Source organism: Erythrolamprus reginae, chromosome Z (assembly GCF_031021105.1).
Source record: "Erythrolamprus reginae isolate rEryReg1 chromosome Z, rEryReg1.hap1, whole genome shotgun sequence".
NCBI classification, from domain to species: domain Eukaryota; kingdom Metazoa; phylum Chordata; class Lepidosauria; order Squamata; family Dipsadidae; genus Erythrolamprus; species Erythrolamprus reginae.
In genome coordinates this window covers 135666104-135810282 of record NC_091963.1, presented here as the reverse complement: position 1 = coordinate 135810282, position 144179 = coordinate 135666104, and the positions used below count along the sequence as shown (strand labels likewise).

The 144179-nt window shown below is 41.4% G+C and overlaps 3 protein-coding genes across 5 annotated transcripts in view; 1 reads left to right on the top strand and 2 right to left on the bottom strand.

The window, feature by feature from the left end:
* Positions 1-2916, bottom strand: part of LOC139153303 (leukosialin-like) — a 19229-nt gene extending 16313 nt beyond the window's left edge. The window contains exons 1-2 of one of the 2 annotated variants that reach the window (XM_070727048.1): positions 2839-2916; positions 1863-2021 (exon numbers count right to left, since the gene is read on the bottom strand). The gene's annotated coding sequence lies outside the window, so the exon portion shown is untranslated. The remainder of the gene's footprint in view (positions 1-1862; positions 2022-2838) is intronic. The other variant, XM_070727049.1, reaches the window with a different exon arrangement.
* A 32925-nt stretch (positions 2917-35841) lies between these two features.
* LOC139175676 (serine/threonine-protein kinase NLK2-like) lies at positions 35842-63181 on the bottom strand. Of its 2 annotated transcripts, none has more exons than XM_070766873.1 (11): positions 61332-63181; positions 56814-56943; positions 53031-53086; positions 49160-49266; positions 47587-47672; positions 44227-44289; positions 43418-43519; positions 43246-43332; positions 42476-42674; positions 39853-39946; positions 35842-38128 (listed from the first exon to the last, which is right to left on the bottom strand). In XM_070766873.1, exons 1-11 carry the CDS (start codon positions 61571-61573, stop codon positions 38080-38082), a joined length of 1215 nt encoding a protein of 404 aa, XP_070622974.1. In that variant the 5' UTR covers positions 61574-63181; the 3' UTR covers positions 35842-38079. The 2 variants fall into 2 exon arrangements, with proteins under 2 accessions (XP_070622974.1, XP_070622973.1); XM_070766872.1 differs by having other exon boundaries at positions 44080-44289; positions 61332-63178.
* On the top strand, positions 62736-87318 carry LOC139154136 (zymogen granule membrane protein 16-like). Its single transcript, XM_070728567.1, has 5 exons — positions 62736-62776; positions 62895-63011; positions 81798-81880; positions 81944-82076; positions 86961-87318. The coding sequence occupies exons 1-5, from the start codon at positions 62736-62738 to the stop codon at positions 87316-87318; spliced, it is 732 nt and encodes a 243-aa protein (XP_070584668.1).
* Positions 87319-144179: the final 56861 nt, after the last annotated feature.

Below are 144179 nucleotides of genomic sequence, written 5' to 3'. Positions count from 1 at the left end.
CATTGTAAGATAAAATACAGGAAATAATATAAGGGCAGACTACATGGACCATGAGGTCTTTTTCTGCCGTCAGTCTTCTATGTTTCTATGTTTTAAATGTCAGGCTTGATAATTAGCCTGACTTGCAAAGCAGAAAGCACAAAGAAGCATTGTCATTCCTGCAACTTGGATTTGGTGACAGGGTGGCAGGCTAGGCCATCCCATCATGGCAGGGTTCTTGAGTGACAAGGAAGATTTTTGATGGCCCAACTGGAGGAATTCCATCAATAAAAGCTGGGATCCAAAGTCACCCAGATTTGAAGGTTGCAAAGTAAGAGGCTTGTAAGGAAACACAGGCAATTAGGATAATGTTCCTCAAACTCAGTAACTTAAAGATCTATGAACTTTAAGTCCAAGAATCCCCCAGCCAGGATACTGGGAGTTGAAGTCCACATATCTTAAACTAGTGGAGAAACATTGCATTAGGAAATTGGGGGGGGGGGGGGGGAATCAGAGAAGCAAGATAATCAGTCTTACTAAAGTAACTGAGCTCAGCTGTCAGAGTTTTTAACAAAAGCCGTTGAGAATTTCTATTTCAGTCTTTACTGTTCAATTTTTTTTCGCATTCAACAGACAAAGTTGTGTCTTTAGTTCTACTGTGGTAGGGCTGGCCGGAAATGATTCAAGTAAAAATCTAGTGTTGCTGTAAGAGTTGATGTTAGGAAATCGGTAGAAACACTAACGCCTTCCTTGTGGCAGCTCTGTTCTTCGCTGCATGGAAACCCAAACCCCATCTACTAAACAAATAATTCCCTCAACACTGTCAGACTTTCTACTAAATCTGCACTTCTATTCTACTAGTTTTTCTCATCATTCCTTTCATCCATTTCCTCCCATGTTGACTGTATGACTGTAACTTGTTGCTTATATCCTAAGATTTTTATTAATACTGCTTCTTCATTGCTTATTTGACCCCTATGACAATCATTAAGTGTCGTACCACATGATTCTTGACAAATGTATATTTTATTTTATGTACGCTGAGAGCATATGCACCAAGACAAATTCCTTGTGTGTCCAATCACACTTGGCCAATAAAATTCTATTCTATTCTATTCTATCAGATGCAGCATCTTATTCACTGCACAACCATTAGTGAATTTTAGTGCTGGGATTTGGGCACGGGATATATCTGCTAAAGGCTCAAGATTTCTACCAGGGGAAGAATAGTGAGATATCTGCATGACAATGCTTATCAGTCCGGAATATTCACGAAGTCCAATCTCATCTCCATTTCCACCTCCCTATCATACACTACCTGTTCTGGCCATCACATTCCCATCTGCCTTGATTCAATTTCCCTTCTAATGAATCTGGCTTCTGGAAGACTGAGAGAAGATCAGAAGAGTGACTTCTGATCTGCATACTGGCTTCCTTTTAGATTTTTTTTCAGCCCGCTAACATCTCCTCTTTTCGATATGATGTAGGGAAACTTTATCTCCAAACCAAAGTTCTCCATACTGTGCCAGCCTAGTCTAGATGATGAGACTCGAAGCCCAGTTAATTGGAGAAGGCCTTGATTAGAGAGGACCTCTCTTGATTGATTCTTACATTCCACATCATTCACTCTGCTAGATCAGAACCTTCATCCGCCTTGCAGGGTTGTTACAAATCCCAAAATCAAGGCACTACATTTGGCAACCAAGCATTTGATTGAAGTACAACAATCAAAACCTACCTACCTCTTTCTGCTCTAATATGCTCGCCTCCTTTATCTTGACTCCCTGAAACAATTCCCTACTGATATTTCCCACCCACCCACATCATTTTGTAGGGACTAAATAAGTAAGATGCATCCCACCCCCAACTGCCAGCTCACAAACCTGCTGTGCCTTCTTCTAGGTTTCTTCCGACAAGGCCAGGAGGAGTCCTGGGATTTTCAAGGAACGGTTCTTGCCTGCTAACCATCAACTGCCTCCGTTTCCCCCAGTTCTCACTTGATTGGGCAGGAAGGAGTAAATGAAGCCGAGCAGGTGGCGCTTCTGGAAAATGTAAAAAAAAGAAGAAGCAACTGCTATATTCATAGAGGAAGTGGCTTTGAATGCTGGCAATCATGTTCATCCACCCATTTCTATAGCATCAGATCGGTTGGACCAATCTGACGACTTGGATAACGTATTCTGGGTTTGAAAAAATAGATTCTGTCTTTTTCTTTTTTCTTATATTGCCCTCTCTTGATTTCTCTCCAGGACAGACAGATAGTCAGAACAGTTAATCAGTGGAACAGCTTGCCTCCAGAAGTTGTGAATGCCCCAACACTGGAAGTTTTTAAGCAGATGTTGGATAACCATCTGTCTGAAATAGAGTAGGGTTTCCTGCCTAAGCAGAGGGTTGGACTAGAAGATCTTGAAGACCCCTTCCAACTCTGTTGTTGTTGTTGTTGTTATTATTATTAGACAAAGGATGAAAGAATACTTCTAAACAGATACAAAGCACATAGATAGAAGCCCCAGAAGCACCTGTGCCTTTTGCCACCTTTTCTGACTAAAGCCAAAAAGTTAGGCAACTGCATAAAAGCGACACGTAACCCAGAGTTATTTGTACATTTCGGCCAACTTCCTGTGTTTTTCAGTCGTAAATTCAGAAGGTGAGTCATTCGCAAGTAGGCAGAAATACACAAGCTCCTATAAATAAATAAAAGCAGAGGGACCCGAAATGGACAAATGAAATTGCATTTTGCAGGTGAAGCTGAATATTTGAACAACAGCGGCACCCAGGCAGCCAATCCCAAGTTTCCAGGTGTGGGTCCCAAACTGGCAGGGGCAAAGAGTTAGCAGAGGGAAGATATTTCCGTCTTACCACGCAGCAGTCTTGATTGCTCACCAAACAGCAGCTCTGTGTCTGTACATCTGAAGCGTGTCGAAGAAAAATAAGTAGTACGTCCCAAAAGCTGTTATCATCTCTTGCATGTCTTCTCTTATCGTGGCTCAAGGGCGGGCCCTTCTCCTCCTGAGTTCCTGGGAACAAGGTTAGCTAAGAGACTCTCCCCAATGTCCTGGTGAGTGCAAGAGAGAGAACATTTTAGGCCTCCCAAGTTTCAACCCTCCATGCCTGCTGAGGCTGGCCAAAAAGGGGGAACCCCAGCAAGTTTCAAAATGATTAATCGTTGTTCCGCAGAGGCGATCAGAGATCTTTTCCAATTTTTTAAAAAAGCCTATAATCCTTGCAGCTAGAAGTCTGTAGATATTCTCAGTCATCCAAGTTATGGTTGTCCCAAAGATGCTTTTTTCAGGAGGCAACTGGACTTTCTTGCATTTTTTTCTTTTGAAGACGTTTTGCTTTTCATCCAAGAAGCTTCTTCAGCTTTGACAGGATAGCGAGGAATAGAAGTATTTATATTCCTTGCAGACAGCTGGTTATTTGCATCCTTTTAGAGGGTCCTTGAAACACTTAGAGGTTTATATGTGCCCTCTGGGTCACATGAATGAATGAATGGACGCTTTATTGTCATTGCATGTATATTTATTTATTTATTTATTTATTTATTTATTTATTTGTTTGTTTGTTTGTTTGTTTTTTTGCTTGCTTGCTTGCTTGCTTGCTTGCTTGCTTGCTTGCTTGCTTGCTTGCTTGCTTGCTTGCTTGCTTGCTTGCTTGCTTGCTTGCTGCCTGACCGACCGACCGACTGACTGACTTACTTACTTACTTACTTACTTACTTACTTATTTACTTACTTACTTACTTACTTACTTACTTACTTACTTACTTACTTACTTACTTACTTATTTATTTATTTATTAGATTTGTATGCCGCCCCTCTCCGAAGACTCGGATAACTTTGGATCACCCAACCATGGTGTTTAAAAAGACAATGTAAACAAATCTAATATTAAAAATAATCTAAAAAACCCCAATTTAAACCTAGGAGGAAGGGAAATTCCCCCATTCCTGACGACAGAGGTGGGTTTTAAGGAGCTTGCGAAAGGCAAGGAGGGTGGGGGCAACTCTGATATCTGGGGGGAGCTGGTTCCAGAGGGCCGCGGACGCCACAGAGAAGGCTCTTCTCCTGGGTCCCGCCAGGTATGCCCATATTTCACCATCACTCCGCAGTCTGCATTGGCTGCCGATCAGTTTCCGGTCACAATTCAAAGTGTTGGTTATGACCTTTAAAGCCCTTCATGGCATCGGACCAGAATATCTCCGAGACCGCCTCCTGCCGCACGAATCCCAGCGACCGATTAGGTCCCACAGAGTGGGCCTCCTCCGGGTCCCGTCAACTAAACAATGTCGGTTGGCAGGCCCCAGGGGAAGAGCCTTCTCTGGGGCGGCACCGACTCTCTGGAACCAACTCCCCCCGGAGATCAGAACTGCCCCTACTCTTCCTGCCTTCCGTAAACTTCTCAAAACCCACCTTTGCCGTCAGGCATGGGGAAACTAAACATCTCCCCCTGGGCCCGCTGAATTTATACATGGTATGCTTGTGTGTGTGTATGTTAGTATAGGGTTTTTTAAAAAAACTTTTAATATTTTAATTAATTGGATTATGTATTGGATTGTTTTTTCACTTGTTGTGAGCCGCCCCGAGTCTTCGGAGAGGGGCGGCATACAAATCCAAATAATAAATAAATAGATAGATAGATAGATAGATAGATAGATAGATAGATAGATAGATAGATAGATAGATAGATAGATAGACAGACAAACAAACAAACAAACAAACAAATAAATAAATAAATAAATAAATAAACGACATTGCTTAATCGACGGGACCCGGAGAAGGCCAATTCATATATACACAGTCTACTCATACAACAAAATTCATATGATGCCAAAAAACGAAGCTTCTACAGCTCAATTATCAGCTGCCTGCAAGGAATATAAATCTTTCCATTCCCCACTATCCAATCAGAGCTGAAGAAGCTTCTTGGAGGAGAAGCAAAATGTCTTCAAAAAGAAAAAACAAAGAAGTCCAGTTGCCCTTTGAAAACGCACTTTTAGGACAACCAAGATCTGGATGACTGAGAATCTCAACAGACTTTTAGCTATACAATTTTGGGACGAACATCTTTTGAATGGTGTGGGAGTAGGAATGGATTTCCAGAGGAAAAAACACCCATAGGCAGTGAAGGGCTACCAAAATTTTTACTACCGCACTGTGGGTGTGGCTTATGCAGGACGCCCTGCATTTTCTTTCAACATCTTTCAGTGCAAATTTTTCCAATAAAAAGCATATAATACTGCCACTTTTATCATATGTAATGTCCATTCAGTATTTTTTTAAAAGGTGATTTAACAAAGTTTAATACAAATAAGTCTAGTTGAAATATAATTATGGTTTTGTCCCATGCTATGATGAATTCATTTCCAATATTGTTCAGTTTTACAACATTGCCACCACAAGAAAAGAAGAAAGGAAGTTTATAAATGTTTTCAATCTTGACTGGAATATTATACCAGCAATATAAAATATTTTATACTACTTCTCTTTAATAACCATTGATCTGAAGTAGTGTAAGGTCTCCTGCCAAGCAGGGGGTTGGACTAGATGACCTCCAAGGTCCCTTCCAACTCTGTTGTTATTATATTATTATTAAGTATAATATTTATTTATTTATTTACATACATATTTACATATTTATTTATATGTCGCTCATTCAAAAATGGACTCAGAGCGGTTATAATTTTATAGTAAATTTAATATGCTTTTTCCATTGAAACTCTCCTAAGTCCATTTAACAAGGATAGGACATTGGAGGTCTTCTAGTCCAATCACTGCTTGGGGAGAAAACCCTGTACCATTTCAGACAAATGGTTGTCTAATCTCTTCTTACAAAACTTCCAATGTGGAGCGTTCACAACTTCTAGAGGCAAGTTGTTCCACTGGTTAGTTGTTCTCACGATCAGATTCCTTGTTAGTTTTAAGTTACATTTGTTTGTTTTAGAACAGCTATATTGCTGCTTACTCGAACATGGCAACTCAAAGTGGCATACATAGATATAAAAACACCATATAAAAGAAATAGAAATAATAAAAAGAAAAATAATAAAAGTCATAATAATGACTAAAAGTCAATGCGTGGTACTTACTATCATATGTGGTGGATATGTCCAGAAACAAAAAAAAATTCTGGATCATGATTTAAAATTTGTTAAAGGAGATATTATATGAACTAGAATTAAAACCCGAGACTTATTTATTAGGAATAATCAGAGGACAACATGAAAAGGCTAATTATTATGTAATAATACATACATTAACTGCGGCTCGACTGGTTTTCGCTCAGAATTGGAAAAAAGAATATACCATCTGAGGATCTGGTAATTAGGAAAATACTAGAACGCGCAAAATGGAGTAAACTTACATTAGAGTTGCAGAATAAACAAGAAAAAGAATACTATACCATGCGAAGTAAATTTTATAATTGGATTGCTGGAAAAAAAAGGAATAGGATAATTGCAATTTTTTTAAATAATGGAGAAGCCGAAGAAACAGAAATGTAACTGTAAATATGTCTTTAATTTTGATGTCTATGTTGCATATTGCTTTTTTTGTTACTTTGCTTTTTTTGTTTTTTTTTAAAACAAAGATATATGTGTGTGTGTGTGTGTGTACACACTGCTCAAAAAAATAAAGGGAACACTCAAATAACACATCCTAGATCTGAATGAATGAAATATTCTCATTGAATACTTTTTTCTGCACAAAGTTGAATGCACTGACAACATGAGAAATTGATAGTCAATCAGTGTTGCTTCCTAAGTGGACAGTTTGATTTCATGGAAGTTTGATTTACTTGGAGTTATATGGTGTTGTTTAAAGCAGTGTTTTTCAACCAGTGTGCCATGAGAAATGGTCAGGTGTGCCGTGGGGAAATTAAACATGGGTACCCAAATTACAGCCCACATGCCAGATATAGCCCGCGGAGGCCATTTATCTGCCCCGTTGCCAGCTGCCTCCATCCGAACATAAACATTCCCCTCACAATCCCAGCGATCAGCGACAGGAAGAGTGGAGGCACAGGGAATGCTCACTGACCAATCACCTTCTAGGATTCATCCCGACCACTAGCAATGAACCAATAGCAGGCCGCCTCTCATGCACACCCCGCTCAGGCTGCCGCGCACTTGTCGTTGTGTGGCCATAACATATAGGCCATAAATATATTATTAACTATATGTATAATGTGTACTGTGTTAGAGTGTCATTTTGTGTCATTTTCGTTGGTGGTGTGCCCCAGGATTTTGTAAATGTAAAAAATGTGCCACGGTTCAAAAAAGGTTGAAAATCACTGGTTTAAAGCCATTTAATGGGCTCCATCCCATTCTGGGTTCTCTCCTTGATTAGTTTCCATCCATTGTTCTTGTACTGCCCTCAAGTATTTCGTAGAATAGGTTGACCCCCCTCTTCTTTGTGGCAATGCCTGAGATGTTGTGATCATAAGTTGAGGAATGGATACAATGCATTGCCTGTTGAAAATAGTTTACTTCTATGAATATTCATTTAAAATTTATTTAAGTAGCCCCTGGAAAGCTTCTGCCACTTCTACTGAGGTGATAGAACAATAAGCAAATATGATCCATTCTGGAATTTAGAATGGACAACTGGCATGAAAGTAGAATTTGAAGTTTGGGGGGCACCTCCATCTTTTGAATTTTGCAAGTTTTTGAATGTAAGTAATCCTTGGCCTTTTGTTAGCTCGTATGTAATTCTTTCTTTCTCTGTGCCAGTTATTTAATACTTTATTGTCAACAGAAGTGGGAATACAGTGGTACCTCATCTTACGAACGCCTCTCCTAACGAACTTTTCAAGATACGAACCTGGTGTTTAAGATTTTTTTGCATCTTCTTCCGAACTATTTTCACCTTACGAACCCAAGCAGCTGCTGCTGGGATGAAGGGGTTTCTTTTTTTCCCCTTTTTTGAAGAAAGAAAGGGGCGGGGCAGCTTGGAGGAGTAAAGATTTTGCATGCTTGCAAAGGCACTGAAACGGTGTCTTTTTAAGAAAGAAAAGGGAGGGGCAGCTTGGAGGAGTAAAGATTTTGCATGCTTGCAAAGGCACTGAAACGGTCTTTTTAAGAAAGAAAAGGGAGGGGCAGCTTGGAGGAGTAAAGATTTTGCATGCTTGCAAAGGCACTGAAACGGTCTTTTTAAGAAAGAAAAGGGAGGGGCAGCTTGGAGGAGTAAAGATTTTGCATGCTTGCAAAGGCACTGAAACGGTGTCTTTTGAAAAAAGAAAAGGGAGGGGCGCCCCCCTTGCCTTTCTTCCTTCCCACTCACCCTTTAGCCTAGCCTTGCTTCTTCCACCCGCCCCCTGTTCGCCTCCCTTCTAAAGTTTGGGATTTTCCTGAAGGATTTGCACGCATTATTTGCTTTTACATTGATTCCTATGGGAAACATTGTTTCATCTTACGAACTTTTCACCTTACGAACCTCCTCCTGGAACCAATTAAGTTCGTATGATGAGGTACCACTGTATTTGGATTTTTATGGATCTTCCTTCCCATTTTCTTCCCACTTATTACTGCATTAGATTTTTATCTTACCTTGTTTCGGTCAATGGAGAGAGCTTTCTTGAAACCAGAAGCAATCAAACCCATTTTTTCAACACGTAATTGCAATCTGGGTCAACTCTATAGGGCAATCATGTCAACCAATTTCTGCAGGCATAAGGCAGTAGCCTTAAAATGGATTGGGAGGTGAGGAATTAAGTTTGGAGCTTGATGTAAGATTTATTGAGTATTGATCCCAGACGGGAGATGTTAGATAAGTGCACAAGCATTCTCAGAATTTGTGAGGCTTCTCCAGAGAGCTAGGCTTTGGTATAATGTGTCTGAACTAGGATAATTCAAACCTGGTCATGTGTGCCTTGAGTGAAAACTTTGGTTGATTTGTTCAGTGATCTGTTTGTTTTCAGTCCAAGAGTCTTCTCCAACTTTGGACTAAAGTGTCAGAGTTCTTTCTATTGCAGGGGTCCCCAAACTTTTTACACAGGGGGCCAGTTCACTGTCCCTCAGACTATTGGAGGGCCAGACTATAAAAAAACCTATGAACGAATAAATCCCTATGTACACTGCACATACCTTGTTTTAAAGGAAAAAACAAAATGAGGGAGAAGGTCTGAAATTCATATGTTTATGTTTTGTTTTTAATTTTCTTTTGTTGACATCTGATTGGCTATACAATCTTATGAAAAACATATAAAGAAAGAAGGAAGCACTTTGGCATAATGGTTAATAAGTTAGAAATATAATTGGTGTTGCACTTTTTGAAGGAACATTAAGGAGGAACTTTAATTAAAAGAAAATGAATGTAACTGGATGACAAAATTAGAAAAAAAAACTTTTGCAACTTTTTTGATTATTGATATTAGTTACTAACAAAATACTGCATTTTATTCATGGAAAATTAGATGGTACACTGTGTTGTTTGAATGTATGTTGAGAGAAAAATTTAAAAAAATTACCCCCCCCAAAAAACAGTCCTTCCTTCCTCTGTCCCTCCATTCATTTCATTCTTCCTTCCTTCCCTTCTTCCTTGTTCCCTCTATTTCCCCTTCCTTCCTTCCCTCTCTTTCCCTTTTCTTTCTGTCTTTCTCTCTCTCTTTTCCCTGTGCTCTTGTTACTCACCGGCGGGCCGGATAAATGGCCTCAGTGGGCCGCATGTGGCCCGCGGGCCGTAGTTTGGGGACCGCTGTTCTATTGTATCCTGCTGATCAATTTTCACTTTCATAGAATATCGCAAGGAAAGCTACGATCTGCATGATTCTGTTTTAGATATAAACTCATTATACAGTGTGTCTCAACCTTGGCGACTTGAAGTTATGTGGAGTTCAGGTCATGAAACAAGCATGGCTGGTTGGGAATTCTGGGAATTGAAGTCCATACATCTTCAAGTTGCCAAGGTTGAGAAATATTGCATTAGAATGTATTTTCTAAGGTCTTTAATCCAATTCTTCCAAGTACTAGTCTGGTATATTTCTTGGCTACTGGTTCCTTTTATTATTGATAAATAATCCTAAAAGGCAGTGACTTTACATTCCTTCGGTATCTTTACTATTTGTTCTAAGACAGGTTGTTATAACTGTTGTTACTGGTTTGGTCTTCTTTATATTTAGTCCCATTTTTTCCCCCTGTGTTTTCTGACTTTCCTTACAAAATTTTGCTAATTATTTGCATGTTTAATTATCCAAACACTATTGTCAGCATAACTAGGACTATTAATGCTTCTTTCTCCAGTTTTAAAATCATGCTCATCTAAACAAGTGTTTCTCAGCCTTAGACATTTTAAGATGTGTGGATTTCAACTCCCAGAATACAATAGTTATGCTAGCATATGAAATTAAGGATATTGTACAATAGTTTGCACATTTGTTGTTTGCTTGTTTTTAAATGGTAGGAAGCTTGACTCTTCTGCTCCTTTGCATATTTCAGTAGTCACTGCATCAATTTTGTAGCCTTCTGACATAGTAGTGACCAGAATGCTTCATATTCTAATATTAGTGGTTCTTGTAAATAAAGGTAGCCCTCAACTTACAACTATTATGTTAATGAAGATTCTCAATCATAAAGATAGAGCTGTATGGAAGTTGTGTCATAGCAACTACACCTCTTTTCTTCTTATTCCACTCTATAAAGTCTTAGTAAGTCCACACCGAGAATACAAGGCATAAAAATCAAATAAATAAATAAATGAATGAATGAATGAATGAATGAATAAATAAATACTGCATCTAATTTTGATCACTACACTATAAAAATGTTGAGACTCTAGAAAGAGTGTAGAGAAGAGCAACCAAGATGATTAGGGGACTGGAGACTAAAGAATTATTTATTGATTTATTGATACATACATACATACATACATACATACATACATACATATATATATATATATATATATGTATGTAGATTGTTCTGAGTTCGGGTTTTGCCCTGTGTAATGTTTTGCATGTCTATGCGACGTTTCGGTGAAATCACATTCACCATCTTCAGGCTGGAGTTCCAATCTTTGTGTTGTTGTAAACGTCAGTTGCTAATATTCCATTTACAACAACACAAAGATTGGAACTCCAGCCTGAAGATGGTGAATGTGATTTCACCGAAACGTCGCATAGACATGCAAAACATTACACAGGGCAAAACCCGAACTCAGAACAATCTACATACATATACCCGTGAAAATTTACGAAAACAAATATATATATATATATATATATATATATATATATATATATATATATATATATATATATATATATATATTTGTTTGTTTGTTCAAATGATTATAGGGTGGTAATATGTATAAATAAAATATTAGAAAAGTAATGATAAAAAGTAATAAAAGACAATAGAACAGTAGGATAGGGATGGCAGGCACAATGGCGCGCTTAAGCATGCCCCTTATGAAGAACAATTACATGAACTAGGCCTGGCTAGTCTGGTGAAGAGAAGGACCAGAGGAGACATGATAGCAGTGTTCCAATATTTGAGGGACTGCCACAAAGAGGAGGATGTCAGGCTATTCCCCAAAGCACCTGAAGGCCAGACAAGGAATAATGGATAGAAACTGATCAACGAAAGATTCAAATTGGAAATATGAAACAGTTTGCCTTTTCAGTACTGAAGTGAAGTGAAGTAACTTTTGTTTATTTGTTTATTGTTAGAGTTGAAAGGGACCATGAAGGCCATCAAGTTCAACCCCCTGCCCATGCAGGAACCCTATAGCACACCAGTCAAGTGGCAGTTCAATCTTCTCTTAAAAATGTCCAGAGTGTTGGAGTTCACAACTTCCGCTGGCAGGTTGTTCCATTGGTTGATCGCTCTAACCATCAGGAAGTTCCTCCTTATCTCCATGTTGAATCTCTCCTTGGTCAGCTTCCAGCCGTTGTTCCTTGTCCGGCCCTCTGGTGCCCTGGAGAATAAAGTGATCCCCTCCTCTCTGTGACATCCCCTCGTATACTTATAGACTGCTATCATGTCCGCTCTGGCCCTCCTTTTCTCTAGGCTATCCATGCCCAGTTCCCTCAGTCTCTCTTTGTAAGTCTTGGTTTCCAGTCCCTTAATCATCTTGGTTGCTCTTTTTTGCACCTTCTCCAGAGTTTCAATGTCTCTTTTGAAGTGTGGTGACCAGAACTGAATACAGTACTCCAGGTGTGGTCGGACCAGGGTGTAGTAGAGTGGTATTAAGACTTCCCTGGTCTTGGAGTGTATTCCCCTGTTGATGCAGCTTAGGATTGTGTTGGCTTTTTTAGCTGCTGCTGCACATTGTTGGCTCATGTTTAGTTGATTATCCACCAAGACTCCGAGGTCTCTTTCGCAGTTGCTACTGCTAAGAGGGGTTTCTCCCAGGTTGTATGTGTGTCCACGGTTTATTGGGGGGGTGGGGTAAGAAGAGAAATACCTTTCAGGAAAAACAAAGAAGATCCATTTGTTTCTTGAAAAAGCACCTTTGGGATACTTGGGTAATGTTTCAAACCAAAAAGAAGAGAAGGCCAGTTGCCACGACTCCTTATAAAAGTGGTCAATGCCTGGAATTCATTACCAGACTCTGTTGTTTCTTACCCCAATCCCAAAATCTTCAACCTTACATTATCTACAATAGACTTCTCTCCTTTTCTAAGAGGTCTGTAAGGGGCGTGCATAAGTGCACCTTCGTGCCTACCGTTCCTGTCCTAATGTCTTTTTAATCTTTTCTATCTCTACTTTATACTTATTTTATGTAAAACATACTATAATACAATATTATATTTGAATGACAAAATAAATAAATAAAATAAATAAAAGTAACAAAAGCCTGCTTTTAGAAGCCTTCCTCCACCCTCCCAGTCTGCCTATTTTGGACCCAGGACCTTCTGCAAAGTTATATTGGTGCCCTTCCTAACCATGGATTTGTTGGACCTAAATATGCTCCCCAACCACTATTGAGAATTTGTCGCCATTTTGTCAGGCATGAAGAAAACAAGTTTGGAGAAGAGCTTCGATTTGTCACACATTTGGGCGCCCCAAGTTGAAAACCACAAAGAAAAAGGAAAGAAGCAAAGAAACGAAACCAGTGAAGGAATTTGTAAAAAAAAAAAAAAAACCAGAAGAAAGGAAACAATCTGGGAAGGCTTTATAAGAGTCCTTTTGTAACGGCTGCTGGAAGATAATCAACAGTAGAGGAGAAAATAAGATCAGGACTCAGAAACGAAACTGCAAAGGTTGTGTGAGTTAATCTTCTTTTTCCTTCTGGGATCTTAGTGCCCAGGCTACATAACTATATTTTAGTCGAGATAGGAAGAAACAGCTGGGATAATAAGTTAATCTAAAGGCCTGCTACCGCACGAATCCCAGCGACTGATAAGGTCCCACAGAGTTGGCCTTCTCCGGGTCCTGTCGACCAAACAATGTCATTTGGCGGGCCCCAAGGGAAGAGCCTTCTCTGTGGTGGCCCTGGCCCTCTGGAACCAACTCCCCCTGGAGATTAGAACTGCCCCCACCCTCCCTGTCTTTCATAAACTACTCAAGACTCATTTACACCACTAGGCATGGGGGAGTTGAGATAGCTCTTCCCCCTAGGCCGTTACAGGTTATGCATGGTATGTTTGTGTGTATGTGTATGTTTGGTTTTATAATAGGGGTTTTTAGTTGTTTTTTATTATTGGATTGTACGTGTTGTGTTTATTATTGTTGTTAGCCGCTGCGGAGACGGGCGGCATACAAATCCAATAAATTATTATTGTTGTTGTTGTTGTTGCATGCTGTAGCCTGAGTTGGTATTTTTTGTTTTATCTTATCCACAGGAGATTCTTGCAACAATTCACACACGCATTATGAGGGGCTTCTGTCTGGAGAAGTGGAGGAATCTTTCTATCTGTATTTTCATATAAAGGATAAATTTATCATTTTATCCATTGGTGACAGTTAATGAGTCCTGGGCCAGGTCCATAGTTCCCTCTAAGCTGAGCAGTGAGCAATCGCTCACTTAAAAATCATCAATAACTCAGAGTTTTCCAAACCTGCCCAGAAGCCGAGAGGGAAAGAGTGAGAGGGAAGGAGAGAGAGAGAGAGAGGAAGAGAGAGAAACAGATAGAAAAAAGAGAGGAAGGAAAAGAGAAAGAAAAAGAATGGGAGTAAGGAAGAGAGAAAGAAAATCAAAATCTATTTTGAAACTAGCTCAACTATTTAAGTGGCATTTTGATATTGATAGAGTTGCCCTATTATGAGCTCACTGTTATAGACACACAGTACAGTATTTTATTTTGAAATTCTCTGAGGCAAAACAGGGTGGGTTTTTTTATTTGTTTGTTTGTTTGTTTATTTATTTAATATTTCTGAAGAGTCCAGATACAGGAGGCTAACAAGACGGTTCCTTTATTCAGCTCTTTAAGACAAGTGACATTCAGCTGGAACGCGTCTGACTTTAACAGAGAACAAGCGCTCCTTTTATACTTTTGCGGCTCCCGCCAAAAGAGAACTGTCAGCGTCTGAGCCAATCAGGCGCGACTTCTATTTTTACACAGCTTGCATAGAGACAGCATTTTTTTACATAGGAGCAACTATTTACATAGGACTCAACAATTTCTGTGCGGGCCAGTCCCGAAGGGACCGCCGCTCAGACACTATACTTTTCTGCCCCCCCCCAAAAAAAAATTAGAGGGAACACTGGCCAGGTCTGTACTGTACGATCACAGAACATCTCCATTTTGGCTCCAAGTGCAATTCAAGGTGCACTTGTCACTTTTACAACCTACAGTTCCTGGATACTCCTCTCCTTGGTTAGTGTCCATCCATTGTTTCTGGTCTTGCTTTCTGATGCTTTGGAAAATAAGTTGACCCCTTTGAAGAGTTGAAGAGGGTTCAAAGATAGACAAAGACCCTGAAGGAGTGAATGAATCGATCTTTATTTTCCAGCCAGCTCTCTTATAATCAATGTTATCTCTACGCTACTTCAGCTATGTACACGAGCAGTTTTACATGATGTGGTAACTTGTATACAATGAACTCTATATCATTGATAACACTGTAGGTGCAAGGACAGAACTTTAGGGAATCTTGGCAGCAGGCAAAAATGTGTTTTGATGGTACTAGCTGGCACCTCCCTCCTGGAACATCTTGCCCCAAGCTCCAACTTTCCAGGTTACCCAGAAACTCCATGATTGCAAGGCCTGAGCAAAAAAAAACGCATGTTAACTTATGCTAATAGCTGATGTGAACTGAGCATCCATATGTGACTTTGTGTCCTATCTGGGCTTGCCCAACCATATGACCTTTGACCTACACAAGGCATACTACACCCCCTCTTTGTGGCAGCACCTCAAATACTGGCATACAGTATTTGTATTTGTATTTGTATTTATTGGATTTGTATGCCACTCCTCTCCGCAGACTCGGGGCGGCTAACAACAGTAATAAAATAGTATATTACAATAATCCAATACTAAAAACAGTTAAAAACCCATTATATAAAAACCAATCATACATACAGACATACCATGCATAAAATTTTAAAGGCCTAGGGGGAAGTGCATCTCAGTTCCCCCATGCCTGGCGGCAGAGGTGGGTTTTAAGCAGCTTACAAAAGGCAAGGAGGGTGGGGGCAATTCTAATCTCTGGGGGGAGTTGGTTCCAGAGGGCTGGGGCCGCCACAGAGAAGGCTCTTCCCATGGGTCCCGCCAAGCGACATTGTTTGGTTGACAGGACCCAGAGAAGACCCACTCTGTGGGACCTAACTGGTCGCTGGGATTCGTGCAGCAGAAGGCGGTCCCTGAGGTAATCTGGTTGGGTGCCATGAAGGGCTTTATAGGTCATAACCAACACTTTGAATTGTGACCGGAAATTGATCGGCAACCAATGCAGACTGCGGAGTGTTGGTGTAACATGGGCATACCTGGGGAAGCCCATGATTGCTCTCGCAGCTGCATTCTGCATGGTCTGAAGTTTCCGAACATTTTTCAAAGGTAGCCCCATGTAGAGAGCGTTACAGTAGTCGAGCCTCGAGGTGATGAGGGCATGAGTGACTGTGAGCAGTGACCCCCGGTCCAAATAGGGTCGCAACTGGTGCACCAGGCGAACCAGGGTGAATGCCCCGCTCGCCACAGCTGAAAGATGGTTCTCTAATGTGAGCTGTGGATCGAGGAGGACGCCCAAGTTGCGGACCCCCTCTAAGAGGGTCAATGATTCTCCCCCTAGGGTAATGGATGGACAGATGGAATTGTCCTTGGGAGGCAAGACCCACAGCCACTCCGTCTTGTCTGGGTTGAGTTTGAGTTTGTTGACACCCATCCAGGCCCCAACAGCCTCCAGGCACTGGCACATCACTTCCACTGCTTCGTTGACTGGATATTGTATCATGTCATCCCTAGGTCTTCTTTTCTCTAAGCTGGCCACCGTTCTTCATATGTTTAAGTCTCTAGGTAAAAGCCTAATAGCTCCTGTGCACTTTTTTCAAAGTCTCAACATCTTTTTTTGTAATGAAGTGATCAAAGGGGGATGCAGTGTTCCAGGCATGGCCTTACTAAGGTTTTATGAAACAGTGCTAATACTTCACATGATTTTGATTCTGTGCCTCTGTTTATACAAGGATTGTATTAGCTTTTTTGGCTGCTGACACACACAACTGGATCATATTTGAGTGATTGTCCGCTAGCATAATTTTAACTGTAAAGTAACTATAGCCTCAGGAGCTAATTCCTGGTCTTCAAGATCCATGAGTTCAATTCCCCATAGAAGTTTGAACCCGATTGACTAACATCTGTACCTGATAAATCCCACACTGTATAAGCTGAAACCTGTCATAAAACTACCACATAGGATGTAAAAATAGGGGATATGATGGGTGGATAAAAGAAGAAAACCTTTTACTTGTAGACGTGACAACTGTAATATCTGCATTTCTTCACTTTTTCTGGAGAGATGAACTATATATATCATTCAGATAATTTCCCAAGTTCCACAACAGTAATGGAGCCATTGTTAACTCATGAACATCACAAGTGAAGGCACTCACATAACTGGACCTAACTTTGATATTTTTTGTAGAGGACATTAAGTGAATGCCAGGCCGTTAAATGAACATTGTGGTTATTAAATGGAGCACTCACAACCTCTGCAGGCAAGCTGTTCCACTGGTTGATCGCTGTCACCATCAGAAAGTTCCTCCTTATTTCCAGGTTGAATCTCTCCTTGGTCAGCTTCCATCCACTGTTCCTTGTCTGGCCCTCTAGTGCTTTGGAAAAAAGCCTGACCTCCTCCTCTCTGTGGCAGCCCCTCAGGTATTGGAAGACTGTTATCCTGTTTCCCCTGGTCCTTCTCTTTGCTAGACTATCCATGGCCAGTTCTTGCAACCTCTCTTTGTATGTTTTAGTTACAAGTCCCCTTATTATCCTGGTTGCTATCTTCTGCACTTTCTCTAGATCAGTATTCCCCAAAGTGTGATACAGGTACCTCCAGGGGTGCAGGAAGAGTTTGGTGGGGGGTACGTATTCAGAAAAAGTTCTCAAATACATCTTGCCTTTCCCAACTTCATATTTATGTGAAGTTGCTTTTTCAGCATCTGTGGACATTAAGTCGAAAAAAAGGAACAGACTATTGGACGTGGAACTGCATCTCAGATTAAAATTAACAACCAAATTATGATGACCTGTCATCACAGCACAAACAATTTCATCCTTCTCATTGATCCAAATAAATGTTATTTATAATATAACTTTTATTTATATTTCATTATGAATAATTTTATTTTTTGTTTATTATTATTTTGTCTATGTACCAAAAAAAGAAATATATTTTGATTGTTATTAAAATACATCCATTTTTTTGACTGGGGGTACTAAGTGTTATGAAAATTATAGAAGGGGTACACATATGTCAAAAGTTTTGGAAACGCTGCTATAGCGTTTCAATGTCTTTTTTGTAGTGTGGTGACCAAAACTGAATGCAGGACTCTGGGTGTGGTCTAACTAAGGCTTTATAGAGTGGTATTAGTACCTCCTTAGGCCTAAATTGTATCCCTCTGTTAATGCAACTTGGATAGTGTTGTGGTTAGCTCTGGCCCAGCTCCTGCCCCAAGGAATGTGCAGGTGGATGTGGGGGAAACATCCACATGCCGCAGGCCTGTTTTGCTCACGATGGAATCTGCCGACGAAGCCTCCTCTGACCAAGGAAGCATGAGTGACAGGGAAGAGGGGAGTTTGGCAGACAGCCCAGGAGGAGATCAATCATCTGTATCACCCTTGGATTCTGAACAAGAATTAATGACACATCCATGCATGCATAGAGTGATGCATGGGAGACAACAACTGAAGGATTATTACAAGAGAAAATGAGGCCACCTGTGGTTGGGTGCAGCTCCAGTAATTAGGGCTGCTGCTATAAATAGCAGCGTGTGGGTTTGGCCATTGTGGAAGAGTATCTGATCACAGTTCTTCAGAAATCGTGTGTTGCTGTTTTATGGACTTTGTTTGTTGATTTTTCACGCCTTTGAAACCAAAGCAGAGCAACATGTCTTGTATTGCTGTTGCTGTGAGCCGCCCCGAGTCTGCGGAGAGGGGCGGCATACAAATCTGATTAAACTTAAACTTAAACTTAAACATGTGTGTGTGTTTCACTTCGTTGGAAGAAGGGGTGTGAAGTTTCTTCACAGCTGCTGGCTAGGTAAATTGTACAGACTACCCGGTTGTTTTGGGATGAGTGCTCTTTGCAATAAAAAAAGAGTGCTTAGTTTATTTTGAATTTTGTGATAAAGAACATTGTTTTGAATTTTCAAACGTGTGTGTGTCTGAAATTTGTACCCTTGAATTTTCGAGAGGCTCCTACCAGAGAGCCCGGCAGAACAGGATAGTATTGGACTTTCTTGAAGATATTTCACTTCTCATCCAGTAACTTTCTTCATTACTCAAATGAAGTGAATTGAAGTAGCTTTTTGGGTGAGAAGCGAAACATCTTCAAGGGAAAACAAAGAACGTCCAGTTGCTTCTTTAAAAAGCACCTTTGGGATATTTGGATAAGCAGCTAAATGTTTCAAACCAAAATTAAATGAAGCTGAGTTGCCACAACTTCTTATAAAAGTAACAAAGCCTGATTTTAGAAGCCATCCTCCCAGTCTGCCTATCTTGAAACTGGACCCAGGACCTTCTGCAAGTCCTGTTGGTGTCCTTCCTAACCATGGCCCCGGCCCAACCACTATTGAGAATTTGTCGCCATTTTGTCAGGCATGAAGCACACAGGCTTGGAGAAGAGCTTCAATTTGTCACACATTTAGGCGCCGCAGGTTGAAAACCACAAAGAAAAAGGAAAGATGCAAAGAAACGAAACCAGTGAAGGAATTTGTAAAAAAAAAAACCAAGAAACACAGGAAAGGAAACAATCTGGGAGGGCTTTATAACAGCTCTTGTGTAACGGCTGCTGGAAGATACTCAACAGTAGAGGAGAAACTAAGATCAGGACTCAGAAACGAAACTGCAAAGGTTGTGTGAGTTAATCTTCTTTTTCCTTCTGGGATCTTAGCGCCCAGGCTAGATAACTATATTTTAGTCGAGATAGGAAAAAGCAGCTGGGATAATAAGTTGATCTATGTTGTAGCCTTTTTTGTTTTATCTTGTTCACAGGAGATTCTTGCAACAATTCACACACCCATTACGAGGGGCTTCTGTCTGGAGAAGTGAAGGAATCTTTATATCTGTATTTTCATATAAAAGATAAATTTGATCAATTGGTGACAGTCAATGAGTCCTAGGCCAGCCCTGAACTGTACAATCACAGAATATCTCCTCTTCATTCCTCAAAATAAGACCACTCCTGATAATAAGCCGAATTGGGCTTTTGAGTGCATGGGGATAAGGCCATGTGCTTATTTCAGGGTTCAAAGCAATATAAGACAGGGTCTTATTTTCTGCATAACACGATAGCTATAAAGGTGAGCAGATTGTCAAATGTTCTGGAACCAGGGTCTGGTCACTTATAGGTTATTAGGTGAGAACTATATGTACCTCATTTCTCCCCAAATAAGACCCAACCAGAAAATAAGTCATAGAAACATAGAAACATAGAAGTCTGACGGCAGAAAAAGACCTCCTGGTCCATCTAGTCTGCCCTTATACTATTTTCTGTATTTTATCTTAGGATGGATATATGGTTATCCCAGGCATGTTTAAATTCAGTTACTGTGGATTTATCTACCACGTCTTCTGGAAGTTTGTTCCAAGGATCTACTACTCTTTCAGTAAAATAATATTTTCTCATGTTGCTTTTGATCTTTCCCCCAACTAACTTCAGATTGTGTCCCCTTGTTCTTGTGTTCACTTTCCTATTAAAAACACTTCCCTCCTGGACCTTATTTAACACTTTAATATATTTAAATGTTTCGATCATGTCCCCCCTTTTCCTTCTGTCCTCCAGACTATACAGATTGAGTTCATTAAGTCTTTCCTGATACGTTTTATGCTTAAGACCTTCCACCATTTTTGTAGCCCGTCTTTGGACCCGTTCAATTTTGTCAATATCTTTTTGTAGGTGAGGTCTCCAGAACTGAACACAGTATTCCAAATGTGGTCTCACCAGCATTCTATATAGCAGGATCATAATATCCCTCTTCCTGCTTGTTATACCTCTAGCTATGCAGCCAAGCATCCTACTTGCTTTCCCTACCGCCTGACTGCACTGTTCACCCATTTTGAGACTGTCAGAAATCACTACCCCTAAATCCTTTTCTTCTGAAGTATTTGCTAACACAGAACTGCCAATACAATACTCAGATTGAGGATTCCTTTTCCCCAAGTGCATTATTTTACATTTGGAAACATTAAACTGCAGTTTCCATTGCTTTGACCATTTATCTAGTAAAGCTAAATCATTTACCATATTACAGACGCCTCCAGGAATATCAACCCTATTGCACACTTTAGAGTCATAGCATGACTTTTCAGGATGTTCATAATACAAGCTCTACCCCCCCCCCCCAAAAATAAGCCCTTGTTAAGACCATCAGTATTTTCCCCAAAATAAGACCTAACCAGAAAATAACCCCAAATGCGTCTTTTGTTTTTTTGTGTGTTTTTTTTAAATATAATTTTTATTGATTTTTATAGGTTTACAAAAAAACAAACATATAACAGTGCACAGTGCTTGTGCCCATCACCAAACAACACACACACCCCGTCACCCCCACCACCCCTACAGGAGGATTCAAAGAGATTTCACTTGTTTATCTATCTATTAATCCTTGGCTCTATCTTGAGCAAATTTTACTAAAAGAGTGATTGTAGTTTATTTTTCGTATTTACATCACAGATTTTACTTAACATATAATCTTTTACCTTGTTCCATCGCACCATCAGCTTCTCTAATTTATTCTCATCAAAATTATTTAATCTTATTTCCATAATTTCAAAATATATGTGATCCACCATATACCAATACCAATTTTGTACTGTCCATTTTGTAGAATCTTTCCATCCTAAAACTATCACCGCTTGAGCACTTTCCAATGCTGCAGTTTTAATTTCCTTAAATTCTCCTAGTTCCCTATATTTAATTAAAATTGCTGTTTCTTTTATAATAATCCAATTAATGTTTAACATTTTATTAATTTCATTCTGGACTACCTTCCAGAATTTCTGTATTTCTGCACACTCCCAGATCATATGCATAAATATTTCTTTTTTCTGACACCCATGCCAACATTTGCTCTTCTCTTTCCCCTGGAAGTGTGCAATTTGTACAGGTGTATAATACCACTTATGTAAGATTTTTCTTCTCATCTCTTTAACTCTCGTATTTTTAATCTTATATATATTTTCTATTATTTCTTTCATTTCTCTTTCATCTATTTGTAAATCATCCTGCCAACATCTTGTTAAACTTTTAGCTACTTCTTCTTCCCTTTGCAATAACATCCTATATATTTTGCTGGCTTGTGCTTTACTTTCATTTATCTTTTCATTTATTATTTTTTCTAAACTATTTTCTTCTCGTAAGAAGATTTCTTTATTCTCACTTTTATTTAAATATGTACATATTGCATTGATCTGCAACCAATTCTGTTTACCGATCCACCATTCCAATCTGGTTCTACTAACTCTTCCATCTTTCTCATATAATTGTTCAATTCTCGTCACCCCTTTACTATTTAGTATTTTAATAATTCTACTTAGATTAGCATCGTCCCCTATATTTAATCCATATAACGTTGATAACTTGGATACTTTTATTCCGCTTGTCCTCTGCCATTTAAGCCATGTTTCTAAACATGCTTTAAAAGGATCACTTAAGGTACCGATTTCAATTCTACTCCAATTTTTAAATAATAGTTCTTTGTTATTTATGTTATTAATTTCTTTTTCTAATTCTACCCATTTCTTTTCCCCCCATAACTGTAGCTCGATTAACCTTTCCATTTGAAATGCATTTCTATATAGTACTAAGCATGGGCTGCCCCACCCTCCCTCTTTCTCTTGTGCAACCTGCCAATGCTTCCTTATTCTGGGTTTTTTGTCTCCTTCAATCCAAAAATTTAGTCTACTATCCCATTCTCTTAATTTTGCCTCAGGAAAACTACCCAGTAGAACCTGAAACAAATACATCATCTTTGGTATTATCATCATCTTAAGGGCCCTAATCTTAGCCATTCTTCCTAATTTTTTGCCCTTCCAATTTTTAATCTGCTTCTGTATTTTTTTCCATATTAAGTTATAATTGGCCGTTGTTATTTTTATTGGATTTTTAAATAACCAAATTCCCAAATATTTCATTTTTTTACAACCTAATTTCAATCCTGAAATTTTTTGGATCTCAATTTGCTCTTTAGGGCCAGTATTTAAACATATTATCTCTGATTTTTCTATATTAACCTTAAGACCAGATTGATCTTTAAATTCCTGAAGTAGTATCATTATTCTTTTCATCATTTCAATTGGGGTTTCAGACATCACTATAGCATCATCTGCAAATAAGTTTAATTTCAATTCAAGTTCCCCTATTTGGTAGCCTCTCCATTCCTTATCATTTCTAATTTTGTTTGCTAATGTCTCAATTGCTAATGCAAATAGCATTGGGGATAGTGGGCAACCCTGTTTAGTTCCATTCTGAATTTTAACCATTTCTGTTCTATTGCCATTTACTCTAATTTGAGCCACGTTATCCTTATATATTGTTTCTATAACTTTACAGAATTTGTTTCCCATATTTAAGTCTTTACATAATTGAAATAGGTAATCATGGTTAACTTTGTCAAAAGCCTTATAAACATCTAATTTTAAAATGCTTAATTTTCTTTTGGTACTGGTAGCATGGTGTAAGACATTGATCACGTTTCTTATTGGTTCATAAATTTTCCTTCCTTTCACAAATCCGTATTGATCTTCTCCAATTATTTTTGGTAATATATTCTCCACCCTATTTGCCAATATTTTCATAAATATCTTGTAGTCCTGATTTAGCAGGCTAATGGGGCGATAGGAAGTAGGATCCATTAAATCACGATCTGGTTTTGGGACCGTTATAATTTCTGACATTTTCCATGTCTGTGGAGTTTCAAAAGTCTCCATTACATTATTAAACAATTTCACCATATATGGTAATAATTCATTCATATACACTTTGTAGTATTCAGCAGTAAAACCATCTGGACCTGGGGCTTTAGCAAGTTTCAATCCCTTAATAACTCTAGATATCTCCTCACTTGTAATTTTTGCATTTAACATTTGGCTATCCTCTTCCTTTAATTCTTTTTTAATCTCTGAGGTTTGTGAAACAACATGCTCTTTTTTATATAATTCCCCATAGAAATCTCTCATTATTTTTTCCATTTCTACATTACTACGTTTTATTACACCATCCTTATCTTTTAAAGCAGGAATATAAGATTTCTCTTTTCTTTTTTTCAAATAATGTACCATTTGCTTCACTGATTTATTATTCCAACTTCTAATTCTATGTTTCATAATCATCTTCATTTTATTCCAACTTTCCTCATCTGCGTCTTTTGGAGCAAAAATTAATATAAGACGTGGTCTTATTTTCTGGAAAACATAGCATATTTATTATTTATTTATTTATTATTTAAATTTATAGGCCGCCCTTCTCCTAATGGACTCAGGGCGGCGTATAGTATATGTTTGATTTTACATATGGAGGTTGGGTATGTACCATAGATTGCTCAGAGTTAACAGTGATTGGGGCATTTAAGCCTATTCAACAAATAGCCAAACATCTACAGGCTAATTTAATCAATAAAGAGCAATCATGGCAGAAACAAAATTCTTGCCATGTTAAATGTAGCTACAATGATATAAAGAGTCCTTAACTTATGACAATTGAGCACAAAATTTCTGTTGTTAAGTGAGATATTTGTTAAGTGGGTTTTATTTATTTGTTTGTTTGTTTGTTTGTTTACTTACTTACTTACTTACTTATCATTCATTCGATTTTCATGCCGCCCTTCTCCTTCCTTAGACTCAGGGTGGCTTGCAACATGTTAGCAATAGCACTTTTTAACAGAGCCAGCATATTGCCCCCACAATCTGGGTCCTCATTTTACCCACTTTGGTAGGATGGAAGGCTGAGTCAACCTTGAGCCGGTGATGAGATTTGAACCGCTGACCTACACATCTACAGTTAGCTATAGAGGTAGGCGGCGAGTAGAATGTAACAGGTTAGTTAAAAGAGGGGAGGAGTAAGCAGCGCATGCTTGGAGGGGGCGGTGCCGCAAAGCCAGCATAATGTCCCCATAATTCGGGTCCTCATTTTACCCACCTAGGAAGGATGGAAAGCTGAGTCAACCTTGATCCAGTGATAGATTTGAACCGCTAACCTGCAGATCTAGCAGTCAGCTTTGGTGGTCTGCAGTACTGCACTCTACCCATTGCACCACCTCGGCTCGTTTTACCCTATTCTGTGACTTTTCTTACCACTAATTTATTAATTAGTAACCCAGTTGTTGCCCCATTGACTTTGCTTGTCAGAAGATTGTAAAAGGGGATCATATGACCATGGGGCACAGCCATAAACCAAATGCCGACCCATGGACTGTTGTAATTTTGAATGGTCACCTAGGTGAACTGTTGTTGAGGATTACCTCTACAACTTCCTTGATAGTTTGGATTATGGGGAGGTCTACATCTGGAATCTCTGGCGTGCCACACAATTGCCAGTGTTATCAATTGAATTCGTAGTGTTCTTCTGCATTTGGGCAGCTATTTTGGCCACAGTAGACGTAATTTAGTTCATGCAGAAAAGCAAGGAGTGTGATGGAAAAAAAGGTTTTTAATGGTTACTGACTCAGATCTCCAGGTTGGTTTCACATTTCCGATTGATCTCAAGATAGTGCCGGCCTCAGATACAACTCTCCAGAGTTACTCATGACTCAAAACCACAAAAGAACCCAAGCAATGTTTTGGGGAGGTAGTTTATCAATGTCTTCATTACAGGCAACTGTTTTTATTCTTTACTGTTACTGCAAAGTAATTCAGAGCAAATAAACACACTAACATTATTCTAACAGTAAAACACAAATCCATAAAAATAAACATGATAAAAGCCTTGGCAGTGCAACAATTGGAACGATGCCTTCTGTCATCCTTCAAAGGACATCTGAGGGATATTACCATCCCAACCTTCCTTAAACATAGGTCCTTTCTTGTGTGATGGAGGGCCAATCATACAAATCAGCCACGGGGGCCAAAAACAGAGAGTTAGAGAAATCAAGACTACACATTAGTTTTCCTTCAGACGCTGCCAACTGTTTTGGGTGAAAAGTTTTTGCACATAACTTGTGTGATGCATTGGCTCATATTTTACGGTTGTCTTTTTAAAATCGTGTTTGCCTTTTCAGGTAGATATTTCTGTAACATTCATGCTTTTAAGAATTGCACTTCACTCTTTTGAACTATAAAGGCTAAAGGATTAGAAATTTGGAACATAGTTCTGGTGACTTACTCCAGAAATGTAAAATTATTTAAATTAATGTTCATACTCTCCGTCCTTTAGGAAGTTCTAAAATATTACTATTCCATCTTAGACCAGGAAAATGTAAGTGTTTTCTCCCCATATTTTTCCGTCCTTAAGGAAGTTCTAAAATATTACTATTCCATCTTAGACCAGGAAAATGTAAGTGTTTTATCCCATCAATTTTTTTTTAAAATTTCACACAAATATTTTGTAGACAGTGCATTGACTAGGTCAATCAATTTTTAAACAACTCTAGCAATAATAATACAAATCAGTATGTGTATTCCTAATCTCCCAACTTTAATAATGCTATTCTCTTTTCATAATCCTTTATCTTTTTCCCATTAATTCATTTAAACATAAATAACATTTATTTGTGGCATGTATTTGTTATCTCCTATTTAATACTATTATTTAATATTTTAATAATTACGGTACTCATTATTCCACCATAACTTCGATATTCCAAATGTAGGATAACTAATAAAGCCAAATATTATCAATATTTAATCAATCCTGAGAATGTATCTCAAGATACCTACAATTTCAATTAAATTTAAATTCACAATATACTTTAATACATGGCAAATGTCGATAATACAATAAAGTTTCTAATCCTAAATTTTTACCTACTAGTCTTAACTTATTATCTATATCTGTCTGTCTGTCTGTGTACATATATATACATAAACACACACACACATTATTTTCTCTGTTAGTATTTTCCTATTTTAATAATATAATATATTTTCTCATTATTGTTTAACTTTTCTAAAATCCCATGATTTAATGACTTTTTAGTCAGCCCTCTCTCTCTCTCTCTTTCTTGGAAACTTACAGCTTTTTTTGATATTTTTGTGCCTGTTGAACATTTCTTTCTGGTATTATTTGAACACCCATCAACAAGACTTCCTTTTTAAAAAAGGAATATTTCCTTTTTTTCTTTAAATTTTTCTTTTTTGGAAAAAAATTCTCTTTTCTCTCTACTCTATAATAAACTTTTGAGGAGTTATCTGATTGATTTCTACCAGGGGCGAAATTCAGCAGGTTCTGACAGGTTCTGGAGAGTAGAAATTTTGAGTAGTTTGAGAACCGTCAAATACCACCTCTGCCTGGCCCAGAGTGGGATGGGAATGGGGATTTTGTAGTATCCTTCCCCTGCCACGCCCACCAAGCCATGCCCACAGAACCGGCAAGGAAAAATTTTGAATTTCACTCGATTCCTACACACTAATCCTTTCTCTTCTTTATTTTTACCGTCTTGCATCTCGTTTTGAGTTTCTTCTAATTTCTCATCTATTTCTTGAATATCAAATACCTCTTTTTTTCCCTTACTTGTTGAGTGTCTCCTACATTCATTTCTGTGTCTTTATTGTTCTTTAGAGATTCACACACAATTGTTAACATCAAAAATATATCTTCATGTATCATCACCTGTAAATCCATTTTATAACAACCAATAAAAATGTATTTATTTATTATTTGGACTTCTTCGTAGACTCAGGACGGCTTACAACACCAAATACAAATTACAGCATGTGGGAAATCCAACAATTAAGATCTATAAAACTAATCATTAAGCCTAAAATCTATAATAAATATTAAACTAGTCCTAAAAACCCCAATGATAATCATTTAACTGCATTCATCCATACTTCAGTCGTATTATTGGCCAGAGAAAGATGTCAGTACTCAATGGTCCCAAGCCTGCTGGCAAAGATAAGTTTTTAAAACCTTCCAAAAGGCCAGAAGGGTGGGGCAGTGCAAATCTCTGGGTGGAAAATTACTCAGTATATTTCTCTAATGTCTCAATATTTTAAAACTCCTTTTATACTTTTTAAAATTCTTTAGTACAACCTTACAGTTTTCCAATTATTTATCTTCTCAATTATACAAATGTTAAAGTCTTATTTAATTTTCCTCCCCCCTCCTTTCTTCTATCATCTTTCTTCTTTTGACTCATATTCTGTTGAATGACATTAAGAATCGCCCCTTAATTTCCAGTTGTTTTTTTTTCCTCCATGTGTAAAGTCATTCCTATTTTAGGCTTAGGAGTTATCTTAACATTCTTGTATTTACATCAGTCGTTAGAGTTAAAGTTGGTAATTATCTCACCCAGTTTCAAAGTTCTGTCCATAAACCGCTCCAGCACAAATCTTGTGGTCCTGGTTGTCCCAGCTTTGTGACTGCCAAAAATGGTCGTCGGCCCTGCTATAGTTCAGAAGAGTTTGCTTCAATTTAATTGAATTGAGGAAATTGCAAATTCCTCGTGGTCAGCAAAGCTTTCTTCACCACTCCTACAAGGGGGTTATGACCTGATAGGGCAGTGATGGCTAATCTTTTTGTCACTGCATGCCAAAAGCATGCACATGCACCCATAATGCAATGTGCAAAGGACTCCCCACATTCGCCCTGCCCTCCCCACGCATGCGCAGCAGAGACCCCAAAAACGCCAGTTTGAGGCATATGCACAGCGGAGCTGAACTGGGGTAACGGCTTGTGTGCCTGCAGAGAGGGCTCTGCAGGTCACCTGTGGCACAGGTGCCATAGGTTCGCCATCATGGACGTAGGGTCTCCCAGCAGTAGTTACCGGCCGGATTTCTCAGGGCTCAGCAGAGCCTGCTATTTCCAGCCGTTCTCGCCATGAAGTCAACCGGAAGTCTGGAAAATATAAGGTCTTAATTAGGCATCTCAAAAACCCTGGAGTTGGACCTGAACAATTGCTATGGAGAACAATCCGTAACCATGGCACTACAGGAGAAAATGAAAACCGCATGGTCATCACCAGCCTTAAGCTGAACAGCACAACCCCCCCTCCACACACACACACCAAAAGTACCCATCCCTTCCTTTTATGCCAGCAAACAACAATAATATACCGGGTTTTTCGGAATTTAAGATGCACTCCTTTCCGACTAAAAGTGGGTTAAAATTTCAGTGTGTCTTATAGACTGAATACAGGCCTGTTTTAGGGCTCCCCAGCACTCTGCATTGCTACCCACATCCCGTTTTCACAAAAAAATGGGTCCATTTCCCAAGCCCTCCGCGACTCATGTTTTCGCCCTCCCTGGCTCCCAGGAGCATGCTGCAGTGCTCTGCACATTCAGTTTTGACCAAAATCAGGCCTGGTTTTGGGTTCCTGAGTCCTTTGTTTTTCATGTTTTTGCACTCCCTGGCCCCCAGAAGCACTCTGCAGTGCTCCACATGTCCCATTTTTGACAAAAATGGCTGTGTTTCTGCCAAAAATGGGCCTATATTTGGGCTCCCAAGCCCTCCACGAGTCATTTTTGCTCTCCCTGGCCCCCAGAAGTACTCTGCATTGCTCTGTACATTCCATTTTTTCTAAAAATGGGCCCGTGTTTGGGCTCCCAAGCCCTCTGCACATCCCATTTTCACCCTCCATGGTCCATTTTTGGCAAAAATGGGATGTGCAGAACACTGCAGAGAGCTTCTGGGGGTCAGAAATGGCAAAAAAAATGTGACCTCTTATAGTCTGAAAAATACAGTATGTATCTAATTTAGGGATCGAAGTGTGGAAAAAGTAAGGAAGAGAGATGAGCAGTACATAAAAGCTTAGAAAACATCCTTTAAAAAAAAAAATTACAACCACAACGGAGCCCAAAATTTATGTTGCTAAGTGAAAAATGTGTTAAATGAGTTTTTTCCCCATTTTACGACTTATATTTCCACAGGTGAATGACTGCAATGGTTAAGTTAGTGGAATTGTTGTTAAGTGAATCTCGCAGAAGGTCACAAAGATTATCATGTGACCCCGGGACACTTCAACCATTAAAAATATGAGTCAGTTGCCAAGCATCTGAATTTTGAACATGCAACCCCATGGCGATCCAGCAACGGACAGAAATATGAACAATGGTCAAAAGTCACTTTTCTCAGTGTCCTTCTAACTTTGAACAGTCACTAAATGAACTCTTGTAAGCAGAGGACTACCTGTTGTCCTTATGACTGTAATGGACTCTATTTTAGGGTAATCTTTTGTCGCAGTTGTAAAGCAAATGCAGAAGTGGGTAAGTGGCTGTTGTTTGCTATGCTTTTGGTTTTTAGCAAAAACATTGTAAAACGCCTTCATGTGGCCATGGGATGTTGCAAAAGAGCCATAAGGGTGGGCCAGTTGTTGAGCACTCAAAATATGGTGATGCATACCACGAAGGAGAGGGAGGAGGAAGCTGTCAAAATTGGAACCAAGTCAGAAGTAACTGTTGTGGCCTGCCGGCAGCCAGCATAACTGACAGCAGTGAGAGATTGCAGAGGAACATGGGCCAATCCTAGGAGCTAAGGAAAGTTCGGACAAGGGCTCTGTGTCGGAGGGAGAAAGGCAGCTAGACAGCAGCGAGGCAGAGGAACAACTGGAGCCTGTTCTCAGTTTGCGCATGCACAGAGACAAGAACTAAGAAAGCAGAATCGACTTGGGAGTAAAGCCACACCTTGGAGATGATGGAAAAGGAATCCTCAATCTGAGTATTGTATTGGCAGTTCTGTCTTAGCAAAAACTTCAGAAGAGAAGGATTTAGGGGTAGTGATTTCTGACAGTCTCAAAATGGGTGAGCAGTGCAGTCAGGCGGTAGGGAAAGCAACTAGGATGCTTGGCTGCATAGCTAGAGGTATAACAAGCAGGAAGAGGGAGATGGTGATCCCGCTATATAGAGCGCTGGTGAGACCACATTTGGAATACTGTGTTCAGTTCTGGAGACCTCACCTACAAAAAGATATTGACAAAATTGAACGGGTCCAAAGACGGGCTACAAAAATGGTGGAAAGTCTTTAAGCATAAAACGTATCAGGAAAGACTTAATGAACTCAATCTGTATAGTCTGGAGGACAGAAGGAAAAAGGGGGACATGATCAAAACATTTAAATATGTTAAAAGGGTTAAATAAAGTTCAGGAGGGAAGTGTTTTTAATAGGAAAGTGAACACAAGAACAAGGGGATACAATCTGAAGTTAGTTGGGGGAAAGATCAAAAGCAACGTGAGAAAATATTATTTTACTGAAAGAGTAGTAGATCCTTGGAACAAACTTCCAGCAGAGGTGGTTGGTAAATCCACAGTAACTGAATTTAAACATGCCTGGGATAAACATATATCCATCCTAACATAAAATACAGAAAATAGTATAAGGGCAGACTAGATGGATCATGAGGTCTTTTTCTGCCATCAGTTTTCTATGTTTCTATGATCGACCTCTGCCATGGGAAACAAAATAGGAGCGAACCAGACCTGGGCTTTTGCACAAAACAATAAGTTTGTTCAGTCATTTCAAGAGTTTTATTGGTGATTCTAAGTTTTGCCTTGTCCTGCGTTTGGAAGCTAGTTCTGTGGCAACATTCCATGTGAGACAAGGTTTGTGTTGATAAATATTCCTCTGAAAGACTGTTTGCCAAGCCTTGCAGACTATGAATGAAAGGAATTCAGAGTTGTATAAATAAAAGGGTGTTGCAGGGGCTAAGACACTGCTTCATACTTTCTAAGGAAACCTAGGACAGAACAGTACCTCCATGAAGGTCTATCATAACTTTGCATGGTCACTAAGTGACTCTTCATAAACCTATGTTTAATATATAAAGTTACAAGTAGTCCTTGACTTACAATTGTTTATTTAGTAACCCTTCGAAGTTACAACATCAGCGAAAAATCATGAATCATGGCTATTTTTCATTTTATTTATTCATTCATGTACAGTATTCATTCATTCATTCGCTCACACACTCATTCATTCATTCATTCATTCATTCATTCATTCGATTTTAATGCCGCCCTTCTCCTTAGACTCAGGGCGGCTTACAACATGTTAGCAATAGCACTTTTTTAACAGAGTTAGGCTATTGCCCCCACAATCCAGGTCCTCATTTTACCCACCTCGGAAGGATGGAAGGCTGAGTCAACCTTGAGCCGGTGATGAGATTTGAACCGCTGACCTTCAGATCTACAAGTCAGCTTCAGTGGCCTTCAGTACAGCACTCTACCTGCTGCGCCACCCCGGCTCATCATTATTTACAACTATTGTGATCACATGATGAAAATTCAGGTGCTTGGCAACTGTGTCCCAGTGTCGTGTGATCACTTTATGCATCCTTCTGATGAGCAAATTCCATGGGAAAGCCATTTATCAACCTTGTTTGTTACTAACTTGATAACTGAAGTGATTTAGTTAACAAGTTGCAAGAAAAGTTGTGAAATGGAGCAAAACACACTTAACTATCTTGGAAATTTTGGGGTCAACTGTGGTCATAAGTCGAGGATTATTGTATCAGTTATCCTTGTTGTTTCTCATTGTCTTTATGATTTAACATCTTTTTCCAAGGAACATACCTGTACTTCCAAAACTCGAGTTTTGGTTTCTATTCATTCAAGCCTTTTAAATACTTGCCCCAGTCACCAGGTTGACAGTGATCTAGAACCCAGGCGTCAAACTCGCTGCATCATGTTGCCATTACATGACAGAGCGTAATGTTTTTTGCCCTTCGCGGAGGTGGGGTGGGTGTGGCTTACACGCGATGCCTCCGGCCTGTGGGCCCACCAGTTTGACACCCCTGATCTAGAACTTTTTCAAGACCCTTTTTCCATTCTCCTCCCTTATTCCTAAATAGGGGAGCCTCCTGGAACAAGTTTGTTTTCTCATTCATACATATCAAAGCATTTTTGAATGTTTTGAAGTAGAAGATATTGTTGATCAGACATCAGGTAAGCTATTCTCAAATCCTTGAACCTTGGATTCGAGAAAGAGGAGAAGATTTTTGTCCTAGACGCCTTCAATTAAACTAAGTGTTGAGAACTATAAGTAACATGGCTATTCCTTCGAAAGAAATTATCTATGTCAGGCAGAGTGACATGTGGCTGGACCGACCAAGATGGCTCGCTGAAGTTCCAGAGAGGGCTAGTGCTGCTAAGACTGGGGCTTTCTCCCTGGAGGTCCTCAGCAGACCCGTAGTTCTCTGGTCCTGCAGGAGAAATATCCATAAACCAGTCATTCGAACGTTGAATCCAAAGTGGGACTGTAGCTGATGGCGTTGCGAGGACATCCGGTTGTCTATTATTGTAGGGGGGCTCAATCCACAGAGTCCCTCCTTGCCTCCACACAGTTGGCACAGCGCCTGTTTCTTGGGGCAGGGACCCCCGAAAAACCTGTTCGCAGAGGACGGCTGAGATCACGATGAACACAGCTGCGACAGTCGCCAGGCTTACCATGATCAGCAAGCAGTTGCTACAATCACTTAGTGGGGAGGCGGTGGAAGGAGGAGGCGGTATCTCAACGCTGGTTGGGAGACCCAACATGACCGTCAACAGACAAGAACCAAGCCAGGTCAAAACTGCTGCATCTGGAACCAATATTTATTTTTGTTAGGGGAAAAAAATTAAAAAATTGGATGGAGAAGAAAAATGGGAGGAGATGGGTCAGCGAACTGTATGTAAGAGTTAGCAATCTTTGTGACGCAACTGAAGGATGTGACTAGAGTTGTGCAAACTTAGCCTAACAACTCAACAACAGCTCATAACAAAACAGCCCACAAAAAAACCTCTTAAGTGAAATGACTTATACTAGTACTAACTGGCTGCTCTCCAGATCTATAGGGGGAAATCTCCAAATATTCAGCTGCTATAATTATCATCAGCTAGAAATATGTGAAATTTGCAGCCTAAAGATATTTGAAAGAGACAGGACTACGAGAGGCTAGAATACAACAAGAACTCTGCCTTGCAAATCCCAATTACTTTTTACAGTTCTTCTAAGCCCTGATCGTATCTTCACCCAGGACAGTCTGCCCCAGTTTGTACTATTTCAATGCTAGAGCCGTGTATTATTTTTGATGTATATACTAAATATAGCATGTCTGCAACTCTTTAAAGCAGCCATCTTTTTTCCTGGAATGTCACATCAGCTGCAGTGGGGACTTGTAAGATTCCAGGAAAAGACAAGGCTGCTTTAAAGAATTGCAGACAAGCACCATATTCACTCCTGCTAATGTTCTCCAAACTACTGTTTTAAAATCAATTCCAAGTTGCTGTATAGCTCCTACGCTACACTAGGAATACGTTGGTCAAAATATCTGAACAGCACAAGGTTGAAAAAGGTGGTATATCTTTTCCCATATTATTTTAGGTTCACACATGCTATGGTAGCATTATAAAACTGAAGAATGGTTAGGAAGGCCCATCTTCAAATATAGCCTCAGATAAAGTTGATTGTCCTTAATTTATCAAACAAGGACTAGATGACCTACAAAGTCCCCTCCAACTTAAGTAAGTAAGTAAGTAAGTAAGTAAGTAAGTAAGTAAGTAAGTAAGTAAGTAAGTAAGTAAGTAAGTAAGTAAGAAGTCTTTTGTAAATTGCTAAAGACCCACCTATATCGCCAGGCATGGGGGAATTGAGACATCTCCCCCAGGCTTATATAGTTTTATGTATGGTGTGCTTGTGTTGTATGGGTTGTTATTTTTTAATGATGGGGTTTTAGATGCTTTCTTTTAAATATTAGATTTGTTACATTATCACATTGTTATTATTATTGTTGTGAGCCGCCCCGAGTCTGCGGAGAGGGGCGGCATACAAATCTAATAAGTAAGTAAGTAAGTAAGTAAGTAAGTAAGTAAGTAAGTAAGTAAGTAAGTAAGTAAGTTAGTTAGTTAGTTAGTTAGTTAGTTAGTTAGTTAGTTAGTTAGTTAGTTAGTTAGTTAGTTAGTTAGTTAGTTAGTTAGTAAGGCTAAATGGAGAGTTTTTTGGAAGGTGGGATTAATCACTATAAGAATGCAAATCCAAAAGAGCAACATTAAGACAGGTTCTAAGATACCCCTCTTTTTTCTTATCTGTAAAGTTATGTTATTTTCCCTTCATATGATATCTGAGAAATCTGAAGCCATAATCCCAGCCTACCCATAGGATATTAGGGAAGAAATGTGGAGTTTGCTTTCAGCTCAGAGACATGGAAGAAAGGGCTACACTTTAGGGACTGGGAGGTGGGGTGGGCGAGAGGGAGGCAAAACGAGAAGTTGGAAGAAGGGGAGGTAAAAAAAAATTTCTAACCTCGGCTGTTGGGAACTGTGCTGGATTTCTCTGTCTTCTGTCTTCAATGTTCAAGCACATCAGCCTCCAAGGAGCGTCATACCCTTGACTTGCCTTTGACAACAGTGGAGAAAAGGATGTGGGATATAGGGTGATGCGTGTCACATCACTTCCTGGGCGCACCCATTCGGAGTTGTCAGCTGAGAACAAAGAACTTACTCCTATCAGACACAGAAACATAGAAGACTGACGGCAGAAAAAGACCTCATGGTCCATCTAGTCTGCCCTTATACTATTTCCTGTATTTTATCTTACAATGGATATATGTTTATCCCAGGCATGTTTAAATTCAGTTACTGTGGATTTACCAACCACGTCTGCTGGAAGTTTGTTCCAAGGATCTACTACTCTTTCAGTGAAATAATATTTTCTCACGTTGCTTTTGATCTTTCCCCCAACTAACTTCAGATTGTGTCCCCTTGTTCTTGTGTTCACTTTCCTATTAAAAACACTTCCCTCCTGGACCTTATTTAACCCTTTGACATATTTAAATGTTTCGATCATGTCCCCCCTTTTCCTTCTGTCCTCCAGACTATACAGATTGAGTTCATGAAGTCTTTCCTGATGCATTTTATGCTTAAGACCTTCCACCATTCTTGTAGCCCGTCTTTGGACCCGTTCAATTTTATCCATATCTTTTTGTAGGTGAGGTCTCCAGAACTGAACACAGTATTCCAAATGTGGTCTCACCAGCGCTCTATATAAGGGGATCACAGTCTCCCTCTTCCTGCTTGTTATACCTTATGTTTTAACTCATATGTTTTAACTCATATGACAGCTGGTCCATTGCTCAGCAGTGAAAACAACGGGCCCCATCCAAAGGGGGGGGGAATACTAGGAGACAAACCAAACGCACTACAGGAGAAAAATATACAGCATAAATTTAATTCAGCTACTATGGAGCACAATTAAATTAAGGAGGGGGATTATTACAGCCAAAGACAGTTCAAGTTTCCAGGTTATTGGTTCTATGTTATTGGTGTTTACCCCCGCCCTCATGCGTTTTGTTTTGTTTTTTTCCAGACACAAGGAAGAAATATACGCACACATTCAGGATTTAAACTAGTTATATAAACTGCTCTGATCATAAATTAATAACAGGTCATTGACAAAAAAAAAAAGAGATGAAACACCAGCCGAGTAAAGAAATCATCAACCACCAACGAAATAAAGACACAAAATTAATAACACGAGTGTCCCAAAAACATGCACACGTGAAACCCACTAGGAGAAAAGAGGTAGATTTTTGGAGGAGGGGGGTTGAAATTAATGGAGTAATACACTGAATCAAGGAAGGAAGTTGAGCTGGCTGCAGGCAGGAAAGGTGGAGGGGGCAGGGGGTGGGGGGAGAACTTAACAGGCATTCCACATCCAGCATCAAGGCCAAAACCTCAATTTTTTTTTCAGAAAAGACCACATATTTTTTTTAAAGGAAAGAAGCACTTTCTGAAAATACAGTAGAAATGCATCAGGGCCTCCAAGCGATTAGGACGTGTCCATGCTGGGAACAAGGGAAACCGGGAAAGCAGGAAGGCCAAATGTACACAGTGAAAAAGTATTTAGCATCTTATCCTAAAATAAGTTGGGGGGGGGGGTTTCCAGCTGTGTAAGACAGGTTTAAGGAAACCACATGGTTTCCCAAAAGAGACCAAAGGCAAGGACTCAAAATGCAATCCTTGATTCCAAGAAATATCTGAACCCTGTGGTAGACTTGGAACATTGAGCCTTATTTCTCCCACTTTTTCCGTTTGGGAAATCTTTTAAGGGGAAGGGGATTTGTGCAGTGGTGAAATCCAATTTCCCCCCCCCCACCGGTTCCTTGGACGTGGTGTGGCTTAATGGCCGTGGCAGGAGAAGGATACTGCAAAATCCCCACTCCATCCCACTCTGGGGCCAACCAGAGGTTGTATTCACCAGTTCTCCAAACTACTCAAATTTTCCCGGTTCTGCAGAATCTGTTAGAACCTACTGGATTTCACTCCCTGGATTTGTGGGAAAGCACATCTATCCTTAGTCAAAGGCAGTGTTTCTTAATCTTGTCCACTTTAAAATGTCTCAACTTCCAATTTAAAAAAAAAAAAGAAATCCGATAAAACACCAGAAAAAAGTACAATAATCAAAAAAAGTGCTGGACTGCGCAGAGATGGACAGGATGTCTAAAAAATTAGAGGGGAAAGAAGACTCAGATTATTATAAGATATGGGTAAATCTCTACGACTGGCTAGAGAAAAGAACAATGGTGAAATAAACAAATTATAAATTTTTAGATAATAGATTATAATACAAGCAAAGCAATACGTCAATAAAAGAATATTTAACGATGACGGAAAATTCTCTGACCGAACACTATAAAAAAGTGGGGAAACTCTTTTTCCCCAAATGTTGTATTTATATGTTCTGTTTTATTTACTGTTATGTTCTACTTATTGTTTTGTTTTTCTGTTTATTTGTTGTTTTATCGTTTATGTATAAAAAACTAATAAATAAAATAAAATGTCTCAACTTTAACTTCCAGGGATCCTTAGCTGCTGGGGAATTCTGGGAATTGAAATCCAGACATCTTAAAGTGGACAATACTTTAAAAAAAAACACTGGTCAGAGTTTTTATGTAGGGGGCAGTTTCTTTGAAATAGACACCCCTCATCTCAAGAACAAACTTCTCTTCATTCCAACCTGGCCATCCCTTTTCAGGGGAAGCCAGATAAAACCCCATATGTATAAGGAGGGGAAAATACTGGTGCAGAGTTAGGGGAAGAAAGGAAAGAATTCACAAAGGCAGTGCCTACAACCCAGGGTTTTCCAGTGCAGTACAGGAATGGAGGAAAGGAAAAGACATCCATCAGTGGAAAAATAAAATCCCTTTCCCAAATTGTCCACTTCCAAATGTCAGTAATATAATAACGACCTAGACATTTCTCTGCCCCTCTTTCCCAAATGCATCTGTCCATGAGTCAAAATATTCAAGAGTGCAGGATGAGGAGCAGTGCTTCAGTCTCCTTTTCATCTCTTGGATGCCAGCAGCAATGCCAACCCCTTATGTCTTCTGTCCCTCTTCTTCTGTCTTTCTTTTCTTTTTCCATCATGGCCATGCAAGGAGTAGCTTCATCTCTCTTCCTTTTTGGACACCTTGGAAGAATGCCATGCTGTAGAGCTGCCAGGTGGGAGAGGGGAAAAAAATATAAGACACGCAGTCCTCAATATACGGCTACAACTGATCCCCAAATTTCTGCTGTTAAGTGAGATATTTGTTAAGTGAGTTTTGTCCCATTTTACAACCTTTCTTGCTACCGTTGTTTAAGTGAATCATTGCAGTTAATAAGTCATTTCCCCATTTGTTAAAAAGTCGCAAAAGGCAATCACATGTCCGTGGGACTATGAGCCAGTTGCCAAACATCTGAATTTTGATCAAATGATCGTGGGAGGCTGCATAGGTCACAACTATGAAAATGCATCTGTCCTCATCACCTCGAGGTTCGACTACTGTAATGCTCTCTACATGGGGCTACCTTTGAAAAGTGTTCGGAAACTTCAGATCGTGCAGAACGCAGCTGCGAGAGCAGTCATGGGCTTACCTAGGTATGCCCATGTTTCACCATCACTCCGCAGTCTGCATTGGCTGCCGATCAGTTTCTGGTCACAATTCAAAGTGTTGGTTATGACCTTTAAAGCCCTTCATGGTATTGGACCAGAATATCTCCGAGACCGCCTCCTGCCGCACGAATCCCAGCAACCGATTAGGTCCCACAGAGTGGGCCTTCTCCGGGTCCCGTCAACTAAACAATGTCGGATGGCGGGCCCCAAGGGAAGAGCCTTCTCTGTGGCGGCACCGGCTCTCTGGAACCAACTCCCCCCGGAGATTAGAACTGCCCCTACTCTTCCTGCATTCAGTAAGCTCCTCAAAACCCACCTTTGCCGTCAGGCATGGGGGAATTGAATCATCTCCCCCTAGGCATGTTTAATTTATACATGGTATGCTTGTGTGTGTGTCTGTTAGTATATGGGTTTTTTTAAAGCTTTAATATTTTAACTGATTGGATTATTTATGATTTGTACTACTTGCTGTGAGCCGCCCCGAGTCTTCGGAGAGGGGCGGCATACAAATCCAAATAATAAATAAATAAATATGAAAAACGACCATAAGTCACATTTTTCAGTGATGTTTTAACTCTGAACGGTCACTAAAGAAACTGTTTAGTGTCTGTATCAACTTACTTACTTACTTACTTACTTACTTACTTACTTACTTACTTACTTACTTACTTATTTACTTACTTACTTACTTACTTAATGGATTTATATGCCTCCCCTCTCTGAGGACTCGGGATGGTTTACAGCATATAAAAAAAACAATAGGATACTGTAAGCTAAATCCAATTAATTAAAACTACATAAACTATCTAAAATCCCCGGGTATATTAAAAATCAATCATACCCATTCGAACAATAACCATACAATCATTCGTTGGCCAGGGGCTAAGATCTAATTGCCCCAAGCCTGGCGACATAAATGAGTCTTAAGACCCTTGCGGAAGGCAAGGAGGGTGGGGGCAATGACAATCTCTGGGGGGAGCTGATTCCAGAGGGCCAGGCCCCCCACAGAGAAGGTTCTTCCCCTAAGCCCTGCCAAGTGATATTGTCTAGACTCTAGTTGATGGGCCAACTCTGTCGGACCTAACCATCGCTGGGACTCATACAGTAGAAGGCGGCCCGATGCCATGTAGGGCTTTATAGGTCATTACCAACACTTTGAATTGTGTCTGGAAACCAATCGTCAACCAATACAGTCCGCGGAGTGTATTATCTGCTCTTTCTTGTTCTGTAAAGAGAAAATCACAAACTTTCTAGTTAGGGAAGCCACCAATTTTGGAGACTTACCGGATGAAAGTTTTAAAGGCAGCTGACTGGGGGTTGATACAGAGGGGGACCCGTTTCCCATGCTGCTGTTCCAAGATAAATCTGTGCACCAGTTCTGAAAAACAAAGAATTCACTTTTATTAGATTACTATTAGAACCATAGAAATTCCTCCAATTTTGGCGGCCCAAATCTGTAGCCCTGTATTTAATAATATACCATATTTTTTCGGAATATAAGATGCACCTTTTTACCACCAAAATGAGAGTGGGGGCTTCTTATACACAGAATGTAGCCCCTCCCAGCCACCCCCCCACTCTTTGACCTCTGCCTCCCAGCAATTAACCTCCTTGCAGAACAAAGAACAGATCCCGTTAAGCCAACAAATTGATTATCAGCTTCCCAACTCTCAGCTGATTTGAGACTCCAGCCATGCTGCAGAACTGAAAGTGAAACCAATGCTGCAAGGAGGCAAATTGCTGAGAGGCAGAATTTTATTTTATTTTGCTAATTAGACTGCTGAAACTGGATGCAAGGAGGCAAGCCAGTAACTATAAATGTCTGCAGAATGTTCAAATTATGAGACTTATTTTTAAAAACAATGCTGTATTATTGTTCTGGACAACTTAATGAAATGAAAAAGCTTTTTAAAAAAATAAATGCTTGATCTTAAGGGGCCCAGTGCTTTTGTATCTTTTTTTAAGTAGCAGAGAATAATGTCCTACTTCAGTATTAAAGTAAGGCAGCTGAGTTAAACCCTGACTTAGTCATGTTTGGAGTAGATCTATTTAAATAATTGGGAGCAGTTAGTGTGATTACGTTTAAGAAAACTTTCTGGCATTAATATATTGCCATAATGTACATTTCTCCAATTCTCTGCTATTTCTATGGGTCAGATACACATGCACAGAAATGCACAGCAAACAGTGTGTATCATCTGTGCTATTTGCTGCGAGGCAAATTGGTGGGAGGCAGAGGCAGAATCCGCCCCCCCCCCTTGTTTTCATTCCACAAAGCTAAAGTGCGTCTTATACTCCGGTATATCTTATACTCCAAAAAATACAGGTATGTCTCTCTTTTCTTCTCCTCTGTATTTCTATGTACAGTAATACCTCGTCTTACGAACTTAATTGGTTCCCCGAGGAGGTTCGTAAGGCGAAAGGTTTGTAAGACAAAACAATGTTTCCCATAGGAAACAACGTAAAATCAATTAATGCATGCAAGAAAAAAACAACGCAAAAATGGCGCTCCGCTGGGCGGCGGGGGGCGGCTGTCACCTTTTGAAACAGCCAGGGGGCTTCTCGGCATCCTCCCGAACCCGAACGCCAAACCCTAACTTTTGCCGAACTTCCGGGTTCAGCGTTTAGGAGGCCGCAAAGAAGCCCCGCTGCCCGGCTGTCAGCTTTGCAAAAGAGCCGCGGAGCTGTCGGCCAGTCGGGAAGCTCAAACGGAGGTGGGGAATCCCAATAGGGAATTCCATGGGCGGAGCTTTGACGTCACGGAGACGTCCGGCCGAAACGTGGAGTCCAGGAAGGACGTCTTCGTGACGCCAAAGCTCCACCCATGGAATTCCCTATTGGGATTCCCCATCTCCGTTTGAGCCTCCTGACCAGCCGACAGCTCCGCAGCTCTTTTGCAAAGCTGACAGCCGGGCTGTAAAATCTTCATAGCCTCTTTGGAGATCTCTTCCTCCTCCAAAATCAATAGATGCCATCAGTGCTACCTAGTTTGCAAAGGAGAATTGGAGGATTTAACAACCCAAATGGGATGTGCTTTTTAGGATGAAGTGGCACAAAACAATGGGTTAATCTTCTGACTTCTTCGGAATTATATAAGCTGAGGATGAAGAAGAACTGAGTCAATCCAAAACAAATCAGATCAAAGGTTTAGATCTCAGTCTGGTGGAATTCATAGAAGAATTATGTGTATTAATTGCCCTCATATAGGATGGTTAAGATATTTAGCTCTTAAATTAGCAACTGGGAATAGCAACTGGGGTGGCGCAGCAGGTAGAGTGCTGTACTGCAAGCCACTGAAGCTGACAGTAGATCTCTAGGTCAGCGGTTCAAATCTCACCAGCTCAAGGTTGACTCAGCCTTCCATCCTTCCAAGGTGGGTAAAATGAGGACCGGATTGTGGGGGCAATATGCTGGTTCTGTTAAAAAGGGCTATTGCTAACAGGTTGTAAGCCGCCCTGAGTCTAAGGAGAAGGGCGGCATAAAAATTGAATAACTAATTAACTAACTAACTAACTAACTAACTAACTAACTAACTAACTTACTAACTAACTAACTAACTAACTAACTAACTAACTAACTAACTAAATAAATAAATAAATAAATAAATAGCATACCATTTCAGAGTGCTTTACAGCCCATTCTAAGCATGTTGCCCCCAACAATATGCAGGTCCTTATTTTACCCACCTCGTCTGGCTGGCTAAGCCGGTCAGGATCGAACTGCTGATAGTTGGCAAAGTTAGCCTGCAATGTTGCATTCTAACCACTGCGCCACCACTATGTTAAGAAAGGAGCTTTCTGAAACCCCAGGATTTGGCAGGAGGTTTGGACTCAATCTTTTTTTAAAAAATTAAGTGGATTCCTATGCCGCCCCTCTCCGAAGACTTGGGGCGGCTTACAACAATTACCTTTGACCTGCCAGACAGAAGCGAGGTTCTTTTCATAAGAGCCGTCAAATTTGGGGTCGGCCCGGGGTTCAAAGTCACTGGTGTATATGCGGCCGGAAGAGACTGAAAAGCAGCAAGTGCACATACAGGTGTGGTATCTCAGTCGCCCCTCATCTAAGTACGGATGAGAAAGGGCATCCTTGGCAGAGATCCGCTTGGCCTGCGGAAGGAAGGACAGTAAGTATCATCCAAAAAGAACACTCTTGTATTCAGGTAGTCCTCGAGTTATGACTGTTATGGGAGCCTTCCAATTACAGTGGTAACTCTACTTATGAATTTCATTTGTTTCCTGACCAGGGTCTTAGGTAGGAAAGTTTGTAAGAAGAAGCAATTTTTCCCATAAGAATCAATGTAAAAGCAAATAATGCATGCGATTGGGGAAACCACAGGGAGGGCGGAGGCCCTGTATCCTCCCAAGAGATTCCTAGAGAGGCCCCACCCTGCCGTTTATGGCCCTGTTTCCTCCCAGGAGATTCCTAGAGAGGCCCCACCGAGGCTTCTCCTTGCCTTTTCCGGCACTGTTTCCTCCTATTATTATTATCCCAATATTATTATTACCCCTATTATTATTATTATTATTATTATTATTATTATTATTATTATTATTTATTATTATTATTAATTGGATTGTGTAGTATTCTATTGTTTTTATATGTTGAAAGCTGCCCCAAGTCCTTGGAGAGGGGCGGCATATAAGTCCAATCAATCAATCAATCAATCAATCAACTTACTGGATCAAAGACCAACATCCGGCAGAGCAAATGCACCGCTTCGTGGGTTGCTTCTCCGGATAGCATGTAAAGGACAGACAACGATGGCTAGGGGGAAAAAAAAGCAAAGTGATTAAGAGACTTCCTTCGGTCCCACAGCTCTTACCTTGCCAGCCCTGGTGGTGGTACTCACCAGCTTGTGACTGCCACGCAGGATGTGGGCCCGGGCCCCCTCGCAGGCCGACCGGAGGGCAGCCACGGGAGGAGTCCCCAGAAGATCCGTAATCAGGTCCAACTGCCCACCCATAGATCGAAGGAAGAAGAAACGTAAAAGGAAAAAAAGAAAGTTAGGTTGCCTCTTAACTTTAGGGGACTAGAGGCTAAAACATATGAAGAACGGTTGCAAGAAATAGGCAAAGATAGTTTAATTAAAAGGAGGCCTATGGGGTGACATGATAGCAGTGTTCCAATATGTCAGGGGTTGCCACAAAGAAGAGGGAGTCGAGCTATTCTCCAAAGCACCTGAAGGTAGAACAAGAAGCAATGGGTGGGAACTAAACAACGAGAGAAGGAACTTAGAACTAAGGAGAAATTTCCTGACAGTTAGAACGGTTAATCAGTGGAACAGCTTGCCTCCAGAAGTTGTGAATGCCCCAACACTGGAAGTTTTTAAGCAGGTATTGGATAACCATCTGCCTGTAGTGTTTCCTGCCTAAGCAGGGGGTTGGACTAGAAGACCTCCCAGGTCCCTTTCAACTCTGTTGTTGTTATTGTTCTTTGGTGTCCACTATTGGACATTTCATGCCTTCTGCAACCGCATTCTCACAAGTCTTTCTTTTAAGCCTGCTGAGATACCTGCTGAATTGGGCTCTGGGACTGAAAGAGGATGCGCCTGCCGAGGAGTTCGGCGAAAATGCAGCCCACAGACCAAATATCAATTGGACGTCCATAATGCCTGCTGCCCATCAAGATTTCGGGGGCCCGGTAATATTGAGTAACCACCTCTTGAGTCATGTGCTGGGACTCATCCGGCTCCTCTACCCGGGCCAAACCAAAATCGCAGATCTGAAGGAAAGATGAAAAGGTATGTGGTCAACCTGAGGAAGCTTCTAGAACAGTGTTTTTCAACCAGTGTGCCGCGAGATAAGGTCAGGTGTGCCGTGGGGAAATTAAACATGGGTCCTACCATTCCTGCCAGGATATCTCTTTTATGTTCATTGAAATAGGCCCAGATTTAATAATTGTGAATATTAATACATTTAGAAACTATATTATTAACTATATGTATAATATGTACTGTGTTAGAGTGTCATTTTGTGTCATTTCGGTTAGTGGTGTGCCCCAGGATTTTGTAAATGTAAAAAATGTGCCGCGGCTCAAAGAAGGTTGAAAATCACTGTACAGTGTTCCCTCGATTTTCGTAGGTTCAAACTTCGCAAAAAGTCTATACCACGGTTTTTCAAAAATATTAATTAAAAAATACTTCATGGTTTTTTTCCCTATACAGTGTTCCCTCGATTTTCGCGGGGGATGCGTTCCGAGACCACCCGCGAAAGTTGAATTTCCGCGAAGTAGAGATGCGGAAGTAAATACACTATTTTTGGCTATGAACAGTATCACAAGCCATCACTTAACACTTTCAACCCCTAAATTGCAATTTCTCATTCCCTTAGCAATCATTTAGATTATTACTCACCATTAAAGTTTATTAAAAAAAATATTTATTAAAGGTGGACGAAAGTTTGGTGATAATATATGACGTCATCGGGCAGGAAAAACTGTGGTATAGGGGGAAAAACCACAAAGTATTTTTTAATTAATATTTTTGTAAAACCGTGGTATAGACTTTTTGCGAAGTTCGAACCCGCGAAAATCGAGGGAACACTGTACCACGGTTTTTCCTGCCCGATCACGTCATATGTCATTGCCAAACTTTTGTTTGCCTTTAATAATTTTTTTTTTAATAAACTTTAATAAATAAACAGGATGAGTAATAATCTAAATGGTTACTAAGGGAATGGGAAATTGCAATTTAAGGGTTTAAAGTGCTAAGGGAAGGCTGGTGATACTGTTCATAGCCAAAAATAGTGTATTTACTTCCGCATCTCTACTTCGCAGAAATTCGACTTTCGCGGGCGGTCTCGGAACAAGGGAACACTGTACTAGAGAAATAAAACTTCCAGACCTAGCTTTCTCTACTCTCTGTTTCTCTTTCTGGGAGTCAATATTCTTTCAATGCCACTGAATGATATTAACTCAGGTGCAGTCTAAAATGGGAAGCCTCAGTGGCATAGTGGTTAGGGTGCAGCCCTGCAAGCTACTTCTGCTGATCACAGGTTGCCAGCAGTATGGCAGATCGAATCTCAGTAGGTTCAAGGTTGACTCAGCCTTCCAAGGTCGGTAAAATGAGGAGCCAGATTTTCTAACTCTCTGTAAACCGCTTAGAGAGGCCGGTAAAGTACTGTGAAGCAGTATATAATTCTAAATAGTGTAGTGCCGCACGAATTTATTTATTTATTTATTTATTTATTACTTAGATTTGTATGCCGCCCCTCTTCGAAGACTCGGGGCGACCAGTTAGGTACCACAGAGTTGGCCTTCTCCGGGTTCCGTCGACGAAACAATGTCATCTGGCGGGACCCAGGGGAAGAGCCTTCTCTGTGGCGGCCCCGACCCTCTGGAACCAGCTCCCCCCTGAGATTAGGATTGCCCCCACCCTCCTTGCCTTTCGTAAGCTCCTTAAGACCCACCTCTGTCATCAGGCATGGGGGAATTGAGACGTCTTCCCCAGGCCTATATAATTTATGTATGGTATGTTGTGTGTATGTTTTTTAAATTATGGGTTTTTAGCTCTTTGAAATATTAGATTTGTATTTTACATTGTTCTTTGTTATTGCTGTGAGCCGCCCCGGGTTTATGGAGAGGGGCGGCATACAAATTTAATAGATAGATAGATAGATAGATAGATAGATAGATAGATAGATAGATAGATAGATAGATAGATAGATAGATAGATTAGATAAGATAGATGATAGATAGATAGATAGATAGATAGATAGATAGATAGATAGATAGATAGATAGATAGATAGATAGATAGATAGATAGATAGATAGATAATTGTGGTGTACTGTAGTGTGTGGTTCTGGGAGGGGTGGTGGCTCTAGCTTGGTGTCCCTCAACCCTGACAACTTTTAAGATGTGTGGACTTCAACTCCCAGAATTATCTCGCCAGCAATAGGGAACCTCACGCCCTTGTAAGAAATGTGGAAGGGAGAGGCCTCTAGGGCCCAGGTAGTGGTGGGAGAAGTAGGCCCTGGCCTACCGGGACACCAAGGGGTGTGAAGCAGAAAATAGGGTGTCTCAGAAGATGAGGGAGACCTACAAGGCTGGGTTAGGTGGGCCTGGTCTCCACTAGGTTTCCCAAGGTGTCCCCAACCTGAGGTCCTGGTGACCCATTTAACGACTATATGAAGAACAGAGGTGGGATTGTTAAGCAAGATTACAAAGCTACCTCACTAACGTAACTGTCACAACTTAGGATCGCAATGGGCAGGCGATCTTAGGGCAAGGACTACATATACACAAATAGACTGCTCAAAAAAATAAGGGGAACACTCAAAGAACCCATCCTGGATCTGAATGAATGAAATATTCTCATTGAATACTTTGTTCTGTACAAAGTTGAATGTGCACAACGGCATGTGAAATTGATTTGTCAATCAGTGTACATGTTTTTGTATCTAAAATTCTAGCACACATCGCATTAAATTAAATAATAATAATACTAATACTAATACTAATTATTATTATTATTATTATTATTATTATTATTATTTATTTGTGTGCCACTCACAACAGCAATAAAACAATTCATGACAAATCGAATAATTTAAAAACATTTTTTAAAAAACCTGTTATTAAGCAGACATACACACAGACATATCATACATAAATTGTATAAGCCCGGGGGAGATACAACCCGTTTATTCCTTTCCTGCATGGTTAATAACTTTCTTCTTTTGTCACATCCAAAATAGCAATTTGGGGGCTGCTACTGTATCAGCCACAAGGCTACGAGACAGGGAATTATTGAAGATATGTGTTAAAATCTGTGGCCCAGTGGGCAGTGTCACCATTGATGGCTTTGAGCACAACACCCCACCTGGCATAGATTTGACACACCTATATAGGTATTTAAACACCAGACATCTCTATTCTGAGCATAGTGACTGGCGTGAGAGGGTGCGCGAGAAAACGTTTAATCTTTGGATGTCACAGCTAAAACTGCTGAGCGTCAGAGTCACCTTTCAAGAGGTGGCTATCTTGAAAGCTTCCTGGGTTGGCTTCAAGGATGAATTACCTTGAGGACACAGTTGCTATTGACCAGCAGATTCCCAGGCTTGATGTCCCGATGAAGGACACCAGCAGAGTGCAAATATTTTAGCCCTGTGAGGAGAGAGAGAAAAAACACGGTGGGTGTTCCCAAACTTAACGGAAGTCAATGGATGCAATAAAAATTAAAATGAAACCTTTCCTTCCATTATCAACCGGACTTTTCTTTGAAGATGTTTCGCTCCTCATCCAAGAAGCTTCTTCAGTTCTGAATGAAGGGTGAAGAACGGAAAGACGTGGATTGAAAGAACGGAAGCTTCTGGGATGAGAAGGGAAACATCTTCAAAGAAAAACAAAGGTAGACCAATAGCCTCTTGAAAAAGCACCTTTGGGACAACCATGACCTGGATGACTGAAAATCTCCATCGACATTTAGCTCTGATTGTCAACATAGTTTTCAACAATAAACATTTATATAAGTTCTATACTATTGCCAACGTGCTGAGCTCGGGGTCAAGCTTGACTCTAAATACATTTCATTTGATAACTAGCAAAATTTAAAAAAATACATTATCTCTTCTAAGAGATCAGCCTGCTAAATCATATGTATGTGTGGTGCTGAAACCCCCGAAAAGAAGCTTTTTGCTTCAGAGCTGTTGCTGCCAATTATGTAACAACGGTGAATTGAAAAGATCAAGATGTATTTTATGGAACTGCAGCTGTGCCGTAAATGTCAGAAAAGAAGGGAAAAGAGAAGGGAAACTATTAAAGTAAATGCAGTACCATAGGACACCGTTAAGAAGAACGGCAGCCTTAAAGGAAAGGGGCGAGAGAAAGGGGCTTAAGAAATTGGGTCAACATGAGAGAGGAGAAAATGTAAGAGGACATGTGTAAGTGATCCTTCAGGAGGCATAACAGAAATACAAATGTCTTTGGTCATCTCATCAAACCCCCATGGCTTTGCCTCCAATTCAAAGACATGTAGCGATCTCAACATTCCTCCAAGTATTTCACTTGGCCAACCACTCAACTGTCAAAAGTCTTAGACCAGGGGAAGGCAAAGTTGGCTCTTCTGTGACTTGTGGACTTCAACTCCCAGAATTCCTGTGCCAATCATGCTGGCTCAGGAATTCTGGGAGTTGAAGTCCACATGTCATAGAAGAGCCAACTTTGCCTACCCGTCTTAGACAGATAGCATGCTATCAATGAATTGGACCTCCTCCTTCTTCATGGGACTTGAAGCCCCTGAGATACAGCTTCCCCTTTGAGATGCTGCCCTTTACTCTCTCTAATTCTTCATAAGACTTACCTTCCATACATCTGATTATTCTCATCCTATTCCTAGTTTTAATTAAGTTCTGGCACCCACAACTTATGGAATCTTCTAACTTGGAATTGGTGATTCTACAATTACAGGCTGTGCATCAACCTGTCACCTCTGTATAGACATTATCCTACTTGTTCACATTCTTCTTCTCAATGATTACTAGCCCAGCCATGTTATATGGTTGCCAAGCCAGATACATTCATACCAAATCTAAATAAAGAACTTTGCCCAAATTGATAGTTCCTGATTTGTGGCATTTGCGTGTCAGACTTACCCCTGAGGATCTGATACAAAAAGACCTTGATATGATCGGAACTGAGCGGTTGTGGAGAAACTATGACTTTGTGAAGGTCACTTTGCATCAATTCAGTGATAACATAACTGATGGTCATTGTCAAGGAGGGTGATGGGGAAGGAAGTAGAGAATGGAAGACATCTAAATACCCAGCTCTTCCCATTGTAAGTAAAAATTACTTTTCCACCATTTTGTAAAACCAACAGATTTCAATAGAATTAGAAGGCACAAATATCAAAGGGCATGGACAGAGTAGGATAAAAAAAAAGAAAATTGAGAAATAAAAATACAGTGGTACCTCTACCTAAGAACGCCTCCACTTACGAACTTTTCTAGATAAGAATCGGGTGTTCTAGATTTGTTTGCCTCTTCTCAAGAACCATTTTCTACTTACAAACCCGAGTCTCCGAAAATGTAACCGGAAAAGGCAGGGAGAAGCCTCCATGGGGCCTCTCTAGGAATCTCCTGGGAGGAAACAGGGCTGGAAAAGGTGGGGAGAAGCCTCTGTGGGGCCTCTCTAGGAATCTCCTAGGAAGAAACAGGGCCTCCACCCTCCCTCTGGTTTCCCCAATCGCACACATTATTTGCTTTTACATTGATTCCTATGGGAAAAATTGCTTCTTCTTACAAACTTTTCTACTTAAGTGCCTGGTCACGGAACGAATTACTTTCGTAAGTAGAGGTACCATTGTATATAAATCAGCTATCCCTAACCTGTAACTCTGTACATGGACTGGGATTCCAACTAACATTTGGAGGACACAAAATTAAGAAAAAACTGGCAAAAATAAAAAAATAAAACTACAGAACATGAAATGCACTTCCAAAACAGAAAGTTGCAGTTAAGGTACCTGAGATAAGAAATGCATCTGAGAATGGACTAACCATAACTATTATTAAGTTAGATAGAGCCGGGGTGGCGCAGCAGGTAGAGTGCTGTACTCCAGGCCACTGAAGCTGACTATAGATCTGCAGGTCAGCAGTTCAAATCTCACCACTGGCTCAAGGTTGACTCAGCCTTCCATCCTTCTGAGGTGGGTAAAATGAGGACCCGGATTGTGGGGGCAATATGCTGGCTCTGTTAAAAAGTGCTATTGCTAACATGTTATAAGCCGCCTTGAGTCTAAGGAGAAGGGCGGCATAAAAATCGAATAAATAAAATAAAAATAAATTAAGAATTTTTAAAAATCAGTATGAAAACTCTTTATCTCAATTGCAAGGAAGATAAAAGAAGACGAAAGGGGAGATACAATAAACCTAAGAAATCTTTTCTAGTGTTAGACACCACTGTCCAATCTCCAGATGAGTTACTTCCTGCCCACAAATGCAGCTCAAATTTCATGAAATTTTGACAATCTCACCACATACTCTAATGGGGGATTGTGAAAAGATTAGTGTATTCTTAACAATTTTTTAAAAAAAACCCACCACCATATCTGAGGCAATGGTTTCTGTGAGCATTGATGCTCGTAAACTTCCCGGAATTGCTTGTTAATGAGATGGGCAGCCTATAAATTAAAACAAGTAAAATTTGATTGTTGACCTCTGAGGTTAAAAGATAGTGTCATAGCTTTTAGTAATTAATAGCAAAGGAGAGAGGAGGTAAAGTTGTAAAGGTTACTCGTAAGGTATGATAGGCCTATCTAGGTGCTGCAACATTTGACATACTGAATAAAGAGAAGAGACAAGAACAATTAGACCATTAGAAGAGAATATAAAAACAATATAAACATAGAGTTTTTGGTCTCTTTTCTCCTTTTTCTTAAAGTATGATAAAGTCAGAAGTGTTATTTTCTATATTTTATTTTTTGAATAAGTATTTGATATTTTATAGATAAAGAAATTTAATTAACATAAAGAATATAGAGTTAAATTTAACAAGAATGTAATGTGCACGTATGACATTTCTGTATCGATCTGACTATAGTTAGGGTTTTTTTCTGTATTAGTTAGACTTCTATGACAAGCGGAGCAATGGTAGCTCCTTAAATGTTTAATGTTGTTTGTTTTTGTCTGTCTTTTGAAAAACAATAAAAATATTTTTTTTTTAAAAGAAGAGAATATATGTAGATCACAATTGAATCATAACATCATTGATGCTCTCTGAGATTGAAAACAGAGCTTGAAGCTCTGAGCAAATAATTAAGCTCAAAAAATATCAAGGATTTAACGGTCAGACCATTCTTGACCATCCATTCTCATTACTCTTCATTAAATATAAAGCCACTGTCTCCAGCAAAGATTCTAGCAAAGAGTCTCCAGTATGGTGTCCAGACCACCAGAGACCTTGGTATCCACCAGGTTCCATGCCCACCTCATATTCTATTAGATTCACACTTACTGTCCAAAAAATTCAAACCGGGAGCTACCCTGCCAAAATAAAATATCCCTTGATAATAAGCCCAATCGGGCCTTTGAGTGCCAAATAAGGCCAAGCGCTTATTTCAGGGTTCGAAAAAATATGAGACAGAGTGTTATTTTCAAGGAAACACAGTTGCAGAACAATATTTGAACATAATTTCCAAGAAAGCCTCTGGGTCTCACCAGATTGCAAGAAACTCATAGTGCAGGAAGATATTAGACAATCTCATGCTTCATAGGAAGATTGTTTAGCTGCCCAGAAACCTTAAGAGGAACTTAGGCTGGTATAGAACTTCTTCAGAGTTTTGAAGGAATGATTGACAGCAGCTTACCTTTGGGTAAACGAAGGCCCTCTATGCCAGCTATTGAAAGATTTAAAATAGCAACTGTACCTATTTTTAAAAAGGACCACATTTGGAATACTGTGTTCAGTTCTGTAGACCTCACCTACAAAAAGATATTGACAAAATTGAACGGGTCCAAAGACGCACTACAAGAATGGTGGAAGGTCTTAAGCATAAAACTTATCAGGAGAGACTTAATGAACTCAATCTATATTGTCTGGGGGACAGAAGGGAAAGGGGGGACATGATCGAAACATTTAAATATGTTAAAGGGTTAAATAAGGTTTAGGAGGGAAGTGTTTTTAATAGGAAAGTGAACACAAGAACAAGGGGGCACAATCTGAGGTTAGTTGTGGAAAAGATCAGAAGCAACATGAGAAAATATTATTTGATTGAAAGAGTAGTAAATGCTTGAAACAAACTTCCAGCAGACGTGGTTGGTAAATCCACAGTAACTGAATTTAAACATGGCTGGGATAAACATATATTCATCCTAAGATAAAATACAAGAAATAGTATAAGGGCAGACTTGATGGACCATGAGGTTTTTTTCTGCCATCAATCTTCTATGTTTCTATGACTGTAGACCTCTGGATTAGAAGATTGAGCATTCAGATTCTCTAGCATTCTCAATCTCGTAGAGAATCTATCTGGAACAAACCTAGTGAACCATTCAATCATTTTCAGGTGAGTAACTTTTGCATACAAATTGGGGCAAGAAGGAGAGGATTTCACATGATCTTGGATCATTTGAAAATAGCTGACGGAGACTGAGAAACTTGACAAGAAATGGTGGAAAGCACAACCTCAAAGACCTACATTAAACAACTGCTTGAGGAAATAACAGAGGTGAGGGGATCCAAAACAGTACCGTGAATGAAGGAAATTTAAAAAGTCCCGAAGAGAAAAATCAAAGCAAACATAACATGAATATGTTACTCCTCCCCCCTCCACAAAAAAAATAAATAAACCAGACTTAAGAAAAGCAAGAACCATCAATAAATATTTCACTTCCTCTCCTTACATGTAAGATGTACTGGGGAGAAAGGCAACAAAAGATAAAAGATAGCACAAAATGGAGCATCAGAAGAGTAGGGAAAATAATAATAAGAAAATAACTTAGCTACAGGTGGCATGAAGGATACATTTCCTCAAAACAGTCAATCTGTGGAGGTTGGAGGATATCCAGTGCTGAGAGGACCTGAAGAGAAAAGGAAACCAAATTCTCAAAACGCAAAGTCACATCACTGAAAAAAATGACTTACGACCATCATTCATACTTACGACCTTTGTAACAGCACCGCGGTTATGAGATTTACATCCAGATAATAATAATAATAATAATAATAATAATAATAATAATAATAATAATAATAATAATGCTTAACAACTGACTCATATTTATGATGGTTGTTGCAGTGTCTCTGAATGATGGAATCACCTTTTGCAACCTTGTGACCAGCAAAGTCAACAGGGAAGCCAGATTAATTTAACCACCGTAGTACTAATTTAGCATCTGTATGATTTGCTTAACAAATGGGGCAAAGTCGTAAAATGGGGCAAAACTCACTTAACAGAAATGTAAGGGCTCAACTGTGGCTCTAAGTTGAGGACTAACTGTATGCCATCACAGACAAGGAACCAGTGATGGAAGCCAACAGCTATACTGTAATATGGTGTTTGGGCATGACAGACCTATGGAGCATAATGTACCAGTAGCCCCCTCCTACTAATAAAAATAGGACAACAGCGACTAATAATGTAGATCCTTGGAAACAGTATTGAAACTTAGCTGGTAGGAGCAGTCATGCTATCTAATAATAGAGTCAGCCCTGCCACCCATACCTGAAATGATCCTATCAATGCAAGGGATCCTTCATCAAACTTCCTTTTGTCCTACACACAGCAATAGCAATAGCATTTAGACTTATATACCGCTTCACAGTGCTTTTACAGTCCTCTATAAGTGGTTTATAGAATCAGCATATTTCCTCCAACAATCTGGATCCTCATTTTACCCACCTCGGAAGGGTGGAAGGCTAAGTCAATTTTAAGCCGGTGGTGAGACTTGAACTGCTGAACTACATCTAGCAGCTAGCCTGTAGTACTGCACTCTAACCACTGCGCCACCCTGACTCTTATCAGTTTGTGCCCATTTCTTCCAAATGTTCCTGAGGGGAAACTGCCCTTCACCAGTTTCTTCGCGCCAAATAGCAAGGCTGCCATTAGCTCCGGCCTACTCCATTCGGAGCTTGAGTTGCAAGGCCCTGCTTGCATCAAGAGGGCCATGACAGGCCATCTCTTTCTACTGCTGTTCTCACTGATTTTAATGATTTTCTTCTCGCCCTTCCTTCTGCATTCCTGTGCATTCTCCAATAAAGAAGCCTGCTGAAACATTCTGGAATCTTGAGATATGAGTTGAATCACGTGGTAGCACTGACATATTTTTTAAAAAATGTATCCATCCATCTGATCATTCCATCAGAGAACCCTATTCTGGATCCGGGTTATTACATATGGGATCAACTGCTTTCATTGTTGTCTCTCCACTATACAGTGAACCCTCGATCATCGCGAGGGTTCCGTTCCAGGACCCCAAGCGATGATCGATTTTTCGCGAAGTAGCGGTGCGGAAGTAAAAACACCATCTGCGCATGTGCAGATGGTGTTTTTACTTCCACCGCCGCAGCGCGTTGCTGGGGGAGCGCGCGCGCGTTGCTGGGGCCGCTCCCCAGCTGGGGAGCGGATCTGGGGTTTCCCCAAGCGCGCGCAGGCCGCTTCCCAGCTGGGGAGCGGATCTGGGGTTTCCCCAAGCGCGCGCGCGTTGCCGGCTCCGCTTCCCACCTGGGAAGCGAAGCTAGGCTGCCCCAAGCGCACGCGCGTTGCTGGGGCTGCTCCCCAGCTGGGGAGCGGATCTGGGGTTTCCCCAAGCGCGCGCGCGTTGCCGGCTCCGCTTCCCAGCTGGGAAGCGAAGCTAGGCTTCCCCAAGCGCGCGCGCGCGTTGCTGGGGCTGCTCCCCAGCTGGGGAGCGGATCTGGGGTTTCCCCAAGCGCGCGCGCGTTGCCGGCTCCGCTTCCCAGCTGGGAAGCGAAGCTAGGCTGCCCCAAGCTCGCGCGCGCCGCCCCGCCCACGCTGTTGCCGGCTCCGCTTCCCAGCTGGGAAGCAGAGCTAGGCTGCCCCAAGCTCGCGCGCGCCGCCCGCCCGCCCACGCTGTTGCCGGCTCCGCTTCCCAGCTGGGAAGTGGAGCTAGGCTGCCCCAAGCTCACGCTCCAGCCCACCGCCGCTGGGGTCTTACCGGGGCAAGAGGGGGAAGACCCAGGGAAGCCTCTGCCCGGCGGGGAAACTCCACCATCTACGCATGCGTGGAAGGGCACGCATGCGCAGATGGTGGAGTTTACTTCCGGGTTGAAAACTAGCGAAATAGCCCTTTCGCGATCCTTGAGGACGCGAAACTCGAGGGTTCACTGTAAACTGCCTGGAGTCACCATTTTATATTTACTTTAATCAAATGCTGAAACCAATAGATAATATTTGTAGCTCACCCTTGAACTGTGGAGTCCATGGTACTGGACTTGGTTGCTTTTTTGCAGATATTTCATTACCCACTACATAACATTATGTTATTAGATCATTCTGGTGAACGTTACCTACCATATTTTTCAGAGTATAAGACGCACCATTCCCTTTGCTGAAAGAGGGTGGAAATGTTGGTGCATCTTATACACCGAGTATGGCCATTTCTGCTGTCCCAAAGCTCTACACCAGCGTCTCATATTTGGAGAGAGAGTCTGGGAAGTCTGCAGGGAGCTCCTGGGTGCTGCAGGATGCCAAAAAACCTGACAAAAAATGTCAGGTTTTGCAAAAACGACAATTTTTGCCATCCCCTGGCCCACAGGAGCTCCCTGCAGGCTTCCAAGATTTTTTGCCTACTCTATTTTTGTGAAAAAAACGAGCAAAAAACAGCTCACTTTTTGCAAAAGCAGGGGTGCTTTTGCCTTCTAATTACCCCATCTAGAATGACTGGAGGAGGAATTCTGGGAGTTGAAGTCCACAAGTCTTAAAGCTGTCAAGTTTGAAGACCAATGAATTAAGAGTTGCAAAGGTATTCACACTTGGCAAGTTTAGGATTTGTGGACTTCAACTCCCATTCCTGAGCTAGCATGACTGGAGGAGGAATTCTGGGAGTTGAAGTCCACAAGTCTTAAAGCTGTCAAGTTTGAAGTTTGTAAAAAAATGTACCTGGTTGTAAAAAGTAAACATGTTTGTAAAAGGTATTCTGCTACACTGGTATTTTATTAAATAATATATTGCCTACACCATTTGGTTCAGAATACTTTTTTCCTTGTTTTCCTCCTCTACAATCCAAGTGCGTTTTATACTCCCAAAAATTTGGTAGCTGAGTAGTCATAGAATCAATATAAGGCTGGAAGGCCCTTGAGATCATTTAGTCCAGGGGTAGGCAAAGTTGGCTCTTCTATGACTTGTGGACTTCAACTCCCAGAATTCCTGAGCCAATCATGCTAGCTCAGGAATTCTGGGAGTTGAAGTCCACATGTCATAGAAGAGCCAACTTTGCCTACCCCTGATTTAGTCCAACCACCACCACTGCAGGAGACCTTGTATCATCTCAGAATGAAATGTCTGCAAAAAAAAATAGCCCAGCTCAGACAGCATGAAGGACCTTACAATTTTGAAACTGCCTTTTTTTCCTCGCAGAGGGACTCCGGGCAGTGTAAAAATTATTGGACTGTAAAAACAGTATATAAAAAGTTTAAATTTGAAAATAAGCAAGAACGACTGAAAAATCAATATATGGCTACACATTTGCACAATGCACATTTCTAAATGTGAGGAATCCAAAGGCTGGGTGCTATGGGGAGGATCACCTCTGGCCCCGAGGCAATTCTGCCACACTCTTCCACACTCACATTGTCATGCTTGAAGTAACAGAGCATCCTCAATTCTCTGAAGACCCGCTTGCAAGAGACCAAGTTCTGGAAAACATTAGGCATCTTTTTGAGTGCAACTCGCGACCCATCCCGAGGATCCGTCACAGACCTGCAAGAAGAAAAATGTCTATTTACAATTTAATTTTTGGTGATTAGAAAGGGTAGACTAGAGAAAGGAGATACTTACAATGTAATTTTAGAAACAGAAACAGGGCGAAAGATAAATACATTTTAAGATCTGCTCTTAAGAAGATTGGAAAACAATTTTTCCCTTTCCTTTTTTTCCCTATTTCCTTTCTTTTAAGGTGTACTGTTTTTCTCTATACAGTGTTCCCTCGATTTTCGCGGGTTCGAACTTCGCGAAAAGTATATACCACGGTTTTTCAAAAATATTAATTAAAAAATACTTCTCGGTTTTTTCCCCTATACCACGGTTTTTCCCGCCTGATGACGTCATATGTCATCGCCAAACTTCCATCCGCCTTTAATAAATATTTTCTAAATAAACTTTAATAAATAAACATGGTAATAATCTAAATGGTTGCTAAGGGAATGGGAAATTGTAATTTAGGGGTTTAAAGTGTTAAGGGAAGGCTTGTGATATTTTTCATAGCCAAAAATAGTGTACAGTGATCCCCCGGTTATTGCGTCCCCAACCATTGCGAACAGGGTAATTTGCGAATTTTGAACCCGGAAGTCAAAATACCATCTACGCATGCGTGCCCTTTTTTTCTATGGGCACGCATGCGTAGATGGCGCCGGGCAGATCAGCTGCTGGGCGGCTTCCCTGGGTCTTCCCCCTCTTGCTGGCGGGAGGGCGAAGCCCCCCCCCCCAGCACCCGCTCGCCCGCCCTTCGCCCTTCGCCCGGCCGGCTCCGATCGTTTTAAAGCAGGCGCGCGTTTTAAAGCAGGCGCGCCGTTCTCCGCTGACTTCTAAAGCGGGGAAGTTCGCTAGGAGTCAGCTGAGAAGAGCGCGCGTTTTAAAGCAGGCGCGCGTTTTAAAGCAGGCGCGCTGTTCTCCGCTGACTTCTAAAGCGGGGAAGTTCGCTAGGAGTCAGCTGAGAAGAGCGCGCGTTTTAAAGCAGGTGCACGTTTTAAAGCAGGCGCGCGTTTTAAAGCAGGCGCGCCGTTCCCCACTGACTTCTAAAGCGGGGAAGTTCGCTAGGAGTCAGGTGAGAACGGCGCGCGTTTTAAAGCAGGCGCGCGTTTTAAAGCAGGCGCGCTGTTCTCCGCTGACTTCTAAAGCGGGGAAGTTCGCTAGGAGTCAGGTGAGAACGGCGCGCGTTTTAAAGCAGGCGCGCGTTTTAAAGCAGGCGCGCTGTTCTCCGCTGACTTCTAAAGCGGGGAAGTTCGCTAGGAGTCAGGTGAGAACGGCGCGCGTTTTAAAGCAGGCGCGCGTTTTAAAGCAGGCGCGCTGTTCTCCGCTGACTTCTAAAGCGGGGAAGTTCGCTAGGAGTCAGCGGAGAACGGCGCGCCTGCTTTAAAACGATCGGAGCCGGCCGGCTCCGATCGTTTTAAAGCAGGCGCGCCGTTCTCCACTGACTCCTAGCGAACTTCCCCGCTTTAGAAGTCAGCGGAGAACAGCGCGCCTGCTTTAAAACGATCGGAGCTTTCCAATGAGTCCCGAAGACAAACGTCAAACTTCCGTGTTTGTCTTCGGGACTCATTGGAAAGCCGCGCCGGTGTTTTAAAACGTCGCCACCGACATGAGGGGCTTGCTAGCACCCCCCCAAACCCGGGTTGGGGGTTCGGGGGGTGCTAGCGAGCCCCCCATGTCGGCGGCGACGTTGTAAAACACCCGCGCCGCCCCCAATCTTTGGCTCCTCGCTAGCGCTGCGGAAGTTAAAAACACCATCTGCACATGCGCAGATGGTGTTTTTACTTCCGCAGCGCTACTTCGTGAAAACCCGCTCGTTGCGGGGGGTCCTGGAACGGAACCCTCGCAACAAGCGGGGGATCACTGTATTTACTTCCGCATCTCTACTTCGCGGAAATTCAACTTTCGTGGGCGGTCTCGGAACGCATCCCCCGCGAAAATTGAGGGAACACTGTACTTCCATTACAAGACCACACAGTATCAACAGTAGAGACCTTCAAGTTTCTAGGTATCTCAAGACTTAAAATACACACTTAACATCAAAAACTTCATCAAAAAAACACAACAAAGAATGTTCTTTCTGTGCCAACTCAGGAAGCTCAAATTGACCAAAGAGCTGTAGATTCAGTTCTACGGAGGAATCATTGAGTCTGTCATCTGCACCTCTATAACTGTCTGGTTTGGCTCTGCAACCAAGCAAGGCAGAAACAGATTTCAACTGATAATTAGAACTGCAGGAAAAAAAATGCTATCAACCTGCTTTCCACTGAGGACATGTGTACTGCATGAGTCAAAAAGAGGATTGTGAAAACATCTACAGACCCCTCGCATCCTGGACATAAATTGTTTCAATTCCTGCCCCTCAAAATGGCACTACAGGGCACTGCACATCAGAACAATTATATAGTTTATTTTTTCCTGAATGCCATCACCCTGCTAAACAACTAATTCCCACAACACTGTCGAACTATTTGCCAAGACTGTATGACTATTATTCTTCCCATCCTATTAGCTACCTCCTCCCAATTATGACTATAATCATGCTGCTTGTATCTTTGTGATATATATTGTTTTGTTTCCTAGTATGATCTGATTGCTTATTAGTAACCTATGACTAACACTGAATGTTGCATCTTACAATTCTTAATGTGTTTTTTTTCTTTTATGTAAACTGAGAGCATATGCACCAAAGACAAATTCCTTGTGCGTCCAATCACACTTGGACAATAAAGAATTCTATTCAATTCAATTCTGTTATGATTCGCAGGTAGCCCTTGATTTAGAACCATTTGTTTAGGGAACATTTGAAGTTTTAAGGTCACTGAAAAAAGTTACATATGACCAATCCTCATGCTTATAAGTGTTGTAGCATCCCCATAGTCATGTGATCAAACTTCAGGCACGTGGTAACCAGTGTGCATTTATAATGGATGCAGTTTCCCATGTGATCATCCCATGAAACTTTCCAGCTGACTTCTGATGATGATGATGATGATGATAATAATAATAATAATAATAATAATAATAATAATAATAATAATAATAATAATAATAATTTATTGGATTTGTATGCCGCCCCTCTCCGCAGGCTCGGGGCAGCTAACAACAATAATAAACACAACATGTACAATCTAATAATAAAAAACAACTAAAACCCCCTATTATAAAACCAAACATACACACAAACATACCATGCATGACTTGTAATGGCCTAGGGGGAAGAGCTATCTCAACTCCCCCATGCCTGGTGGTATAAATGAGTCTTGAGTAGTTTACGAAAGACAGGGAGGGTGGGGACAGTTCTAATCTCCGGGGGGAGTTGGTTCCAGAGGGCCGGGGCCGCCACAGAGAAGGCTCTTCCCCTGGGGCCCGCCAAACGACATTGTTTAGTCGATGGGACCCGGAGAAGGCCAACTCTGTGGGACCTTATCGGTCGCTGGGATTCGTGTGGTAGCAGGCGGTTCCGGGGGTAATCTGGTCCGATGCCATGTAGGGCTTTAAAGGTCATGACCGACACTTTGAATTGTGACCGGAAACTGATCGGCAGCCAATGCAAGCCACGGAGTGTTGAAGAAACGTGGGCGAATCTTGGAAGCCCCACGACGGCTCTCGCGGCTGCGTTCTGCACGATCTGAAGCAAAGTCAATGTGGGAAACCAAATTTACTTAATAACTGCAGTGATTTGCTTAACAACCAGAGCAAAAAAAGCTTGTGAAATCGGGTGTGACTCACTTATAAGTCACCTTGCTTAGCAATGGAAATCTTGGTCTAAGTTGGGATGGTAACTACCTGTGCTTCTAATCCTTTTTCTGCCTCTACCTTCATCTTTCTCCACCATCAGTCTGCATTGGTTGCCGATCAGTTTCCGGTCACAATTCAAAGTGTGGGTTATGACCTATAAAGCCCTTCATGGCACTGGACCAGATTATCTCAGGGACCGCCTTCTGCTGCACGAATCCCAGTGACCGGTTAGGTCCCACAGAGTGGGTCTTCTCCGGGTCCTGTCAACTAAACAATGCCGCTTGGCGAGACCCAGGGGAAGAGCCTTCTCTGTGGCGGCCCAGGCCCTCTGGAACCAACTCCCCCCAGAGATTAGAATTGCCCCCACCCTCCTTGCCTTTCGTAAGCTACTTAAAACCCACCTCTGCCGCCAGGCATGGGGGAATTGAGATGCTCTTTCCCCCTGGGCCTTTACAATTTCATGTATGGTATGTCTGTATGTATGTTTGGCTTTTTATATTAATGGGGGTTTTTTAAATCATTTTTAGTATTTATTGGATTATTATTGTACATTGTTTTATTACTGTTGTTAGCCGTCCCGAGTCTTCGGAGAGGGGTGGCATACAAATCCAATAAATAAATAAATAAATCATGCAGCAGTAAAATAACTCTGCACTCACCATACCACACCAAAAGCACCATAACCGATGGGCCGATCTGGTTCCGGGTCCACCATCATTGCATTGCCAAGTGTTGCCTGCTGTTGCTGGGGAGGAGCTATCTGTACTCCATTATTGCAATAATATTTCTGGCCCCCACCTAGTCCAGCAGTTAAAGGTGGCTGGATTAACCCCGTCAATGCCCCAAAAACATTGCTACAAAGCTGAGCTTGAAGTGGCTGGTTGGGGTCTTGGAAAGCCATTCAGACAAATGAGGACAGAGGTGCGTTAAGAGACAGTGGCTTTGGACAAGAAGACTGGAAGAAGAGCAAAACCAAGCACTGGAATTCAAATCAATTGTGGTTTGTAAGAAGGAGATTTGGGAACTATTCCGTGGAAAATCCCTGGTTTATTAGGGCAAATCTCACAAGCAAAATAAATAAACGCATGCAAAATTGTATCTTCCAGCAAAGCAGTGTTTTATATGAATACAGTAGGTTTTATTTTCCCTTAAGGTTTAAAAAAAAATCGAAAGAAAAGAGGTATCTTGGCTTATTTTAAATTTACAGTCAAGGGTAAATTATACAGTATTTTGGGATAGTTTGATATGTTTTTAGGGATTGTATACACCCTGGCTGAAAGTGAAAATCACTTCTCTAACCAAATCTCTGATGTGGGAGACATCAGGGAAGATTTCTAAGAAGGCTCAGACGCAAGGGAGGCACTAGAACAAGAGAAATGGAAGTAAGTTTGGGAAGAGCACTTCACAAATTGAAAAAAATGAGGTCTATTGCCTTTCTAGTGAGTTGTGAAAATGCTGGAGGGGAAGGGGCGCTCCCCACAAAATATTAGAAGGGTTTCTTTGACCCAAAAGGCCCAAAGTTGCAAAAAAAATATCCCCTTCCAACAGGATGGAAAACCTCAAATGAGGATGTGGTGTTAACTACACAAGAAGAGCTGCCATCTGAATCACACAACCTTAACTCATGGGTGTGCTTTGGGGAAACTTTCTCAACAGTCAAAAAAGTGGGGCGGGAGGGCAGCTACAGTAAAAAGAAATTTTTTAAAAAAAAGTGGGGCACAGAGAAAGCAGCTATCTTGGCAACCAGCCCTGTTTTAGGCTTCAGGAAGATATGATCAAATCTGGAGGTATGAAAGAACCCCTTTTACACCCCACAGCAAGATTTGGAAGGAGGATGCTGGGATTAAGTGTGGAGGTAAAGTTTAGGGGTTCGGGATCTGCAAGGTGTCCGGGAATAAAGAGGGTGCAAACGGAGGCCCAAAGGTGCTTTGAGAGGCAGATTTTGGGGTGTTCTCAACTTTTCTTCCCCAGGCAGGGGAAGAGATCCAATCCTCAAGCCCAAGAAGGGGTCCTAGCGGCGGGCCAGCCCCTCTCCGGCGGCGGGGGGGAAGGCGGGGGCGCCCATGGTGCGGAAGGGGGTCCTTCCCCCACCCGCCCCCCCCAGGTGGGCTTCGCAGCGTCTCAGCAATGCATGGGGGGGCGAGGGTGGGGGGCGCTGCGGTCGGAGACAAAAGGGGATCCCCGGGACGCAGACGCGCCAAGCACCCCCACTTCCCCGGCAGACGTGCAAACCCCAGCGAGCAGGAGCTGGAAGAGGAGCAACAGCAGCAGCAGCAGCAGCAGCAACGGCGGCGACAGTGGCGGCAGCAACAGCAGCAGCGGCGGCGGTGGAAAGCTGGGTGTCTGGCGGAGTCTTTTGTTAGAGGCACCGCGGGTCCATCTTTACGGGCTGGAGGAAGGAAGGAAGGCAGGAACCAGGCAGGAAGGAAAAGGCAAGCTGCGTGCGAGGCCCAGCGACGCCGGCGGACCCCATCTACTGGCCGCCGGGAGAGAGGCAGGCGGGCGGGCCGGCCGTGGGTCTGCGGGGGAGCGGGCGGGAGGGAGAGGAGCCCGGGGCGCCGAGGGGTTAAAACGGCTCCGGAAAGGAAAAGCTAAAAAAGCGGTGGTTTTTTTCCCCTCAAAAAACTCACGTGGCTGAACAATACGCGGCTCGAGAGCTGGGAAACGGTCTGAATTTGGAATTGAATAAAAATGGAGGGGAAAAATTCACGATTTCTAGATTTGGGGATGGAAGGAGAGGCTGGATTTTTTTGCAAGGTGTTTTGCTGATAATTGTTGAAAAGGGGGTCGGGAACACAGGACCTCCCCCTCCTCGTCCAATGAATAGTTCTTTAATAAAAGTTAGTCTTCCCTCCCTTACTTTCTGTTTTGCTTCCTTCATTTGCCCTTATTTTATTTTATTCTACATTTTATATGGAGTTTTGGGTGGGTGGAAGCTTGATAAAAATTCTGCCAAAACAAACAAACAAAAATAAATATTTTTTTAAAAAATAAAGTTTTTATTGTTTCTCCACCATAAAAACATACATACATAACAACACATATACTGTACCTTCAATGATTAACAATACATACTTAAAAGGTCTAGTAGTACAGTATATAAAAAATAATGAAAGATCCTAAGTCTCATTTCCAATCCAAAATTATTCAGTCTGTCTAACAAAAAAAGAAACAATATCTTATTTTATTTATTTTTTCCTATCGAATACTTTTTATTTAAATTCTTTAAAAACATAACAACCAAAAATAGATAAAGATACATTTACAGAATACAAGAAAAGAAAAAGAAACAAAAATGACACAAACAAGGAAGAAGGAAAAACAACAACACCATAACAAATAACAATCAAAGTACTGTATACTTTACATCATCATATGAGGAGGGAAAATGTAATTCCTTATATTGTTAAATATTTCATGTTCTGGTAAATACAACGGATATCCACTATTAATCATTTTGGTTATCCATATTCTATCAATAGTAATTTATTTCCTAGCCACCTTCTATGCACTCTTTATTGAGTATTTAATTTCCTAAATATCTTTATTTTCATATACCTATTACGCCCATATCATACCAAATTCGTTATACCAATAAAGAAAATATTTTAACTTAAAGAATAATAGACAAAATAAGTCTATCTGGCCTGACAAGCGAGGGAAGAGGGAGAAGGAAGGGAAGAAAAGTGAGGGCAGAGAGGTGTAATAAATTACCACCTCCCTTCCTCCGAGGAGTAAAATATTTTAGGAATTTTTTTTTTTAAAGGCAGCATATTATACAGAATACCCCTAGAGAAATCGAGAAACATGCTTTTAGGCAGGAAGCAGACTCACTCCTAGCCCCCACCTTTGTTAATAGCTTGGACCAGTCTATTCTACATAATGGGATTAAGACCTTCACCTTTAGAACAGAATAGGACAAGCGTTCTACCCATCTCAGCAATGGTACCTGGGAAGATTACATCAGCCAAGACTTGGATTCAGGAAAACCTATACAGATACCCCTGCGAGTCTGATAGCCAAGGGGTTACATTTCTCTACAGCAGTGGTTTTCAACCTGGGGGTCGGGACCCCTCTGGGGGTCGAATGACCATTTCACAGGGGTCGCCTAAGACCATGGGAAAAGACAAATTTTCCTTGGTGTTAGGTACTAAATCTTCTATTCTGGCTTCTTGGAACATATTTTTACAATCTGACCAATCAGACGTTTATAGTGGGGGTCCCCTCTTACCTTCCTGCCAATCAACTTAAAGCTCTGTTTGGAAAATTGGCGCTAGACTTATGGTTGGGGGTCACCACAACATGAAGAACAGTATTAAGAGGTTGCGGCATTAGAAAGGTTGAGAACCACTGCACAGGGACAGGAAATTCTTAAGGTGGGGCCCGACAGAGGGTATAAAACCCAGCACTCTCAGCATCACAGGCCCTTCTCTTCAGCAGCAGGCTACTTTTGTTTCCATACTGGTGTGCTGTGCACATATTGCAATGTTTTGCACGTCGCTATGTGCATGCGCAGAAGCAAAACACTGAAAATAGCACATGCACGAGCTTACTCTTGCACAATTTTGTTTCCACACATGCGCAGAAGCAAAAAAGCACTGAAAAAATAATTAAAAACAAAATGGCGTCAGTCACGGACTTGGAAAGACAGCACAAGAGCTGTTGTATGTAAATTGCGCAATCGGCAGGCTACTACCGGACTGCTGCACTGGGGCGCATTGAGTGGAACCCACCTCTGCTTCTTTCCCTCAACACCCTTGGGTCATGTGATCCCTCTAACCCTGGGACCTCAAACCAGGTTGATTCTGCTGTTCTCCATTAAACCATCATTCCAAGCAGTCCCATGCTTCCAGTGTCTTGGAACCGAGCCAGAAGGATATTCCTTACAACAGAAGAAAGGGAGAAATGTTTTTAAGCAGAGGAAAAAAAGAGCAGGGAATGTGTTTTTGTTTTATTATTTATATATTGTTTTTGGGGATCTTGCTTGGGGTGGCAGGCGGGGGAGAGAGATAGGTTAAAATCCACAAGTCTTAAAGGTTTGTGAAATCGATTTAATTTGTCTTTGGTTTTTGCTAATAATCCCAGCACAGAGCAAAGGAACAGAATAAGGTTTACTTATTTATTTATTTGATCAGATTTCTATGCTGCCCTTCTCCTGGGACTCAGGGCGGCTCACAACAAGGAATACAAGAATACATCAACAAAACATACAAGACAAATTCCTTGTGTGTCCAGTCACACTTGGCCAATAAAGAATTCTATCTATCTATCTATCTATCTATCTATCTATCTATCTATCTATCTATCTATCTCTATCAAGAAATCTAATATTTAAATATTTAAATGTACTAAAAATATCCCTTCTGGAAACATAAAAATCTAAGTTAATTCTATAAACGCCTGCACATTTAAGAAACAGACATCCGTATTCATACTAATTATTCTTCATTCATGAGCCAGGGATATTAAAAGTTCTTAGTGCCCCCAGGCCTGTCGACAGAGATGTGTTTTTAGAGCTTTGCGAAAGACTCGGAGGGTGGGGGCGGTGCGAATCTCCGGGGGAGTTGATTCCAGAGGGCTGGGGCCGCCACAGAGAAGGCTCTTCCCCTAGACCAGTGATGGCGAACCTTTCTTCCCTCGGGTGCTGAAAGAGCATGGGTGCACGCTATCACGCATGCCCGAGTGCCCACACACATAATTCAATGCCCCGGGAGGGCAAAAACAGCTTGCCTCATCACTTGGAGGCCCTCTGAAGGCTGGAATGGCCTCTTTCCCAACATCTGGTGGGTCCAGTAGGTTTGTGTTTCGCCCTCCCATGCTCCAAAGGCTTCCCTAGAACCAGAGGAGGGTAAAAATGCCCTTCCCCATCCCCCTGGAGGCTCTCTGGAAGTCAAAAACGCCCTCCCAGAGCCTCTGTGCGAGCTGAAATCAGCTGACCAGCACACATGCACGTTGGAGCTGAGCTAAGGCAACAAAATAGACTAACAATCCTGGGTCTAGAAAGCTTAGAACTACGGCGCCTAAAACACGATTTAAGTATTGCCCACAAGATCATATGCTGCAACATCCTACTGGTCAACGACTACTTCAGCTTCAACCGCAACAACACAAGAGCACGCAACAGATTCAAACTTAATATTAACCACTCCAAACTTGACTGTAAAAAATATGACTTTAACAATCGAGTTGTCGAAGCATGGAACTCATTACCGGACTTAATAGTGTCAACCCCTAACCCCCAACATTTCTCCCTTAGACTATCCACGATTGACTTCTCCAGGTTCCTAAGAGGTCATTAAGGGCATAGTTCTCTCTAAGCTGAGCAGTGAGCAATCGCTCACTTAAAAATCATCATCAAACCTGCCCAGAAGCCGAGAGGGAAAGAGTGAGAGGGAAGGAGAGAGAGAGGAAGAGAGGAAGCGAGAGAAACGGATAGAAAAAAGAGAGGAAGGAAAAGTGAAAGAAAAAAAATGGGAGTAAGGAAGAGAGAAAGAAAATCAAAATCTAGTTTGAAACTAGCTCAACTATTTAAGTGGCATTTTGATATTGATAGAGTTGCCCTATTATGAGCTCACTGTTATAGACACACAGTACAGTATTTTATTTTGAAATTCTCTGAGGCAAAACAGGGTGGGTTTTTTATTTGTTTGTTTGTTTGTTTGTTTGTTTGTTTGTTTATTAATTTATTATTTCTGTGCCACCCAGTCCCAAAGGGACTGCCGCTCAGACACTATACTTTTCCGCCCTCCCCCCCAAAAAAATTAGAGGGAACACTGATTAAGGGGCGTACATAAGTGCACTAGTGTGCCTTTCGTCCCCTGTCCAATTGTCTTTCCTTTATCTCATATATCATATATATTTTCTTCCTTTCATATATCTTCTCCTCTATTTTTACATATTATCTTTATGTATATTACTTCATGTCTATTCTCTTCCATATGTATTGTGTATTGGACAAATGAATGAATAAAAATAAAATAAAAAATAAACAGCTCGCATGTCGGCAGATAGGCTCCATGTGCCACCTATGGCAACCATGCCATAGGTTCACCATCACTGCCCTATGCCCTGCCACACGGCATGGCCTGGCTGGCAGGACCTGGAGAAGGTTGCCAAATGTAAATGCTAGGCTTGGATTTAAACCACCATTTGATGGACAAGTCCCAGCACCTCCTCTCTACAGGCAGTCCTCAAGTTATAAACATTTGTTTCATGACCATTTAAAGTGAAAACAGCACTGGAAAAAGGTGACTTACAACCAGTCCTCACACTTAACAACTGTTGCAGCAATCCCACTGTTAACGAAATTCAGACACTTGGCAAACGGTATGAATTTAAATGGCTGCAACATCCCAAGGTCATATAACTTCTATTTGCATCTGTGCCAGTCCCTACTGGCAGACGGTCGAGGGAAGCTGGATTTGCTTAACGACCACAGAATTCATTTAAGAACTGAAGGATTACCTTAACAATTTTGTCAGAAGACATTGTGTCTGATTCACTTAACAACTGTGTTGTTTAGCAATGGAAGTTCTTGTCCCAATACGGTCTATAAGACAAGGATTACTTGCAGGACCGCCTTCTGATGCATGAGTCCAAGGGATCAATTAGGTCCCACAGAGTCGGACTTCTACAGATCCTGTCAGCCAGACAATGTCGCTTGGCATGGCCTAGGGGAAGAGCCTTCTCTGTGAGGGCCCCGGCCCTCTGGAATCAGCTCCCCCCCCCCAGAGATTCGCACTGCCCACCTCTTTCTCGCCTTCCATAAGAGTCCCAAGACTCACCTATGTCGCCAAACTTGGGGCAATTAGGTCTCAGCCCCCTGGCCAACGAAGTGAGATATATGTTGTATGATTGAACTGGTATGATTTTTTTTAAAATATTGGATTTTTAGATTGTAATTTTACATTTAATTAGATTTGCCATTGCACTGTATTGTTATATTATATGCTGTGAGTCGCCCCGAGTCCTCGGAGAAGGGTGGCATACAAATCTAATATAAATAAACAAATAAATAAATGAAGGAAGGAAGGAAGGAAAAAAGGAAGGAAGGAAGGAAGAGAAAGAAAGAAAGAAAGAAAGAAAGTTAATAGTAGGTCAGAAAGTTAAGCAACAGGGGTTGGTTATCAGTGGTTACCAATGTGTTCACAGATATAGTACTGCTCTTTGCAGATGTTCAGTCTTGAAAAACTAGTTCCTTCAAAAACAACAAAAAAAGTTCCCAATGTCGGGACCCACCCTTTTCCTTATATGAAATTTCTATTTGCAAGGTTTAAAAAAGAATAGATGTATTTCTCAATGTTTGTCTGTACAAGTTAGAATAGTGGTCTAACCATTCTGAAAACTTCTTCACCGTCACAAAAATTCAGTGTTTTCACCCACATGCAAAGTTTGGCCCTGGTAAGGGCTGGTGTGAGCTGAATTCAGAGCTAAAATGTCATTTGCACATAAATGCAACTCACATATGACATGACTGTATCTCGTTCTCAGACCACTGATTTGCCAGGCTTAAATTGTTTTTTATATATTTATTTATTTTATTTATTAGATTTGTATGCCGCCCCTCTCCGAAGACTCAGGGCAGCTAACAACAATATAAAAAGACAATGTAAACAAATCTAATATTAAAAACAATCTAAAAAACCCCAATTTAAAGAACCACTCATACATACAAGCACAACCATGTATAAATTCTATAAGCCTAGGGGAAAGGGAAATTTCAATTCCCCCATGCCTGACGACAGAGGTGGGTTTTAAGGAGCTTGCGAAAGGCAAGGAGGGTGAGGGCAACTCTGATATATGGGGGGGGCTGGTTCCCGCCAAACGACATTACTTAGTCAACGGAACCCAGAGAAGGCCAACTCTGTGGGACCTAACCGGTCGCTGGGATTCGTGCAGCAGAAGGCGGTCCCGGAGATATTCTGGTCCGATGCCATGAAGGGCTTTATAGGTTTTATTTTAAAGTCATGGGTTGTTGTTTTTTTCACTTATAGCAGGGTTTCCCAATCTTGGCAACTTTGAGATGCTTGGTTTTTTAAAATAAATTTTATTAATATTTTAATAATAACAGATACACACTACATAAACAGTCTTCGCCCCGAGTCTTCCAAGAAGTGCGGCATACAAATCTAATAAATAATAATAATAAAATAATAAAACACAGTGCACTGTGATACGTGCTCCCACCAACCAACATCATTCATTCAGACTCCTCCACCAAAATGAGTGTGTAGCTACCGTATTTAATATCATTTTAAACCAAGAACATCACAATATTTATAAATTATAGAGTGATTCCAGTTTATTCTTTATACCTTGGTCTTGAATTCTACTAATCATATAACCTCTAACCCTGTCCCATCGTCTCATCAGTTCTTTCACTTTATTTTCATTAATCATATTCATCTTTATATCCATAATTTTGAACTGAATGTGTTCTACCATGTACCGGTACCAATTTTGTATTGTCCATTTTGTTGCATCCTTCCAACCTAAAACTCCCTCACCCACTTAGAAACAGAAACATAGAAGATTGACAGCAGAAAAAGACCTCATGATCCGTCTAGTTTGCTATACTATCTATAGCTGCCTCTTTAATTTTTTTTTTTAATTTTATTTCTTTATTTTGTCCAATACACAATACATATAGAAGAGAATAGACATGAGGCAATATATATAAAGAAAATATAAAATAGAGGAGAAGATATATGAAAGGAAGAAAATATATATGATATATGAGATAAAGGAAAGACAATTGGACAAGGGACGAAAGGCACACTGGTGCACTTATGTACCTTATGAATTCTCTGAATTCACCCATATCACTCCTTATTACTAACACTACCATCTCCATTTTATATGGATCATTTTATATTTAACATCCTGTTAATTTTGGCAACTGAGATGTTTGGACTTCCAACTCCCAGAATTCCCCAGCCAGCATGACTAGGAGTTGAAGTCAACCCATCTTAGCAAGTGTTCTGTCGGGCTCTCTGCTAGACTCCTCCCAAAAATTCACAGGTACAAATTTCAGACACACACACGTTTGAAAATTCAAAACAATGTTCTTTATCATGAAAATTCACTTAACCTAAGCCCTCTTTTCGGATAGCAAAGAGCACTGGTCTCCCAACATTCATTAAGTGTCATACCACATGATTCTTGACAAATGTACAGTATATTTTATTTTATGTACGCTGAGAGCATGTGCACCAAGACAAATTCCTTGCGTGTCCAATCACACTTGGCCAATAAAATTCTGTTCTATTCTATTCTATTACGAGTGGAGGAGTGAAGAGCTCTTCTGGTGAAGTAGCAAGAAAGGGTTGTAAAATGGGGCAAACCACACTTAATAAGTGCCAACAACAGAAATGTTGGACTTGATTGTAATCGTAGGTCAAGGACTATCCGTGTATAACCCACAACTTTCTTGTTGTCTCTAGTGAGAAATGGTATAGCCTGCTCTGTCATAGCAGGCATTAAAAATTCATTTCACTAAAATGAGAAATCCACCTTCTGCTTTATTGAACTCACCAGGGCTTAAACTTTGTGGTGAATATTTACATGAAATTCATCTCTTACTTTATCTTCCATCTTCATCAGTTTCTGTTTATGCATCTCCATAAAGGAGGAAATCCATCATTAAAGAAGGAGAAGAGAGGACGCTGCTTTGCATTAACTTTGCATATATTCATCTGTATGCGTCATTGTAAATGTAGAGGTATAAATCATACTGAAATGCAGTAGAGGCTTGCTATAGTTTACATTAAAAGCAGCATTTTGATGCGATACGTATGGAGGACTCCAGTGTGCCATTTGGTCTAATTTGTTTGGGGTAGTTTTCAAACCTTTGAATCCTGGAGACATAAACAAGATGCATAATGGCTGTAAAGTCTACCACATGTTTTCTTAACATCTGCAAATCCTCTTTTATTCGAATTAAGCAGAAGAAATTGACTGAGTCATTTGGGAGAGAAACCTAACAGCCTTCTGCAAGGTGGAAGGATGCTGCTGGCTTTAAGGAAGACAATACAGCTAATCCTTGACTTACAACTATTCGTTTAATGAACACTCAAAGTTGCAACAGCACTGAAAAAGGGACTTAACAATCTTCACCTGATCTTTGCAGTATCCTCATGGTCACTTGATCAAAATTTGGGCCCTCCACCACCAAGATATATTTATGATCCTGGTGCATCCCAGTTGTGTGATCAGCATTGGCAACCTTCCCAGCCAACTTCTGATGAGGGAAAGCAAGTAGGATGCTTGGCTGCATAGCTAGAGGTATAACAAGCAGGAAGAGGGAGATTATGATCCCGCTATATAGAGCGCTGGTGAGACCACATTTGGAATACTGTGTTCAGTTCTGGAGACCTCACCTACAAAAAGATATTGACAAAATTGAACGGGCCCAAAGATGGGCTACAAGAATGGTGGAAGGTCTTAAGCATAAAACGTATCAGGAAAGACTGAATGAACTCAATCTGTATAGTCTGGAGGACAGAAGGGAAAGGGAGGACATGATCGAAACATTTAAATATGTTAAAGGGTTAAATAAGGTTCAGGAGGGAAGTGTGTTTAATAGGAAAGTGAACACAAGAACAAGGGGACACAATCTGAAGTTAGTTGGGGGCAAGATCAAAGGCAACATGAGAAAATATTATTTTACTGAAAGAGTAGTAGATCCTTGGAACTAACTTCCATCAGACGTGGTAGATAAATCCACAGTAACTGAATTTAAACATGCCTGGGATAAACATATATCCATCCTAAGATAAAATACAGAAAATAGTATAAGGGCAGACTAGATGGACCATGAGGTCTTTTTCTGCCGTCAGACTTCTATGTTTCTATGTTTCTATGAGCAAAGTCAACTGGGTTATTCACAAATTCATTTAGTAACCACGGGATTCACATAAGAATTGCAGTGCTCTATTTAGAAACCATACAAAAGTTTATTTATTTATTTATTTTGTCCAAAACATGATGAAGGTTACAGAGGATAAACCTATAGTAAGTTAAATCAATGAAAGACTAGAAGAAAGATACAGGAATACAATAAATCAATGAAAGAATAGAAGAAAAGATATAGGAATAGAAGAAAGGATATACAGTGTTCCCTCGATTTTCGCGGGGGATGCGTTCCGAGACTCCCCGCGAAAGTCGAATTTCCGCAAAGTAGAGATGCGGATGTAAATACACTATTTTTGGCTATGAACAGTATCACAAGCCTTCCTTTAACACTTTAAACCCTTAAAGTGCAATTTCCCATTCCCTTAGCATCTATTTAGATCATTACTCACCATGTTTATTTATTAAAGTTTATTAAAAAAAATATTTATTAAAGTCGGATGAAAGTTTGGCAATGACATATGATGTCATCGGGCGGGAAAAACCGTGGTATAGGGAAAAAACCCACAAAGTATTTTTTAATTAATATTTTTGAAAACCCGTGGTATAGACTTTTCGCGAAGTTCGAAAATCGAGGGAACACTGTATAAAGAAATATAGGAAAGACAGTAGGACAGGGGATAGAAGGCACACTAGTTCACTTATGCATGCCCCTTAGTGACCTCTTAGGAATCTGGAGAGGTCAACCATAGAATAGGCTAAGGGTAAAATGTTGGGGGTTAGGGGATGACACTACAGAGTCAGATAATGAGTCCCACGCCTTGACATCTCGATTACTTGTTGTATTTTTTACAGTCAGGTTTGGAACGGTTAATATTAAGTTTGAATCTGTTGTTTGCTCTTATGTTGTTGTGGTTGAAACTGAAGTAGTCGTTGACAGGGAGGACATTGCAATATATGATCTTGTGGGTGATACTTAGATCATGCTTCAGGCATCGTAGTTCTAAGCTTTCTAGACCCAGGATTGTAAGTCTAGTTTTGTAGGGTATTCTGTTTCGGGTACAGGAGTGAAATGCTCTTCTGGTGAAGCATCTTTGGTCATTTTCGAGGGAGTTAATGTCTGTGATGTGGCATGGGTTCCAAACAGATGAGCTGTCTTCAAGGATGGGTCTTGTAAGCTCTGGTAAGTAGTGTGAGATTGCCGGAGCAGAAACTACGTAGGATTAGGTTAACAACTCTTGAAGCATTTTGGCAATGTTGTTGCAATGGGCTTTGGCACTTAGGTCATTATACTGTATATTGTTATTCCAAGGTCTTTTATTGAGTGGGGGTTATCTGTGAGATTTTGATTATTCAGCTTATATTTGAAGTTCTGATTTTGCTGATGTGGAAGACAGAGCATTTGTTGGTTGAGATTTGGAGTTGCCAGGTGTTAGACCAATCAGAGACAAAGTCTAGGTCTTTTTGGAGAATAGCTGTGTTGTCGGTGGTTTTGAAGAGTTTTACATCATCAGCGAAGAGAACACAGTTGCTCGTGACATGATCGCAAAGGCCATTGATGTAGAGAATGAAGAGTATTGGTCCCAAAACCCTGCCTTGGGGAACGCTGCTTTTAACAGGGACCGGGTGGATATGGCGCTTCCTCTTTTAACAACTTGATGTCTTTTGACAGGAATGCTGTAATCCAGCTGAGATACCATAAGATTTGAGTTTATAAAATCAGGTACGAGTCTTACTTACTTACTTACTTACTTACTTACTTACTTACTTACTTACTTACTTACTTACTAACTTACTTACTTGTTGGTTTGTGGGTTTGTGGGTTTGTTGGTTTGACTTCTATGCTGCCCAATTCCAAAGGACTCAAGGCGGCTAACAAAACAATATAATACAGACACAAAAAGATACAAAGCAATAGAAGAAGTCAAATATCTAAAACTAAAATGCTATAATAAAAACCAATTTGTTATTTTAAAAAACAGTGATAATTGCATGCATACACACCATTCATGCAGTTTGGCCATGAATTATATACATCTTTCATGGTCCCCAGGCCTGCCGGCAAAGCCAGGTCTTCATGGCCTTATGGAAGGCCAGTAGGGTGGGAGCTGTACGGACATTGGGGGGGGGAGTTATTCCATAGAGCCGGGGCAGCCACAGAGAAGGCCCTCCCTCACCAACTCTGGCGGCCCCGCCAACCTGCATTGCTTAGTCGATGAGACCTGGAGGAGGCCAACTTTGTGCTCTTATTGGTCTCTGGGAGGCATGTGGCGAGAGGCAGTCCCGTACAACAATCTTCTTCCTTAGCAGTGAAAATTATGACCCCAGCTGTGTTGTAACTTGAGGACTGTTTTGAATTACAGGTAGTCCTTGACTTATGACCACAATATGAGCCCAAATTTGTGTTAAGTGAGTCCTTCTTTCCTCTGTCCCTCCATTTCTCCTTCCTTCCTTCCTTCCTTCATTCATTCATTCATTCCTCTTCACTTCTCTTTCCCTACCTCTCTTTCCCCTTTCTTTCTTTCTTGCTCTCTTTTCCCTGTGCTCCTGTCAATCACCGGCGGGCTGGATAAATGGCCTCAGTGGGCCGCATGCGGCCCACGGGCCGTAGTTTGGGGACCGCTGGATTATATAAACATATATATAGTGGTACCTCTATTTAAGAACTTAATTTGTTCCGTGACCAAGTTCATAAGTAGAAATGTTCTTAATAAGAAGCAATTTTTCCCATAGGAATCAATGTAAAAGCAAATAATGCCTGCAAACCCATTAGGAAAGAAATAAAAGCTCAGAATTTGGGTGGGGGGAGGAGGAGGAGGAGGAGGAGGAGGAAGAGGAGAAGGACAGTCGCTGCTGAAGGAAGAAGGTGAGGTGAGGGAAATAAAAAAAATCCAAAACTTTAAGGCTTAGCAAACAAAAAGAGGGATTCTGAGTGTTAAATTCTTGCTGAAATGAAGGACTGCAATCTTGTGGTAAGTAACGGTTCTTTATTAAACAGGAAGTAATGGTTTACAGAACTAGACAAGACAAACATGGCCGTGCCTGGCAGCTATATATATACCGGGCTGCCAGACTGAGCCAACCAATCACCTTGCAGTATTTTCCCGCCCAAGGAATATGGGGCGGGTACAAGGCCTAACTGTCCTCTGGACACAACACTGAGGCTGCAAGGTAAGAAGTACAATGCCTCCCATACACCTGGCGCGAGGCTCTCTCCCATACACTGCGCCAGAGAGAAATGGCGGGAAACTGGCCGGGCCTTCGTGCCGCTCTCAAATTTCCTGGGAAATTTTTCCGGGCTCAGGTTCTTAAGTAGAAAATGATTCTTAAGAAGAGGCAAAAAAAATCTTGAACACCTGGTTCTTATCTAGAAAAGTTCTTAAGTAGAGGCGTTCTTAAGTAGAGGTACCACTGTATTTAGGAAACATTGGATCATAGAAGACCAGCCTTAATCAGCCATTCAGGTCAAATAGGGTCCTCCTTGTGTAACCCGTGTGTCGTATCCTTCAGTTTATTGATAATGGACAATTCCAAAGCATTTCTTCTTTCATACGACTGTATTTTTCAGAGAATAAGATGCACCCTTTCCCTCCCTAAAATAAGCTGATAATTTGGGTGCGTCTTATACTCTGAATGCAGCTTCCCCTCCCCCCCTAGCCCTAACTAACTGCTAATGATCTTCCCAGCTTTTACCTTGCAGGCTCTTTCATTGTTTCTCTCTGCGAAGAATGTTTTCCAAGCCATAGGTTTTTCTTTTCATTGCTCTAACTTGCTCCAAAATAATTTTCTTTCAAGCCTAACCAGGTTCTAACAATGTTCCCAGCTCTTACCAGCTTGCAAGCTCTTTCATTGTTACTTTCTACAAAGAATGTTTTCCAAATCCTGTCTTTGTAGGGTTTTTTCTCATTCTCTTCTTGCTCCAAATGTTTCTTTCCAGCCTTAACCAGGTGCTAACAATGTCCCCAGCTCTTACTGACTTGCAAGCTCTTTCATTGTTACTCTCTGCAGATAATGTTTTCCAAGACTTTCCAGGGTTTTTTCCATTGCTCTACCTGCTCCGAATGTTTCTTTCTAGGTGCTAATGATGTTCCCAGCTCTTGCTGGCTTGCAAACTCTTTCATTGTTACTCTGGCCAAATAAGGATTTTTTAAAAGTCCTAACCAGGGAATAAAATAATGTACTGGCTAAGGATGCAAGCCAGATGAATAAGCAGATTCTTTTCCATATTTTCCTCCCCCAAAACTAAGGTGCATCTCATACTCTGAAAAATATGGTAGCTTATAAGCCTTTCAGCAGGAAAATCCTTTGGAAGAATACCACCCTTAACAAAGTTGGTCACAAGGACATCCTTATCTTAGAGGTCATTCAAAGCCAAGGTGGGGCCACCAGATCAGGCAGCCAGGAATGAGAGGTGGGGAGGTTCCTTGGATGACCTCCAGGAAAGTGCCAATGAAAGAAATCTATAAGAAATTATGATATTGACCCAGCCGGCCTGTTCCCACGATAAAGTGATTCATATGGTGTCTTGGAAACAGTATAAAATGGTTTGAAGGTCCCCTTCGTAGACTTTTCAGGAGATAGCCATAGATCTCCAAATCCGGGACTGGGTTGGCCACAATGTAAGTAAGAAATGGGGACAAGGATTTTTTTTTCTGTTTAATATAACAAAAGGAAATTGACAATCTATTCTTACCAATTTAGGTGAAAACGTTTTTACAGTAGTACCTCTACTTACGAAATTAATTTGTTTCCTGACCAGGTTCTTAAGTAGAAAAGTTAGTAAGAAGTTGCAATTTTCCCCATAGGAATCAATGTAAAAGCAAATAATGTGTGCGATTGGGGAAACTATAGGGAGGGTGGAGGACCTGTTTCCTCCCAGAAGATTCGTAGAGAGGCCCCACAGAGGCTTCTCGCCTCCTTTTCCGTCCCTGTTTCCTCCCAGGAGATCACTAGAGAGGCCCCACGGAGGCTTCTCCCTGCCTTTTCCAATTACAGTTTCAGAGACTCAGGTTTGTAAGTGGAAAATGGTTCTTGAGAAGAGGCAAAAAAATACTGAATGCCCGGTTCTTATCTAGAAAAAGTTTTAAGTAGAGGCATTTGTAGGTAGAGGTACCACTGTATACGGTCCCTAATCTTAAGAGTTACTTCAATGGTCGAGGGAGCTGGAGGGTTTCTAAATTTAATATAATATTTAATAGGGGAGAAAATTCCTAAATCTTATAAGTTGTGCTGACGCAGCTGAGCCATATGTGGCCGTGCTTTTTATATCCCAGTGGCTTTAGAGTTCTTTCTAACAACAGACCTCTGGAAAGAGGAGGTCAGTCTGAGATTTGTAGGGAGAATGTTAGAATTGAATTTCAAGGCCCTGCCATTAAGCCCCCTGTTCCTCTGCTAAAATTGGGGCACGGGGAGCATTAAGGCTTCTGTGTCCAATTTTTAAACTTGGGTCACCCGGTGGAGGTATTGCAAGAAGTACACAACGAGCAGATCGTGAGTGTTATGTATTAAGGCAGGGGTCCCCAAACCTGGGCAACTTTAAGAATCGTGGACTTCAACTCCCAGAATTCTGGGAGTTAAAGTCCACGAGTCTTAAAGTTGCCAGGCTTGAAGACCTCTGTTTAAGGTTGGAAAAGTGTAAACTGTTTACTCCAAAGTCCACTCTCTGAAGCGGGAAAAGCAAGTCCACTAATTAGTTGAACCAGCTGGCATCCCTCTATTTAAACAGAGAACTTCCTGGCTGACTCCTTCACTAGACCTATGTCTCACTTCAATAAAGAGCTGTTATTCACTACTACCTCCAAGTCTCTGCACTCCATTAATTGCTACTATGGGGGGAAAGGGCAGGGTCACAATATACAGGGCGTCCTTCACTTACAGCTATAATTGGGACCATAATTTCTAAGCAAGGCAGTTAATCCAATTTATGCCTTTTTGCCACAGCTAAATGAATCAATTAAGTTGTAAAGTGAATCACACGGTCATTAAATAAATCTGTCTCCTTCCCCACTGACTTTTATTGTCAGAAGTCGGCTGGGAAGGTCGCAAATGGTGATTTTATTTATTTATTTGTTTGTTTGTTTGTTTGTTTATTTATTTGATTTTTTTTTAAATGCCACCCTTCTCCTTAGACTCAGGGCAGCTTACAACGTGTTAGCAATAGCATTTTTAAACAGAACCAGCCTATTGCCCCCAAAATCCGGGTCCTCATTTTACCCACCTCGGAAATATGGAAGGCTGAGTCAACCTCGAGCCGGTGATGAGATTTGAACTGCTGACCTGCAGATCTAGCAGTCAGCTTCAGTGACCTGCAGTACAGCACTCTACCTGTTGCCCCACCTGCCTTCTTCTGCACTACTGGCGTGCTCTCCGAGTCCGTTGTGGGCGCGCACATGCCGCTCGCCACAAAATTTGGCTTCTGTACATGCACATGAGCAAGATTTCGGCAATTTTAGCTGATATTTTTGTTTCTGCGCGAGAATTTTCACACAAGATTTTGCATGCGCAGCTGCCTGTGCATCCCGAAAATCGCTACCGGAGCATAGCTCCTGGCCATTCTAGTAGCAGGCCATCTGTGATCACATGATCCTGGGATGCTGGATCTTGTCATAAATACATGTCGCTTGTCAAGTGCTCAAATTTTGATTATTTATTTATTTTATTTATTTATTCAATTTTTATGCCGCCCTTCTCCTTAGACTCAGGGCGGCTTACAACATGTTAGCAATAGCACTTTTTTTAACAGAGCTAGGCTATTTCCCCCACAATCCGGGTCCTCATTTTACCCACCTCGGAATGATGGGGGCCAGAGATGAGATTTGAACCGCTGACCTATAGATCTACAATCAGCTTCAGTGGCCTGCAATACAGCACTCTACATGCTGCACCACCCTGGCTCTTTCCACAGGGATGCTGTGAGGGCTGTTAAGTGTGAGGAATGGCTACAACCCACTTTCTTCTTATTATTATTATTATAAAGTTTTATTTATAAACATATATACATGACACACAAAACAAAGACATTTAAAAACACTGGACTTTGGTGTAGCGATTCTGTGTTACAATTCTTATTGTGCTCACAATCTATACATGATGAAGGTTATAGAGGAGATACTCATAGTAAAATATATCTAAGAAAGAATAGAAAAGAAGATATAGTAATAGAACATATCTATGAAAGAATAGAAGAAGAGATATAGGAATAGAAGAAAGGTATAGGAGATATAGGAAAGCCATAGGACAGGGGACGGAAGGCACTCTAGTGCACTTGTACTCGCCCCTTACTGACCTCTTAGGAATCTGGATCGGTCAACGGTGGATAATCTAAGGGCATGTGAGCTGTTGCCCTATGTCAGCTCCAGCATATTTGACTTTGGGGAAGCAATTTCGCCCTCCAGAGGTTTCAGGGAAGTTCCCTGAAACCCCCAATCTGAAAAACAGCCCAATGGGAAACTGGAAACTCGGCAAAACAGACCTGATTTGCCTGTTGTAATGTTTTTCACTCTCTGGAGGCTTCAGTGAAGCTTCCTGAAGCCCCGCAGTCCGAAAAGCAGCCCAATGGGCAAACCTGAAGTTTGGAAAAACTGACTTCCAATTTGTCTGTTGTGCTGCTTTTGCACTCCAGAGGCTTCACGGAAACTTCCTGAAGCCCCAGAGTGCAAAGAACAACCCCACGAGCAAACTAGAAGTTTGGAAAAACAGACTTCTGTTTTGCCCCGTTGTGCTGTTTTTCATGCTCCGGGACTTCAGGAAGCTTCCCGGAAGCCTCCTGAGGGCAAAAAACAGCACTACGGACAAACCTTTAGTCCATTTATCCAAACTTCCAGTTTGCCCATTTGTCCCAAGCTTTAGTGAGGCCTGTGTGCATGCGTGGGGGAAGGGGGATTGTGCACATGTGCAGGGGTAGCATGGGGTGCACATGCATGGGGGGCAAGAATTGGGTGTGGGTATATACGTGCATGCTACACATGCTCCTTTTGACATGTAAAAGGTTCACCCTACCCTATCCTATAGTTAACAGACGGGTAACTCATCGCCTTAATTGTTTAATTATCGGTGCATCTCTTAAACTTATTTTTTCCCTGGTATCCATATCTATGCTTACTTCTTATATTTTCCTAGGTATATCTACTAAGTTAATGCTCCCTTCTCAACTACCTAATTTTGTCACCTTGATTGACTACCTTCAATTTTTTATTTTCCTCCAATTTAATCCATATTTTTTATCTTCTATACATACCCATTTTCTAACCAATCATAAAATCCCCTCCTAAATTTTAGTATTCAAACTCTTCCTTATCTTTAATTTTCTTTTTTTTTCTTTTTTGTAATAGACTTTATTAATTTTCATAAAAACTAACATACAAGCAAACAAACACACATTTAACATAAAATTGGGGTTGCAATTTCCCCTCTTATCATAGAAGTCACTTTTCCATACAGAAAGGAAAATACAATATTAGTACCTTAAATCAACTTATTAATTTAAATGAAAAGAAGAAATTTTGTATCACCTTATATAAAAAAAATCTTCATATAAAAACAGTATAAAACACCAAAAAATGTAATCCATAACGTTACTACTACAATTCTCACATATATTTTAGTTTTAATTCTTCTTATTATTTATCCATATATACACTTTATTCCAGATCTCATAAAATTCTGATTCCCCTTGGTTGTTTAACCATCTTGTCATCATATCCATTTCAGTGCAATCTAATATTTTCTTAATTACCTCTTCCTCTTTGGGAATGTTTTCCCCTTTCCAATTTTGCGCATATACTATCTTTAATTTTCATTGTCAATCTATTCACTTCCACACAATCCAATATTTTTTTTCATTATTTCCCTTTCAGAAGGGGCTTTTGTTGCTTTCCATTTTTGCACAAATGCAATTCTCGCTGCTGTAATTATATGAATAATTAAATACGTACCTTTTTTACTGAATTTCTCTGGTAATATACCCAACAGGAATATCTCTAGTCGCAGTGGTTAAAATGCATCATTGCAAGCTAATTCTGCCCACTACCAGGAGTTTGATCCTTACCGTTAACTCAGCCTTCCATCCTTCCCTTGTCTGTCAAATGAGGACCCAGATTGCTGGGCTGACTCAGTAAACCACTTAAAGAGGACCGTAAAATATTTTGAAGTGGTATATAAGTCTTAAGTGCGAGTGCTATTTGATAAACCACTAAATGAATGGCTGTAAGTTGAGTACTACCTGTAATAATGAAAATAATGTCATTTATTGATTTTATACACAACTGTCTGTCTAGGAAGAATTGCTTCATCTTAATCTTCCTCCTGTCGTGTGGCATCACCCTCCACGCAGGTAAATTCAAGGAAAGGCTGTTCCACGGTGAGTGGGGGTATTGCCACTCCTTGACCACAGCTCACTCCTTTCTCCTCCACTTTATTTCAGAGAATGCTCGCACATCCTCCTATTCTGGCGAGTATGGGGGGAAGGGTGGACAACGCTTTTCTCATTCTGGGAACCAACTCGAGGGGCCCATAACGGCCATAAGGATCCGGGTTAGCCGTTATTACATTGTGGGGTAAGTACATGAATGGCTGAGAAGGCTTAGGATTAGGTATGTCGAGGAAGGAAAACATGCTTGGGTTGATGGAAATTGTGTGTCAACACACAACTTTCTGGGCTATAGACACTTGATAGCTCCATCCTACTTTGGGGTCCCCATGTCTGTTGGCAAAACCTTGACTACTGAAAGAATGTTAAAGTGTGAGTCAATCTTATCCCCACAGGGAGCCACCATGGAGAAGGCCCTTCTTCTTGGTATTGCTTGGGGGATCTCTTTAGGAGAGAGGACCTGTAGCAGTAATGGGCCGCAGCCGTTGCAACTGGGATGGTCGATTAGTTAGTAAAAACGGTGATGTATGCACAGTTGCGCCCCCCTGATGCACCCACTTGCGCACCCATGCACGAGATTTCACAGAAAGTGAAATCTCACGTAAGGATGTCCGCAATTGGCAATTTGGGGGCTTTTTTGCTTCAGCACATGCACGGAAGCAAAGAAATCAGCGAAAATTGCTGAAATTTCATGTGCGCGAGAGTCCTCATGCGAGATTTCGCTTCTGTGTGCATGCGCAAAAGCTGAATCTCATTCCAGGGGCGTCCACCCACACCAAACACCTGTCCACACCTGCCGCCAGGGGCATCCCAGTAGCACTGGTGGCGGGCGGCCCCTCAGTGACCTCTAGCATTCCCTACTTTCCTTCTCTGATCGGTTGGATAGATGTGACTGGGAAAAGACAGCCCTTTGAATAATGTAGTTCCCAGCCATTATTATTATTATTCCTTATGTTAGATTTGATCCAGTGTCTTATCCGGGGGGAGGCTACTGCCCAGGTGTGGGAACGCAATGGGGTAGCAAAAATGGAGCTCTACCCCAGAGCACCCAATTTGCACTGAAAGATGTTGAAAGAAAATGCAGGGCGTCCTGCTTAAGCCACGCCCACAGTGGGGTAGTAAAAATTTTGGTAGGCCTTCACTGGTCTTATCCCAAAGTTACTTTCTCTGCGAGAGCCACGGCCCTCTGGAATCAGCTCCCCCCAGAGATTCGTACTGCCCCCACCTTTCTTGCCTTCTGTAAGAACTTGAAAACCCATCTATGCCGACCCTAGCTTCCGCCCCCGACGAGTGCAGTATATGCTTGTTGTTGAATGTGAATGAATGATTTTTAATGTTCCAGTGTTTTTGGAGTAGTTCATTATATTAATTGGATTTTAGATTTTGATATTGTATACTGTTTTTTATTATGTTGTGAGCTGCCCCGAGTCCTTGGAGAGGGGCGCCATACAGGTAGTCCCCGGGTTACGTCGTCCCCGACGTACGACATTTCATCGTTACGATGACCTAGAGACAGCTTCGAAGCCACCGCTGCCACCGCCGCCTCCATTCGGGCGAAGGGATCTCCGCGTTGGGTGGCAGCTTCGGAGACCCCGCGGAAATCCCCTTGCCCAAACGGAGGCAGCGGCGGCTTCAAGGGACCAACAGCCGGTCTTTCTCAGCACTGCACTGCTGCAGCCTCCGAGGGTGCTGCCGCCACCACCGCCTCCAACCAGGCGAGGGGATCTCTGCAGTGGGTGGCCTCGGAGGCTACAGCAACGCAGCGCCGAGAAGGACCGGCTTCAAGGGACCAACAGCCGGTCTTTCTTGGCACTGTGTTGCTGTAGCCTCCGAGGTTGACCACCACAGAGATCCCCTCAGCCGAACGGAGGCGGCAGCGGCAACCAAGCGCCGAGAAGGACCAGCTGTTGGTTCCTTGAAGAAGCCACCACCACCGCCGTGTAAGTCGAAATACTCATGTAAATCGGATTACACCAAACTCGGCTTACGACAGGCCGTGGGAACGTATCCCTGTCATAAGTCGGGGACTACCTGTGAATCAAATAAATAAATAAGTAAATAATAGAAGAATAGGATAGAATTCTTTATTGGCCAAGTGTGATTGGACACACAAGGAATTTGTCTTGGTGCATGTGCTCTCAGTGTACATAAAAGAAAATATAGATTTGTCAAGAATCATGTGGTACAACACTTAATGATTGTCATAGGGGTCAAATAAGGAATGAAGAAACAATCAATATTAATAAAAATCTTAAGGATACAAGCAACAAGCTTTTCATGTTAGGTGACCATTTTAGGACTTGAGCTATGATAGAACCTAGAAATTTGAAGGTTTCTACTGTTGATACTGTGTTGTCTAGTATGTATGTAAGTGAGTAAGTAAGCAGGTAGGTGGGCGGGCGGGTCGGTGGGTGGGTGGGTGGATGGATGGATGGATGGATGGATGGATGGATGGATAGATAGATAGATAGATAGATAGATAGATAGATAGATAGATAGATAGATAGATAGATAGATATGCACATAGTCTCAAGCCTGACAATTTGAAGATGCTTGAATTTTAACTCTCAGAATTCCGAGAGTTGAAGTTCTCTCATTTGCAAGTTGCCAAGCTTGAGAAATACATGTCTGGATTATTTTATGCTTTTATTTTTAATTGTTAGCGACTGTTCTTCATTTAATTTGACTTCTTCCGATCCAAGTTTTTTTTTCATATGGCTGAGTAACTATAGAATTACTCAACCAGACTTTGATGTACACTGCCAAATGAACTGAGTAACCTGTGTGGTTTAGAATGTGAGCAAACACACTTTCAGGGAAAGGTTTCTAACAGTCCAGGGTTAATTTCCACTTGTTAGAAATAAACACTGTTCCCAATGTAGGTTTAGTCAGCATTAAGCCAGTTCACTCCTTTGATCGGTGTAGGTATAATTAAGTCCAAACAAAAGCTTCCTTGTGCAGTTGCCTTCACATTATTCGCAGAACTTTAAGAGGAGTTATTACAAAGGTATCCTCAATTTTTAACCTCCCTCTTTTTCTTTATTGCTCATTTCCTCATTGTTCTTCTTAAAGAAAATCTATTAAGGACACTAAGGTGCCTTTTTATCGGTAATAATATGATTCTGATCTGGAAACTCATACTACCCAGACTGAAATTGGTCCAAGAGAACCAAAATCTGGTCACAATTCACAATGTTGGTTATTGCCTATAAAGCCCTGCAAGGCTTAGGACCAGACTATCGCTGGGACCATCTCCCAGTGGAACCGGGTGCCATTTCTCCACACACAACAGCCCCCCCCCCCCCGAGGAAGCCCATCCAGGCACTTCTGGGAGAGGCAAGGAGCAGCAGGGGGATGCGAAGTTGGAGAATCTTGGAAGGAATTGTGGATTAGTAGAGGAGATCCCTGTTCAAGAAGCACGAATTTAACCCTGTGGAATAAATGGCTCTTCCGCTACAGGATACCAAGGTGGGGGCTGCAGGGGGAGAGAAAATGGTGAATGGCAGCGAAATCTGTTACACTCTCCACAGAGAGAAAAAGAGAGAGAGGAAGGTAGGAAGAGAGAGAATGAGAGGGGGGAGAGAGAGAGAGAGAGGGAGGGAAGGAGGGAGAGAGAGAAAGAAAGAAAGGGAGGAAGGAAGGAAGAGAGAAAGAGAGAGAGAAAAAGAGGAAGGAAGAGAGAAAGAGGAGGGAGAAAGAGGGAGGGAATGAGGGAGAGAGAGAAAGAAAGAAAGGGAGGAGAGAAGGAAGGTAGAAAGAGAGAGAAAAAGAGGAAGGAAGAGAGAGAATGAGAGGGGGAGGGAAAGAGAGAGGGAGGGAAGGAGAGAGAGAAAGAAAGGGAGGAAGGAAGAGAGAAAGAGAGAGAGAAAAAGAGGAAGGAAGGGAGAGAAAGAGAAAGAAAGAGGGAGAGAGAGGGAGAAAGAAAGGGTGAGAGAGAGAGAGAAAAGGAGAGGAAAGAAGGGAGAGAAAGAAAGAGTGAGAGGGAGGGAAGGAGAGAAAGAGAAAGAAAGAAAGAAAGAGGAAGGGAGAGAAAGAAAGAAATAGAAAGGGAGGAAGAGAGAGAAAGAGAAAAAAGAGGAAGGAAGAGTGAAAGAGAAAGGAAGAAAGGAAGAGGGAGAGAAAGAGATGAATAGAGAGGAATGGAGAAAGAGAAAGAAATAAAAGAGGGGGGAGAAAAAGAAAGAGAAAGAAGGAAGGAAAGAAAGAAGGAAAGAAAGAGGGAGGGAGAGAAAGAGAAATAGAAAAAGAGGGAAGAAGAGAGAGAAAGAGAGAGAAAAAAGAGAGGAATGGAGAAAGAGAAAGAAAAAAGGGGGGAGAGAAAGAAAGAGAAAGGAGGAAGGAAAGAAAGAAGGAAAGAAATAGGGAGGGAGAGAAAGAGAAATAGAAAAAGAGGCAAGAAGAGAGAAAGAGAGAGAGAAAAAAGAGAGGAATGGAGAAAGAGAAAGAAAGAAATGGAGGGGGAGAGAGAGAAAGAGAGAAATAGAAAGGGGAGGAGGAATTCTGCACAATTTGTAGTTTCCAAATACTCTTCAAAGGTAACCACATGGAGAAAGCATGGCAATAGTTAAACCTCGAGGTGATAAGGGCATGAGTGACTGTGATCAGAGACTCCCTGTCCAAGTAGGGCTGAAACTAGTGCACCAGGAGAACCTGGACGCCTCCCTCGCCACAGCCGACAAATGATGTTCCAAGGTCAGCTGCGTATCGAGGAGGACGCCCAAGAATGGTACACATGTGTATTTTTGATTGGATTTTTTTGGTTTGTGGGTTTTTATAAATGGGGTTTTATTGGTTTAGTAATTAATATTTGATTTCTTTTTATTGCATTGTATTTTTTATATTGTTGTAAGCCACCCTGAGTCCCATTGGGATTGGGCCACAAAGAAGTCAAATTAAATGGATGGATGGATGGATGGATGGATGGATGGATGGATGGATGGATGGATGGATTGATGAATGGATGGATGGATGGATGGATGGATGGATGAATAAACGAACAAACGAACAAACACACACACACACACACACACACACAAGAACAAACAAACAAACAAACAAATATTTATTCCAGCTTACAGGTCCGTTATGGAAAAGAGTGGAGTAACTACGTTGGTGGCAAGTCAGGAGGTCTGGAGGAAATCTTCCTGTTTCCAAGGGAGTCCATCATCCAAGTATCTGGGAAATACACAGATTATGTTTGCAAACTGGTCTTTGTTACTGACGAGGGGCGCTATTTTGCTTTCGGCAGGGAGTATGGCACCAGTTTCAGTGGGGCACCGCTCTTCCCAAATACCGTCCTGCGTTACATCAGTGGCCACGCCGGTTCCGTCATTGATTCCATTGGATTCCACTGGGATAAATACTCTGCTGGCTGTGGCGTTTGTAAAAATGGGACGCAGGAAAAAGAGAACAAAGGAAGAGCGGAGTAGAAGGCAGCAGAAAGCCTTTTTTTTGTTACCAGTGTAGTAAGTTCCTTCAGCATCTAAGGATACTATGCCCTGCGCTGTTGCCAATTATCTGCCTCTCTATGGATGCATAATAAGCCAATAAAGCATTCTAAACCCAAACAACTTTTTCTCCCAATATGTTTCCTACCCTTCCTTTATCATGAAAGAAGAGGGAAAGAAAAGCTACCACTATCTGATCTGGCCTAGATTTTGCTTTGCAGCTGTTCTCCCCACAAAGGACCAGCTGTGAACACTGTCGCAAATAAAAGGCAACATGGGAATAAAGGTGTTGTTGTTTCTCTTTAGCGATTGTCCACCTTTGAAAGGTATTCCATTGTCACTCTGCTGAAATAGTGAAGGGATTTCTCACAACCTATTTTTTCAACACTTAGGTGTGCATAGCGTACTGAATTGACATAGCAGGAGAAACAGAGCGATGGTTAAATGCATCGGCTATGAACTCCTGCTCTTATCTCAACCATGGCTTTCCTGTTTGGTCCTAAGCAATGATATAAATGAAAGGATAAAAATGATGCTGTTTTTCTAAAACTATTGAGAAAGTTTTATAGATTATGCACTGCACCCAAGCCTTGTCTTACTTCAACCAAAATGTTTGACTAACAACAATGGCTGTGTTGACATACAGATAGTGCTTGATTTATAACCATGTCAGAATTAGCATTGCTCAGCAGGGTGGTTGCTAAGTCACACTCAATCTTATGACATTTTTCCCCCTTGGTTGTTAAGTGAATCACATAGTTGTTCAACAAATTACGTGGTTGTTAAGCAAATCCACCTTTCCCCATTGATTTTGCTTGTCGGTAGCCAGCTGGGAAGGACACAGATGGTGACTATATGTCCCTGGAACTATCATAAATTCCATTTGCCCAAATGTTTTTAATTTTTTTAAAAAAAAGTTGTTTGTTTATTTACAATTTTTTAAAACATACAAACATCCCAACACAAAATAAAGACCTTAAAACATAAAAAATGCATACAAGACAAATTATCCAGTTTAACTTTTTACATTTGATTTCCCATTCTTCCACTAAGAATGCAGGATTAAATTTAATTAGATTGCAACTTTCCGAATAGAATAGAATAGCAGAGTTGTAAGGGACCTCTAGTCCAGTCCCCTGCTTAGACAGGACATCCTATACTACTTCAGACAAATTGTTATCCAACATCTTCTTAAAAACTTCCAGTGTTGGAGCATCCACAACTCCTGGAGGCAAGCCATTCCACTTACCTCCAATTAATTGTTCTAACAGTCAGGAAATTTCTCCTTAGTTCTAAGTTGCTTCTCTCCTTGTTTAGTTTCCACCCATTGCTTCTTCTATTGCCCTCAGGTGCTTTGGAGAATAGCCTGACTCCCTCTTCTTTGTGGTAACCCCTGAGATATTGGAACACTGCCATCATGTCTCCTTTTTATTAAACTAGACAAACCCAATCCCTGCTGTTCCTCATAGGTTTAAGAAGAAGCCTACATAAAATGCCCAAATAGCATTTTGCAAAGGATGGGTCACGTATTATGAAGGAAGATGACCTTACAGAAGGCAAGTGTCTAGGCACACAATAAAATCACCAATTTAGGGCAGTGGCCAGCCAATGGATGAGAGAGGACACATCTGCAGCAATCTCAGTAGGAACTTTTATCGGCAGCTGTGCATAGGCTTCAATGCATATTTATGCTGCCAAAGGATTGATGGTAAGTGTAGGCTGCAGGTGGTTGGAGATGGGCCAATCCATCCATCTGCCAAATCTCGACTATGCATTGTGTGAGATGCTTGCCTTGCATTCTCATTGGTTGACACCTTCTACATTTTGCGTGCTTTGTTTTTTGAGCATTCTCCTGCCAAAACATTAATACTTGCAGAAGTATAATTGCAACAGCTATGCAACCAACCCAAAACAACTGACACACATTTTCCCTGACGTGCAATGTTGCAGAAGTCTAAATCAAGCTTAAGGCACCAGACAAGGCTGGAGGCCAGGAGACAGTAAGTTCTAGTCCCACCTCAGGCATAAAAAACAGCAGGATGACTTTGGTCTAATCGCCAGGAGACTATGAGTTCTAGTCCCATGTTAGACAGATTGGATGTCTGCTTTCCACTTTGCAGGGCATGGAAATGCAAATTTTAGGGCCCACAGAGTTTTATGGCCCAAATTTGTTGGCTTTCCTTGGGTTTGGTTTTTAGGATGGGATGAGTAGCCAAAATGGAACAGATACTGAATATTAGTACAGTGATACCTTGTCTTACAAACTTAATTGGTTCCCGGACGCGGTTCTTAAGGTGAAAAGTTTGTAAGATGAAACAATGTTTCCCATAGGAATCAATGGAAAAGCGATTAATGCATGCAAGCCCAAAATTCACCCCTTTTGCCAACTGAAGCACCCGTTTTTGCGCTGCTGGGATTCCCCTAAGGCTCCCCTCCATGGGAAACCCCACCTCCGGACCTCTGTGTTTTTGCGATGCTGCAATTTCACTGAGGCTCCCCTTGCTGGGAAACCCCACCTCCGGACTTCCGTTGCCAGCGAAGCGCCCGTTTTTGCACTGCTGGGATTCTCCTGCAGCATCACAAAAACACAGAAGTCCAGAGACGGGGTTCCCCATGGAGGGGAGCCTCAGGGGAATCCCATCAGCGCAAAAACCGGTGCTTCACTGGCAATGGAAGTCTGGAGGCAGGGCATCCCAGCCTCGGCAGTGGGTTTGTAAGATGAAAATAGTTTGTAAGAAGAGGCAAAAAAATCTTAAATCCCGGGTTTGTATCTCGAAAAGTTTGTATGACGAGGTGTTTGTAAGACGAGGTATCACTGTACCAGAGTTTGCTTTGCATTAGACATTCACAAGAAGACTAAGTTTTAGTATCACTTTGGGCATGAAACACTGACTGGGTGGCTTAGGGCCAGTGACTTTTCCTGAGCCCATCCTACCTCACAGGTGGTTGTGGGGAAAATAGGGGAAGGAAGCTATATTGAATATATTCGTTGCCTCAAGTTATTTACGAGGGTTGCCCATAAAATAATGCACCAATTTTTTCCCCTCAAGCTACAGTAATGGTACAAATGCGAAACTTTAGATAGATATTATTTGAATTGTCAAGAATGCATGTGTAAATTTTGCATTTCTTCAGACAGATAGCGTAGCTGTAGTAGTGTTTCAAAATGGCGTCTGAAAGTGATGTATGTTACAAGCAGTGTATCGTCATTGAATTTTTCACTGCGGAGAAAGAAACTGTTGGGAACATTCACAAACATTTGTATACAGTTTATGGATAATTTGCATGGACCTGAATGGGTGCCATTCACGGAAGACATTTTGAAGATGATAAAGAGGTGATTCGCACAGTGCCGAAGTGGCTTTGTAACCAGAACAAGGAGTGGTACCGACAGGGCATACACACCCTTGTGACTTGCTGGAGGAAGAACATAGAACGGGATGGAGATTATGTGGAAAAATAGGGGAGTGTAAAAAAACCATCATTCTTTCTTGTGTGTAAGTTTCATTGTGTTCAATAAATAATTGTTGAAGGGAAAAAATGTGGTGCCTTACTTTCTGGGCAACCCTTGTATAAAAATAATGAAGCCGGGATTTAAATAAATAAGTAAAAACTTGGCAAGCCCACTCACCCCGAACTTGTTATTACTTATATCATCAATAAAGAGTTGCATATGGTCAGCTGACTGTGGAAAACACTTCTGTAACACAGGAACAGTAGAAGATACATGTAGATCCCCTTAATAGTTAGCCGAGGATGAGATAAAGGCAGCTGTGTGAGAGTGTGCTCTTTAAAAATGGTTAGCGAAGCATTTTTGGGTTACAGCCAAAAAGAAGAATGAGTTGACGATATATATGGAAGCTCCTGTAGGATTGCTAACAGTCTCTTGCATTACCAATTCCAAGCATTGCCTCTGTATATAGGAATACCTAGTGAGCTATTTAGAATCGCTAACATCAGTTGCTAGGCACCATTGTGTCATGTTCTGTAATAGTAAAGGCCTCCCAAGATTTTGATATTCAATTTAGAGAAATTGAGAATGTGGAAATGTTATGCAATAAGGGCCATCTTGTGAGAGGCTGACCACTTTCGAAGCAAATAGTTTCAGTTTTTACTATTTATCTATTTATCTCTAATTGGGTGGGTCCAGGAACACCTGGTGATAGCTGACCCATCAATGTTATGACAACCGCATTGGGTCTTGTTGTGGAGCCCTAATTGTAATGTCATGTTAGACTAGAATCTAATAGCTACTTCAGCAGCTTATCCACAGTGCTTGTTCAGGAATAAAAGGAAATTATTTCTCAAGGTAAAAATCAGATTTCGAAATGGGGCTGCTTTTCATGCTCCAGGGAGGAGTTTAGAATCAGATCTATAGCTATAGAGGGGAATGTTTGGTTGCACAAAACCAAACCTGAATATGTCAATCTGATCCTACGCAGCTTCTGCTCCGGCAATCTCACACTACTCACCAGAGCTTACAAAACTTTCGTCAGACCCATCCTCGAATACAGCTCACCTGTCTGGAACCCACACCGAATTTCGGACATCAACACCCTAGAAAAGGTCCAATGATACTTCACCAGAAGAGCCCTTCACTCCACCACTCGAAACAGAATACCCTACGAAACTAGACTTACAATCCTGGGTCTAGAAAGCTTAGAACTATGATGCCTTAAACATGATCTAAGTATTGCCCACAAGTTCATATGCTGCAATGTCCTGCCTGTCAACAGCTACTTCAGCCTCAACCGCAATAACACAAGAGCATGCAACAGGTTCAAACTTAATATCAACCGCTCCAAACGTGACTGTAAAAAATATGACTTTAGCAATCGAGTTGTTGAAGTGTGGAACTCATTACCAGACTCCGTGGTGTCAACCCCCAACCCCCAACATTTTTCCCTTAGACTTTCCACGGTTGACTTCTCCAGATTCCTTAGAGGTCAGTAAGGGGCGAGCATAAGTGCACTAGTGTGCCTTCCATCCCCTGTCCAATTGTCTCTCCTATATTTTATATATCTTTTCTCCCATCCATATATCCTTCCTCTACTCTTCATTGATGTATTCTATTCTCATATCTCTTCTTCTATCCCTTCCCTGATATTTACTACTACACGTTTTTATTCTCCTTAACTTTCAATTTGTATTGGACAAAATAAATAGATAGATGATAGATAGATAGATAGATAGATAGATAGATAGATAGATAGATAGATAGATAGAGATAGATAGATAGATAGATAGATAGATAGATAGATAAAATAAATGTACGTTCTCCCCTTCCCTTGTGGTTGTCGTACCTTAATTTAAGCTAGTTTGTGTCTAGATCAGGGTATTCTATGTCAGCAACCTTAAGGCCAATGGGCCAACTCCCAGAATTCACCAGCCAACCATGTTGGCTGCAGTTGAAGTCCATTTGTTATATTACGGTTGCCCAGGTTGGATACATCACATGTTTTTCTATCTATTAACAGCCTTGGGGGGTTTTTTGTCTGAGCAGCAAAGCCCATGATGGCAAAGCTATGGCACGCATGCTACAGCTGGCACACAAAGCCATATTGGAGGTCATGTGAACTGTTGCCCTATGTCAGCTCCAGCGCACATGCACACACTAGCCAGCTGATTATTGGCCTTGGGGAAGGCCGTTTTGCCCTCCAGAGGCTTCATGCACCACCCTCTATGCTGTGCCTGTTCTTGCACACAATTGCTCCCATCCTAGCACTTGCATACAAGACTCAATAAAGCTTGTGATGGTGAAAAAAAGCAGACTTCCTGTTTGCCCGTTGTGCTGGTTTTTGCATTCCAGAGCCTTCAGGGAAGCTTTGGTTGGCTTTGGGTGTTGTGGTTGGCTCTGGCCCAGCTCCTGCCCCAAGGACTGTGGATGTGGGGGAGACATCCACATGCTGCAGGCCTGTTTTGCCCCCGGTGGAGTCTGCTGATGAAGGCTCCTCTCACCAAGAAGACATGAGTGACAGGGAGGAGGAGAGTGTGGCAGACAGCTCAGAAGGAAATCAATTATCTAGCTCCTCCTTGGATTCAGAACAAGAGTTAATGATACAGCCACGCATGCAGAGAGCGATGCATAGGCAACAACAACTGAGAGATTATTATCAAAGAAAATGAGGCCACCTGTGGTTGGGTGGGGCTGTGGTAATTAGTGAGGCTGCTATAAATAGCAGCCTGTGGGTTTGGCCGTTGTGGAGGATTATCTGATCATTGTGTTTCATGCCTGCTTTGCGGACTTTGATCTTTGTGTGCTGATTTCTCCCCGCTTTGAAACTAAACCAGAGCAAAGTGTGTTTCACTTTGTGAAAGAATAAGGACTGTGAATTCCCTCACAGCTGCAAGCTAAGTATCACAGAATTGATAAGAGACTTGTATAAATTACCAATTTGTTTGGAGACGAGTGCTCTTTGCTATACAAAAAGAGTGCTTCGTTTATTTACATTTTTCGGTATAAAGAACATTGTTTTGAATTTTCAAACATGTGTGTGTCTGAAATTGTATCTGCATTTTTGGGAGGATTCTACCAGAGAGCTCGACAGAACCACGGGCAAACCGGAAGTTTAGAAAAAACAGACTTCCTGTTTGTCTGTTGTGCTGGTTTCCCTGAAGGTTCCGGAGTACGAAAAAAAGCACAATGGGTAAACTGAAAGTTTGGCCCTTTTTCTAACCATCCCAGGCTTCAGTGAAGCCTGGGCGCATGCGCTGGGACTGGTGTAATTGTGTGTGCAGGCACAGGCGCAGCGTGGAGGGATGTGCATGTGTGGGGGGAGGGAATGGGTGTGAGCTAATGCACGCATGCTAGCACATGCATACGCAACTCCTTTTGGCACACGAACCAAAAAAGGTTTGCCATCTCTGACCTATGCATTTTATTTCTATGCCTCCTCATCCCCTTATCCATATCACTTCCAGCTCTTTTATTCTGAGAGTAATCCCATGAGCTAAGCCAGTGATGGCGAACCTTTTTTCCCTCAGGTGCCGAAAGAGTGCCCACACCCATAATTCAATGCCTGGGGAGGGTGAAAACTGTCATGTCCCTAGCAACAGCAGGGGGCAATATTCGGCGGGAAAAGTGTACAATCCTGATTGGTTAGCAGGGAAGTATAAATAAACTGTCACTTGTAAGTTGTTGTTCTTCTGTGGTATTGTTCTGTTAATAAAGTTGTGTTATTGCATCGGCTGTCCACCTCTCTTGAGTACATTACACTGGCGACGAGGATTTTTGATCTCGAGGCTGACTTTCACAATCAGCATTTCTGAAATAGAAGAGAACTGTCGGGTAAATAACGATGTCTACTCAAATTATGTTTCCACCGTTTGACCCTCAGGGTGAGTTGTGGGAGGCATACCTCACCCGTTTTGAATGTTTTTTTATTTCTAATTAATACAAAGACCTATCGGGATTGCAAGAGGAGCTATTTTCTAAGTTTCTGTGGCTCTGATATGTTAGAGAATTCTCTCTCCCTTTTTGCCCCTCGCTGCATCCATGATATTCCTTGGGAGGAATTCCTTATGGGTCCACGTTCTGCCCTCCCCAGGCTCCAAAGGCTCCCCCATCCCCTCCGGACTCGGAGGCTCTCCGGAAGACAAAAACGCCCTCCAAGAGCCTCTGTGCAAGCCAAAAATTAGCTGGCAGGCACACACTTGCATGTTGGAGCTGAGCTAGGGCAACGGCTCATGTTCCAGCAGATATGGCTCCACATGCCACCTGTGGCACCCGTGCCATAGGTTCACCATCACCAAGTTAAGCTATGTGAAAAGACAGCAGCTATCACGATTGTTGTATCCTGTAATGGCTACCTTGTAACTCTGTAAATAGTTTGTTCCTCTTTCAGCGCTGTCTGAGCCCAAGCAGGAAGTCGCTCCTGATTGGCTCAGACGCGGCCGGCTCTGGCTTTGGCGGGAACCGCAAATATATAAAAGGAGCGGTTTCTCCAGCCAGAGTCAGTCGGTACTCGCTGAATTGTCACTTTACCTTGCTGAGCTGTCACTTGTTCTCTGAGCTGAATAAAAGTACCGATTGCTCCAAACCCTGTCTCTGGGTCTACTTCACTGGCGACGAACGGACGGAAGAAACTTCGCGTGCAACATGGACAAAATCCAGATCGGCCAGGCTCCGGAACTCTTCGATCCCGAGAAATCGACATGGGACGAGTACATGGCCACCTTCGAGATATTCCTCGAGGCGGCGGGAATGCAGGACGCCGAAGCCGATCGCAGACGGGCTATTTTCCTTAACTACTGCGGCGCAGAAATCCGCAGACTAGCCCAGACTCTCACCGAACCAGAACAAGCAAGAGCCACAGCGTGGGACGTCCTACAACAAAAACTGGCGAGCCACTTCAAGCCGACCAAACCAGCCATGGTTTTTCGGCATCAATTCCACATGATGGTTCAGAGGGAAACCGAGTCGATCAGCCAGTTTACAACGCGGCTGCGAACGGTACTTGCTCAATGCAAGTTTAAAGACCCGGAAGCTCGCCTCACCGACGCCCTGGTTTTCGGCATGAAAAGCAACACGGTGAGAAACAAACTCCTCATCGAAGAAGAGCCGACTCTACAAACCGTAATTAAACTGGCGCAAACCGCAGAAGCAGCCGACGCGGCGGCAAGAGAATTGAAAGAGCACGGAAGGCGAGAAATCATTGCGAAAATCGACGCCGCATCTCCCAGCGCCGTGGAAACAGACAACCCCAGCCAACAAAGTTCCAGCGGAGACAACTGCCTCCTGGTGCAAGACCAGCCGAGACACCTGAGAGCTTCTCACCCAGCCCCCTGCGCGGGCTGCCGGGGAAATCACCAGCGCCATCGATGCCCCTTCCGGGACGCTACATGCCGCCGTTGCAACCGGAGAGGCCACATCGCCATCGCGTGCAGAGCAACAGCGCCAGAGGACACATTTGCCACACCGCAATACCAGCGACCTCAAAACCAGACCCCCCAAGCGCGAGAAAGGAGGCCATTCCGCAACGCGGGTCAAAGGAACTACTCAACAGCTAACCGAGACTACTATAGAGGTAACTCTCAATTTTCCGTGAATAACACGGCAACCAAAAAGGGGGCTAAAATTGTTATATCACTGTTACTCAATAACCAACCTTGCTCAATGGAGCTGGATACGGGCTCTAGATATACCATCATGCCCTGGGAAAAATTTAAACTGTATATGCCTAATGTATCTAAGGCTGACCTAAATCAAACCTCTTTGGTGATTAGAGACTTTCAGGGGGGAGTAATCTCGGTCTTGGGAACAGCAAATGTACCTATCGCATTCAAGAATGTTAAATGTACCCTTCCCATGCTTATTGTAACAGGGGCTAAGCACTCTCTTCTGGGTTTAGCATGGATGGAACCACTGGGGATCGAGATTTCAGGTGTGTGTAATGTAAACTGTTATGATATGCCTAACTTCGTGAAAGAGTTCCCTGAAGTGTTCAGCCCCACACTGGGATTGTATAAGGGCCCCCCTATATCTTTCTCTATTGACCCCAAGGTTCCACCGATCAGACTAAAACCTCGCAGGGTCCCCCTGCCGCTCCTCCCCAAACTAGACATACAGCTGGACAAACTCATTAGCCAAGGTATTTTGGTCCCTGTGGAGCAGGGGCCATGGGAAACTCCCATAGTTACCCCTCTGAAGCCAGATGGCTCCTTAAGAGTTTGCGCTGATTACAAATCGACCCTAAACAAGGCACTCCAACACCACCCCTACCCCATCCCGGTTGTGCAACAACTGCTACACTCCCTGGGGGAGGGGAAAAGGTTCGCAAAGATCGACCTGGCGCAAGCTTACCAGCAACTTCCGGTCGATGAACAAACAGCGAACGCTCAAACAATTGTAACGCACAGGGGGGCTTTCAAATGCACGAGGTTACAGTTTGGGGTAAGCATAGCCCCAGGAATATTCCAGAGCATTATGGAACGCCTATTGTCAGGGGTAAATGGGGCCATTCCATACTTTGATGACATCTTAATTGCAGGGGAAAACCAGGAACAAGTAAACAAAAGAATAAGGGGAAAGGTACTCAAAATGTTACATGTGGGTCATCCTGGGATTGTCAGGATGAAGAGCCTAGCAAGGGGGCATTTATGGTGGCCAGGGCTGGATGCTGATATTGAAAGTTGGGTTTCAAAGTGTGATCCGTGCCAAGAGTCACGGCCCAGTCCCCCCAAAACAACTCCGGCTGAGTGGGAACAGCCTGCTGGTCCTTGGTCTAGAATCCACATTGATTTTGCTGGCCCAGTGGGGTCTCAGTATTTTTTAATAGTGGTTGATGCCTTCTCCAAATGGTTGGAAATAATAGCAATGAACAACATAACCACAAGCGCCACTATCAAGGTATTAAGCAGACTTTTTGCATCCCATGGTTGCCCAGATCTCTTAGTGTCTGACAATGGGCCACAGCTAACAGCCAGGCAATTCGAATTGTTCCTAGATGGCCTAGGAGTCAGGCATGCCCTCATCTCGCCTTATTCGCCCTGGGCTAACGGATTGGCAGAACGTTACGTACGGGTGGCAAAGGAGGCATTGCGCAGGTCAGGCCCTGGGGATGTGCAACAGAACTTGGACCAATTCTTACTCACCCAACACATTACCCCTAACTCGCACACACATGTAAGCCCTGCAGAGTTATTGATGGGAAGGAAGTTGAGGTCACCACTAGACAGGTTAAACCCAAGGTTCTGTATTAATAATAACCAAATGTGTATAAAACCTGAAAGAGAAATGTATCTGGGACAAAATGTATATGTAAAAAGTTTTGATGGAAATGTAAACTGGATGAAGGGAATTATTGTTAAGCAAAATGCACCTAAGACATATGTTGTTAAACTAGAGGATGGTCGTTTGTGGAAACGACACATAGACCACATTCGGAAGCGAACAGAAGAGCAATTGCCACAAACCGCTGACATGGACTCTCCCCCTTCAACAGACTTTAGCACATTGCCCGAAATAAGAGACACGCAAAGAGACTTATCGGGCCAGGGGGAACCATCCAGCGACGCCGAGCCATCCTCGTCCTCCGAAGCCTTCGTTGGGCCCGCCAGGCCAAGTCCGCCGCGCCGGGAGAACAGCGGCGAGCCATCCTCCACAGTCGATGGCGAAGGAGAAATTGAACTGCGCAGGTCAGCGCGAGCTCCTCGGAGGCCCCACCGATTGGACGACTTTGTCACATGGCTTTCTTGATGGATGTGTCCAACTATGAGGGGAGGGGTGTTGTATCCTGTAATGGCTACCTTGTAACTCTGTAAATAGTTTGTTCCTCTTTCAGCGCTGTCTGAGCCCAAGCAGGAAGTCGCTCCTGATTGGCTCAGACGCGGCCGGCTCTGGCTTTGGCGGGAACCGCAAATATATAAAAGGAGCGGTTTCTCCAGCCAGAGTCAGTCGGTACTCGCTGAATTGTCACTTTACCTTGCTGAGCTGTCACTTGTTCTCTGAGCTGAATAAAAGTACCGATTGCTCCAAACCCTGTCTCTGGGTCTACTTCAACGATGTCATCAGGTGACTTCCATGATCTAGGAAGACCTGATCCAAATTCTCTGCTTAAAATCACAGCCCTGGCAGTTAGCTATTTGAGACTTTTTAAAATATCAGGAGAAGCAGAAAATCCTTCTTCCCTTATATATGTCTCAGCTCAGCAAGAAGAGAAATTAAAGCTTTGACTTTATTATAAACCATCAATACAGCGTTGACGTTTAATGTTCACATAGATATTTTCCAGGATGTAGATCTCTATCTCTTCCAACAATCACCGCTGTAATAAAATCCATATAATTTACTACTGCCCACTAAAAACCTTCTCTTTCCATTCAACGTTCCCAGCATGATGGGTTTCACTAGAGAATTGGAGTTGTATAATATGTCCAAAATACAACATGGTAATTTGAGTCTAGTCATTTGTTTTTTGGAGTGAGAACTCAGGGTTGATTTGTTTCGATGATCTATTTGTTTATTTTCTTAACCATTTGTGGCACTCTGAAAAGTCTTCCTTAGCACCAAATTTCAAAAGCATCTATCTTGCTCTTCCACGCTGTTTCTATCTTGCTTCTCTAAAGGCCAACTTTCACTTCTGTAGAGCAGTGTTTCCCAACCTTGGCAACTTGGAGATATTTGGACTTCAACACCCAGAATTCCCCAGCCAGCATTCGCTGGCTGGGGGATTCTGGGAGTTGAAGTCCAAATATCTCCAAGTTGCCAAGGTTGGGAAACACTGCTGTAGAGAGTCATGGGGGAAAGCATTGCCTGAATGATTCTTTATGGTCTTTGTTTATTTTTATGGCCAAAGTTGGTTGGTTCTTTATGATCTTTATTTATTTTTATTTATAATATTTTTATTTATTTTTTGTTACATAACTCAGAACAGTGAATATCTAATACTCTTTCCCCTTCCTATTTCCCTCACAACAACCCTGTAATGACTGACCCAAAGTAACCACCAGCTTTCATATCTCACAGCCTCCTGGTGGTTTTCATACCTAAGGTGGGACTAAAACTCACCATCTTCTGGTTTGTACCCTGGTTCCTTTTGTGACTGTTCTATCAAGTGTTCGTCTGCTGGTTCCATCCCCCTCCCCAATAATTGATCCCCAAAGGCAGAAACTATTCTAAATTTCTAATGGAAAGCAAATTCTGGTACTGCTATTCACTGTCTGTTCCATTTTAGGGAGGAGGAGGAGGGGGAGCAGGAGGAGGAGGAGGAGGAGGAGGAGGAGGAGGAGGAGGAGGAGAAGAAGAAGAAGAAGAAGAAGAAGAAGAAGAAGAAGAAGAAGAAGAAGAAGAAGAAGAAAGATCAAAAGCAACATGAGAAAATATTATTTTACTGAAAGAGTAGTAGATCCTTGGGACAAACTTCCAGCAGACGTGGTTGGTAAATCCACAGTATCTGAATTTAAACATGCCTGGGATAAACATATATCCATTGTAAGATAAAATACAGGAAATAGTATAAGGGCAGACTAGATGGACCATGAGGTCTTTTTCTGCCGTCAGTCTTCTATGTTAAGAAGAAGAAGAAGAAGAAGAAGAAGAAGAAGAAGAAGAAGAAGAAGAAGAAGAAGAAGAAGAAGAAGAAGAAGAAGAAGAACAACAACAACAACAACAACAACAACCAACTTTGGCTCCTCCCCAAAGTACTCCAAGGGCCATAAAAGTTGCAGCTCCATGCCCCAAATGGAAATCAGATATCTGACTGCTTTCTAATCTTTTTTTTAATTGCTTAATGGTGCCAACTTTTGATAGGAGAAATTCCTACCGGGACAGGGTTAATTAGATGTTAAGGTAGATGTTGTTTGCTTCAGCAGGTTACCAGGAGAGAAAATGTGTATAATATTTTGATGCCCACCTTGAATTCCTGCCCTCCTGCTTTTTTAAATTGATTCCTTTGATACCAACATCAATCAACAAATTGGAAGCCTCCTCCTCTCTGTGGCAACCCTTCATATACCTATATACTGTATAGCTATCATGTCCCCTTTGGCCCTCCTTTTCTCTGGGCTATCCATGCCCAGTTCCCGCAATCTCTCTTCGTAAGTCTTGGTTTCAGTGAATGGATGTGAATCGGGTGGGTTCCACTTACCTTCGCCATCGGTTCGCATCGCAACATTTAACACACGTGTGCTCGATATGCTCGTGCATGTCCTCATACAATTCTGCTTCCACGCATGCGCAGTAGCTGGAATCAGCCCAAAACACAGCTAAGGAGCTGATCAGCTGTGCTTCAGGTAAAGGAATAAAGGTATGTATAAACCCGGGGTCAGCAGGGGGAAAAACTTCTAAACAGTATAAAAAAATGAGAAAAACAGAAAACAATGAAAAATCAGAAAAAACTTCCAAACAGTAAAAAAAAAAAAACCGGTATTTTTTTTTTAAAAAAAGATGGCGACAACCACAGAATGGCACTGACCAAACTAGATCTGTGATGCCACCGTGACATCACCAGCAGGTCACTATGGGTTCGGTGATCCAGTCTGAACTGAGAGGAAGCCATCCCTGATGTGAATAGTGCTGCAAAACTTTCTTTTAACAGACAGATGGGCAAAGAGCAGTGGTGGGCAGCAGCCAGTGCTCCTAGGTGTGCGGCTCCAGTAGAAAAACCCCAGATATGTGCGCAGCTGTGCGCCCTCGGTTTGCCCCTGCATGAGATTCGGCTTCTGAGCATGTGCAAGTCAAATATCATGTGAGGACATAGGCGAGAGTGTGATTTTGGCTATTTTTGCCAATTTTTTTGTTTCCGCGCAAAAACAAAAAATATGGGTGAAAATAGCCTAAATCTCATTCTCGCATGTGCCCTCGCGTGAGATTTGGTGTGCTGCGCATGAGCCCACAATGGCCTCTGAGGGAGCTCTGGTAGAAGGTGTTGTACATACCTCTTAATCAGTTGGAGGATGATGAAGATACTGAGGACTCAGATTCAGATAGTTTTTATGAAGTAGTGGGGGGCCCGGGGTTACAGGTAGTAGAACAGGTGGGAGGCCAGCCACAGGATGGGCCTATGAGTTCAGGATCTAGCGAGGGAGAATCAGATGCTCGCTGGGTTAATCCTAAATTCAGAAGAATTCAGAAATGTGGAGAGCAAAGGTCTGGAAGAAGATATTAAGGAGAGGAATGGGTTAAATATTGTAGTGAGGTAATTGGCACATCAGGGGGCTAGTGGAGAAGAAGGGTGGAGTTTCAACGTTGCTGTAAAAAAATATGGAGGGATTTTTCTCGCCACACTAAAGTAAACCATAGTATTTTGTATTGTATTTAGTCAGTGCGACTGTTTTTTATAGCTATGTAGTTAGGAAATAAATCTTGTCTCAATTAAGCAGGAAAAGGAATGTGAAGAATGCGGCTAGAAGAGAGATAACGTACCATTTTATGTCGGAAATTTGTTGAAGTACAAGAGAGCAGAGAAATAAATGGAATTGCTTTATTCATGAAATGATGCATTTAATGAGAATTATTTGTAATTACTAAACTTCTACCAGAAACCAGAACAGAAGGTAAGAAAAGTGGCCCTTCGTTGTCAGGCAGGTATGTCTACTATTAATTCTGTTAAACTGAACAGTGCTTATCCACATTTTCCAGATTAGAAGATTTTTGGCACTGATAATGAACAATAGCCCATGAAGGGGGTGCCTCTCCCCATGTTTTTTAAAAATTGAAATTATAAATATTAGTTTCTTTTTTTAAAAAAAAAGCACACAATAATTTCAAAAATACTTTTGAGCAGGAAATATTATAGGTAGTGCTCGGCTTGCAACAGTTCATTTAGAGACCGTTCAAAGTTACAACGGCATTGGAAAAAAATGACTCATGCCCATTTTTCACTCTTATGACCATTGCATCATCCCCTTGGTCAGGTAATGAAAATTTAGATGCTTGGCAAGTGGTTCATATTTATGATCGTTGCTGTGTCCCAAAATCCTGGGTGTCAACAAGCTCAAACTCAACCCAGATAAGACGGAGTGGCTGTGGGTTTTGCCTCCCAAGGACAATTCCATCTGTCCGTCCATTACCCGGGGGGGGGATTATTGCCCCCCTCAGAGAGGGTTCGCAACTTGGGCATCCTCCTCGATCCACAGCTAACATTAGAACATCATCTTTCGGCTATGGCAAGGAGGGCGTTTGCACAGGTTCACCTGGTGCACCAGTTGCGGCCCTATTTGGACAGAGAGTCATTGCTCACAGTCGCTCATGCACCTTGAGGTTTGACTACTGCAACGCTCTCTACATGGGGCTACCTTTGAAAAGTGTTCGGAAACTTCAGATAGTGCAAAATGCAGCTGCGAGAGCTATCGTGGGGTTACCTAAATTCGCCCAGGTCTCTCCACTCCGTGGTTTGCATTGGCTGCCAATCAGTTTCCGCAATTCAAAGTGTTGGTAATGACCTATAAAGCCCTACATGGCATCGGACCAGAATACCTCAGGAACCGTCTTCTGCCGACTAATCCCAGCGGCTGATAAGGTCCCACAGAGTTGGTCTTCTCTGGGTCCTGTTGACTAAACAATGATGTCTGGCGGGCCCCAGGGGAAGAGCCTTCTCTGTGGCAACCCCAGCCCTCTGAAATCAACTCCCCCCAGAGATCAGAACTGCCCCCGCCCTCTTTGTCTTTCGTAAATTGCTTAAGACCCACCTGTATCGCCAGGCATGGTGGAATTGAGGTATCTCCCCAGGCTTATATAGTTTTATGTATGGTATGCTTGTGTTGTATGGTTTTAAATGACGGGTTTTTAGATGTTTTTTAGATATTAGATTTGTTACATTGTCACATTGTTATTATTATTGTTGTGAACTGACCAGAGTCTGCGGAGAGGGGCGGCATACAAAACTAATAAATTATTATTATTATTATTATTATTATTATTATTATTATTATTATTATTATTATTATATTGAAATTTGTTTTCCAAGTCAACTTTTTGTTTTGCTTTCAAGTCAACTTTTGCTCTTTAATTTCTTCCAACTACCTCCAAGTTTTATACCAATACTTCCTTGCATGGGGGCACATCCACCATATGTGATAGTCTATTCCAGATTTGTAATTGCATCTCCAGCATTTGGGGGATAAATTTGGAAACATTTTGCCTAATCTCACTGTGGGTAAATGCCACCTATAAAACATTTTGTAAAAGTTTTCTTTGTATGCCTCTGCTGTCGTAAATTTATAGTTCCTTTCCTAAAGTTTGTCCCATTGTTCTAATTCTATATTATGCCCAAAGTTTCTTTTATGGTTTCTTCCTCCATTTTATATCTTAGCAAAAAGTTTTATAGTTTTGTAACCATTCTTCTCTCTGTTCCTAATAAAATTTTATCCACACATATGCCACGCTGTTCACAGTCTTTTTTGAATCTTGTTTGAATTTGTAAGTATAGCCACCAATGTATACTTATTCCCTGTTTTTTCAAGTCTTGAATTGAGTTAAGTCTCCTTTTTCTGAATAACTTACCATTTTATTTAAATCAATGCTATTTGTGTATATTATTGCTTTCGTTGTTGATAGCCAGTTTGGGATTTTTGTATAATGATTTTTTAAAATCTTTACCCAGACATTAAAGAGAGTTTCCCTTATTATGTATCTTTGGAAATAAGAATTGACTTACTTTTTCCATCCCAGAGAAAATCATGCCAACCTAACTGAAGGTCATGACATTCTAATGTTCTTTTATTTTTGAGCTGAATCCCATCTTTAAGCCATGTCAATCCAGCTGCCTGACAGTAAAGCTCCTAGTCCAGGAATCCAAAGCCACCCTGGTTTCTAATATCTTGCAAGAGTTTAAATTTGATGCACAGTTTTTCCCCCCTGCCCTTATAAAATTAGATATTATTTTATTTATTTGGTCAAAAAAATATTCTCTAATTTTACCGGTATTGTTTGAAAGAGGTCTAACAGTTTGGGTAATATGTTCATTTTAATCATCAAAATTCTGCCACATCTTTACAGCGAATGGATGTGAATAGTGCAGCAAAACTTTATTTTAACAGACATATGGGTATGGAGGTATGTGTGCTATTAGGTCTGCTATACTGAACAGTGATTATCCACATTTTCCAGATTAGAAGATTTTTGGTACTAACAATCAAAATTAGCTCATGAAAGGGTTGCCTCTCCCCATTTTTTAAAAAAAGTTTGAAATTATCAACATAGTTTTTAAAAAAAACACGCACACAATAATTTCAAAAATACTTTTGAACAGGAAATATTACAGGTAATCCTCAGCTTGGAACAGCTCATTTAGTGACCATTCAAAGTTACAACGGCATTGAAAAAAGTGACATGACCATTTTCCATTCTTATGACCATCATAACATCTCTTTGGTCACGTCGTGAAAATTCAGCTGCTTGGCAAGTGGTTCATATTTATGATCGTTGCTGTAACCCTGTAGAACAGATTAAATACCAGAAGTTGTGAATCCTCCAAGACTGGATGTTTTTAAGAAAGCATTGGATAATCATTTGTTTGAAATGATGCAAGGCAGGGATGACGAATCTAGGGCACATATGGCACAGGAAGCCCAATCTGCTGGCACATGAGCTGTTGCCGTAGCTCAGCTTCAACATGCATGTATATGCTGGTGAGGTGATTTTTGCCTCACACAGAGGCTCTGGGAAGGGTTTTTGGCTCCCAGAGAGCCTCTGGGGGGATGAGGGAGAGCCTGGGGAGGGTGAAATACAAGCCTACTGGGCCCACTAGAAGATGGGAAACAGGCTGTTTCCGGCCTCCAGAGGGCCTCCAGGAGGCGAGGAAAGCTGCTTTTGCCCTCCCCAGGCATTAAATTATGGGTGTGGGCACTCACACATGTGCGATAACATACTCCTTTGGCACCCAAGGAAGAAAGGTTTCGCCATCACTGATGTAGGGTTTCCTACCTAAACGGGGTTGAACTAGAAGACCTCCAAGGTCCCTTCCCACTCTGTTGTTGTTGTTGTTGTTGTTGTTGTTGTTCTTCTTCTTCTTCTTCTTCTTCTTCTTCTTCTTCTTCTTCTTCCTCTTCCTCTTCCTCGTCTTCTTCTTCTTCTTCTTCTTCCTATTATCCCCTTTGCCCATGTAGTTTTTGTGTATGATTCCATTGTGTGCTTGTTTTTTATATATTGGGGTTTCTTTTTTTGGACTTTTTAACCTAAAACTGTAATTTAGATTGCTAAATATTAGATTTGTTACTATGTACTGTTTTTTACCATTGTTGTGAGCCGCCCCGAGTCTGCGGAGAGGGGCAGCATATAAATCCAATAAATCTAATCTATTATTATTATTATCATCATCATCATCATCATCATCATCATCATCTTATGGTTTCGTTTTGCAATCTTCTGACAAGTATAGTCAAAATGAAAGTCAGTTTCACTTAACATTGCTAACTCAACAACTACATGATTCACTTAACAACTGTAGCAAGAAAGGTCATAAAATGGAGCAAAACTGACTTAACAAATGTCTCACTTAACAACATAAATGGACTACCTGGGGTTAGTTACAACAGAACAATCCATGGAATTGGAAAGATTCTAATTCGAAACCAGGCACCTTTAAAAATTAAATCATAAAAAAATATATTGTTTTGATTTTTAATTGATTTGGTCTACAGATATTAATGATCATAATCTTTCCAGACTGAATTAATTTTCTTTCTTTTCACACTGTTCAGGATGTTAAATCCCTAGCAGTTGAAATCCTTGGTGAAAAAGTAATGAGGCCCTCTGCACATTTTGTACAAGCAGGAAAATTATACAAGATTGGTTTAACCAGCCAGCAACTAAATAAGAGCAATTTTTGTGATAAAGAATGCTTACATAACCTGGGAAAGTCAAATCTTTTGCAGGGCTGACTGGGAGGATTGAGAGGGGCTTTTCCATAAAGTTGCACACAGAAACTACATTCCAGGCAGGAAATATGAGTTAAGAGCTTCTTCTAATAGGATTTTTTTTCCCATTCTTTATTCACCCATCCTCTGAATTCCAGGCTAAAGAAAAAAGCCCACAGTAAACTTGTCTTTCACATGTAAGAATAGCATGGGACTAATCTGAAATAAGTGGCAAGTAGGCAGCACATAGTCTTCCCCAATCTGACACTTTCCAGATCAGGGGTCATCAAACTTGGCAACTTTAGGATTGTGGACCAAAATTATTAATAGTGGATACCGGCTGTATTTACCAGAACATGAAATATTTAATAATAGAAGGAATTACATTTTCCCTCTTCACATGATGATGTAAAGTTTACATTGATTGTTATTTATTTATTTATTTATTTATTTTTATTTATTCATTTGTCCAATACATAAATACAGAGGAAGAAAATAGACATGTGATAATATAAAAGAGGGTGAAAGTGAACTTAGAGGAGAGGATATATGAAAGGAAGAGAATATATAAGATAGGTGAAAGAAAGGAAAGACAATTGGACAGGGGACGAAAGGCACACCAGTGCACTTATGCACGCCCCTTACTGGCCTCTTAGGAACCTGGAGAGGTCAATCGTGGAGAGTCTAAGGGAGAAGTGTTGGGGGTTAGAGGTTGACACAATTGAGTCTGGTAATGAGTTCCACGCTTCGATAACTTGATTGCTGAAATCATATTTTTTACAGTCAAGTTTGGAGCGGTTCGTATTAATTTTGAATCTGTTGCGTGCTCTTGTGTTATTGCGGTTGAAGCTGAAGTAGTCATTGACTGGTAAGACATTGCAGCATATGATCTTGTGGGCAATACTCAGATCGTGTTTTAGGCATCGTAGTTCTAAGCTTCCTAGGCCCAGGATTGTTAGTCTATTTTCGTAGGATATTCTGTTATGATATTCTGTTATGATATTTGTTATGATGTTGTTGTTGTTTTCTTTTCTTCGTTGTTGGTGTTGTTTTCGTTTTCTTTTTTGTATTTTGTAAATGTATGTTTGTCTATTTTTGGTTGTTATGTTTTTAAAGAATTTAAGTAAAAACTATTTTAAAAAAAGATTGTGGACTTCAGCTCCTAGAATTCTCCAACCAGAATAGCTGGAGTTTGAAGTTTATTGAAGTGTTGAAGTTTGAACACCTCTGTTCTAGATGTTTAAAATCAGTGCACAGGCAGGTCCTCAACTTACAACCACAACTGGAACCAGAATTTCCATGGCAAAGCAAGGCAGCTGGTAAATAAGTCATATTCAATCTCATGGTCTTTTTTCATTAACCATGGTTATTAAGTGTTCTGTCTGGGTTCCCCCAGACGTCAACACCAACTAAAAAGAGTAAGCAGACACGCTGGTAAAAAGCAAAGTCATTTTATATCTTTGAAAACAAACACAGATAACAAAAACTGTTCTTACAAACTGGAATGCTATGAAGCTTCACAGAAAAATCATGACGGCCAGGCTTCTTGCTGGCACACACACCACTGTAGATAATAAAACCCACGCCTCTCCCAAGTTTTCAGCCTTCGAGGCCACAAGCCAGAATCAGAGACGCCAAGGATCGAAGCAAGGTCACAGGACTCCCAAAAGATAACTCTCCACAATACAGGAAGGGCGGGCCTGCCTTTTCAACCTTTCTGAGGAGAACCACACCCAAACCCAGCTATTGCCTATTAGGGATGGAAATACCTGGCTAATTGTCCCCTTCGTTGTGCTGCCCTTCTCTGCCTCATATCTATGATGGCTTGTGCGTTCTCATCTAATGACTCCAGGCTACTCGCTGGGGAGAGCTCCCCCCCGGGGGTCTCAGGCTGTTCTCCCTCCTCCTCGTCCTGACATTCCTCTTCCCCGTCTGCCTGGTCCTCCTCCTCCTCCTGTTCCTCGTCCTCCCCCTCTGAGCATGGAGCTGGCAGAGTTCCAGCCGTTCCCTGAGGAGCCTCAGACTGAATCACAACATTAAGCGAATCATTCCAGTTCTTAAGTGAACTATGGAAATATGAAGGAAATCTGGCATCCCCATTGCTAGGAAGATCACAATTGGTAGTCACATGACCCTGGAAGAGTGTAACTGTTGTAAATGCCTGTCGGTTGCTAAGCACTATGGGAAGAAAACTCTGTTCTAGTTCCAACCTGGGAATTGGGGAAAGAGGGTCTCTGTTTATTTGAATGCCAGAACCCTCAGTGATAGTAACTATGTTTCTAGGATGGCTGACAATATGGTTGAATGAGTGGATGAATCTTTATAGGTTTCTGGGGTTTTGTGTTTGAGATGCTCCAAGGGGTTGTGCAATGTAGTGAACCTTGTGTCTTTTGCTATTTTAATGGTGGTGGGTAAATCCTATTATGTCCTAAAGATCATGTCCTGTCCTTAGAATTTGGATGGGGGTGTAAATTCTTAATCCCATCAGCTCCAGCCTTAGATTGGGAACTGGAACTGAAGATATTTTGTTTGTGAATAGGCTGGTCAGGATTTTTATAAATGGATACTCCGGTTTTCTCAATAGATCTAAAAGTATCTCATTCATAAAACTTAACTTTTGGAGAAACTACCTGGAGTGTTTCCTTGTAATGGAGAGAATTATTTGATCCTAAGAAAGCATTCTTTCTGGGGTGGTGGTTGATGACTTGCTAGAGCACCCTAATTTCGATCGCATGACTTTGGGAATGTTACAATGGTTGTAAGCATGAAGATTGGTTGTATAGTCATTTTTTTAGTGCCACTGTAATTTTGAATGGGCAATTACAGGCTACAGGCTACAATAAATATTCCAATAATAGAGAAGACACTACTACTACTACTACTACTACTAATACTACTACTACTAATAATAATAATAATAATAATAACAACAACAACAACAACAACAACAACAGAGTTGGAAGGGACCTTGGAGGTCTTCTAGTCCAACCCCACCAGCCCAGGCAGGAAACCCTACATTACTTCAGACAGATGGTTATCCAACATCTTCTTAAAACCATCCAGTGTTGGAGCATTTACAACTTCTGGAGGCAAGCTGTTCCACTGATTAATTGTTCTAACTTTCAGGAAATTTCTCCTTAGTTCTAAGCTGCTCTCTAAGGAAATTTAGGACCTTTGTAACTTCAAATGATCACTAAATGAATTGTTGTAAGTCAAAAACCTTTCCTGTATGTGAAAAACCTGCAGTCATTTTGTTATAGCTGCCCATCCCAGTAGAATTTAATCATACTTAAGCAGTAGGACATGATTTAACACATCCACACACTGTGATGTTTCCTATGGAGGTGGGGAAGGAGGAAGTCAATGAGTATGGAAAAAGCCCCCCCCCCCCAATATATTTGCTTCAGGCAGCAGAAAAGCAACTTAGAATATTGAAATAATTGCATTACATATAACATATTTTTCTGAGTATAGGATGCATCTTTTTCCTCCCTAAAAGAGGCTAAAAATTCGGGTGCATCTTATACTCTGAATGTAGCTTTTTTTCGAAGCTTTCCCCCCCCAAAGCCCTAACGAGGTACTAACAATCTTTCCAGCTCTTACCTTGCAGACTCTTTCATTATTACTCTTTGCGAAGAATGTTTTCCAAGCTCTAAGTCTTTGCAGGTTTTTTTTCATTGCTCTACTTGCTCAGAATGTTTCTTTCCAGCCCCAACCAGCTGCTAACAATGTTCCCAGCTCTTAACGGCTTGCAAGCTCTTTCATTGTTACTTTCTGCAAAGAATGTTTTCCAAGCTCTGAGTCTTTGTAGCCTTTTTTCATTGCTCTACTTGCTCCAAATGTTTCTTTCCAGCCCCAACCAGCTGCTAACAATGTTCCCAGCTCTTAACGGCTTGCAAGCTCTTTCATTGTTACTTTCTGCAAAGAATGTTTTCCAAGCTCTGAGTCTTTGTAGCCTTTTTTCATTGCTCTACTTGCTCCAAATGTTTCTTTCCAGCCCCAACCAGCTGCTAACGATGTTCCCAGCTCTTACCTGCTTGCAAGCTCTTTCATCAATACTCTCTCTGAATAAGGTTTTTTTAAAGCCCTAACCAGGGGATCAAAATAATGTGCTGAACCTGACCAGGTTAAGGAAGCTAGTCAGATGAATATCTGGGAGGCAGATATTTTTCCTTATTTTCTTCCCCCAAAACTAAAGTGCATCTTATACTCCAAAAATATGGTAGTTCCCTCCTTCCCTCCCCCCTAAATTCACTGGACAGATCAATCTTGGATTGAAAAATTGAAAAATTAATAAGGAAATAAAGGTTAGACTAGGCAATGTCTGACTCTAAATATAGTGCAAAGCAGCTGGGTAAAGGACAAATTACCACAAATTAGGTCAATCTCTGACAAACTGCCCTGCCACTCAGCCCAAGACTCTAGAGATGAATTTCTATGAACAGCCATGGCTGCCTTGGGTTACCCAACCAGTCTGCAAAATCTTGGTGTTTATTACCTTAAGCATCGGAGAAAGTTATTATCCAACAGTGATTCTTAGCATGACAAAAGAGCAAATAATTAGGTCCCTGGAGAATTAATTGTACAGATTTCATTTCATTTAAATTGTATTTAAATTTGAACCAGAAGATTTCTGCCCAATCCCTTTTCCTCAGTATGAAGGAAGGAAAAATATCACATTTGCTATTCCACTTTTCTTCGTGAGCTTCCTTAAATGGATATTTGTAGGGCACTAAGAAGTTTCAAATTACAGTGATACCTCATCGTACAAACGCCTCATCATACAAACTTTTTGAGATACAAACCTGGGGTTTAAGATTTTTTTGCCTCTTCTTACAAACTATTTTCACCTTACAAACCCACCGCCGCCGCTGGGATGCCCCACCTTTGGACTTCCGTTGCCAGCAAAACACTCATTTTTGCACTGCGGGGATTCCCCTGAGGCTCCTCTCCATGGGAAACCCCACCTCCGGACTTCCGTGTTTTTGTGATGCTGCAGGGGAATCCCAGCAACACAAAAATGGGCGCTTCGCTGGCAACGGAAGTCCGGAGGTGGGGTTTCCCAGTGAGGGGAGCCTCAGTGAAATCGCAGCATTGCAAAAACACAGAGGTCCGGAGGTGGGGCTTTGAGGACTTCAGTGTTTTTGCAATGCTGCGATTTCACTGATGCTCCCTTCACTGGGAAACCCCGTTGCCAGCCAAGCGCTCGTTTTTGCGATGCTGGGATTCCCCGGCAGCATCGCAAAAACACAGAAGTCCGGAGGTGGGCTTTCCCATGGAGGGGAGCCTCAGGGGAATCCCAGCAGCACAAAAACAGGCACTTCGGTTGGCAAAAGGGGTGAATTTTGGGCTTGCACACATTAATCACTTTTCCATTGATTCCTATGGGAAACAATGTTTCATCTTACAAACTTTTCACCTTAAGAACCTCGTCCCGGAACCAATTAAGTTTGTAAGACAAGGTATCACTGTATTTCTATAACATATTTAAATCATTTCAGCAGTTCCTTTTGCTTTCTAATAGTTAAATATTTCCACTCTTTATTATAAGATGGACCCAAATGTTTACAGATGATGCCATTTTTTTCTCATTTTAGAGGAGAAAGAAAAATAGCCTCGGATTACTTAAGAAGGCAAATTTATTTTCCTATTGATGAAGAGCTCAGCTTACTTTCAGAACCGAGCATCCAGTATTGCCACTGGCACGGTTGAATTACACATTAATTTCACTTTTTGAGCCAAATCCCTTGCTGAAAAACACTTCACTTCATGTTCACTGAAGTTTTAGCTCCAAAAGATTTAGAGCTGTGTTTCTCAACTTGGAAATGTTAAGAAGGGTGAACTTTTTAATTCCCAGAATTCTCCAGTTAGCCTTGCTGGCTGGGGAATTCCGGGAGTTAAAATTCACCCATCTTAAAATTGCCAAGATGGAGAAACAGTGATTTAGAATTAGGACCATGTAGTTAGTCCTCAACACATGACCTTAATGAAGCCTGCCTGTTATGGTTGTAAGTTGTGATGCTTGTAAAATAGGTCAGTCCCCTGACTCAACTGATTTAACAACAACCTGATTTAACAACCTTTTTTTTGTGGTGTTCATTAAACAAATGTGGCAATCATAAAAAAAGCAATAAAACAAACAGAGTGATTGCTTGCTCAGGCATTCTGGAAATTAAGGTCCACAGAGACTATAGTTGTCTACCTCTGGCCTAAGTCATTTATAGTTTTAATCACTTTTATCTGATAAACAGGTGTTGTGGTTGGCTCTGGCCCAGCTCCTGCCCCAGGGAATGTGGAGGTGGATGCAGGGGAAACTTCAACATGTCACAGGCCTGTGTTATTGCCGACAGAATCAGTTCAGAGTTTAGTTTCCTCAGATGAAGAAGAAGGTGGGAGTGACTCAGCAGATGAGGGCTTGGCACACAGCCAAGGCAGTCAATCTTCCTTATCTTCTATAGCTTCAGAGGATGACATTTTGGACCCACGCAAGTGCAGTATTATGCGTAGAAGAGACCAAGTAAGAACATATTACAGGAAATAAGGGAGGTCACCTGTGTTTGGGTGGGGCTCCAGTAATTAGGGCTGCTGCTATAAATAGCAGCATGTGGGTTTGGCCATTGTGGAAGAACATCTGTTGCAGTTTCGTCAGGAATCTTGTGTGCTGGACTTTGTTGCTTTTTCACGCCTTTGAAACCAAAGCAGAGCAGTGTGTGTGTGTGTCTCCCTTCGTTGGAAGAAGAAGGGGTGTGAAGTTTCTCCACAGCTGCTGGCTAAGTACTTAATGACATCTTAAGGGAAATTGTACAGACTACCTGGTTGTTTTGGGAAGAGTGCTCTTTGCAATACAAAAAGAGTGCTTAGTTTATTTTGACTTTTGTCATAAAGAACATTGTTTTGAATTTTCAAACGTGTGTTTGTGTGAAATTTGTATCCTTGAATTTTCGGGAGGCTCCTATCAGAGAGCCCGGCAGAACAACAGGTGGCGACCAGTGGAGACTTTTCAGTACAAACATAATATGATTCCCATCCCTTGCATCAATTAGCAGCTTATTTGATTGTGACTTCCGGACACTTTTCAAGCACATGTGTACAGTTATGCCATCCTTGCATGGAGGGGGGGGGTGTTTACTTACTGTCCCTACCAGTTTGCAAATGTGAGCCTGCACCTCTGAAAACACACATAATCTCCTGTGAATGTGCTTTGCTCGCACGCCTTCTGTGCATACACCCGGCCTCAAAAACATGCACAATGCACATATGAGCCGAGGTGGTGCAGTGGGTAGAGCACAGTACTGCAGGCCACTGAAGCTGACTGCTAGATCTGCAGGTCAGCGGTTCAAATCTCATCACCAGCTCAAGGTTGACTCAGCCTTCCATCCTTCCGAGTAAAATGAGGACCCGGATTGTGGGGGCAATAGGCTGGCTCTGTTAAAAAAGTGCTATTGCTAACATATTGTAAGCCACCCTGAGTCTAAGGAGAAGGGCGGCATAAAAAATCAAGTAAATAAATAAAATAAAATAAATATAAGATAGAATTGAGTCGGGACGGGAGGGTAGGGTGGCTTCACCTGCAATTTCTACTACCAGTTTAGATGAACTGATCTGAACCAGCTGAATACCACCTCTGCATTCTGGCTCAGTAAACCATGTTGTACCAGTCAAGATAGGATGTAACCAAAGATGGATAATAGTTATAACTATTTCTATTGGTAAATCAAACAATTGCTAAATCCAACTAGCTTAGGAAGGGTTGAATTGATGGACCAACTGAAGCCACTTTATAATGTCTTGGAATATTGCATCCAGTTTTGGTTGTCACAAGATAAAAAATATAGAGAGACTCTAGAAATAGTGCAGTCATAGGCCTCATTTTTCAGTGCTGTTGAAACTTTGAACGTTGTAACTTTGTCGCTAAATGAAGTGAGGACTACCAGTGTTTTGTTATTGTGACTTGCAAGGTCAATATGAACTGAGAGTCAAGTGTGAAAATACTGATGGATGTGCAACCCCATTCAAAGCAAGCCTTACCTCAACTCTAGAATTCAGCTTTCTTTGTATCAACCAAATTATGTTTGGATTTAATTTCAGCTTGTTTTCTCTGATCTAACCTATTAATGAGTTGGCCCTATGCCCTGCAGAATTCCCCTTGGGGGAGAGAGAACACTTTCCTTCTTTTATCTCATTTTATCTAAATCTGAGGAGAATTCTAAGAAATTAGCATGCTGGGCATGAATAGTTATATTGAATTGATGCTGTGGACTTGAACAGCAAACATTCAGAAAACCAGTAGATTACCAAAAAAACCAGTAGGCAACAAAAAAAATCAGGTTTTCTTCCATTTTTTATTTTTTCCCCACCTTCTCACATACAAATTAACATGTACAAATCTTGCAATGTTACAAACAACATACATAATTGCACACCTTTTTCCATTGTTCATAAGTTAATATCTTATTTTATTCTTTTCAGATTTCAAATCAGATCTTTGTTGTTTTCCCTTCAAGAAAATAAATGAATGAAAATAATAACCAGTTTTATATTCTCAGAGACGTTTTTTAAACATACACTGCTCAAAAAAAATAAAGGGAACACTTAAACAACACAATATAACTCCAAGTAAATCAAACCTCTGTGAAATCAAACTGTCCACTTAGGAAGAAACACTGATTGACAATCAATTTCACATGTTGTTGTGCACATTCAACTTTGTACAGAATGAAGTATTCATTGAGAATATTTCATTCATTCAGATCAAGGATGTGTTATTTGAGTGTTCCCTTTATTTTTTTGAGCAGTATATATTCTTAGGTGTATTTGTAGATTTTTTTGTTTGTTCTTTAAATACAAAATGGAAGTTGGAACAGAGTTCTTTTCAGATGGGGTGGGGGAGTAGAATGTCTAAATTTCCAACCTCTAGGCTGAATGAGTCACGTGCTGGCCATGCCCATGTCCGGTTTAGCGAAGGGGTAACACTGGCAGTTGGAACAGAATTCTTTTCAGGTGGGGAGGGAGAGTAGAATGTCTAACTCCTTAGCATCAGAGCATGTTAATATAAAATTGTATAAAAATACCAATGATCTGTCATTACAAAAAAGACATTCTTAGCAAGCATCTAGAAGCCATGAGGAACATAGAAACATAGAAGACTGACAGCAGAAAAAGACCTCATGGTCCATCTACTCTGCCCTTATACTATTTCCTGTATTTTTATCTTACAATGAATATATGTTTATCCCAGGCATGTTTAAATTCAGTTACTGTGGATTTACCAACCACATCTGCTGGAAGTTTGTTCCAAGGATCTACTACTCTTTCAGTAAAATAATATTTTCTCATGTCGCTTTTGATCTTTCCCCCAACTAACTTCAGATTGTGTCCCTTTGTTCTTGTGTTCACTTTCCTATTAAAAACACTTCCCTCCTGAACCTTATTTAACCCTTTGACATATTTAAATGTTTCGATCATGTCCCCTCCTTTTCCTTCTGTCTTCCAGACTATACAGATTGAGTTCATGAAGTCTTTCCTGATACGTTTTATGCTTAAGACCTTCCACCATTCTTGTAGCCCGTCTTTGGACCTGTTCAATTTTGTAGGTGAGGTCTACATATGTGACAAGTTTCAATTTTGTAGGCTTTACAGTTCTGAACGCTTCATCAGGAGTGAGTGGTATTTGGCTTTTATAGAGAGAGATGAAACAGGGCAACAACACAGTCTAGTTCAGATGTATACATGTACATGGCGAGAGAAACAAATCTTGTGAGTTTACTAGATGGATGGCATAGGGAACAAGGCTGTTACCAAATCTGACAGTCCTGCTAGAAATACAGAGGGAATCAATAGAAATAGACCGTGAAGTGGGTGGGTGGTTTCTCTAACAATGCTCTGAGCTCTAAGCACATAGCACTTATAAAACCTGGATAAAAGCTAGCTACATCGTGCAAAGGAAGTTTGGGATGGTATGGGATCTTTTCGTCAAAGACTACAGAGAGAAGGAAATGAGAGGGTTTTTTCCCCCCCCAGCAAAATTTTTATTTTCATTCCATACAGATCCTAACACATCTGTAATTATTACTGAGAGGATTGCCTGTATACCGTCCCTGTCCTACTGTCCCCATTTACTCGGACCCAGGGGTGGGCTGCTGCCCGGACCGGGGGGGGGGGGGCGGAACACAGTGTGGTAGTGAAAATGGGGCTCCACCCCAGAGCACCCAATTTGCATTGAAAGATGTTGAAAGAAAATACAGGGCGTCCTGCATAAGCCACACCCACAGTCCGGTAGTAAAAATGTTGGTAGCCCTTCACTGCTCGTACCTAGGTCCTGTGTTCATGTCCATCTTATACCTGTTATCCAGTGAAAGACTGCTACCAGAAGGGTAAGGTGCTCCATTCTGGTAGCAATTTTGAAGATGCATGTGCCGCTATGTGCATGCCGGAACCGCCTGCTACAGCACGAATCCCAGCGACCTATAAGGTCCCACAGAGTTGGCCTTCTCCGGGTCCCGTCAACTAAACAATGTCGTTTGGCGGGCCCCAGGGGAAGAGCCTTCTCTGTGGCGGCCCTGGCCCTCTGGAACCAACTGCCCTCGGAGATTAGAACTGCCCCCACCCTCCCTGTCTTTCGTAAACTACTCAAGACTCACTTATACCACCAGGCATGGGGGAGTCGAGACATCTTTCCCCCAGGCTTTTTTTTAATACTTTGTTTTATGTTTGGTATGAATGTGCTGTTTGGTTTTTTAAATAATGATGGGGTTTAATATGTTTTTTAATATTAGATTTGTTCCACTGCTATATTGTTTTTATTACTGTTGTGAGCCGCCCTGAGTCTTCGGAGAGGGGCGGCATACAAATCTAATGATAAATAAATAAAATAAATAAAATAAATAAAATAAATAAAATAAATAAAATAAATAAAATAAATAAAATAAATAAAATAAATAAAATAAATAAAATAAATAAAATAAATAAAATAAATAAAATAAATAAAATAAATAAAATAAATAAAATAAATAAAATAAATAAAATAAATAAAATAAATAAAATAAATAAAATGAAATAAAATGAAATGAAAGAAATGAAAGAAATGAAAGAAATGAAAGAAAGAAATGAAAGAAATGAAAGAAATGAAAGAAATGAAATGAAATAAATAAATATAATGAACTAAATGAACTAAATGAACTAAATAAAATGAATAAAATGAATAAAATGAATAAAATAAATAAAATAAATAAATAAAATAAAATAAATAAAATAAATAAAATAAATAAAATAAATAAAATAAATAAAATAAATAAAATAAATAAAATAAATAAAATAAATAAAATAAATAAAATAAATAAAATAAATAAAATAAATAAAATAAATAAAATAAATAAAATAAATAAAATAAATAAAATAAATAAAATAAATAAAATAAATAAAATAAATAAAATAAATAAAATAAATAAAATAAATAAAATAAATAAATGCCCCCACATGAGAGTTTGCTTCTGTGCATGCACAGCAAGGGAAATCTTGTGTGAAGACGTCATGAGAGTGAGATTTCGGTGATTTTCACTTACTTTTTGCCTCTACACATGTGCAGAAGCAAAAATTTTGGCGAAAATCACCAAAATCTCGCTCATGCCGGCATCTTCACACAACATTTTGTTTGCTACACATGCGCAAAAGCAAAATCTCATGCCGATGGGCACACACACCGGGGCTACATGCCCCGCGACGGCATCAGAGGGCACACTGGTAGCGCCAAAGACAGCAGACCTCCCCTGCTGTTATCTTGTATAAGTTTTGACAAACTAACTAAATAATGATAAAAGAATAATAATAGTTTTGGAGATGTGTCCATTGTTCCATGGAAGCGTGGACTGAGTTGTCCGTTGTTTGTTGTCTGTTCATACTGGGCTGGCTAATATAACAGGTCTGCAGGCGTGAGGTTATCCCACAGTTCAAGATTTGACAGAGAAGATAATACAATCAAGAGTTCTTTAGAACAGAATTCATTGAGAAGCACAGGGACAGCCTTGAAGAAAGCATGCAACAGGAGATACATAAATATCAGCTTAGCCCCCCCAAAAAAGGGGAGAACGAATAAAAAAGAAGTTCTAAATTATTCACCTTTGTTCTCTTTGGTGTAAGGATGGGAAAAAACAAATTCTATTGTTACAGAGCATAATAGAGCTGTGAAGCTGTTTCCCTTCCCTATTGTACCTCAAATGTCTGTCATTGAGTAGGACATAGAATATAGAATCATAAGGCTAAATGGGGCCTCAGAGGTCATCTGTTCCAACCCTCTAATGAAGCTCCAGTAATGGAACGCCTACAGTTCCAGGAGGCAAGCTATTTATCAATTAATTGCTCTCCCTGTCAGAAAATTTCTCTTTACTTCTATCTTGTATCTCTCTTTGACAAGCTTCTACCTATTACTTCTTGTTCTGCCCTCTGGTTGTTTAGAGAAAAAGTCAATCCCACAAATTTTTCATTTTAATTCCCCGGAGGATTCTCAGAATATGTCGGAATATCAATGCAGAATCTGCTGATGATTTATAAAAGCAGCTCTTCATCTTTTTGGGACTGTGAGATAATCGAGCAACATGTGCACTGCCCTAAAATGCCCATTTTATACTCCCCAATAAGGAATCCAGATCTTGAAGTGATTCCGCAATCTTTTCCTTCATTACCCAATAATGTAACTGCAACAATATCGCCAAAAAAGCTTCTAGAGTTGTTAACCTGATCCTACGCAGCTTCTGCTCAGGCAATCTCACACTACTCACAAGAGCCTACAAAACTTTTGCCAGACCCATCTTAGACTACTGCTTATCTGTCTGGAACCCATACCACATCTCAGACATCAACACCCTTGAAAATGTCCAAAGATATTTCGCCAGAAGAGCCCTTCACTCCTCCACTCAAAACAGAATATCCCTCGAAAATAGACTAACAATCCTGGGCCTAGAAAGCTTAGAACTACAGCGCCTAAAACACGATTTGAGTATTGCCCACAAGATCACATGCTGCAACGTCCTACCGGTCAATGACTACTTCAGCTTGTGTTATCGGTGGTGTTGAAGAATTTTACATAATCGGCGAAGAGGACACAGTTGCTTCTGATGTAATCGCAAAGGTCATTGATGTAGAGAATGAAGAGTGTTGGTCTCTCTCTTTACCTCTCTCTGAGTGCTTGTTATCTCAATTCATCTCGTAGTTAACAGACTGATAATGTATTCCGTACATTTTTAAACTAATGGTGCCTCTTCGATAATCATTATGTTTAAACGTTTACATCTTTTCTTTGTATATACTTCTCCACTCGAAACAGAATATCCTAGGAAAATAGACTAACAATCCTGGGCCTAGAAAGCCTAGAACTACGGCGCCTAAAACACGATTTGAGTATTGCCCACAAAATCATATGCTGCAACGTCCTACCGGTCAATGACTACTTCAGCTTCAACCGCAATAACACAAGGGCACGCAACAGATTCAAACTTAATACGAACCCACTCCAATCTTCACTGTTAAAAAACATGATTTCAACAATCGAGTTATCGAAGCGTGGAAATCATTGCCGGACTCAATTGTGTCAACCCCTAACCCCCAACATTTCTCCCTTAGACTCTCCATGATTGACCTCTCCAGGTTCCTAAGAGGCCAGTAAGGGGCGTACATAAGTGCACTGGTGTGCCTTTCGTCCCCTGTCCAGTTGTCTTTCCTTTCTCTCACTTATCATATATATTTTCTTTCTTTCATATATCCTCTCCTCTAAGTTCACTTTACCCTTATATATATTACTACATGTCTATTTTTCTTCCTATGTATTTGTGTATTGGACAAATGAATAAATAAATAAATAAATAAAAAGTTTGAAGACAGGTTTTAAAACTCTTCTTTCAGTGCTTGTCATAACTTCAGATGCTTGTTGAAGGAATGGCCGTAACTCGAGGACAGCCTGTATTACACAAGCAATATCACTGAACGATCTTTATGTCATTTCAAAAGATTACCATTGGTGATTTCATCTATCTATTTTCATCTTAATAGGAATGCTTTAGGAATTGTTTTAAATATATTTTGATACATATGGAAATCTTTGAAAAATACATATGGAAATCTTCGGGAAATTTAAACTATTTTCCCATGGTAGTGATAAGTAAGGGATTTCTGTATTGTTATCCAAACCCACCCATCCCCAATTTTATCAAATTCTGAGGAATTCACTCAGGTTTGTTTATAAGGTACTGTATACCGTTCCTTAACTTTACTCTCTGGCAGCCCCGCTAATAATGCAAGTAAAGTCCAGTAGGGGTCGCTGTGCCCCAGGATAGGATTCTCTCTCTCTCTCTCTCTCTCTCTCTCTCTCTGTGTGCGTGTGTCTGTGTGTGAGTGTGTGTGTGTTTGCTCTCTCTCTCACACACACACACTTTCCAACTGTACTTTGGAATCCTTCCTATTTAGGTGAGCATGACACAAGAGGTGGAAAACATGTTTCAGAAACAGCAAGGAAAGATGGTGAGACCTCCATCTATCAGAAGACTTCTGTGTGAAAAGGGATTACACAGCAAAGATAGGCATCTAGCCCAGGGATGTGTCAAACTGGCAGCCCAAGGACCGGATGCATCATGTGCAGGCCATGCCCACCCCAGCTCCACAATGGGGAAAAACATCCCGATACGTGACAGCAATGTGACACCGCAAGTTGAACACTTGTGATTTAATACAAGCCCCATTTGATACAGTGACATCTTATCATAAAAGGATGTCATTGGCATCATGATGTCATTGTGTATGGTGATGTTGTGTCAAGTTACACAAATTTCAAAATAACCTAGTGATGCCCACAATTTATTTATTTATTTATTTATTGGATTTGTATGTCGCTCCTCTCCGTAGACTCGGGGCGGCTAACAACAATGATAAAAACAGCATGTAACAATCCAATCCAATACTAAAATAACTTTAAAAAAACCTTATAAAAACCAAACATACATACAGACATACCATGCGTAAATTGTAAAGCCTAGGGGGAAAGAATATCTCAGTTCCCTCATGCCTGATGGCAGAGGTGGGTTTTAAAAAGTTTACAAAAGGCAAGGAGGGTGGGGGCAATTCTAATCTCTGGGGGGAGTTGGTTCCAAAGGGCCGGGGCCGCCACAGAGAAGGCTCTTCCCCTGGGTCCCACCAAATGACATTGTTTAGTTGACGGGACCCAGAGAAGGCCCACTCTGTGGGACCTGACTGTTCGCTGGGATTCGTGCAGCAGAAGGCGGTTCCTGAGATACCCTGGTCTGGTGCCATGAAGGGCTTTATAGGTGATGACCAACACTTTGAATTGTGACCAGAAACTGATCGGCAACCAATGCAGACTGTGGAGTGTTGGTGTTACATGGGCATTTTTGGGAAAGCCCCTGATAGCTCTCGCAGCTGCATTCTGCACGATCTGAAGTTTCCGAACACTTTTCAAAGGTAGCCCCATGTAGAGAGCATTGCAGTAGTCATGCCTTGAGGTGATGAGGGCATGAGTGACTGTGAGCAGTGACTCCCGGTCCAAATAGGGCGGCAACTGGTGCACCAGGCGAACCTGGGCAAACGCCCCCCTCGCCACAGCTGAAAGATGTTCCTCTAATGTGAGCTGTGGATCGAGGAGGACGCCCAAGTTGCAGACCCTCTGAGGGGGTCAATGACACCCCCCCCAGGGTGATGGATGGACAAATAGAATTGTCCTTGGGAGGCAAAACCCACAGCCACTCTGTCTTATCAGGGTTGAGTTTGAGTCTGTTGACAACCATCCAGACCCCAACAGCCTCCAGGCACTGGCACATCACTTCCACTGCTTCGCTGACTTCAATGTCATTCCTCACCTAAAAAGGCCCATGTGGATTTTTCAGGACCCTATTCAACATTAAACAGGATTTATGAATGGCCTTTTGGTCCATCTGGGCAAGCAATTGAATGTTGCACAGTTTCAAAGCGCAGGAATTCCCCGGAGCTTTAAACATATCGGAAATGTACTTTAGTTTTTTCTAAAAAATAATAATATGTTGTTATAGAAATATACTGCTCAAAAAATAAAGGGAACACTCAAAGAACACAACCTAGATCTGAATGAATGAAATATTGAATACCTTGTTCTGTACAAAATTGAATGTGCACAACAGCATGTGAAATTGATGGTCAATCAGTGTTGCTTCCTAAGTGGTCAGTTTGATTTCACAGAAGTTTGATTTACTTGGAGTTCTATTGTGTTGTTTAAGTGTTCCCTTTATTTATTTTTTTGAGCAATGTATATATAGTAGATCAGTGATTCCCAACATGAGGCCCACGTCCAGGAGCAGGCTAACATTCCCAGCCCTACCGGAACGGGCTGGGAGCATGCCCCCGCTTCCCCTCCCTTGCCTGCGCAGAAGCGAAAAACCCCAGAAATTAGCTTGCCGCTGCCTGTCGCCGTTTGCCCCATCACCACCTGCTTTCCGTGCTCGCCTCTCACTCTTGGGGTGAATGGCGGCAGCACGGGCAGTGGGGGAAGTTGGCACAAGAGGTGAGCAAGGGCGAATGGCAGGGGAAGGCAACACTTGCAGCGGGGCAGGGCAGGTGTAGGTCCAGGGAAGCACCGGTGGCGCATACACACCAAGCATCGTCACCGGTGCTACCCTACATGCTACATGGCCACCACCAGAACGGCACTCCCCACTGTTGAGGCTGGGACCCACCACTGCCCACGTCCCAGAGGCAGGCAATTTGATATTTAATGGGGGAAATTGGAACCTTTTTTAAACCAAGTTAATGGCCTTTTAAGCTTCCTCTGCATAAGTAGGAGTTCACTTTTTGAATAGTAAGAATTATATGTCACAGGGCAGGGGGCTTCAGGTTTTTAGAGATATTTAAGTGGAGCATGGCCAAAAAAGGGTTGGGAACCACTGCAGTAGACACTTTGCAATAGTGGCAAATATCTGTAGCTTGGATTAAGGATGAGGGTGAAGGTTCGTTCTCCGAACTTGTGGGTTGAGTTTTGAATGTTTCATTATCAGACTAGGTAACATCTTCTGCCGAGTTTAGGGGATGTCAGTATCTGTGTTCTTTTGTTTATCAGGGATTCAGGTGTATCAAATGAGGGTCTCGTGATGTGTCAGCTGCAGTGGTGGTAAAAGCCTGGGGGAGGTGTCTCAGTTCCCCCATGCCTGGCGATATAGGTGGGTCTTGAGTAATTTGTGAAAGACAAGGAGGGTGGGGGCTGTTCTAATCTCCGAGGGGAGTTGATTCCAGAGGGCCGGGGCCACCACAGAGAAGGCTCTTCCCCTGGGGCCCACCAAACGACATTGTTTTGTCGACGGGACCCAGAGAAGGCCAACTCTGTGGGACCTAATCGGCCGCTGGGATTCGTGCAGTAGAAGGCGGTTCCGGAGGTATTCTGGATAAACTAATATGTTGCTGCCTAATAGATTTCCACCCTAATAAAGCATTACCCAACATAACCACTATACCTGATGTTGACTTACAAGTCATTGAATCAGTGGCAAAACTTGCATCAACATATGCAGTTAACATTTTTTCTGTTAAGCCGGTGCAGAAGTTGCTGGAAAATTAATGGCTTGCCATACTATCTATAGAAGGTCTGATGTCTATGGGAACTTGGGAGGGGTGATTTTCATGAAGGAACAGATGCAGCCACAAAACATTCTTTCGAGTGGTTCAAGGCTATCCTATGCCCATTCACCTGGGCAGAAGCAGAAGGAGGACTTGCCATGCTGGCACAATCTGAGCAGACAACATGATAGGTTGGTGAGTGAGAGACAAGGGATGTGAAATTTCAACTGAGTGGGAAGCTCAGATTCAAGTTTCCCAATGTAGGTTCCATGATGGTTCCGGCAATAAATCGGAACTTTGAGGAGTACTTTGATTTGGATGCTACTGGGACCTTGACAAATTCATTTCTCGGTTCTAAATATAAGAATAATGTATTGTGTTCCTTAAATATCAAAGTATTCACTTAACTGCTTGCCAATATTTTTCATTTGGTTCAGTCTTATATCTTGCCAATTGATTTACACTTTGGATATATCTGGTCTAGACCAATTACTCAAATATGAGACGCTACCAATTGGAGATTGATACATTTCTTTATCAAATATAGGACATTTAATATCCCCTTTACCCTCCCCCATTTATTTATTTATTTATTTTTTCTTACTCCTTATACTTTTCTTTTGCTAAATATTTTATATAATTCTAATCTTACTTTTCTACTTACCTTTCTACAAATACGTCTTCCACTATTCTTACTAACATTTATTATCCTTATAGGTTTTAATTAACATGATAAGATAGATAAATGAATTATTGATAGTAATAAGATACAAATGTGAATATTGATTTTTTGTTACATTTTGTTACATATTATCATGTAATAAATACCCTTACCCATTTTGAATCTATGTACCCCCCCTTCCCCTCCCCTCCATTTACCCTTTGTTAATTAATAAACTTTTTAAAAATATATATATATATATATATATATATATATAGGACATTTAATATCATTATGTGCAAATCTCTGATCCATTGATGTCTTAGCAGTTTTACAATTCTCCATATGTACAATACTTGCCTGATGTCTATCAGGTGGACGTCTCTTCCTAGTCGACCTCTGGACTCCATTTTTGCTGGCAGAGGGTTGCAGGAGGCTGTCACAGATGAAAATGGAGCTTGGGAACCTGCTTTTCGCTGGCAGAGTGCTCAGGATACATAGGCCAGTGATGGCGAAACTATGGCATGGGTGCTAGAGGTGGCACATGGAGCCATGTCTGCTGGCACACAAGCCATTGCGCTAGCTCAGCTCCAATGCGCATGTGCATGCCAGCCAGTTCATTTTTGGTTCACACAGAGACTTTAGCTTACAGAGGGCCTCCAGGGGAATGAGGGAGGGCATTTTGCCCTTTCAGGCTCCTGGGAAGCCTCTAGAGCATTGGTTCTCAACCTGGGGGTCAGGACCCCTTTGGGGGGTCAAACAACCATCTCACAGGGTTCACCTAAGACAAATTTCCCATTGTGTTAGGAACTAAAGATTCCATTCTGGCACCTTGGAACATATTTTTACAATCCGACCAATCAGGCCTTTACAGTGGGGATGTCCCTCTGACCTTCCTGCCAATCAGCTTAAAGTTCTGCTGGGAGAACTGGCACTAGACTTATGTTGGGGGCCACCACAACATGAAGAACTGTATTAAGAGGTCGTTGCATTAGAAAGGTTGAGAACCACTGCTCTAGAGCCTGAGGAGGGCAAAAAATGGGCCTACCGGGCACCCCAGAATTTGGGAAATGGGCCTACTCGGCCCATCAGAAGTTGGGAAATGGGCCATTTTTGGCCTCCAGGGGGAGTGGGAAGCCATTTTCACCCTCCCCAGGTATTGAATTATGGGTATGGGCACTCATGCATGCACGATAGCGCATGCCTGCGCACTTTCGGCACCCATGGAAAAAAAGATTCGCTATCACTGCCATGGGCACTCCTGACATTAGTGACACCAACCTTGCCACACCTGTTGTGTCCAGAGGACAGTTAAGCCTTGTACCCGCCCCATATTCCTTGGGCAGGAGAATACCATAATGTGATTGGTTGGCTGAGCCTGGCAGCCCGGCATATATATAGCTGCCAGGCACGGCCACGTTGTCTTTTGTTTTAGTTCTGTAACCGTTAACCTCGTTAATAAAGAATAGTTAATTACCGTAAGAATGCAGTCCTTCATTTAAGCCATCCTGGACACGTCCACCCCTGGCCTCCCGTGATCAAACACCCCTGATACAGTCCTCAATGGAATAGAATTCTTTCTTGGCCAAGTGTGATTGGACACACAACGAATTCATCTTGCTGCATATTTATTCTGTTGTGAGTCGCCATGAGTGTTTTTAAATAAATGAATGAATGAATGAATGAATGAATGAATGAATGAATGAATGAATGAATACATACATACATACATACATACATACATACATACATACATACATACATACATCTTGTGGGCCATAGTTTGTCAACTCTTCCAACCCTCTCCTCACAATGCCCTTGTGGTCATTGCATGAAAAAATAACTAGGTACAAAGACAGCTTTTTCTCTCATGCCACCTGTCTGCTGAACACCTAATTCAGCAGCACTGTCTTTTATCTAAGGATATTTACCAGGGGTGGTTTTCATTTACCTTCACTACTAGTTTACAAATGTGAACACATTCTAATTTACTCTACTCTACTCTATTATTCTATCCGCTCCTATTCGAAGATCAGCAATGCAAATAATAGTTTTGGAGGCTATGGCAGGGAATCATTTCATTCTGCATGCAGGAAGCTAGTGACAAACCATTTTAACCAATAAAGCTAGATGTTTAGACTATAGTTAGCAATTGATGATATTGTCCTGGATGATGGGTCTCTTGGGCGGATGGCACTCAGCATGTTACAGAGGCAGAATTGAAGATTTTTTGCAGTTGTAATGATGTTTATGACACAGCTAAATTAAAGCCTTTGGGATGTCTAGTGGCTGGGGTTGCCATGGAGGAAAACAAAATCCAAAATTGCAAAGACAAAACTACAGTGGGAACACAGAACATGAGCAATAGCAATAGCACTTACGCATATATACCACTTGTGATTTACAGCCCTCTCTAAATGGTTTACAGAGTCAGCACATTGGCCCCAATAATCTACTCTAGTCCTCGTTTACTGACCTTGGGAGAAAAGAAGACTGAGTCAATCTTGAGCCCTGATCATAATCGAACTCCTGGCAGTGGGCAGTGAGTTAGCCTGCAATACTGCATTCTAACCACTGTGCCACAACACCCATAAGAAGTACAAACATGTATGCCAGCAGAAGGGGAAGGATATGCTGTGGACCCCATTGGTCAAGGAATTCCGACTAGCAGGGTTCAAGAAAAGAGCCTTTTCTGCCATGGCTCTCACCCTCTGGGATTTCATACCTTTGCTAGGTGAGGTGTGCACCCACCCTGTTGGCCTTGCCTGCCAATTGGCCTGGTGCTCCAAAAGAAGTGTGCCCCATATACCTAAAGAGTTATATTTATCTATTTATTTATTTATTTATTATTTATTCATTTGTCCAATACACAAATACATAGGAAGAAAAATAGACATGTAGTAATATATATAAGGGTAAATTGAACTTAGAGGAGAGGATATATGAAAGAAAGAAAATATATATGATAAGTGAGAGAAAGGAAAGACAATTGGACACGGGACGAAAGGCACACTAGTACACTTATGTACGCCCCATACTGGCCTCTTAGGAACCTGGAGAGGTCAATCGTGGAGAGTCTAAGGGAGAAATGTTGGGGGTTAGGGGTTGACACAATTGAGTCAGGAAATGATTTCCATGCTTCGATAACTCGATTGTTGAAATCATGTTTTTTAACAGTCAAGTTTGGAGTGGGTTCGTATTAAGTTTGAATCTGTTGCGTGCCCTTGTGTTATTGCGGTTGAAGCTGAAGTAGTCATTGACCGGTAGGACGTTGCAGCATATGATTTTGTGGGCAATACTCAAATCGTGTTTTAGGCGCCGTAGTTCTAGGCTTTCTAGGCCCAGGATTGTTAGTCTATTTTCATAGGATATTCTGTTTCGAGTGGAGGAGTATATACAAAGAAAAGATGTAAACGTATAAACATAATGATTATTGAAGAGGCACCATTAGTTTAAAAATGTATGGAATACATTATCAGACTGTTAAATACGAGATGAATTGAGATAACAAGCACTCAGAGAGAGGTAAAGAGGGAGACCAACGCTCTTCATTCTCTACATCAATGACCTTTGCGATTACATCACAAGCAACTGTGTCCTCTTCGCCGATTATGTAAAATTCTTCAACACCACCGATAACACAACTACTTGCACTCTAGTTCACTTGAACTCGCCCCTTACTGACCTCTTAGGAATCTGGATAGGTCAACCGTAGATAATCTAAGGGTAAAGTGTTGGGGGTTTGGGGATGACACTATGGAGTCCGGTAATGAGTTCCACGCTTTGACAACTCGGTTACTGAAGTCATATTTTTTACAGTCAAGTTTGGAGCGGTTAATATTAAGTTATATCTGTTGTGTGCTTTTGTGTTGTTGTGGTTGAAGGTGAAGTAGTCGCCGACAGGAAGGACGTTGCAGCATATGATCTTGTGGGCAATACTTAGATCTTGTTTAAAGCGTCTTAGTTCTAAGCTTTCTAGGCCCAGGATTGAAAGTCTAGTCTCGTAGGGTATTCTTCTATTCCTATATTTCTTCTTCTATTCTTTCATTGATATGTTCTATTCTTCTTTTCTACTATTTCATAGAAACATAGAAACATAGAAGACTGACGGCAGAAAAAGACCTCATGATCCATCTACTCTGCCCTTATACTATTTTTTGTATTTTATCTTAGGGTGGGTATATGTTTATCCCAGGCATGTTTAAATTCAGTTATTGTGGATTTACCAACCACGTGTGCTGGAAGTTTGTTTCAAAGATCTACTACTCTTTCAGTAAAATAATATTTTCTCATGTTGCTTTTGATCTTTCCCCCTTTCTTAGATATATTTTACTATGAGTATCTGCTCTATAACCTTCATCATGTATTTTACTATGTATATATATATGCATATATATGTTATGTGTTTTTTTGCTGAATTTGAAAATTAAGGGAGACTAGGATAGATCTATTTTGGCCTTATCAGCTAGCCATACCCACTGGGACTTGAACCTGCAACCTTTGCCTTGTAAGGCAGAGAATTATCCTCTAGGCTACAGTATCCAATCCCTTCAGCTCTGCACCAGGGAAGGGTTACATATTCTTGTGTCGAATCATATACTGTATATGGTACCATCCTAGTCTCCCTTAATTTTAAAATTTCAGCAAAAACATGTGATACACACACACACACATACACACACACACACACACACACTAAAACCCTCATTGTGTATTTGACAAAATAAATTTAAAAATAAAAAAAAATAAAAAGGGGAAGTAGAAAGATGAAAAGAGGGAGGAAGGAATGGAGGAAAGCAGGCGGGGGAGAGAAGGAGAGTGTAACAGAATGAAGGAAACAGACTGAGGAACAGGATAAAAATAGGTGCAAAACAGTTTATTGATTTTTGATTTATTGAACAAAAATGTATAAATATGTATGTTATTGACATTTTAGTGTACAGTATATGTGTTGACATAAAAATGGAAATTATGGAGATTTTTTTTTTTACAAAAAAAGTTTTCCACTTTGTAGGAATCTAATGTTAAGACCCCATCTCTTCTCCCTGCATATTCTGCTCCTTTCCTGTCCAAATTGGTCAATTTTAATTGCATAATTTACATAAATTTCTCAGTTTATTGTTTTAGTGCTTTATGCGGGCATTTTTAACGAGTGACTGTAAACCAGCTAGAATCGCCTTAGGTGAAATGGGCAGTGAATGAATGCAATAAATAAATCAATAGACAGAGCTTGTCCCAATGAACGATGGAAGGAATCTCCTGTAGCTTGGGCACGCGAGTCATCAGTGAATTTAAATGGATTGGGATTGGGCCCTTTCAGAAGATAGTGGGTAGTGATTTCTGACAGTCTCAAAATGGGTGAACAGTGCAGTCAGGCGGTAAGGAAAGCAAGTAGGATGCTTGGCTGCATAGCTAGAGGTATAACAAGCAGGAAGAGGGAGATTGTGATCCCACTGTATAGAGCACTGGTGAGACCACATTTGGAATACTGTGTTCAGTTCTGGAGACCTCACCTACAAAAAGATATTGACAAAATTGAACGGGTCCAAAGACGGGCTACAAGAATGGTGGAAGGTCTTAAGCATAAAACGTATCAGGAAAGACTTCATGAACTCAATCTGTATAGTCTGGAGGACAGAAGGAAAAGGGGGGACATGATCGAAACATTTAAATATATTAAAGGGTTAAATAAGGTCCAGGAGGGAAGTATTTTTAATAGGAAAGTGAACACAAGAACAAGGGGACACAATCTGAAGTTAGTTGGGGGAAAGATCAAAAGCAACATGAGAAAATATTATTTTACTGAAAGAGTAGTAGATCCTTGGAACAAACTTCCAGCAGACGTGGTAGATAAATCCACAGTAACTGAATTTAAACATGCCTGGGATAAACATATATCCATCCTAAGATAAAATACAGAAAATAGTATAAGGGCAGACTAGATGGACCAGGAGGTCTTTTTCTGCCGTCAGACTTCTATGTTTCTATGTTTCTAAGATCATGCTATGTGCTCCTTTGGGCGTGAACAACAAAGAAGGAACAGTATTACTTCCACAGACAGGAAGGATACAGCAAAGATGGTACTTTGCAGTACATTGCAATTAATGAACAATAATATCAATTAGACTCCTTTAGCAGACAGTCCTTTAATAGGGCAGCTCTCCACGCTCATCCTGTGACGCAGAAGGCAGATGACAAACGTGATGGTCAAGTTCGATCAGAAATCACAGGGACACGCAAGCATGTTATGCAGCATGTGGTCGGAGTCAACCCAAACGATGCCTACAGGCACAGAAGCCATCAGGTAGACCGCTCAAAAAATATAATTATCCATATGATTGCTACAAGGCGGAAATCAAATTTACAACCATAAAGTTGTGGCCAGGGGCTGATTAAAGGACTGACCATGATTTTGATGATGTGCAAGTTTCACCTGAAGCTAAAGTGGAAGAGGTAGGGAGGTATTAATACTACTCTATTATGCCCTAATCAGACCACACCTAGAGTACCGCATTCAATTTGGTCACCCCGCTACAAAAAGGACATTGAAACTCTAGAGAAAGTACAGAAAAGTGCAACTAAAATGATAAAGGGACTGGAAACCAAGACACACGAAGATTGATATGTTCTATTCCTATATCTTCTTTTCTATTCTTTCTTAGATATATTTTACTATGAATATCTCCTCTATAACCTTCATCATGTATTTTACTATGTGTATACAGTGATCCCTCGGTTAGCGCGGGGGTTACGTTCCAAGACCTCCCGCGCTAACCGATTTCCGCGTTATACTGGATGCGGAAGTAAAAACACCTTCTGCGCATGCGCGCCCTGGCCGCACATGCGCAGAAGGTGGAGCGACGCAAATTCGGAGGCTGGCAATGCAATGGTGATTTTTCCGGGCTCCTTGCCGCTACCCCCCGCCCGCCCGATTCGCCCCGCTCACCGTCATTCTTAAAAGCTCTGAAGGACGAAAGGAATGGAGAATTGCCAGAGCGCCATGAGAACAACAAACTGGAGGATGTGGATGGTGGCAGTACAGCAGAACCAAAGGAAAATTGGGAGGAGAACTGCCATCAGAATGGCCTTTCTTTGCCTTTGGAAGAGGGAGAGAATCTTTCTCACTCTTTAGAAGCAGAACACAGATTACTGAAAGCAATGGGATGGCAGGAATATCCTGAGAATGATGAGAATTGCCTTCCCCTCACAGAGGATGAGCTCAAAGAGTTCCAAATAAAGTCACGACTCCCGAGTTCGCCAACTGGGACCAGCGCCGAAGCTGAACCGCGGGCCGCCTCGCCTACGCTCTCCGGACCGGCGGCGGCTGAAAGAGAGTCCAACCCGAGGGGCGCCGGGCCGAGAAGCGGCGACGCGGGCTGGCAGGCCCGGGGCGCCTCGACCCCGCGTCCTCCCCTCTGCTTTCCGCGGCGTTTGGTCTCGCCCGCGCCTCCGCTCCCTGCCATGTTGGATTGCACGGCCGGCGCCGGGGAGAAGTTGGAAGTTTAGTGCCTGTCGGGAGAGCGGGCGGAAGGCGCGAGGATTTCCCAACTGGCTCGCGCGGGAGCCCCCTTCAGGAGTTGCTGCCGCCGCTCCGTGACCCGCTCGCGGCGCCCCCTCAGGTCGCCGCCCCGATGCGGCCGCAGTAAAGCGCGGGGGAGGCAGGCTGCTGCGCCGCCACCCTCCAGGAGACGCGGGGCCCGACCCCCCAACCGCCCCCAGGCGAGCTTAAGAGAGGCAGCGGCGGAAAGGTTGGCAATCCCGGCCGGGCGCCGGCGGCGGCCGCCATGAAGAACAACAATATATGATATCAAGGATGGAAAACAATTGTGGGAACAAGAATTATATAATAACTTTGTATATAATAGTCCTCCCCGTCATCGGGCGGGGAAAACCGCGGTGTAGGGAAAAAAACGCGGACTTATTTTTTAATTAATATTTTTTGAAAAACCGCGTTGCAGCGTTTCGCGCTAATCGAGAACGCGTAAATCGAGGGACCACTGTATAGATATATATACCCACTAAAACCCTCATTGTGTATTGGACAAAATAAATAAATAAAATAAATAAATAAATAAACTATCAATGCAGATTCTAAGTAAATTATGCTTTCAAATCTGGAAAACAACATGCTGGCCAAAAGACTGGAAAAATTTTCTCTATATAACCATACCAAAGAAAAGAGACTTAACAGAGTGTAATTTATTACATAATATCCTTAATTTCCAATACTGGCAGGATAATGTTTAGGATTATCTGCTGCAGATTAGGGAAAGGGGAGATGCCAGATGTTCAAGATGGTTTAAGGAAAGGCCAGTGAACAAGACGCCAATGCAGAGTGGATAATTAAGAAAGCCAAAGAACACCAAAAATAAATCAATATATGCTTCGTTGAATGTAAAAAAGCCTTTGATTGCATTGAGTGTAACATGCTATGGAAAACCCTGAGAAAAATGGGACTCTCAAAATAGCTCATTGTATTCCCCCAAAAATATATCTAAGAAAAGAACTTTGGATGAAACATAGAGAAACAAACTGGTCCTTGGCAGGCAAAGATTGAGATCAGGCTTCATACCTGTCCGCTATGTATTTAATCTCTATATTAAGGAAGGCTGGATTAGGAGAAGATGTGTGTAGCTTATTCATAGAGGAAGAGGAGAAATAGAAGAAGGAGAAGGAGAAGGAGAAGGAGAAGAAGAAGAAGAAGAAGAAGAAGAAGAAGAAGAAGAAGAAGAAGAAGAAGAAGAACAAGAACAAGAACAAGAAGAACAAGAAGAAGAAGAACAAGAAGAACAAGAAGAAGAAGAACAACAACAACAACAACAACAACAATAACAATAATAATAATAATAATAATAGTTTATTAGATTTGTATGCTGCGCCTCTCTGAGGACTCGGAACAGCTCACAACAAGCAAAAACATCATATACAAATCCAATATTAAAACAGTTTTTAAAACCCTTATTAAAAAAACAATCATACAACCCAAGCAAACCATATATAAAACAAAACAGCTAATGGTATATTAATTTCCACATGCCTGGCGACATAGGTGGGTTTTCAAGAGTTTACGAAAGGCAAAGAGGGTGGGAGCAATCTTAATCTCCAGGGGTAGTTGATTCCAGAGGGCCAGGGCTGCCACAGAGAAGGCTCTTCCCCTGGGTCTCGCCAGAAGGCATTGTTTTGTCGACGGGATCTGGAGAAGGCCAACTCTGTGGGATCTAATTGGTTGCTGGGATTCATGCGGCAGTAGGCGGTCCCGGAGATATTCTGGTCCGATGCCATGTAGGGCTTTATAGGTCATAACCAACACTTTGAATTGTGACCGGAAACTGATCAGCAGCCACGTGCAGGCTGCGGAATGTTGACGAATGTTGCTCTCGCAGCCGCATTCCGCACAATCTGAATTTCCAAACACTTTTCAAAGGTAGCCCCATGTAGAGAGTGTTGCAGTAATCAAACCTCAATAACAGCAATACCACTTAGACTTACTGTGTTTTTTGGAGTGTAAGACACACCTTAGGTTTTGGGGAGGAAAAAAAAGGAAAAGAATCTGCTTACTAGATATTCATCTGGCTAGCGTCCTTAGCCTGGTCAGCTTCAGCACATTATTTTATCCCCTGGTTAGGGCTTTAAAAAAAACTTATTTGTAGAGAGTAACAAGGAAAGAGCTTGCAAGCCAGTAAGAGCTGGGAAAATCATTAGCACCTGGTTGGGGCTGGGAAGAAACATTTGGAGCAAGTAGAGCAGTGAAAAAACCCCTGCAAAGACATAGGGCTTGAAAAACATTATTCACAAAGAGTAACAATGAAAGAGCTTGTAAGAGCTGGTTACGGCTGGAAAGAAACATTTGGAGCAAGTAGAGCAATTTTTAAAAACCCTACAAAAACAGGGTTTGGAAAACATTATTCACAGAGAGTAACAACGAAAGAGCTTGCAAGTGTGTAAGACCTGGGAACATTGTTAGCACCTGGTTAGGGCTGGAAAAAACTTATTCAGAGCAAGTTAGAGCAATGAAAAAAAAACTGCAAAGACTTAGGGCTTTGAAAACATTCTTTGCAAAGATGACAATGAAAGAACTTGCAAATTAAGAGCTGGGAAGATTATTAGCACTAGTTAGGGCTGGGGGGAAAAGGCACCTGGATAAGACACCTGAATTTTAAGCCTCTTTTGGGCAGGAAAATGGTGTGCTTTATACTGTACTCCAAAAATACCACTTCACAGTGCTTTTCCAGCCCTCTCTAAGAGGTTTACAGAGTCATCCTATTGTCCCCAACAATCTGGATCCTCATTTTATCCATCTCAGAAGGCTGAGTCAACTTTGAGCCTGGTGAGATACAATCTGCCGAACAGCAGGCAGCCAGCAATCAGCAGAAGTAGCCTGCAGTACTGCCCTGTGACCACTGGGCCATCATGGCTCTTATAAACTGTGCTATAATGATTACGCTACTTTAACAGCGGAGAATGCAAATACAGATGATTTTAAAAACTCTGATAAATCAGTAACAAGGAAAATCATGAAAAAGGGAACTACAAAGAAGATCAAACAACAACTACAGCAGCCAGTCTCAGAGCTGACAATAAAGAGACTGGAGTAGCAGGCAGTTCCTTAGAAACATAGAAACATAGAAGACTGGCGGCAGAAAAAGACCTCATAGTCCATCTAGTCTGCCCTTATACTATTTCCTGTATTTTATCTTACAATGGATATATGTTTATCCCAGGCATGTTTAAATTCAGTTACTGTGGATTTACCAACCACGTCTGCTGGAAGTTTGTTCCAAGGATCTACTACTCTTTTAGTAAAATAATATTTTCTCACGTTGCTTTTGATCTTTCCCCCAACTAACTTCAGATTGTGTCCCCTTGTTCTTGTGTTCACTTTCCTATTAAAAACACTTCCCTCCTGAACCTTATTTAACCCTTTGACATATTTAAATGTTTCGATCATGTCCCCCCTTTTCCTTCTGTCCTCCAGACTATACAGATTGAGTTCATGAAGTCTTTCCTGATACGTTTTATGCTTAAGACCTTCCACCATTCTTGTAGCCCGTCTTTGGACCCGTTCAATTTTATCAATATCTTTTTGTAGGTGAGGTCTCCAGAACTGAACACAGTATTCCAAATGTGGTCTCACCAGCGCTTCCTTTTAGAAGAAATTTTCAAGAGGGAAGGAACTAGCAAGAAATACACCACCATCTGGCACGTGTCAAGGGAGCAATAAAGACCTTGGAAAAGACCGTCAGATGCCGAGACGTACTTATACTTACAAAGATCAGAATCGTGCAGGCAAAGGTTTTCTATTGAGAAATTTCAAGAAGCAGGCTAGAAAGCGCATTGTCATTTTTGAACATGAATCAGGAAGAAACCCCTGGAGAATACTATAGATAGCAAAGGGAAGCAAATGGATCATAGAACAAATCAATCCACAAGTCTCTCTTGAGGCCTACATAGCCAGGCTCAAGTTACCATATTTTGGACATAATATTTTTCCTCAGAAATAAAACCGTGCCTTATTTTCTAGGACAGCGGTTCTCAACCTAGGGGTCAGGACTCCTTTGGGGGTCAAATGACCATTTCACAGGGGTTGTCTAAGACCATGGAAAAAGACAAATTTCCCATGGTGTTAGGAGCTAAAGCTTTTATTCTGGTACCTTGAAACATATTTTTACAATCCGACCAATCAGGCATTTACAGGGGGTGTCCTTCTGCCAATCAGCTTAAAGCTCTGTTGGGAGAACTGGCGCTAGACTTATGGTTGGGGGTCACCACAACATGAGGCACTGTATTAAGGGGTCGAAGCACTAGAACGGTTGAGAATCACTGTCCTAGGGTTTGTTTTCTTATTTTCCTGTTTTTCCCCATGTCAGGAGGCCCATTTCTGCTTACTCATGGCGGGCCAGGAGGCTGTGTGGTGTGTCAGTGCCACCACCATGAGGCACTGCCCCATATTTGGCTGGACAACTGTTGCGACTCATGACTATGCATATTGCAATGTACTTTCTGATCGAATTACTTTAAGGAATTGACATTACAGTAAAGATGAGAAGGTGGGGGGAAGAGAAAAAGGAGCCTTTTTATGGTTTCAGTGGCACAGAACTAGTCAATCTCAGTTTCACGCCATACTTTTATGTTGCTACTCCTATTTTATTTATCTGCAGACTATGGCTTAAAAAGTCTTTTGTGGTTGTTTTGGAGTCCTTCAAAGAAATAAATCTTCCATGTTAGACTGCCAGAACTGTGGCAGGTAAATTTTATTGTGCTTCCCACCATAGAACATAGAGTCATAGTATTTGAAAGGGAGCCCAGAGGTCTTCTAGCCCAACCCCCTGCTCCAGCAAGATACCCTATACCAGTGGTTCTCAACCTTCCTAATGCCGCAACCCTTCAGAATAGAATAGGAATAGAATAGGAATAGAATAGGAATAGAATAGGAATAGAATAGGAATAGAATAGGAATAGAATAGGAATAGAATAGGAATAGAATAGGAATAGAATAGGAATAGAATAGGAATAGAATAGGAATAGAATAGGAATAGAATAGGAATAGGAATAGAATAGTATAGAAAAGAATAGTATAGAAAAGAATAGTATAGTATAGTATGGTATAGTATAGAATAGAATGGAATGGAATGGAATGGAATGGAATAGAATAGAATAGAATAGAATAGAATAGAATTCTTTATTGGCCAAGAGTAATTGGACACACAAGGAATTTGTCTTTGGTGCAGATGCTCTCAGTGTACATAAAAGAAAAGATACATTTGTCAAGAATCATGAGGTGCAACCAGTGATGGGCTCCTAGGGGAACAGAACGCAATTCCGGTAGCAAAATTTGGAACTCCACCCCAGAGCACCCAATTTTATTATTTTATTTTATTTATTATTTCATTTCATTTCATTTCATTATTTATTTTATTTTATTTTATTTTATTTTATTTTATTTATTTTATTTTATTTTATTTTATTTTATTTTATTTATTTTATTTTATTTTATTTTATTTTATTTTATTTTATTTTATTTTATTTTATTTTATTTTATTTTATTTTATTTTATTTTATTTTATTTTATTTTTTTATTTTATTTTATTTTTTTATTTTTTTATTTTGTCAAATACACAATGAGGGTTTTAGTGGGTATATATACACATAGTAAAATACATGATGAAGGTTATGGAGGAGATACTCATAGTAAAATATATCTATGAAAGAATAGAAAAGAAGATATAGGAATAGAACATATCAATGAAAGAACAGAAGAAGAGATATAGGAATAGAAGAAAGGTATAGGAGATATAGGAGAGCAATAGGACAGGGGACGGAAGGCACTCTAGTGCACTTGTACTTGCCCCTGACTGACCTCTTAGGAATCTGGATAGGTCAACCATGGATAATCTAAGGGTAAAATTTGCACTGAAAGATGTTGAAACATAAATGCATAAGCCACGCCCACAGTGTGGCAGTAAAAATATGGGTAGCCCATCACTGTGTACAATACTTAACGATTGTCATAGGGGTCAGATATGCAATCAGGAAACAGTCAATATTAATAAAAATCTTAAGGATACAAGCAACAAGTTACAGTCATACAGTCATGAGTGGGAGGAAATGGGTGATAGGATAACACAGTTCCTCATGTTGTGACCTCCAAACATAAATTAATAGAATTATCAGGAAACTCAGAGGTGGGTTGTAACTTACCTTGCTGCCAGCTCGTTTCCTCCTGCACTGCATGGCTGTGCTTCATGGGCACGCATGCGATTTGCATGCACACATATACGCATTGCCAAATTTTTTTTAAATGCCAAAAAAAGCTGAAAACAAAATGGCGACTCATGTGCAATACTGGAAATTCAGCTTCTGCGCATGCTCAGAAGTTCCCGGGGTACAGATATTTTTTTTTTGCAGTAGTCTACTTGCATATGGTTGGACCCACCTGGAGACGGATTGAGGAGTAGTGTCCTAAGACCATTGGAAATATGTGTTTTGCGATTGTCTTAGGTGACCTCTGTGAAAGAGTCATTCAACTCCCCCCCAAAGGGGTCGCAACCCCCAAGTTGAGAGTCGCTGCTCTATACTCAGAGAAGGACCACAATTTTTACCACCACACTGTGGGCGTGGCTTATGCAGGACGCCCTGCATTTTCTTTCAACATCTTTCAGTGCAAATTGGGTGCTCTGGGGTGGAGCTCCATTTTCGCTACCCCTCTGCATCCCCTCCCCTCTGTCCGGGCAGCAGCCCACCTCTGCCTATACTATTCTAAACACATGGCTTCCCAGTTTCATCTTGAAAACTTCCAGTGATGAAGCATCCACAACTTTTGTAGGCAAACCATTCCACTTATTAATTGTTCTCACTTATATGAAATCTATCCTTAGTTCTAGATTGTTTCTCTCCTTGGCTATTTCCAAGCATTGCTTCTAATCCGTCCTTCTGGTACTTTGGGAAGTACGGTAGGTTGACCATCCTTTTCCCATTTTTTCCAAGATGATGGAAGATTTTTGTGCCCAGGAAGCATTGGCATAGGGCAGTGCCTATATCTTTGTTCAACCAGGACATTCCAAACTTGACTGTAAAAAATATGACTTTAACAATCGAGTTGTTGAAGCGTGGAACTCATTACTGGACTCAATAGTGTCAACCCCCTAACCCCCAACATTTCTCCCTTAGACTATCCACGATTGACCTCTCCAGGTTTCTAAGAGGTCAGTAAGGGGCGTATATAAGTGCACTAGTGTGCCTTTCGTCCCCTGTCTAATTGTCTTTCCTTTATCTCATATATCATATATATTTTCTTCCTTTCTCCTCTATTTTTACATATTATCTTTATATATATTACTTCACGTCTATTCTCTTCCATATGTATTGTGTATTGGACAAATGAATAAATAAAATAAATAAAAATTCTAAAATCTTCCATCGCAAGTTGCAGTAGCAACACAATTTCTTGATCTTTTTCAAGGGCTGTTAAATGGATCATGCACTTGTTAACCAAATCCAACTTTGTCAACTGACTTTGCTTGTCAGAAGCCAGCTGATAAAGTCACAGATCACGGTCATGTGACTGCAAGATGCTGCAACATTACCGGACTCAATTGTGTCAATCCCTGACCCCCAACATTTCTCCCTTAGACTCTCCACGATTGACCTCTCCAGGTTCCTAAGAGGCCAGTAAGGGGCTTAAATAAGTGCACTGGTGTGCCTTTCGTCCCCTGTCCAATTGTCTTTCCTCTCTTTCACCTATCATATATATTCTCTTCCTTTCATATATCCTCTCCTCTAAGTTCACTTTCACCCTTATATATATTACCACATGTCTATTTTCTTCCTATGTATTTGTGTATTGGACAAATGAATAAATAAATAAAAATAAAATAAGCTTGCAGGACAGGTTATAAGTCACTTTTTCTAAGGCCATTACAATTTCAAACCCTCATTAAAAATAACCGCAATGAATCAAGGGCTACCTGTAAATCCTTTTGTTGCCTTAATTTTCTATCTGTGTGTGTGTGTGTGTGTGTGTGTGTGTGTGTGTGTGGTGTTTGCTTCTCACATTTCTCTTCCTCTTTTGCTTTTCCAAGACTAGTCCTTTCTATCCCTAGCAATTTGGTTTCCTTGCTTTAATAAGGACATTTTTCAAAATTTTACCACTTGCAAAACTGAGATATGGCTTGTGTTTTCACGATGATTGCTTCTTCTTCTTTCTTTTTTTTTAAAAAAATTGCTTCATTTCTGGCCTTTTGACAGCAGGATTTAAAGCTTCTCTGTTTCTCTAAGGATGGGGCTGGAAGAAAAAATTCATGGTAGGATGGCTAAGACACAAAGGGCAAAACGTGATTTGAAAGAGGTATCGGTAGACACCTAGGAATGTATTAAAGCAACTTCCTCCTTTCCCAGATGAGTGTTGCCATGCTGTTGTAATCATAGGTTTATAGGCACTGAAATTTAGGAATAAAATATTGCTGAAGAGTGATATTTTAGCCTAATTGAGTGCTGAATAAAACCTTAATTCTTCCTCTATGATGGGGCAGCAAAGTCCAGGCTGAGTAAGCATCCTGCAGAATCCATGACCACGGGGAAAATAATTAACTTGATATACAACATGAAGAAAACCTATAGCTAACTTCCATATAAGGAAATATATGCCTTACTCTCATTCCTTACACTCAATCACCAGTAAACACACAATCCAGGAAAAGGCAAAGAATGCAGCTTCCGTTAATTATCTATAGGGAAGTCATGAGAAGAAGCCTTATATGGTGCATGACTGAATAGTAGTTGGAGGATGGCTTAATGTATGTGGCGTTCGCGAATTGGTTATTCTGTACCACATGTCAGGAAAAGTGAAATACAATAAAAAGAGAGATCTTGACACATTCGAGGTCGTCTCATTGAGAAAACTTTCTCTCTGTCACTTCATTCTGATGTGGCAATTATGGCATGCTGTGCCTCCCTAGAGGTCGACCCACTGAAGGAGGGCTGTATGCCTTCACCATGCCATGATGGGGAAAGAATTTTTTTTGTTGCAAATCCTTAACAAAACAGGTGCCCCTTGTGTAATCATCACATTGTGAGTCCCATTTCACCCAAATCTGGATCCTCGCACATACCAGTGAGGGGCTACTAAAGGTTTGGTCAGGTACGCAGAACTGGTAGAAAAATTTTGGTCAGGTGCACCGAACCAGTTGAAAAATTTTGAATTTTTTTCTTTTTTCCCCTTCCGGGCTCTGTTCTGCCAGGCTCTCTGATAGGAGCCTCCCGAAAATTCAAGGATACAAATTTCAGACACACACACATTTGAAAATTCAAAACAATGTTCTTTATCACAAAAGGCAAAATAAACTAAGCACTCTTTTTGTATTGCAAAGAGCACTCTTCCCAAAAAAACCAGGTAGTCTGTACAATGTCCCTTAAGCAGTCATTAAGTACTTAGCCAGCAGCTGTGGAGAAACTTCACACCCCTTCTTCTTCCAACGAAGGGAGACACACACACACACGTTACTCTGCTTTGGTTTCAAAGGCGTGGAAAAGCAACAAAGTCCAGCACACAAGATTCCTGACAAAACTGCAACAGATATTCTTCCACAATGGCCAGACCCTCATGCTGCTATTTATAGCAGCAGCCCTAATTACTGGAGCCCCACCGAAACACAGGTGGCCTCCCTTATTTCCTGTAATATGTTCTTACTTGATCCCTTCTACGCATAATTCTGCGCTTGCGTGGGTCCAAAATGTCATCATCTGAACCTGTAGAAGATAAGGAAGATTGACTGCCTGGGCTGTGTGCCAAGCCCTCCTTTGCTGAGTCACTCCCACCTTCTTCTTCATCCGAGGAAACTAAACTCTGAACTGATTCTGTCCGCAATAACACAGGCCTGTGACATGTTGAATTTTCCCCTGCATCCACCTCCCCATTCCCTGGGGCAGGAGCTGGGCCATCGCCAACCACAACAGGCTCTGGGTATGTTTTTCCTATCGCAGTAAATTAAGTTGAATGTGCATAATTTTAGAAGAGTTATGCCTGCGTCTGTGTGTGTGTACATACAGCTTATATAGTAGATAATGTATATTTTTGTGTGCTTGTGTGTAATATGTATGTAAGCATATGGCATAGCTACATAGAATTAAACAGTACATTTTGGATGTTCGGAGATAGAAAAGAGATAGGGAAATTGTATCTCTTTGAGGCGAGGAGAGGCCAGGCACCCTAAGCCCAAACCCTTGATGTGAGTGACGTCAAGTGTACCACATTTAAGCCAGTCACTTGACCTTTAAGCCATTCCCCCCAGTCACATGATCATCAAGCCATTCTGACCTAGTCACATGGCCAACAAGCAACACCCAAAAAATAAACCACACCCACAGTGTGATAGTAAATTCATGGCATCGGACCAGAATATCTCCAGGACCGCCTTCTGCCCCCACCCTCCTCACAAATCCCAGCAACCAGTTAGGTCCCACAGAGTGGGCCTTCTCCGGATCCTGTCAACTAAACAATGTCATTTGGCGGGGCCGAGGGGAAGAGCCTTCTCTGTGGCGGCCCCGGCCCTCTGAAACAAACTTCCTCCAGAGATCAGAATTGCCCCCACCCTCCTCACCTTTTGTAAGCTCCTTAAAACCCACCCCTGTCGTCAGACATGGGGGAATTGAGATATACCTTCCCCCTAGGCCTATACAATTTATGCATGGTATGTTTGTGTGTATGTTTACTTTTTAATAAGAGTCTTTAGTAATTTACATATTAGGTTTGTTATATGCTGTTTTTATTATTGTTGTTAGCCACCCCGAGTCTACGGAGAGGGGCGGCATACCAATCAAATCAAATCAAATCATAAATAAATAAATTTGCAGCCCTTCACTGGCACATATGTAGCAAGAGTTCCCATGTTGGGCAAACCAGAGTTGTTAGAATATTTAATCTGAGTTGAAGCAGCCAATTTTTACTGGACAACCTTTGCAAAAAGTGATATTTTAAACTATGCCCTGCCAAGGTATAATAGATGCCAAAATCGGGTACTGCATTCTAAGTGGGGGTTGAGCAATGCCCAATAGAATTACTTTATTACTTCCAATCATTCATAAACAATGATACATCCAAAACTTAATTTTCCTTTTTTATCTTCTTTTTTTTTAGAAAACTATCCTGCTGACTCATTATTCAATTTGTGCAATTTGTGACCACTTAAAATTATGTGACAAGTTAAAAAATAATGCTAAATAAGCCTCCACTTGAAGTAAGCAATGCAGTTCTGAATCTCTATTAATGAATAGAGTGGGAAATATACATCTTAAGAAGATAGAAATAACAAGTATTTGGTTATCAGACCATGCCCCACTATTAGCAGTAGTGGAAATGGGTTTAGATAGAAATCAAAGAATTTGGAGATACAACTCTGTTGTCTCTGCAAATGAAGGTGATAAACTTAAAAATTCTTTATCTGCAGAAGGAAAGGGTGAGCAACATCATTTGGAGGCTAGAAAGAAATTTGAACCACCACCAACCTAGGTCAGGAGAGCAAAGTTCTTGGCTCCTACGTTATCCTTTGCATGGTAAGGAGAAGAATGGAGAACATGGACAAACTTTCTTTCTTTCTTTCTTTCTTTCTTTCTTTCTTTCTTTCTTTCTTTAATTAATTATTTATTTATTTATTTATTTTTATTTATTTATTTATTTATTTGATTTTTATGCCGCCCTTCTTGAAGCGATTCAGGGTGGCACACAACATTGTAAATACAAACAATATATGTGGGAAATCTAATTATTTTGAAAAAGAACATATACAAAATTAATAAATCCCTTATGCATTCG

Excerpts from the sequence above, each read along its gene's own strand:
- LOC139175676 (XM_070766872.1), bottom strand. The coding sequence starts at position 61,573 with ATGGCTTTCCAAGACCCCAACCAGCCACTTCAAGCTCAGCTTTGTAGC. Across the intron at positions 53,087-56,813 it reads GTTACTTCAAGCATGACAAT|GTCCTCTCAGCACTGGATAT; the intron begins GTGAGTGTGGAA and ends TTTTCTCTTCAG. Across the intron at positions 43,520-44,079 it reads CCCAGAGCCCAATTCAGCAG|TTGGACCTGATTACGGATCT; the intron begins GTATCTCAGCAG and ends ATGGGTGGGCAG.
- LOC139154136 (XM_070728567.1), top strand. The coding sequence starts at position 62,736 with ATGGTGCGGAAGGGGGTCCTTCCCCCACCCGCCCCCCCCAG. Across the intron at positions 62,777-62,894 it reads CCCCCACCCGCCCCCCCCAG|ACGTGCAAACCCCAGCGAGC; the intron begins GTGGGCTTCGCA and ends CTTCCCCGGCAG. Across the intron at positions 82,077-86,960 it reads AGCCGTTATTACATTGTGGG|CTTACAGGTCCGTTATGGAA; the intron begins GTAAGTACATGA and ends TATTTATTCCAG.